The sequence below is a fragment of the Apostichopus japonicus genome, chromosome 12, assembly GCF_037975245.1.
Source record: "Apostichopus japonicus isolate 1M-3 chromosome 12, ASM3797524v1, whole genome shotgun sequence".
Lineage (NCBI taxonomy): Eukaryota > Metazoa > Echinodermata > Holothuroidea > Aspidochirotida > Stichopodidae > Apostichopus > Apostichopus japonicus.
In genome coordinates, this window is record NC_092572.1 from 25,104,366 (window position 1) to 25,248,544 (window position 144,179).

At 35.8% G+C, this 144,179-nt stretch overlaps 6 protein-coding genes and 1 long non-coding RNA gene across 14 annotated transcripts in view; 2 read left to right on the top strand and 5 right to left on the bottom strand.

Moving 5' to 3' along the window:
- Window positions 1-2,974: 2,974 nt before the first annotated feature.
- On the bottom strand, window positions 2,975-24,035 carry LOC139977347 (uncharacterized). Of its 2 annotated transcripts, none has more exons than XM_071986638.1 (15): window positions 23,846-24,035; window positions 23,020-23,112; window positions 12,462-12,779; window positions 11,484-12,134; window positions 10,747-11,088; window positions 10,228-10,365; window positions 9,744-9,817; window positions 9,425-9,473; window positions 7,696-9,203; window positions 7,270-7,478; window positions 6,961-7,037; window positions 6,631-6,686; window positions 6,251-6,289; window positions 5,833-5,858; window positions 2,975-4,620 (listed from the first exon to the last, which is right to left on the bottom strand). In XM_071986638.1, the coding sequence occupies exons 2-15, from the start codon at window positions 23,069-23,071 to the stop codon at window positions 4,590-4,592; spliced, it is 3,570 nt and encodes a 1,189-aa protein (XP_071842739.1). In that variant the 5' UTR covers window positions 23,072-23,112; window positions 23,846-24,035; the 3' UTR covers window positions 2,975-4,589. The 2 variants fall into 2 exon arrangements, with proteins under 2 accessions (XP_071842739.1, XP_071842738.1); XM_071986637.1 differs by having other exon boundaries at window positions 23,020-23,088; window positions 23,846-24,034.
- A 5,353-nt stretch (window positions 24,036-29,388) lies between these two features.
- On the top strand, window positions 29,389-46,835 carry LOC139977237 (uncharacterized). The gene is made up of 18 exons (XM_071986484.1): window positions 29,389-29,636; window positions 33,100-33,178; window positions 33,485-34,265; window positions 34,884-35,052; window positions 35,860-35,900; window positions 36,319-36,444; window positions 37,682-37,807; window positions 38,011-38,133; window positions 38,467-38,595; window positions 39,012-39,137; window positions 39,788-39,892; window positions 40,015-40,140; window positions 41,380-41,419; window positions 41,807-42,130; window positions 42,864-43,090; window positions 43,182-43,325; window positions 43,903-44,052; window positions 45,385-46,835. Exons 2-18 carry the CDS (start codon window positions 33,150-33,152, stop codon window positions 45,397-45,399), a joined length of 2,781 nt encoding a protein of 926 aa, XP_071842585.1. The 5' UTR covers window positions 29,389-29,636; window positions 33,100-33,149; the 3' UTR covers window positions 45,400-46,835.
- A 3,975-nt stretch (window positions 46,836-50,810) lies between these two features.
- On the bottom strand, window positions 50,811-60,040 carry LOC139977236 (uncharacterized). Its single transcript, XM_071986483.1, has 15 exons — window positions 59,933-60,040; window positions 59,023-59,086; window positions 58,518-58,841; window positions 57,290-57,937; window positions 56,793-57,137; window positions 56,201-56,350; window positions 55,646-55,695; window positions 55,202-55,247; window positions 53,347-54,857; window positions 52,895-53,103; window positions 52,598-52,674; window positions 52,395-52,450; window positions 52,075-52,122; window positions 51,777-51,802; window positions 50,811-51,402 (listed from the first exon to the last, which is right to left on the bottom strand). The coding sequence occupies exons 1-15, from the start codon at window positions 60,023-60,025 to the stop codon at window positions 51,366-51,368; spliced, it is 3,684 nt and encodes a 1,227-aa protein (XP_071842584.1). The 5' UTR covers window positions 60,026-60,040; the 3' UTR covers window positions 50,811-51,365.
- Window positions 60,041-61,116: 1,076 nt separating this feature from the next.
- Window positions 61,117-79,569, top strand: LOC139977240 (uncharacterized). 2 transcript variants are annotated; one of them, XR_011796488.1, is made up of 7 exons: window positions 61,117-61,600; window positions 63,122-63,406; window positions 63,923-64,078; window positions 64,721-64,869; window positions 65,450-65,709; window positions 76,403-76,621; window positions 79,445-79,569. It is a non-coding gene; the product is annotated as an uncharacterized lncRNA (long non-coding RNA). The 2 variants fall into 2 exon arrangements; XR_011796489.1 differs by lacking the exon at window positions 65,450-65,709.
- LOC139977238 (uncharacterized) lies at window positions 79,429-94,044 on the bottom strand. Its single transcript, XM_071986485.1, has 10 exons — window positions 93,840-94,044; window positions 93,173-93,212; window positions 89,661-89,719; window positions 88,543-88,606; window positions 87,726-87,784; window positions 83,087-83,156; window positions 81,775-82,104; window positions 80,505-80,731; window positions 80,016-80,159; window positions 79,429-79,717 (listed from the first exon to the last, which is right to left on the bottom strand). The coding sequence occupies exons 1-10, from the start codon at window positions 94,017-94,019 to the stop codon at window positions 79,553-79,555; spliced, it is 1,338 nt and encodes a 445-aa protein (XP_071842586.1). The 5' UTR covers window positions 94,020-94,044; the 3' UTR covers window positions 79,429-79,552.
- A 1,258-nt stretch (window positions 94,045-95,302) lies between these two features.
- On the bottom strand, window positions 95,303-117,842 carry LOC139977241 (uncharacterized). 6 transcript variants are annotated; one of them, XR_011796491.1, is made up of 5 exons: window positions 103,027-103,330; window positions 101,412-101,997; window positions 99,799-100,382; window positions 98,612-98,737; window positions 95,303-95,423 (listed from the first exon to the last, which is right to left on the bottom strand). XR_011796491.1 is itself a non-coding variant. In XM_071986487.1 (5 exons), the coding sequence occupies exons 2-5, from the start codon at window positions 114,669-114,671 to the stop codon at window positions 98,088-98,090; spliced, it is 504 nt and encodes a 167-aa protein (XP_071842588.1). In that variant the 5' UTR covers window positions 114,672-114,865; window positions 117,745-117,842; the 3' UTR covers window positions 98,073-98,087. The 6 variants fall into 6 exon arrangements, 2 of the variants coding, with proteins under 2 accessions (XP_071842588.1, XP_071842587.1); XM_071986487.1 differs by lacking the exons at window positions 95,303-95,423; window positions 99,799-100,382; window positions 101,412-101,997; window positions 103,027-103,330 and adding exons at window positions 98,073-98,279; window positions 114,185-114,298; window positions 114,600-114,865; window positions 117,745-117,842; XM_071986486.1 differs by lacking the exons at window positions 95,303-95,423; window positions 99,799-100,382; window positions 101,412-101,997; window positions 103,027-103,330 and adding exons at window positions 98,073-98,279; window positions 114,185-114,298; window positions 114,600-114,865; window positions 115,524-115,678.
- A 25,479-nt stretch (window positions 117,843-143,321) lies between these two features.
- Window positions 143,322-144,179, bottom strand: part of LOC139977988 (uncharacterized) — an 11,309-nt gene continuing 10,451 nt past the window's right edge. The window contains exon 12 of the mRNA XM_071987880.1: window positions 143,322-144,179. This exon is cut by the window's right edge and continues 289 nt beyond it. The gene's annotated coding sequence lies outside the window, so the exon portion shown is untranslated.

The window sequence follows — 144,179 nt, forward strand, 5'->3', positions numbered from 1 at the left end:
AATTTATGCATTACTTTATAAACGTTGTCCAACTAATCTTGCAATATACAAAATGTCGTATCAGATATTACATGTACAACACATATTGATTAGTTTCCCTTAAAATATATTATGAGGTAACTACATATCTGGACTATTTTTTTAGAAAAAAATAACGTTATGAACTTAATATTCTTCATACGTGATGCGTTACAAATATTTATATCACATGTGTTAGTTGAAGAACTACTGTTTAGCTAATCATTTATTGCGATAGGCTTTACTATATTATAAAACATATTGTATTTGAATCACCTAGCATCAAAAGTACCACACCACTTTGTTGTTCAGAGTGTTCAGTGGTAGAATCCAAAATATCACTTCACTTGTTACAATCATTTTTTTAACTGAGGATTCCTTCAGACCAAGCCTGTCAATATATAATATCTATATATTTGTGTTTTTTTTTTCTTTGGTATGAATTTAATCATGATGTTAATAGTCGTTTTTATCCACCTGAGCTGATCTGCAGGTCCGTTCTGCTAGAAGTTTTCAAAAGGTACTTCCCCAAGATGACTTCATGTACCAGGGAGGTAAATTTCCTCCATGGTGGTTATAAAAAGTGTTTAAGAATTTTGACCACAGTTAACCATATTTGAAAATCTAGCATATCTGGGGCCAATACAGTATAACTTTAAGAAAGCACAATAATTGTGTCCGCGATAATTGAAATACCCTTAAGATTGATGTAATCCATGGTTTACCTTCAATGAAGGACGCCACCTTCAATATGATCTATTAAGATATAATGAACTTTATGTCAACCTTAACAAGCTATGTAATCTGGAGAGCTTCAAACGGTTGCTACCCTAATTACTGATATGAAACGTAAGTCAATATTTACACAAGATAGAAATCACTATAGGTCTACGTTATAATCCTATCTTCCCTGTTCTATGGTCGCATTTTCTTTTCCATCGAGTATCGTAGACAGTTCACGAACCTGATGCACACATAGAACACAGTACCTACTGTAAATCTTAAAGTTCTGTAGCACAGTAAAGACTGGATCGTGCTGTTATATCGATAACATGTGATATTATGATTGTGTAACCCCAACAATTCAATTTTCTTGAGTTTGTTGGAATTATACATCTCCTCAGTTCTTACTGTAATCTTAATAGCACATGCTACCAATTTATCAGCACAATCCAGTTTTTATTTTGGGAAAAAACTTAAAAATTTACAGTTGGTTACTGTATTCTCTGTGTGAATTGGTTGCTTCATGCATGAAACGTCCTAACACCTATTTTTTTTTTCTACGGCATGAAACATGACATGAACCATACTTGTACTAGTCTTACATTCATCTGAAGAAAAAAATATTGAAGTAGTTATTATCAGCATGTCCTTACTTTTCCATAGGCAAGCCACCCGTAAATAATAAAGTGAATGTGTAGCAAGTGGTATGACAGGTCAATTAAGAAAATATAAAAACAGTGGTAATGCTGTGTAACTCGTCAGATTCTAAAGCACTAGGGTTGCACTTTGTACAATCATAACAATAATAGGTAAAACGCCCTCATTAACAGTTATTCAAAGCCCGTTTACACGAATTCACGCCAGTAGAATCAATGTGATCGAGTGGTACGGACTTTGGTCTGTGGCACAAGATCCGAGGTTCCATTCCTACCTTCGCCTGATGAGTCCCAAAAAGACGAAACCGGTCGTGAAGTGGAAATTGTTCTGGTGTGTTGATCTTTATTTATTATACATCTGTCATACCACTTGCTACACATTCATGTCTTATCTACGGCTTGGCTTGCCCATAACAAAGTGGTAATGCTGTAAAACTTGTCAGATTAAAAAGCACCAGGGGTGCACTTGGATAATACGCCCTCACAGTCATGATAATCATAGAACAAAGCACTAACATGTTCTAGGGGATAATTTCCAAGACCAGAAAAATAAGTAACAGTCATGGCTGCTATATATAGACAACATTGTGATCGATATTAAAATGTTTCAGTGACGTTTAATAATTTCTAGAATTGTCGAGCGATGATACTTTCATCATGTTCGACACTAGTGGAGACTTGAAAGAAGGTAGAGGGGAGGCTGTGCGTGGGTGCAACGTAATTAGTGTGTTGTGCGGAATAGTCATGCTAGAGTTCCAAGACATTTGTGTGGTCTGTGCAACTTCCAAGCTGCAGAAGATCTTGAGGTGTTCATTGACATCTCATGATATGATAATACTTTATAAGCGTATATTATGTTCAAGTAGTGAACGTTGAACAGACACAACAAATGCACATTTAGGGAGAAATCCAACCACGGCATGGACTAACTCTTTATGTTGAACGACAATATTTTGTTTCGTTGAGCATTACAGAAGCATATGGAATTGCACTTATATGCTATGAAAGGATATTGGGAATGCTTGCTTTGCTACTCGAGTTGACCCCTTCATAGCCATGTTAGAGCCTGTACATGCAAAGTATCTAAAATATACGTTTAACCTCCTTCATAATCAGAGATACTTTCGTTGAAGTTCATATACTTCTTTTGACGAGTATTTTATGCATTGCAATACAAATAAGATTTATCATTGCTACATGCTTGTTGATGGTAACTATAGTAGTAATTAAATTTCACATTCTCAGACCTTACTAAAACGCAAACTCCATTACTAAATAAAAACAAACTTGGTGATTGAAAGCAAATATAAGGAAGTGCCATTTCGTAATACGACCATCCTCTTCCACCTAAAGGAAATATAGTTAGAGTGGTCAATTTCGAGCGGAATTCATCTCTTGGCACTGCATCTTTTCATTTCAGACAATGAATACAAGAAAACATATGACACATATACCTCTACTATAGTTTTTATAAGGTCTTACAATATGCTCCCGAGGGTACATCACGTTATAAATAGCAATTAGCCACGACAATACAAGCCAATTGCTTGCCATACATTATATTTCAATTCAAAGAAAAGAAAGAAAGCAAAGTTTTGCTTTCACTTTAGCGCTTTTAATGATTTACTCAAAATAAACTGAAAGCAATGAAGTTTCTATTGTATATTTAATGCACCAAATATAAGACAAAAAGAAGAAAAATGCTTACAGTTTCGAAATCTCGGGCGTAGTGTCTTTCAAAACCAATGGAAACTGAATATTATATGTACTTGAATATGATACATGTTATAAACTTAAGTGTACATTGTTAACTGTAAATCATGGCCATTGAGTATTATTACAATCAACTTTGGAATGAATTATTCTATTCAAGATAGCTTTATAAAGTAAGGTAAATGTCAATCACCACCAGAACATCGATATGAATGTGTGCTCAACGAATACTTTGGCCCACTCATCAATGAAACTCTCCATGGATCTCTGTAATCCCGAAATATTTCACATTCCCATAAACGACTTATTCTTTCTTTGATTGGTATTTTCACTTTGATTTGCTAGCTAGAGTTTCATTCATTAGCATGCCAATGAACGTACAAAGGGTAATAACATTTCCAAACGTTAACGATTATAAAAGTATCACTATCATAGTTAATTAACTATCAAACTAGTTGATTTCTGATATTAATATTCGCTTTGAATTTCATGCCACCTTGATTCTACTAATATCTACATTTTAAGATTACACGCTTCGAACAAATTCGTATCAAATAAACGTTGATGAAGTTAAGATAACAATCCGTTGCTCTGGAAAGCATTTAAACCGTCTTCTATTCTAGTATACGCTATATAGGCAATATTAAATACTTTTAACTTCCAATATTATGTATTTCCAGAAATGTTTCAAAAGAAACTAAAAATTATTTTTTCACGGTTAACATTTCTCGTGGTATTTTTAAGGAAATGTTCAAAAAGCTACAAGAAACAAGATACTTTATGTTCATATTTTAATAATTAAATATAAACATAGGAAGAAATGAGCATCCGATATTTTACAAGTGAAATCTGTTTTCCGCTTGCATCTTTAAAATTGAATAGTTCGATTGCCTAATCTACAAAACATTGACTTCACGACCCCTTACTTTAGATTAACAAAGGTTAGTTAATCATACATTTTGATAATTATTAACAACTGTTCATTTATAAGCAGATGTTAATAAGACGTATGGTGTGATATAGCAAAACGAAACTAAAGAAACCTGATAACGTATCAGTTCAACAAATGTTCTTATCCGATTTGGTAAACATCAATTAATCGAGTTTAGCGAGAACACACGTAATGTAGGTAAACGACATTCCTCTAGCCAAATTTGGTTATGCAAAGAATTACTACTGAAACTTGAATGAGGAAATATTCATAATTTCCTAAACCATATGTGACATACACACTGGAGTCTACTGACCGTTCCCCTTTCATTTACTTCCTAATTGCATATCCTCACCTTCCTACTTAAATTTTTGTATTAAACTGTAAATTATTATATAATAACTTTTTTTCTTCAATTTTTTTCTCCATGCATCTACAATGATTAAGCTAATGGCAAACATTAAACTGCAATACAATGCATTCTGGCGAAACGGAACAATATAGCTGTATATTATGTTGTTCATTAACGCTGGTGAGGCTGTCTTTCTCTATGAAGATGAAGTTTGCCAGCTCGTGTCACTAAAAGAAACGAATTTTAAATGAAACATGTTGTTACAAATGGACCTATAAAGGTTAGTTTTTCAGTAACGAATATAAATAAATAAATAAATAAATATATATATATATATATATATATATATATATGTATATATATATATATATATATATATATATATATATATATGTATATATATACACACATACAATTGTAGTGAGTTAGACATTCCAGAACAGTGAAAATACTTCCACAGGGACTCGAACCTGGGCCTTCCGCTTTATATGCGGACACCCTAACTACTAGGCTATGGACCCTGATTAAATTCCCAGAGGTTCGAAACATGTAGGCTTTTGTCACCTGTATCAAACAATACTAGTTCTGTTTTGATGACATATTTGCCTTACTCTAGAGATCAAACATAATGCAAGCCAACTCGAAATAATTTTTGGACAAATCAATCACTGCCAGCATCTCATCCACGGTTTCTCGGGAAAAAGACCAGGAGGGCAAATATAGAGGTGAATAAACATATAGCGGTATATAATAAATCTTGCGCTCGAAGCCTAATGGATGTCCAACCATGTGAATTTTATTTGCGCAAATCACTGTTTCAGCTAAATTATGAGCAAAAAACAAATCAGAAAAGGGATCCGGCAAGTATGGGGCATGTGCTAATATCTACCTGAAATAGTTAATTGTACAGATGGGAGTATTTATTATTCATGTTATACTGAATAAAGTTACGTAAGAATTACATCGATGTCTTAGAGAAATGTCATAACACAGTATCGCATAGACAAACATATAATAAAAAAGCTCATTTATCATGTCTTGAAATGTGTTCAAAATTTTGAAGTATTACATTTTTACCTAGTAAGTATTCATCTACAACATTCAACAATTTTCTGTATATTTTATAATAAAACAAGGAAACTTGATACATGTTTTGCTTACATACAAATATAAACACTATTAGTAACAGGAAATAACAACACGTATTTTGCTAAATTAAAGGTCAAATGCTTGTGTTATCTCTTCCTCGACTCGTGGTATATCAGGACAAATTAATAAAAATGGTAGTAAATGGATAATTTAGACATCCTTTGCTTGGTGAGCTGAATACTTTGAACGATTGCATACGTATTAACTATAGCTAATACAGAATTTATAATATGTGTTATAGACAACATTCGATGCCAACAATCGGCAGTAACATTAGTTAATCTACCTACCTCCATTCTACGCGAAATTCCTGGACCTGTGTGTAAAATATAGATTAAATAACTAAAAATTGTTTGAAAAAAATTGTAGACACTTTTCTAGACAGTCAGGAATACATTAAGTTAGATTGAAAGTTAGTTACACCGAACATTCCAACCCCTGAATTAGGTCATTAACCCCCTTTATATTGTTGTCAGAGACCTTTATATGATACATGATTTCTTGTCAAGATATTGCGTTTAATATGAAGTTGTATAAAAGTAAAATATCGTATGTTCTTTAACATATGTGCTCTTGTAACAACATTATGACAAATCGATATTTTATTACCCTAATAATTCCGGACTCGGTATCTAACCGCTTCTGTGTCCTTTAATATACTATGTGCAATTAAAAACACCAAATTTAGCGATTTTTATTCATACTTACCTCCTTCTCATATGTCATTGCTTGTTTACCATATCGTTCCTGAAATTAAAGTTGACATATTGTAAAATGCCAAAATATCGAAGTAAATGATTACACATATAGTGCCCAATGTTGAATGCAATCTCACACAAATACAACTAATTTATTCTACATTGTCTGAGGACGAATTAAATTATTTAATCTTTTAGTTCCCAACATAACGTTGGTTTGTATAATATTAAAACCTCTTGTTTAGAAAATAGTTTTGATGCATGGTAAAACAAGTTATTCCAGCAAGAGATAGAAAAAGGTGTATATACAATAGTTTTGCAGCATTGAGCCGCGTTCTTATCTTGTCTTTACATTTTTTATTCAACTAAAAATATACATAAAATACTAACGTTCCACTGGCCTGTTGAGTCAAGAATAAACCACTTTGCAATAGGAATCCAGAGCACTGAAACAATACAAGAAAGTGTTATGTCATAATACATGATATTGATTAACTTTGTTTGATTGCTATTTGTAATGACATAATACAAATTGTTAACATCAATTTGAAATAAATGTTATTAAAACGCACACACACGAAGCTTTTTAAAGTGTGATAATATTTTATTTCATTTAATCAGTGATTATAATGGGAACATAAACGTTAATATGGCTATGACTATGGCATCGTTCACGTGACAAATTGAAAGATACCATTTCTTGGTTACTACACAACTTACCATTGATATTGTTTATTTGTATTTCGTTTAGCAGGTGACTGTTCTGCAAAGATGGTGGAAGCAAGCAACATTCGAACCTGCAAAACAGTATAGACCTTAGTTAATGAGTTTCTGTTTATATTATTTCAGTTTTGATTGCGTATAACTTTAAAATACACGGCACCGTTTTGGGGGGTCTCTTAAAAAAATTATCGGAAGACTTCAATTTTTAAGTTATTTATTAACTTTTTCATGTTTTATTAAAGATTGACCTCAGAACTGGAACAATTATAATTATACTTGAAGATACAGATAATTAGAATTACTTACGATATATTTTTTAACCGGTCGCATGTAAGGGAGTATTCTAAAATACCTTCCAGCTCATCTTTTGAAATCTCCCGGCCCATTTCAGTTATCTTCAATTCATCGACATAGGATAATTTTTGGACTTGTAAACCAGAAGTCAGCGAAATGCATTTTGTACTTCGATGAGCAGAACTAAAGCAATTTTCGAATTGAATGCAAGTGACGGGAATCTGCATAAAAGGAATCATTAACGATTTCATATGAGAAAAAAAAATAGTGAAGCGAAACACATCAAATCAACCCTACCCACAAAGAACATATTAAATTATAAAAGAAAACATGAGCCTAGGACCTAATCACTGTCTTCGTCCAGCATAATTACTTTTAAAATAATCTGCTTCATACTTTGTTAATGAATGCAATGAAAATAACTAAAACAAAACTTGCCTCAGCCTTTGATGCAATCGCAACAAGCTGTAATGATGACTTTTGAAGTAATCTGCTGTCCGCTGAACTTATTGTAACACAATTCAGGCAAAGTTCCTTCAGGCTCTCCTTGATTTCAATAAGCTTTCCAGTACTTTCCAGTACACATAAAATTGCCAATTTATGACCGGTAAGATATGTGATTATCGTCTCAGCAGATTTAGAGTTGATTCCACAAGCAAATCGATACACATACTGAAAATTAAACGGATCTAACTTTTGCAGAGTTCTTTTTAGATCAGCCATGGGTGTATTTTGGGTATATTTGGCTAAGTAATTAGCCGCGTACCATTCACAAAAGAGTGGATGAAAGAATCTAACAAGAGTTTTGTTTGTTATGTCCTGTAAGTCTGTTACACCTGCACTACTAATAGTTTTCATACCTTCTTCTTCTACTAGAATACCGACTCTAATATAATGATCATAGAATTCCTTTCCCAGTTTTTCAAGCATCGCCTTCTTGTTCCATTCAATGCTTCGTCGATTACCCATGAGACCATCGAACGCCAATTTATCTAACTTTTCGTGCTCTCTCTCCAAGCTTTTGTAACGCTTGCTGATTTCAGCATTAGCCTTATTTCTAAGATGGCTGTGAAAACAAGATACTACACAGCTAAAGAAGCTTGTGACAGTTTCAAAATTTGCATCGATTTTTCTGTGATGTATTAGATGTGCAAACATAACAAAGAACAGAGGAACTTCGCAAATCTCCCAGAGAACTGGGTTCTGATTTATTCGTTGCATTAATGTTTTCGCTGCTTCAGGATCATTTGGAACTATAGCCTTTTTTATGTATGCATTTTGGGCTCTTTCATTAAACCCGGTTAACCTGACTACGACAGATTGTGGTGCAATTGTTTTCGGCACCACTTGTGTTCTGGTGGTTAGAATTACTACGAACTGTTGAAACATATTTCTTCGGATAATGTGTGTGATGTCATTACTTTCACTTAAGTCTTGATCTGGGTATTCATCGTAACCATCTAGCAGCACCACAACAGATTTACAGTAGTGCATGACAGCTTTGATATCTTCTGGTGTTAATAAAGAGTCGCGAGGGAGTACAGTTAACTTAACTGCTTCATAGAATGACTGAACACCATCCAGCTGCCTCAGTCGAAGGCTTATGAACAGTTCAATGTTCAGCATGGGTGAACACGAAGCTTTGTTACACCAGTCATATGCAAACTGCAGAGCAATTGTAGATTTCCCATGACCAGGGTCTCCCTCTACGAGACGTATAGTAGAGTTAACAAGGGGATCTTCTAAGATGCTGTGATAGGAATCTAAAGCAGTCCATGTATCTTTAACAGTTTTGCGACCTATCGAAGTCGCCAATTGAATGCCACCATCTACAAAAACTTCATTAACACAAAAAATGCTATCGCTCAGAAATGGTATAGGTTTAATAGCGTTGTATTGGTTTTCATAGGTACCTCTTAACTGCTTTACCAACTCTCGTTTTATAGCTGTGGGAAAAGATGAAACACATGGTAACTTTTAATAAATCAGAAATTGTGCCTTTTGAAGTTTTTGCAGTAAACTTCGTCAACTATTGATGTCAGTTTCTATTGATTGTGTAGCAATAACATGGCAAATGTGTGTAGATTCTAAAAATGCAACTACTAAAACTGGGAAACTCACAGCAGATATATTGTGATTGGTTATCATTTATTACTACCATCATTACCTTCAAGTTGGTCAGTGTTAGGATCAATCCTATTCATCAGCAGGAACTTCTAGAAAGTAAAAAATAATCGAGCATTATAATAAGGAAAATGTATGTTCGTGCTATACATACTGCATGGGTTCATGATTACGTTACCAGTAAAGGGAACTCGTTTTATTTGTCAAAGTACAGGCATATATTGAAGATAAACACTTTTGCAAACTGTATTATCATAGATATTAAACATTAATGAATCAGACAGTTGTTGTCTACTTTCACCTGATGGTAAGGAATACCTTTTACTCGTATAACTTTAGATGTTAAACTCTTTATGTCTTACCTCTTCCTGCTCGTTTTGCCTTCCCAAGGTGTCAACGACACCTTGACCTGTCAGCTGGCGTTTTCTGTTACGGGCTACAAAAAAAGTACAAAAATATTCCCTGAAATACGTAAGTGTAGAGTAAATGTCAAATTAAGCGATAAACATCCATACGGCCGTTTGAGAGCGCTTAATTGAAACCTCTTTAATATGTCTCTTATATATCTTTAATATATTATTATACAAAATGTGTAAAGATAGATAGCGGTGTCGAGACCATATATGCTAATGACCTCTTGTGCTTAGAAGAACACTAGACACTGAAACTGATGTTTTTATACAATAATTTGAACAAAAAGAAACACGGTCTACCTGAAGAAGAAAATGAGTAAATTTTTCATCTGATTACTATGAACTGCGAAACATTTGAACTATTTCTCTTTGAATTGTATTCAAAACGGTATTTTAAAGTTCATAATGTGAATTATGTTTGAAATGACATTACCTGATTTAAGAATCAAATACATAACAAAAAACACGATAATAAGAAGTCCAATCAAAGGCACGCCGATAGCTAGAAATATCTTCCTTTTCCGGTCAGTGGAAATGACGGGGCTTTGTAAGTTAACTTCAGTGTTTGACTCTGGTTGTAAATGACAATAAAATACGTTAGTTTTAAATGCCACACTGTTTCACAGATGAAACACTCAATATGATATTGGAATGTTACTTACATGAAGGGCTGGAATCAATTTTAGGACATGCAACAAGGTCAAAAGGCAATCGAGTGTGGTGTTTTGTTTACATTTTAACAAAGGATGACAGTAAATATGTATATACACACACACATGTATATATATAAATATATACAGTAAATTTACAGTATGATGCAATACAAATATTTCATTCATGGCTATCAATGTGTTATACGTGTAGTTATGGTTGTTTCTAAAAGAACAGATTGTAGAGGTATTTTAAACTGGAAATGGCAGTAACGTTGGACTCATAAAAGAAAACAACGTACCCTCATGGAAAAATAGTTCAAACTTTTTCGACATCTCAAACAGATCAGCATATTCCCCATATGTTTTACACTCGAACCTGATTCTATCTTTATACGTGTGCAATCTGTACTTTGTCTTAAGAACCACTTCATATGTGTCTCCGTTGCTGGTCACGACAGTTTCTTCATTTACCACGGTTATCATCAAAGAATCGTCGAAGGACAGAGTAACCAACTTTAGACGCACCACTGGACGTACTCTATGAAGAGAACATGTCAGAGTTCCTTCTTGTTCAGCTTCGATGATGCAGTACTGATTTTCATCACAGCCACTCATGATAGGATATGGAGGATCTGGGATAACTGGTTGTCAGAAAGGAAAACAATTACACAACTGGCTTTTTGACAAGTCTAGATGTAGAAACAGAGATGGTTTGAGGTTCTTAACACCAGCACTCACACTTAACGTAATAAACAGCACAACCTTGCGACTAGACGTAATTATAGTCTTGATTCATAGTCTAAATATGCCCTGAAATTAACATATTGACGTATTTTTTGAGGGGGAGGAAAACCCCAAACACCGTACATGGGAGTCAGCTTCCACAACCCCAGACCGAACCCGCCTTGATAACTCCTGGATCTGCTGATGTAATTGATTATTGTATGATTATTTCGTAGAAACTCTACAATGCCAGTTTTATTCCATTATACCAACTCAAATGACGGGAGAAAAAAAAACGTACTTATTGACTTACCATAAACTAAAACATGATAGAAATTTGTCATATCGCTGTCACCATCATTGTAATTGCAAGAGTACAGACCATCTTGGTTAGGATTTATATCAATCAACTTCAACGATCCATTAAAGCCTACCTCAACAGTTTCTGACATGGAATTTCTTATGTTATCTTTAAGAAATATTGCCCATGCTACCTGCTCAACTGTGTTTTCGTGAAATTTCGTCCAGACTAGGTAAAATAATTCACCTTGTGTACAATGAATAACTGTGTTTGATCCTTTCTCAACCAAACGTCTTTCGGAACTTGAATATTCTGGTCTAAATCTGTAATATTGTTGTACCAGCAACACAGATTCTTCAGACTTAAGAAGCTTTGGTAATGTACTACCTTTGCACACCAGAAGTAATAATTGTCCTGGGTTTAAAGGTTGGCTTATCATAACAGCATATGAAGAGAAAGTTATGTTGCCGTTTACGACGCCCTTTTCTTGTGATACTATATCGATTTCACCTTCAGCAATTCTCCTGGACCAGAAAATATCAACTGCTGGTCTTGCGTTTTGAACAGCGCAAGTGATTGTTAAAGCGTTCTCGATTGGAAGAAAACATATCCTTGTTTTTTCACTGCACTGGTCTATAACAGGGAAAGGTTTATCTGGCCTTACTATGAACAAAGAGTAAAGAAATTAAGATATGAATATGATATATACCTTGTTTATATGTATTAAAATATATCTTGTTATTATCTTATAATTTTTTATAATCAAGCTGTGATTACTAAACAAAATGGAATCTTTATGCCAACTTATTTAAGTAATCTTGCCGACAAATTTCCAAAATTTATTATTGTTACCGTATTTCTGTTTCTACTGTTCCTTTAAGTTTGTATTTTGTATCAAAGTCTGCACTACAAGCCCCAGAATTGTTGCGGACATTCTATATCTTATTGTACACTAACAAAGCATTATCAATGCGCTTTAAAGATACTTACCGATGACGTACGCAGTCGCGACATGACGTATTGGTATAGCAGACTGTGTATGGAAAAGTAGTGCTGTGAAATTGTGCTCGTGGTCTATTGAAACATTTGTCACTACAAGGGAACCGTCAACCTCAATCTCGTATTCTCCAGAGTTGTCAGCAGTTTTGACACCTTCTGTTATGCTTATGATAGGTATAGCTTGAACTGTATCATCTGAATCATACCAATATACCCCGTAAAAGTTATCAGAGAATGAACAATTTATGATGCCATTCTTTCCTAACTCTAGGAATTGTGTTACATGATGTATTTCTGTTACCAGTCCACCTGCAATGAAATGTAAAAACATACTTCATGGTGAGATCATTCCATTGCAAATAGATGTACATACTGTAACCGAACTTGCGTAGTGTTTAAGCTTTGAGGGTTATTCTTTAAGCTGTATAGACTGTTTAAGTGATGTAATGATTCTATGTCGGGAAATCCCCGTTAAGTTGTTTACTATGACGTAAGTAATCGTGCACCTGGCCTCTCGGTCTCCGGAAGTCTGGTGACTGCAACACTAAGGCGGTGCTCTTTGAAGTAGTAACTTTCTCACGCGCGTAAACTTAAGCCATTGTTCAGGCTAGTATAAAAGGAGCTGTTGGTACGTGCAGCGAGGGACTCTTTGCCAAAATATCACAAGACGTCTACGTACGGTACGTTATCATATCATTTACTATTATCCAAGTTGGTAGGTTTCTAATACCACGGCACCGTGTATAACTGTTCTTAGATATTGTAAGCGCTCAGAATATTATTGGATACATTTGTGAGTTGTATAAATTGTTAGCAAACTGCACTATTGCACTGAGGGAGATTACGCCCAATTATTTAGGAGTAACGTTATTGACCGATTGTTATCATTTTACGTTATTCAGTAGCGCTCTGAACTACGTGACAATGTGTGTACTTTAGTAGAGATCAGTATTCTGCCGTGATTGTATATTTTTCAGTTAGTCCGTAAGTAGGAACATAAGTGAATAGCCTAGGTCAGATATCAGAAGATACGTTACTGCCATTTAGTCAATCGATTGGTTCTTAGTATATTTGCATCTGTTAAAGGTATTGCAGACACCGTTTAGTTAACCCTATAGCTTTGAATCTGTTTACATATTTAGAACCTGCGTTTGGCGTTCCGTTTATCGCCGTGTTATACGTTGCGTTATACGCTGCGTGTGGCGCCGCGTTGGACGTTGCGTTGGACGTTGCGTTGGACGCCGCGTTTTACGTTGCGTTCCGCGCTGCGTTGGGCGCCGCGTTGTGCGTTGCGTTATACGCTGCGTGTGGCGCCGCGTTGGACGCTGCGTTGGGCGCTGCGTTTAGTGCCGTGTTCTGCGCTGCGTTTAGACGCCGCGTTTAGGAATTGCGTTAACCTTTACGTTATGCGTAATGCAAAGATAAGCACTAAGTAAGAACCTTTAATGAACCTAAGTGTAAGAACACGGAGGTCTGAATAAACGGTACCACTGTGCCACGGGCACTTTATCATCCTCTTCATTGTCATCTTTTTGTCGAGACTCTCTTCCGCCAACCCCAGTTTTAAAGACTGCCCCACCAGACAGGGAAGTGACGTTACATTGGTGGCAGCGATTGGGATTTGTATCACGTGCTGACTGTTGGTGAACTGGGCGGCGACAAACCAGTCCAAGATGCCTGGGGTTAATCCCTTTGACGACAGCCTAAGTAGCGACAGGATGGCCTGGGCTTTACGGGGAGAAGAACAGCCGGATGAGAGTCTGTCAGGATGGTCAGAGGAGGGGATGTTATCGTGGCCAGCACAGTGGTGTCGGGACAGAGAAACTGCAGGACGGTGCCCTGTCGGACTGGACGGCTACACGGAGGATGGCGGTCGGACTAGCAAGGGTGAAGGTGGACCAGAAAGGGAGCCCTTTCGAGGAGGAAGAACTTGGATTCCGGTGGCTAGTAGTGTCGAGCAACACCAAGGATTTAGCGCTGGCGTCAACTCACGAGGTCAGAGAGAACGGAGAGACTCGAAGAGGAAAGATGCGCCAAACAGTGGCCCACCAGCGTTGAACAGTGGAAACCCATTCCTCGGCGACATGCGGCCGGCCGATGAGAGACACTTCGACGGGAGAGAACCCCACGTGTACGGCGACGGTGGTGAAACTAACATAGGTAAGAATAACTTACTTTTTGCAGGTGCTGACAGAAGATTGCCGCAGATGCCGATAGGTAACACTCACAGGGCCCCACCTCCTACCTTTGACGGTTCAACACCATGGAAGGATTACTTGGTACAGTTCGAGCTAATAGCTGAACTCAATGGATGGGACGAACGCTGTAGATCTCTGCAGCTTGCTGCAAGTCTACGTGGTCCGGCGCAAGCAGTTCTGGCCGATTTGGAACCAGTTCGGAGACGGAGGTTTAATTTACTGGTTGATGCCTTGGAGCAGCGATTTGGAAAAAGGAATCAAACAGAAGTTTTCAAGGCAATACTACGAAACAGATCCAGGAACCCGACAGAGACCCTGCCTGAACTAGCACACGACATCAAACGGTTGCTTAGCCGTGCCTATCCAGATGCCTCATTAGAGATGAAGGAGACGCTGGCTAAAGATTTCTTTATCGACGCTCTTGGAGACAGTGACATCAAATGGAAAGTATACCAAGCACGCCCAAGATGCTTAGAAGACGCCGTGACTATAGCAGTAGAGCTTGAAGCTTTTGGCCTAGCTGAGTCAAAGAAATCTTCGTCCCGAAAACTAGCGGTACGTACTGTTGGTGAAAAAGTCGAGCCGAAGATGAAACCGGAAGTGGGTGATGAACTTGCGAAAACGCTCATGACTGCACTGGAGAAGGGTTTCCAGACTTTGACTCAACAGTTGTCACAATTGCAAACAAGTAGACTGAATGGGCCAGGTGGATACAGAAGGAAGATGAACGACGGGAAGTGCTGGGAATGCGGTGAGACGGGTCATTTTAGTCGAGACTGTCCAGAGCGCAAGAAGGGACAGACTTTCCCAAGAGAGTACAAACGACAGGGAAACGAGCAGTAGCCAGCCTCGAAGGGCAGAGACTGGCTAGCAGCAATGACACGCCCACAAAGATAACGTTGAAAAGTAGAGCATTGTCGGTAGGGCAGAACGGACTCTATGTGACGGGAAGGCTTGAAGGTGTCCAAGTGAATTTCCTTGTAGACACTGGAGCTAATATCACTTTGATAAGTCCTGAAGTCTACATGACGCTACCAGAACAAGGAAGACCAGCTTTAACAGACGCTTCTCTTGAGATGAACGTAGCAGATGGCAGACCCCTTGTTTTTCACGGCAGAGGCTATTTTCAACTAGAAATCAGTGGTGTGAAAGTGAAACACGAAATCTGGGTGGCTAATATCGACACAGATGGCTTATTGGGATATAAGTTCTTGCAGATGTACAACTGTACCATAGACGCTGGAAAGGGTCAGCTAACTATTGGTTGTGAGCGGCAACAGGACAACAAGGAGAAGCCAAGGGAAGGCTGTTGTAGGGTTGCGCTTGGGGAAACCGTAGTGGTGGCACCAGAGAGCGAACGAGTGGTGACAGGGAGGCTTACAGAAGAGGAACGATATCGAGGACCGGCTGTGACGGAGTACAGCGAGAGGTTCCTGAAGCGTCATGGACTGATGTTGGCCAGGGTTGTGGTGGATACTTCAGAGGAAGACGTGCCATTACGGCTATTGAATCCCAGTGCGATGCCAGTCACTATTTACAAAGGTACGATGGTTGGCTCGTGTCATGCTGTGAATGTAATTGATGATAACACGGATAGGATATCAGGATGCCGATCTGTATCGGAATCTTCGGGTTCAAGGCGGTCGTCCGGAGCAACAAGACGAATGGAGCTGGCGGAACACGTGCGGGATCTAGCCGAAAGAAGCTGCTGCAACCTGGACACGGCTCAACGGGAGCATGTAAAGGAGATGCTGGCTGAGTTTGCTGACGTGTTTGCAAAGTCTCCTGAGGACCTGGGACGCACCAACTTGGCGAAGCACCGAATAGACATTGGCAACGCAAAACCTATTCGACAGGCAGCTAGAAGACTCCCAATTCATCAGAAAGCAGAAGCGCAAAAGGAAATTAACAGGATGTTACGTGAAGACATTATTGAGCCTTCATCTAGTTCTTGGTCCTCTCCAGTGGTATTGGTTAAGAAGAAAGATGGCTCTACTAGATTCTGCGTAGATTACCGGAAGCTGAACGCCGTCACTACGAAGGATTGTTATCCCCTACCCCGTATTGATGACTCTCTGGATACACTGGCAGGTTCGAGGTGGTTTTCCACATTGGATCTGGCCAGTGGTTACTGGCAGGTAGAAATGGAGGAAGGAGACCGACCGAAGACGGCATTCGTGACCTACAGTGGCTTTTATCAATTCAAAGTATTACCTTTTGGGTTATGCAACGCTCCCGCTACGTTTGAGAGATTGATGGAGAGAGTGTTGAAAGGGCTACAGTGGCAGACGTGTCTGTTGTACTTGGACGACGTCATAGTCTATGGAGAAACATTTGAGAAAGCGCTACTCAGGCTGACCGAAGTGTTGGGTAAACTACGGGACGCCGGACTAAAACTTTCTCCCAAGAAGTGTAACCTGTTTCAGAACCAAGTAACCTACTTGGGCCACATCGTTTCCCAAGATGGCATTTTACCAGATAAGGACAAAACACAAGCTGTAACAGATTGGCCAACTCCATCTTCCACGACGCAGGTTCGTAGCTTTGTAGGACTCTGCTCTTATTACCGAAGGTTCATCCAAGGATTTGCCGAAATATGTTCTCCTTTGCATAAGTTGACAGAGAAAAATGTGAAGTTCAGATGGACAAAAAACTGCGAGAGAGCCTTTCAAAAACTGAAACGAGCCCTGACGTCAGCACCTGTGTTAGCATACCCCATTGACGATGAAACGTTCATCTTGGATACGGATGCTTGTGACGTAGGAATCGGCGCTGTACTTTCGCAGAGGCAGCCAGGCAAACAGTGCGAGAGGGTGATTGCATACTTTAGCAGGTCTCTTTCGAAGACAGAAAGACGCTACTGTGTTACTCGGAAAGAATTGCTGGCTGTTGTTGCCTCAGTAAAGCATTTCCATCACTACCTATACGGAAGAAAGTTTTTGTTGAGAACGGATCATGCAGCACTCAGATGGCTGACGAACTTTCGAAATCCTGAAGGACAAGTGGCGAGATGGCTGGAGACGTTCATGACGTATGACTGTGAAATACAACATAGACCCGGAAAACAACATGGAAATGCTGATGGCTTATCACGAAGACCTTGTGAAGACTGTACCTACTGCGAAAGGGTCGAAGCCAGAGAACAAGTTGGTGTTAAAGAACAACTATCTGATATTACAGCACCAGGACTATACACGTTAACGGGAAAGGAAGAGGACAATGTTATCGAAAACCCAGAGACTAACAGTGAACTAGGTACACCGCCCGAGGAGAAGACGAACTCATGGATTCGGACCAGAACGAACAAAGAATGGAGGGACATACAAGTTCGTGATAAAGATGTTGGACTTATCGTTCTTTGGAAGCAGATTCAGAACTCGAGGCCAACGTGGGAACAAGTCGCATCCGAGAGTCCCACTTTGAGAAATTACTGGACACAATGGGATCGGCTCCAGTTGCGAGACGGAGTCCTCCACCGCTGCTTCGAGTCTGGAACAGGAGCAACGCAGTTATGGCAACTTATAGTACCACAGGAACTGCAAGAAGAAATACTGGAAAATGCTCACAACCATCGTCTGTCTGGTCACCTCATGGGAAGGAAAACGCTAGGTAGAATACGTGATCATTTCTACTGGAGCGGGTACCGTCGAGCTGTGGAGAAGTGGTGCAAGAATTGTGATACCTGTGCGTCACGAAAGGGCCCTATGAAGAGACCGAAGGGGAAAATGAAGCAGTATATCTCCGGTGAGCCTCTACAAAGATGCGCTATGGACATAATGGGTCCACTTCCAGTGTCAGACAGGGGCAATAAGTATGTGCTGGTGATAGCAGATTATTTCAGCAAATGGACGGAGGCTTATGCTATGCCGGATATGGAGGCAGGAACAGTTGCGAATATATTGGTAGAAGAGTTTTTCTGTCGCTTCGGAATACCAGGGGAAATTCACACAGACCAAGGACGAAAGTTCGAGTCCCAATTGTTCCAACAGATGTGCAAACTTCTTGACGTCAAAAAGACCAGGACTACACCATTTCATCCGCAATCAGACGGGATGGTGGAAAGATTTAACAGGACGCTGGAGGCGATGCTGTCTACGGTCGTAAGCGAGAATCAAAAAGACTGGGATTCCTGGCTTCCCTTTGTTATGATGGCATACAGATCAGCCGAGCACGAGAGTACAGGGTATTCCCCCGCTGAACTTTTGCTAGGGCGACAAGTCATACTACCGTTACAATTTCACCTCCCGAAGACACCTGATGAGACGACTAAATCGCTTAACCAGTACGTCGAGGAGCTCGAACGGCGATTGAGGACAGTACATGAAAATGCAAGGAAACATCTCAAGATGGCGAGTAACAAACAGAAGAGATTACATGACAGGAGAGCCTTTTGTCATACCTATCAGGATGGAGATCTGATATGGCTCCTGAATACTACCAGGAAGAAAGGCATCTCCCCTAAACTGCAGAGACCCTGGGTAGGACCAGGAAAAGTACTCAAGAAACTGACTGACGTACTCTACCGTGTTAAGATGGGGCCAAGAATGCGACCAAAAGTGGTACATCATGACCGATTGAAAGCTTACACGGGTGACGATCCCCCTCTATGGATCCTAAAACGAGAGCCGGAGATGGAAACCAAAATAGTCTCCACAATGTCAAAGTTATCCTAATGTTCTTCTTTCTCTTTTTATTTTTCAGAAAATGGAGAAAGATAAGTTCGAGGTTCAGTACTGTTGTACAGGCTGCAGTAAGAAGTTCTCAAAGAGGGTCGATCTTGAAAACCACTACAAGGAGAAACACGAGAGACCTCGACGACAGTTCACGTGCCAGCATTGTGATTATTCTTCTGACAGGAGATTCGACATCACACGTCACACTGCCAGCCGACACACCGAGAATGCCAAACCGAAAGACCCTTGCACTGTTTCCACCGAAACTTACGAATTAGAATCAGGACATGGATCAAGAAAACGGCAAAGCAACGGCGTTAAGACACCTCCGAAGGTCAAGAGGAGGGAAAATTCATGGCCATCACTGGATTCCCTACTTGGATCTCCGATCAAGGACATTGGTGGACCGAATGACGGGAAGGACAAGAGGGAGGGCAAAGATCGCCCGTCCCCTCCGCCTACACCACGAACGACACCGGCGAAGAAAAAGAACTGTGAGAAAACTTCCCCCGTTATCACCAACCCACTGGCCAAACAGTCAAACCGGCAATCCCCTCGATCGGCCCTGTCCATTATAGGAGAGGATAAAGTTGACCTGGAAGACGACAGCAAGTTGGAACAAAGGGTGACCACTAACGTATTCCCAGATGGACGAATCAAGGTCGTGGTTGAAAGATTCCAGAGGAACGACGCGTGGAACTGAACCAGTTGTTTATATAAGTTTGTAAATATGTTTATAATGTAAATATGTTAATATTTTCTGTGTTATTGTGTTAAGATAACGAGAGTGGTAGCCGTGTTATTCTAACGTAGGAAATTTGTTTAAAGTAATAGTTATTCTCAAGTAAGTAAATGCGAGGACGCATTTGGAGCTAAGGTGGGAGGTGTGTAACCGAACTTGCGTAGTGTTTAAGCTTTGAGGGTTATTCTTTAAGCTGTATAGACTGTTTAAGTGATGTAATGATTCTATGTCGGGAAATCCCCGTTAAGTTGTTTACTATGACGTAAGTAATCGTGCACCTGGCCTCTCGGTCTCCGGAAGTCTGGTGACTGCAACACTAAGGCGGTGCTCTTTGAAGTAGTAACTTTCTCACGCGCGTAAACTTAAGCCATTGTTCAGGCTAGTATAAAAGGAGCTGTTGGTACGTGCAGCGAGGGACTCTTTGCCAAAATATCACAAGACGTCTACGTACGGTACGTTATCATATCATTTACTATTATCCAAGTTGGTAGGTTTCTAATACCACGGCACCGTGTATAACTGTTCTTAGATATTGTAAGCGCTCAGAATATTATTGGATACATTTGTGAGTTGTATAAATTGTTAGCAAACTGCACTATTGCACTGAGGGAGATTACGCCCAATTATTTAGGAGTAACGTTATTGACCGATTGTTATCATTTTACGTTATTCAGTAGCGCTCTGAACTACGTGACAATGTGTGTACTTTAGTAGAGATCAGTATTCTGCCGTGATTGTATATTTTTCAGTTAGTCCGTAAGTAGGAACATAAGTGAATAGCCTAGGTCAGATATCAGAAGATACGTTACTGCCATTTAGTCAATCGATTGGTTCTTAGTATATTTGCATCTGTTAAAGGTATTGCAGACACCGTTTAGTTAACCCTATAGCTTTGAATCTGTTTACATATTTAGAACCTGCGTTTGGCGTTCCGTTTATCGCCGTGTTATACGTTGCGTTATACGCTGCGTGTGGCGCCGCGTTGGACGTTGCGTTGGACGTTGCGTTGGACGCCGCGTTTTACGTTGCGTTCCGCGCTGCGTTGGGCGCCGCGTTGTGCGTTGCGTTATACGCTGCGTGTGGCGCCGCGTTGGACGCTGCGTTGGGCGCTGCGTTTAGTGCCGTGTTCTGCGCTGCGTTTAGACGCCGCGTTTAGGAATTGCGTTAACCTTTACGTTATGCGTAATGCAAAGATAAGCACTAAGTAAGAACCTTTAATGAACCTAAGTGTAAGAACACGGAGGTCTGAATAAACGGTACCACTGTGCCACGGGCACTTTATCATCCTCTTCATTGTCATCTTTTTGTCGAGACTCTCTTCCGCCAACCCCAGTTTTAAAGACTGCCCCACCAGACAGGGAAGTGACGTTACAATACATTTGCATACGGTAAATAATCAAAATGGCTCAACTGCATTCCATTATAGCATTATCTACCTTTTTTTATCGATACTTGATGCATTTTATACTCCTTTATCTTGCTACTTTCAGATGCAAAACTCACCAAATATAATTTAATGTTTATATGAACAATTTTCATTTTATATTTGCATATTATTAATACTAACATTAAATCTCTCTCGGCGATTTGATTCTACTTTTAGTTTGAATAACAAAATCATTTTTAATCGATACTTTGGAGGAAATATCTTACTGAAGACAGGCTCCATTACTGTCTAGCTTGTATTAGCATAGGACTGTACTTCTCGAATTTCTATTTGCATATGAGTCCAAAGTCGAGTCTAACTTGGAATATAGGACTGAGATGTTCGTTTTCGTGAACCCTTTTGAACCGTCTGAGAGGTTAGATTGAACCATCAATAATTTAATCTGTGAGAGTCATATGGTTTAGGTTAACATTCTCAATATTGCTGTAAAACCACTTTTTTGTTTTTCGAAAATGCTACAGAATTGGATGCTGATTTTAAGCCAAAATAAATTTTGATATGAATATTTTATACATTTCATAATACTTCTGTATACTACAATACAATATAAGTGTGTATGGCTTTTTATTCCGCGTAACAAGTTAGTGTTCATATTTGATATCCCATAGGAGCCCATGTACTGAACTCGAACTACCTGCTGTGTACTCGGACGTTTGAGCTCGGACTAGTTAGACGCGGGCTTGCCTCTGAATCAGATCTACTCGATTGATTTTAAGCATGTCTGATATATCTCTCCAAAAGCATACAACTGTTTGAAGATCTAATAAGAAATTAACTGTTACTCTAAAATCTCATGCAGGGCCTTTTCTTGAATTATTAACTGGTGGAAGAGGGGAGGGGTGGAATTCAACAAGATACCTTTGCTTCAGTAATAACACCAGATTCTTTAACGGGTATTTCTATTGTTTAGTGGTCAAAAGGGGACGGGTATCACTTTCGCATACTAACTGTTTTCTACATAGTAAACTATCATGAGCTCCAAGCACCAATAGGTTAGAAAGAGGAACCACTATTATATTTCTTTTTAACATTTCGTTAGACCTCGCATTGAGCCCAATTCCGAAAGCCTCAGTAATTTAAGATATAAATACTTTCCACACAGGGATTTTAAAATTCAACTATTTATAGCAGAGAGATAAATTTCTATGACATGTGATCGCAATGTGCATTTTTCTTTATTCTCTGTTTCTTTTCCGCACATTGTTGAGTTTTCAAGAATCCCCTTACGACCACCCTCTCCTATCTAGGTTCAAATGTATTTAGGGTTAAAAACAAGAGAACTCAAAACTAGTCAAGAAAAAAGAAGAAGGATACTTTGCTCTCATTTTTTCCTAATAAATCAGCCATATTTGTTTGGGACCAGACAGGAGGGGATATGGTGAACAAGATGGATCTATCTAGTAACTTACAAAGAAAAAAGGGTTTTATTTCCAGATACATGAATAATCCGGGTCGTCATATCTGTTACATTGTCAAAACTATCACTCACCTGTTATCGAAAGCATTAGGAGAGTTCCAAACAATGTTACGGATACATCCATGACAAGACCAGTTCAGACTGAAAAATGAAAAACAGTAAGCCCTGCAAATTCGTAAAGTAAGTAATATATATATATATATATATATATATATATATATATATATATATATAAATATATATATATATGTATGGATTAACATAGCTGCTTTGAAGACAATCAATTTGTATTTAGTCGAGATGCCAATGGAATCAAATTCCTGTACCTATAAAGCACATTGTACAACACTTAACATTTAGAGGTGATCAAAACATTTTGGAACAGAACAAGTTAAGTCTTATATTCGTTATACTACTTCGGTACTCAAAGTTGGTGCTAAAGTAATCACTTTTCAACGCTCAAAGTATACTTGCAGGTACGTTTGTTTTCCAATTGTTATGCAAGTATAGAAGGTATCGTATGAAGTGTATAGCTGCTATCAATCGAGAATATGACATAATTCTACAACATTGTGCCCAGTTTACGAGTTTGACCGGATATTAACAAGTTATCCTGTTTAACAAAATAACATGCTTATAAAGAGTGACAAGTCCTTTTGTTTCTATATTTCTTTCAACATAAGTTATGACAAATTGCATTTAGATTGCCTTGATGTTTTACTCTAATGAGATATTAATGAAATAATAAAACATCAACTTTATCGTGTCAATTACTGTGAAGTCATAATAGGATGAACCGTCTCAACCAGAAGTTGTTCCTATTGAATTGAAGGAGCTTACTAAACTACAGAATTGCATTACAGGATTGATTATTACACAAAATGAATGAACTACTAACCGTTTACGTTATTGCGATGGATAAGTCCTTTACTAAACAATGATATCAGAATACGTCTTTCGCCTGAAAATCCACTACAAACTTAAAAGAGATAAACATAGAAGAAACCAGAATGTGTTGCCTGGTAAATGGCGCCAAGTTTACAGCAGTTCAGTTGCGTGATTAACTCAGCTCACTGTTGAACCTTGATCTTTGAGATAAAATTACATATTGGAAATATATCTCAGCAATGCTTGTGCCTGTAACTTATGGATGACTATGTACACATGGCGACTGATAACATCAAATACAAGAAGGCAAAGAGCAATCTGTTCTTAAAAAAAGGTTCACGCACTTTTAAACTAGTCCCTTTTAATCTTTGCAAATACCTGTCACCCCAAGCATCATAAAGGCTTTCATTTAAAATATCTTTAAATCATGACAAACGTTTAGTAGTGAGTCGTCGTATTATTGCATCATTTATCAGGATGTTTAACTATCATCAAGGATGAATTTCATGGAATACAAGTCGTTCATCTGTCCTGCTTATTACTTACGATCTTAGGCCATATATTTGAGAAAATCAAATTGAAATTCTTCAACCAACTCATCGACATAGCTCCTATATGTTTGCAATGAATTGAAAAAAAATCATTTTAGTAAAAAGAAATTCAGCCCTCTGAGTGTCTATAACCTTAAGCATAGACCCAGGCTCCTATTCGAACATATGCTACTAAAGTCTCATAGACTGAGTATGGCATTCACTCCCATCATACAATACGCGCTAGTTTAACTGCATAAATGGCAATGGGACTTGTATTGCTAAGGAACCTGTTGTCTACTTCTCACGTCTATGCAACTTTTTGTACAATCCTGATATATGCTGCGTGCGTTCCAGCAGCTGATACCAGGATTGTATGAAGAAAAAAAAATAATCAAAATGGCAGTTTTGGAACTGAAAAGTAGCTAGAGTCCTTTGTTCACGTAGTTTCACCAGGAACGTGGTAGCTATGAGTTCGGGACATAATTTGTTTATGACGTACACATTCAATGAGTAATATAAGAGTTGAGTGCTACAAGGGAGCACTTCACGTGACCCTTCGTGGTTGGTACGTTTTGTTGTTGTTTTATTTTGGCGCGTCTCGTCATTGCCGTAGTCGGTACAGTTAATTTGTACGCCGATGTTAGTGATCCCATTATTGAATGACTGAATCAAGTTATTATATGTAACGTTCATTTTCCGCAGTAAACATTGCTTAACACGCGAGGACGTTCCATTGACGTAAATGGTGATGAGGATCATGTGTTTTACATGTGTCTTAATTGTATATATTATACATACATTATCACAGTACGATCTAAACATAGACATTTCAGCAGGTCTTATTGCAAGAATATGTTGACCGAAATTTTTGAACGATCTATTAGCCAATTTGTTCAGAGATCGAGTTGAGTATTGTTCAAAGCAATATATCAGTAGTAAGGCAAGAGTATAATGTAAATTAGCTGAATAGTAGCCCAAGAAAGTTAAAATAGTTTGAATAGCCTCTTCTCCAATGTACCATGTCTCATTTACAACTAAACATCTTTACTACGGAAAGTCATATTCTCCTGAGCTTGCGACATCTCATTCAAGCCCATCTTTATCTTATAAAAGTAAGTATTATCTAGGAGATGCTATTAATGAGCAACTCCACCCTTAAAGCCACCTTTTCAAATTAATGTCTAAGCCAACATCAATACATATTAGTAGAAAAAAATAGTTGCAGTAATCCTTTTGTTTATGAACTTTGAAGGTGAGGATGTTAATCGGCTACTAAAATTCACTTATACATTAATCGATTAACTCCCCACTTTCCATCAACATGTTGCGAAAATGGTTAACTCTTCAATTTGTTTCCATAACATCGAGATTTTTAATGGAGATACAATTGTAAGGGAGCGCTTTGTGTTGAGAAAAAAGCTGGGTTGAATCAAAAGTAAACGCAAAAGAGTCCAAACTAACAGTACATTGAACGTTTATGCTTTGTCTTTCACTGAAATTGTGTGCATTGGTTTGTTTCTATCTAAATTGATCCAACTCTTTGTTTTCGAGGGAAGCGAAAGTATATTCAAATCAGGAAGTATATGTCGACATAAAAGAGTACAAACATCAAGTTCATCACATGCTGTTCTGTAAGGTTCATTTTCTCAAAACTCAGGAGATGATACATCAATTTAAATAAATTTTCCTTACTGGAGGGGGCTTATTTGAGAAATGCGAATAGCAACTGGCACCTGGATTTAATGCATAGAACAACTCTCTCTACATATATATTCTATACGAGGAAAATGTGGGTAGCTTTCAATTTGCTAACAATGACCACCATCTGCTACATAAGTAAGTCAGCAGCCACACAACAGCCAGATTTCATCCTTCTCAACAGTAATTTAACCCTGCCGTGTCATGAGCTTTCAACCGGTGACAAACAGTGGAAACACGGAGAGAATGTTCTATTCTATAATAAAGCAATCTTGGATATAAATCTTGACCCACGAGTAAGCCTTGGAGATGATTACTCTTTGTCCATATCGAAGGTATCCCTATCGCACGAAGGGTCTTACCAGTGCCTTCAGGGGACACACACAATTGCTCAGTATGCACTGAGTGTGCAAGGTTTGTGTTGTAAACTTTTTTCACATACTTTACCGATTATTCTTTGTTGAACTATGATTAGCGTCCAATTGTCTGGATATATAGTCGACGTTCGAAAACACTTCAATCAACTGCATATATGGTAGCTTAAACATTAGTTTATGTTTATAATATGCATATTGTATTCCCAAAGAAACCATGGTTCATCATGCATTGCCCATTAATTGCAAATTTCTCTTCAAATTAGAAAGTGTTACAATTGGATGACTTTGTTATGTATATTGGTCGTAAACTGAAAATACAAGCAAATCCATCATAGTATCCCCTACTTTATGTATTCTATTTGCAATTGATGAAAACGCGTCTTCAAAAAAAAAATAATAATAGTTCAAAGAATGAAGATATATTGCGTCTGCTCTGAGGAAATACTGCGAAACTTATATGGCAAGTAATTAATGTAGTTTCTAGACATTTGGAGAGTGTTTTGATGAATATGAATGGGAAAGAAACTACTTACAGATAATTTATTACACCAAAGATGTAGTTTAGCATGATGTGAATATAGTATTAGAATTAAGGATGAGAATGCAGATTAAATGTAAAACAGAAATTTCGACAACTTATAAAACTTAGATTTGCATGTTCCATTCCATAATTGTACTACATTTTTTATCAAAATGAAGTTTACAGACGGAGAATGATTTGGAATTCCATACACATTTGTAATTTCTTTAAAAAAATTATAGAATGTGTTTTCGTTGAGAATAAGAACTTTATACCAAAAATGATGTTTATCATATCAATATAACATTGGATCGAAAACGGATATTACAGATTGAGAGTAAGACAAACATTCCGACGACTTATAAAAGAAGTTAAATTTCACATTACGTCCAATTAGTGGATTGTTCATTCTTCTTTATCAGAAATATTACAGAAAAACTTGAAAACGAAACTTAAAATACATGTAATTCTTCTTCAATATCATATCTAATCATTTGTTCAAGCATTTAAGAAGATATAAGAAATTAAAGAAACATTTTGCAATATTATCAATAAAATTTACACCCAATGATCAATTAATTTATAGTTTGTTTCTTAGTATATTTATTAAAAGTATATACTTTATAGTATATTTTTTTAAACAGAAATTACAATATGGCTTGAAAATGACACTTAAAATGTATGTAAGTCTTTTCATTGGCATATAGTCATTTGTTTGAGAATTTAATATGTGCAGGACTTATTTTGCACTTTTAAATATAAAATTTACACCGGTCCATAGGGACCTTATTGTTTAATTATAACGTTGCTCAAATGTTACAAATCTCTGAATGAGTATAAATAGTGTAAGTAATAGTGAGTTTAATGTCCATGCCTATATCCCTTTTCCAAACAGTAGAATATGTACTAAATGACGTTTGCATGCTGATTACTTCTTTACGGAATGTCTGGTGATCTTATTTACTTGTGCGGTTTTGGCGGACAGTTCTTATCAAATGTTCTGGAACGATAAAAGTGGAAATGCAATAATATTTAACAACGTGTCCTTGTGATAATAGTGTCGAAAACTCAATTTGTTCTTCTTTTTATTCGTTAGAGATATGTTATATATCAAAATGCTTTGCGTAAAGGTTTTAATACATATTAACATTTAGAATACGAAGAACCAGATTATGAATAGAAAATCTAAATTTGGAGATAAGATGTCCAAATTTGACATACGGACGTAACATGAATAAAAAAATTAAAATTGTTTAAGCATAATTAGCTAGAATTAAATTGAATCCATTTCATTACTTATTGTCCGTCATTCATTACTTATTCATAACTCAGTGTTCTTCAGTGACTCTTGTTTGTAGAAAAATAATTGTGTGAATGTCAGCATATCTGACTATGCGGTGCCGCAAGTGAACACGTTGCCCTTCCTCTAGACTGGTTTCTAAACCATGCCAAAAGCCGTGTTGTATTTACAAAAACAAGCATGATTGTAAAAGTAAAAATTCCAGTTCCTTTCCTGTTCAATTTATGGAAAATCTAAGACATTTACCACCAGCGGAAACTGTAATCCAGGAAATTTAAATCGGTAATGTTTACAATGAAATAAATTATGTTTGTTTCCCGTTGGGGAGGGGGGACTAATGTACCCTATTTTGTAGAAATAATAACGATTTTCTGATGTTGCATCTGATGTTGGAACTACTACTTTAATGGCGGTGGGGCGGAGTGGGAGACCGGTTCAAGATAGAGTTCGTTAATCATTGGACTTCACGTTTATGAGTACTATCAATGTGGTAGGTGTGTACTCTGAACTTTATAGATCTCTAAAGAACAGTCTTGATAAGATATCCAAACGAATATGAAAATAAACATTAAGTTCAAAACTGTTCCATTTATCATCTTGTTTACATTTATCTGTGTTTTCCTCTTGTCTACTGCATTTAAAGGTGCACTATATATATATCATTGTTCTTGTTCGTTTTACTGTTTTTTTTCTTTTATCATATTTCACAAAATGTGCCATTTAATGTCAACGGTTTTATACCTATTCAAAAGTAATTTAGAGAATCACGCTATGTAGTTAATACTTCAATTCAATATGGCAACGATGAATATATTTAGTTTAACTTCAAAAAGTAAAAACAATTAAATTACAGTATTTTGAACTCTGTACCAAAGATCACCGGGCAACGTTTCTGTCCATGAAAACAAAATCGTTTGTGTTAGTCTTCTTGATCAGCGCCTGGTGCATTGATCAATCAAGCAACAAATACATTTGTATATAAATTCTACTAGCCAACTAAACAACAGCATCAACCTATGTCTGTAATGGTGCAATTCGAAGACTATATTTAATGCACGTAGATACTCAAACATATCTAAGATTGAATTCTTATACAAACACGTCAAAATATTTACATTACTTTTTGAACAATCAGATAAAATATAAACTAAAAATAGTTGGTCATAGTCCAGGTGAATATCTTTGTAAGTATGTGATTGCTCTTGCAGACTGTTAGCTCTTTCATCTAGCCACAAACCATTGTTTGAACCACAGTCACCTTGGCATCATTGATATTGTGCATACTTACATGTTACAGGCTCGGCCACATTCTCGGGACGATTTATTGCAGTATTCGGCAATCAATTCTCTAATGTATTAAAGCTGCGTATAAGGTAATGTCCTTTCTTATTCATATCAATTAGAATGGTAAGACATTGACTGCTTCCATCATTATAAATGTCAGCAAAGTGTTCAAATAGCAGCAGCATCTTGGCTTAATTCGATTGATGGTGGTCACTACCTGTGTAACCTTTTTGACAGGAGTACTTTTAACAGACTTTATGTTTATGATATTAAAGTCTGTTTAAAGTATCTCTTTCAAGATCGGGCTTTAGGAATCACAAATGATTTTCGAGTTGGTTAGCATTATGTTTGATCTCTAGAGTAAGGCAAAATATGTCACCAAAAACAGAACTAGTATAGCTCGATACAGGTGTCAAACGCCTACAGTTAAATTACGACCTTCCTTACCGGTTTTGAACCTCTGGACATACAATAGGGGCCATGGCCTAGTTGGTTAGGGTGTCCGCGTACAAAGCGGGAGGCCCGGGTTCGAATCCCGGTGGATGCTGGAAGTTTTATCACAGTTCTGGATTTTCCTTCTCATTAAGTTTTCATTTATATATATATTCATTTGCCTCCATTCCATTGACATATAATATACATATATATATATATATATATATATATATATATATATATATATATATATATTTATATAAAATATACATATATATATATGTGGGCGATTCCATGGTAACTCGCATTACACTTTTTCCTGTTTTTTTTTTATAATCAAAGTGCTGTGGCTTGAATATGGGTTAGTGTAACTCCTCAATTTTCATTCATAGCTACAATATGAAATTATCAAGAATTATTATTCTGTTCGCCTTAATGTATGGTGCTCTTCCAAATATCGGTAACTCGCATTACGGAAAAAGGACACCTGAAAATTTGACACCAGTACAAAATGGCACTGTGCTCAAACAAAGAATGATTTCTTCAATTGCATACATGTACAAGATATCTACCCTACTTATGTTCATATATCAGCAGTCAAAAATATGAAACAACTTCAGGTGTGGTATGGAGGGGGGAAAGTCTGGTAACTCGCATTACGGTAACTCGCATTACACTTTTTCCAGTCATCGATTTTGCTTTTTATTCATCAAATTCTTTGAAAGAAATGTGCTCCAAAGCCATTTTTGAAACACTTGGAAACTCTTAGAAACTGTAAAACTCTTTCCAAAACTTTTAACAACATTTTAACAACGATTAGCAAAACATCCTGACAATTATATCAATAATAATCGAAGCAGATTGAACCAGAAAATTCAACTGTAAGAATTTTTGACTAACAAGATTGCAATGTACGCTCTTGAATTATCAATCCAAATTTTCAATCAAGCTAATCCAAGCAAAACTGGTACCTCTCCTCTTCCATTTAATATCTCAAAACATGTACTGAAAGTTAAACAGGTTCACAGCTTATAGTGAATTACAAGAAAGTTTCTTTAGCATGTTGATTAGTGATTGGTCCTTTGAAAATTGGTACTTAGGGTTCTTAGGAAAAGCATGAAACTAATAAAAAAATCCTTGTCCCTAATTCTATCAGTATAATAACATGATAAAAAAAAAAAACACAATAGATGTATCATCATGCGGTATGAGGGCATGATGGTAGGCAATTCTAGATAACCTTGAATGGATGGTGTTTTGTATCAAATTAGAATTTGATGCAAACTTGAATTGGCTACGACTATTAGCAATCAAAGGCTTTCCCAACTTCTTGATCATCTGGCTCCGTCAATAGAAAGTTTTGTCTCCCTGGGATTCGGCCATTTCCAGTTATCGATTGTTCCCGTGAAATCCTGTGCACCATGGCCTGCTCTATTTTGTGTAATTTTGGGATTTGAAATGCTTTGGAGTAAAGGTTGATTTTTCACATTGTAGTGACATACAGTAAGACACTCATATTGGGGAAAGGGGCTTGCACATCATGATATTTGGGGAACACACATTTGACTTGGTAAACCACACCAATCTATCCCAACTGACCAAGCCTCCGCAACCCTGCCCCCCCCCCACCAGCGGCCCCAGTCCTCCCTCTGCAAAATCCCTGTCCGCCCCCTCCCCTCTGTCCACCCCACTGATTCCGAGGTGGCAGCATCAGTTTTCATATCAAGACTAATTTCCATCAAGATGTTAGGCACATTTTAATGGTCATGATTTACAATATTTGCCCATCCTAGCACATACTAGATTACTATGTGATAGGCTACTGACTATTATAGCCTAAGGTCTCATAATTTGTCCTAAATATTGTATTAAGCAATTAATATCCCATGAAAAAATGCTAATGTTAAAATGGAGAAAGAATATGCTAACTTTACTCATTTGATGATGTCACAGTTGAATGCAACTTAGAAGGTCTGTGATTCCACAAAGGTCAGGTGATACAATTATCAATGTCTGTTGCAACTGTCCTAAGGGTCACATGTGATGTAATGGAGGTTGCAGTGCATTCTGGGTACAGGAAGTACCTACTGTGCACACCCTATAGAAGTATATGTTGGGCTCTATTGTTTTGTTGATCAGTAGTACTGCGAGTGTGCTTTGTGAGATTGGAATAATATATGGTAACTCGCATTACAGCGGTAACTCGCATTACTGGTAACTCGCATAACAGTTTTCAATGGCTCTTAATATCTATATACTAGGTACATTTCTAATTCTTTCAACTATTATTGTACTCTTTACTTTGACTAGAAGCATAATATGAAATGGTAGGATATTATCTGCTCTAGTGAAGAAAAAAAATTAAAAACTTGGTCTCTCGGTAACTCGCATTACGCTCTCAAATCAGCTCTGTGTCGTTACAGCCAAATATGCCTACAAACCAAAAATCTTTGGGGGAATTGTGATTATTATTTTAATATATAACTAATGGCACTACCAATACATATATATCAAATTTATTTAGGGTGCTTTCAAATATGGATATCTGAGACTTTGAAATATCCATACTATTTCCTCAAATATTCCTTCAAAAATCAACATTAGTCATGCATTCACATTTTTTGGTAGACGAACATGGTAAAGTTGGAATTAAAAGTACATAACCCAGACCCTAAATGTGTTTATAGTATTTTAGAAGCAAAAAATGGCTGCAGAAATGATTTTGAAAATTTGGGGTCATGTCCCTGTTTTCACGGAATCGCCCATATATATAAATATATATAAATATATATATATATATATATATATATATATATATATATATATATATATATAGATATGTATAATATATAAATATATAAATATATATATATATATATATATATATATATATATATTATATACATATTTACATATATATATATTTATATATATAGATATATGTATGTTATATATCTGACACCAAAGTATGCATACGGTTTTTTAAGTAACATATCTTTAATAAGCCATGGTATTCGTGGTATAGAGGGATCGATTAATCAATCCTTCTCTGAATGTCAAAACGCTACCATATTTGTCCATTGTTTTATGATAAATTTACTTTCTTTCAAATTTTAGCCTACACTCAAAGGTTTGCTTTGGTCCTTAACTTACACTTAAACTAAATCATGGCCGAATCATCTTTAACACAAAAGACGTAAGTATATTTAGATACTTTTAAGTGAAAGATAATACCAATTTACATAGAAGGTCGAGTTTTACACCAAATAGCTAGACATGTTTATTAAATTTGCGTCAAAGCAATACAATCATATGCATTTTATTTAAAGCAATAAATGAGTCTTGGAGCCACAGCATTATTATTTCATGGTTTTAGTCAATTGAGCGTACTTAGATAAAGAGATCAGTTAGCATTCACAACATAAACATTCGTTAAAGCATTTATTTCAAAGTGCACAAATGAAATAAAAAATGAAATTACGCCATGTTTTGTGTTTTACAGTTTACCCTTCACTTCAGGCGACACGGATGCAGAAGAGACAAAGACCATCGACGATATTGCAATAGGGCCTTCAAATGAACTTGCCATTTGTGGACACATAGGTGTTGTGCCTAAGGCATTTATCAATGTCCTTGATCATGATTTTGGACAAAATATCTATTTCTACTATAAAACCATCCAAATTGTACACTCGAATCCTTTGTCCTGCAAGTTGATATATTGGAGAGATAAAAAGACCATCGTTCTTTACGTTGATAGATCATTGCATTATTACAACATAATCGATGGGACTTTATTGAAGTCAACATCACTGAATTGGACTCCAATATGTTTGTGCTTCTACAAAGAAAAGTTGTTTGCAGCCTCAGCTTCATCAAAGATATTGGTTGACGAATATTCAGAAATGAAAAACTTTAAGGAAATCCTCTTGAATGACTTGGAAGATGACTCTCCTTCAGATATGGTGGTAGTAAACCAAAATGTGTATATTTGTACGAGGTCGAAGGGGCGAGCACTAGCCTTTACATTTAATGGAAAACTGTGTATGGAATTCGGACATAAAGCTGACGTCAACGACAAAGCGGGAAGTATATGCGTTCATGAGAGAACTGAGCTCGTCTTTGTTAGCTGGAATGCGACGAATTTGAAAATTTACTCAAGTACTTCAGGTCAAATGGTTCGCTCTGTAGATGTTACAAAGGTGTATAAACTACGTATTACCGAGGAAAGTATTTTAGTAAAGATAAACTCGTCAAAGGATGGTGTTAGTAGTTTTGACATGGTGAGTTTTTAATTGGTTTGAACAATACCGATATTTCCGTTACAACTGTATAGTACAATGCTAGTATTTCAATTAGAATTATATGAATGCATTGTTTAAAGCGCACGACCATCTGCCAATGTCATGTACGATATGTTATTATGGAAGATTAACAGCAATCGTACGGAGATCTCTTTTCGTTTGGTCACAAAAAAATCTTACATATTCCTGTTTTAAGTACCCAATAGAAAGGGGAAAAATGCAATATTATATAGAAAAATACTGCACGAGTTACACAGAAAAGTTGTTGTTCTGCTTCTAGTGACACATATTCGTTTAATAGAACCGCCATCCTAAGAGTGATCTGTGACGTTCAAAAATTAAAATGACACTACGTGATCACAGTTCGACGTACGAAACACAGTACTTGAAATATTTCAGCTTCGGTTACCGTAATTAGCAACTACAGTGACGTGCATATTACTGTAAAGGATGGCGACCACTGATTTATTTAAAGGAGCTGCATCTTGTTGGAAATACATTGAAGCTTTTGTAAAGGAGGGATGCTCCCCTTGATTCGATGAAACGGACCAATTCTTTCGTTAGATCATTTATTTCGATCCCTCTCTTTCACTTTAGAATCCAGTTGTCAATTCGACCACATTTTATCAGTCATTAAAGTCAGGGTGGAAGCAAAATCATCCCAAGCTAGATGAAGACAGACACCGTAATGAAATATGTTTTACTGAGGTGACCAATTTGTATGCATCAGAGTCTTCCGAGTCTTCAGCGGAATTGTCAAAAGAGTGTAAGCTATTTTTATTTTAAGTATTTTCTTAAATGTTAAGGAAATTTGAGGTGTGGAGTAATTAAAAAGTAATACATATGATACCTTTTAAGACCATATTCTTTTCCATGTAGTTGTTTTAATATTTGTTTAGATCATTTGAAGCAGACTATTCACATTATCATATCAACTAAATGTTGTATATGAATCGATCATAACAACAGTTGAAGGGGTCAGCTTGCCCATCAGTTTTAAACTTGGAGAGGGCCCATGAACGCTTTGCTCGTAAGATTTGACGACATGCGAGGTACTTCCTATTGCAACAATACATACTTCTGCCAGGTGCATAAAAAGTTTAGACAGTGGCCTGAAATATTATTATTTAGTGTGAAATTAACCTACCCTACAACTTAGCCTTCTTGTTTGGGGACATTATGTCCTATAGTACATCCCAAGGACTACATTTTCAAGGACATTTTGGTTGATCAACCATTGCTACTTTATTAACTTTTGTCCGATTTTTCAGCAGAAGTTAAACTATAGTGCTACCAAACTGTCACACACACTGTTCGACTGGTAAAATGCGTTATCCTGTCAGCATTCATTCATTATTTGTACAAAATGAAAGTGTGAAATGTATTAATCATAGCACAAGGTTATAAACTACTCTTGTAACCATGGATATACCATATATTGCTCAAATGTTGTTCACATGAGTACAAGTGCGTTCACATTTTTATACATTTCTACACACTGACATGGGACATGCATGACTGAAGTTCTTGCATTGTTTCTCACTTACCTCTTATCTCGTTTTTATTCATGTAGATGGAAACCACGTGAAAACAAGCGAGCACAATAAAGATTTGGTAAGTCAAGAGGCGAATTTACTTTTAAAAAGAAAAGCAAAGGGAAATTGTATAAATCCGTCCACGCAGGGCACTGCAATCACAAACAGGCTATGGTGTGCTACGAAGATCGTATTAAGCAATGATCCTGACGTAGATCTGAAAGGCAGCTTCTTACGTTAATTTCACTTGTTTTTAATGTAATTAACTTCTGCATTAACATAAGAGTGTGATATATAATAATGAATGTTCATTAATCTTTTATTTACAATAATGAAGTATTGGTAAAATGTTGTATTTTTCCACTTTGCTGTTTTCATTTAATTAATACCGATGGAATCACGGAGAAATGTAGAATTAGTACAATCGACGTTCGGTGACAAAGAGAATAACATGCACACAATTTCAGAGGAAATGTTGATTTCTATTATCTTTCCAGTTAAATATGAAATTAAAAGAACTGGAAGACGAAAATAAGAAAATGAAACAAGACAGGAAGCGTCTAAATGAACAATTTGCAGAAGAAAGCAGAAAACTTCGAGAGAAGGAGAAACGCATATCAAAAGTAAGTGTATGAAACAAATAGTTACAACTTTATTCTACCATAAACATACTAAACTGAGTTTAAATATAAGTTATGACGATAATTTCTACCTGTTTCATTGGTTTGCTTCTTATATTAATCATATACTTGCTTTACACATGCGGTTTTCCACACATTGTTTACACAAGATGTCCAAAAGGTGTTTAAGTTAAAACGGTACTGTCTTTGTGAAGAAAGCTTACAACCATATCCAAATCTACTAGTATGATAAATGTTCGGAGGGTTTAGAGTCACCTCATGATGTTACAATTTGTAATTGTAGACATACCCTTTTTTTACATGGCATGTTTGCAACTTTTCCCGCCATTTTCATTTTAATATTGGTATTACTATACATGTATCTGTTACGACAACTGATCTTTACGGAATTCGTTGTGCAACATGGTTTATAAACTAGATTATTAACACAACAGTTTTACACTGAGACCTTTTTCTGACCTAATGAACTGCATTACTTCAAAGGGTAGAATTTCCCGTGTGTGATCGTATTTAAATTTCCCCATATTTCTGTTCTACGACTTATCGTACTGTCAACAACGATTCGATTGCAACCTCCCTACCCAGCTGATATTTACGTTGAAGAAGTGAAGCCTTCCAAGTGTCATCTCTGGTATTAATCAATTCTCCAACACTTGTTCATTGAATCATTCAATAGATGTGTCTTCACCTGCTAGTCCCGTCCCTGCCATTTTATGACATTGCACCGTCACTTCCTCAAGTTATAATATTTCTGTCTTTTATTTTATACACAGCTAAATTCAGAAGCTTACATTTTTCTTATTAGATTGTCTCTGAATAACGGATGATGTGATTGGAATTTCATGGTGTTCTAATAATTAACCAAGTTCTAATATTTTGCCTTTAAATAAGTGTGCATCTTACTGCTGGCAGATCCCTTTCCTTTAATTTTAACCTGACAAACATTTGAGAGAGGACCACGCTTACAATAAAGTGATAAGGAATGTGCCACGAGGATTAAGCCACAATGAAGTACTTATTATTTTCTCCTCAAATTTGGGCAAAGTAGCTATATATATATGACATCCTTGTTGAAATATACTTATCAATGAAACCTATAATAAGTTTCATATACTTTATCATCCAACTTGTAATAATTGAGTTGGTAACAGAAGTATCTACTTTTTTTGGTCACGAGCGGTGAACATTTTTTTACCCGTGTTGTAAAATTATTTTATAGATAAATTCAACCATTACAAGTTTGGAAGACAATAAAAGCCGTTCAAAAGTCGAAATGACAGACTTAAAACTACTCTACACCAATAAGACAGAAGACGTGTGGAAACTAGAAGAATCTATAAGCACGGTGAGCTAAACCTCTCACAATTCTTTAACGCATAATTTGAATACTTTAGCACAAAAACAGAAAAATCAAATGTAAACAGCAAGGAAAATGCTTCCCAACTAAGTATGAAAAATCACTTCTGCATATTTTAAACAAATATCGAATAATTCGTTTTAAAATTGTGGAGTGTAACCTTGCCTTAAAAACTAACATTTCTTTAACAGAACACTACGGAAATACATCACCTACAACTGAGAGAACAAATAGTGGATGAGAAAACATCTCAATTGAAGGACATTCTTACATCTAATGACATTCGTGCAATGTCAGTAACAAATGAACTTAACGTGAGTATGATATTTCTCCCCAAAAGGGAATAGGTTTTAGAAATTTTGAGCTTATGTTACATCTTTGAAAAGGAAGAAAAAGATCCTAATGACATAAAAAAGATTTCAATATTAGATTTGGAGAAGCATTTAAAGTACTAGATCATATCAAAATGCGTGTAATGTTGTAATTGCAGCTCAATATACTACATTTCAGAAAGTTTGGCATTATATCCAAGTAAATGAACTTCCTTGGTGCAAACTATATTGTGCTGTTGTGGCTATACCAGTGAGCGAAATGCCAATAATATACATAATGATAATGGAAACATTATTGGACATATTCTTTTTAAGACAAATCGAATCTTCATTGCAAGTCTACAACTACGAATCTCATCCTTGGAAACAGAGAAATTGACACTGCAGGACCAAATTAAAGCTGAGAAGAAAGAGGCAGAACAATACCAATTGTCACTGCTGAAGGTAATTTTGTACACCTTCTTGAAAGGATTAGGCAATATCCAAGTTTTTAAAACAGTCATTGAATATTACAATAAAATAAAAAAAAACTTAAATGTCCATTTTCTATTATAAATACAGTTATATATACGGGAAAAATATTTAACTGGGTACGTTATAATATAGTATTTTCATGTTGGCTTATGTGAAATCGAAGACACATCATTCCAGAAGGTAACAGAAGCTACATCCAGTGTTATGACATAAATGTCCTCCTATACCTTAGATTGAAACCACGTTATTACCTTTCGAAATGTGTATGTTAATTTTAGTTTCCCTCAACTACTTTGCTTGAGCAAAGTGAATAGTATTTTCATATTACTTTTTTTCTACAACACTTCGTTCGTTACAGTTAAGCTTCTTTTTGTCTCAATTCTCAGACAAAGAAAGAGTTGGAGCAAGTTAAGCAGAATATAGAAAAACTTCGTGAAAAACAAGAACTGCTGCAAGGGAACATAAACCGAAAAAGACAGATGAATAGGGATCTGAAATTCGAACTGTCAAATGTAGGTTAACTTTGTAAATGCGTTGAAAGGCTGTCTGCTACGATTTAGTAACGGGTTCAGGGTATTTAACATATTAAACATTGTTATTTATACTATTGCACGAACAAGAGTACAGTTTTCTTTGAAATGAACGATGCAAGTCCAACATTACCCATATTGGTGTAGAAAATGATGTACAGCTTCGAACAAAGTATTTATTCAGGTCATTAATATATTAAAATGTATTTTAATTTAACACATTGTCGAACTTAGATGTATGTTACTGCTATTTTTTAATATGTTTAAAATCTCCGTGTAATTGTAAAAAAAGAAAAAAAGTGAAATAAAGGAAATTATAAGTTTTGATCTTATTTCTTTTCGGTTAGTAAGGGCGGAGATGTAGGAGGGTTCCATAGAAACTCAGTGTACATTTTAAAGTGGAAAAACGTTTAAGGTATAAACCTGATTAATATTACAATCTACTGTATGGAGACGGATTAATACAGATAACGAAACAATAAAAACCAATGGATACGTTGCAAAGTTCAATGAAGTTAACCAAACATCTTAGTATGTTGTTCACTTACCCTAGAGTAAATGCCATATGAAAATATCCTGTTAAAGATGTAGCATTTTGAATTTAAATCTATATTTTAATTTATTTACTATAGGCTAAGAAACTCATCGAGAATTTACAAAAAAGGACGCTGGTAGTAGACGAAATTCAAACAGTGGATTTGGAGAGAGTGCATCGTATGGATCATTTGCAGGAAAAAGTTAGTACCGCCTTTCGTCTTGCAAAACACGGTTTGTTTCTACCATCATTGTCAATTAATTTTCTTAGGTAAACAGTTGCTAAACCCTTTAAGTAAGCTCCTAGTCATATTCCTTCTTGTAGATAATACAACATGAAACGCTTCTGAAAGAACACGGTGACTCACTCAGAAAAGAAGAGGAATATCTGACAGAACGCATCGGAGCTAATCGAAAGTCGTTGCAGACGTTACAGAAGTCGATACGGACAGTAAGTGCTGAAAAACGTATGGAGTTCTTGTAGAAATGTTTTGTTTGGTTGAATCATGGTAGTCCGGATCCTTCAACTATACAGAAACTGCATTGCAGATGAATTTTTTTAATCCTTATTTTAGGTCTCTCCTAGTAAATGTGTATGAAGTAATGGATACAGTTCATAGCATATGTAATTAAGACCTTCAACGTTAACATAGCTATCTATGGATATATTGAATCAGCACCATACTCGAGTGTATAATGAAAAGCATTTGTCTTAATATAACAGTTACATCAAACTACAAATCTGGAAATGGAACGATTGAGTTTAAGTTATGTTGTGTTTTACTATACATTTCTATATAATGAAATGAAACATTCCACGACGAATTGATATATCAGTTATTCATTCTCTGAATTAGTTGACTGCGTAATGAATGTGGCAGCGCCGTAGTAATCGATCAGTTAGTTAGCTGTTTTACCACGCTAAGTACATACATGTCTATCAGGGAGAAGCTAAATGGCAACTTACACTTCATGTCTGGTGGCTATCCAAATAACAGTTTTAGCTGTTTGCTCATATTAGCATACCTAGCTATTTAGCCTAAGCAGTTCTGTGTGATTTATAATGTTAGTATCATAGTCTGCTCCCTTCAGTGGCTACTTATTTACGGGACGAAAAGTTACAATGGTCACTTTAAATATTAATGCACAGTAGTTTAGGTTTGTTTATTCCACTTATTGTAGAATATCATAAGACGAAATTTAATGTTGTTTACCTTTCATAGAGAATCAAAAATAAGCATGCCTAATAGTATTATCCGCACCTACCTTCTGTAAGAAATACAGAAGTAAATATAGAATATTTCCAAACTAAACATCCAAGGCAACCCGAGTCAAAACAAACATTGAAACTGCAGCTTTGTTATAATCATAAGCAGCTAATCTTATCTTGTAGTATGTACATTAATTATACTGTTTGAAAAGTTGATGAATGTAATTATGAGGCATTGCGCTAGTTGAGCTGACAGAAAATGATTTTTTTTTATGGAGAGAGGGGTGATAAAATGTGTGATCACTTACTTTAGGGTGCAGTGTGATATAAGAGGATATACTTTCTCGACGTGAACATAAAATTGTAACCAATTGAAATAAGAAGGTAACTGGTGACTACTATTATCATCATTAGCCAATTTGTCTGAAGAAAGTACAATAGGCGTTAGATAGTTTGAATTCATCTTTTTTTTATTCCCAGATTGATAATACATATCAACAAAGGGATCAACACATACCAGGTAAAACAAATTGAATTGATTTGTATTTCCCTTTGATTCCATTCCTATGTTAAGGCGAAGACTACTATACACACCGTTTGTTCAAAGCATTGTTATCCATCTTCAGTTGGACCACGCTCTAATAATGAAAGAAGAAAAGAAACTCACCAAAGTAGCTGCAGCATATCATGTTAAACTCTTTGATGTCAGCTCATTATATTAATCGCCTAATTTGCAGTTGACATAAGAAAATGAGGCAATTTCGTAATGTGTTAAAAATTAAAGGCGTAAAATTTTAATCGTAAGATTGTTGTTCGAGTACTAATGAGTATGAATGTTGAATGTTGGATCCATAATGTATGTTTATTATATAAATTAAAATCACCCATTTTGTTTTCTTTCCTTCAGGGCCGTCGAGAAGTACCCAGTATATAGCCGCACAGATAATAGGCAACGATGGAGGAGTTTTGGAACTCGCTGAGAGCAATGTTCGAATAGAGTTTCCTCAAGGGGCGTTAAAGGAACCAACCAAAATTGAAATGCGTCTCATTCCGTCTCCCTTAGTAGATTGGGAAGGCTGTTTCTCAAGTCATTCAACTGTGGTTGTAGAGCTCCTACCAAACAATTTAAAATTGCTTCGTTGTGCACAGCTAAAGTTGCCACATTGCCTTTTGCTGAAAAGTTCTTACCCACCTGACTCTGTACAAGTTTATATGAGTCATCACAAAGAAGGTTCGGATCATTTTACGTGTATTATGACCTAATTATGATATGAAACTATGAACGTTGAATTGTTATAGCATAAATGACATCATCGATTATTAAAATATGTTCCTTTTTTTTTTTTAACACTAAGATTTTATTTCGTTTAGCGCGAGCCTACTCACTACGTATTTCTAACATGATACTTAAACAGCTTTTCACAATATTGCATGTCACTGTAGGATTTACATTCAAATTTAGTCCAATGCAGTGTATCACTATGAATTATTCGTTTGGGATGAATAATCTTACTTTAATTTAGTAATGTGTAAAAGTAGGTTGGCCTGACGTTTCGATCCTAGCAGGATCTTCTTCAAAGGCTAAATGACATGTAACAGTAACAGAAGGGACAAAAACACGCACAAAATACAGACGGTGAATGAGCATGGTGAACACAAAGAGTTAGATGTAAGGGGATTAGTAGACAAGGGATGGATAGAAGAAAGAAAGAAACCAACAGGGGAAGAGGAGAGGTAGGAGATAAACAGTGGAGGGACAAAAAGAGGATTAAGGGAAGGGGGTAGGGAATAAACCTGAGAAGGACAAAGACGGACGAGAGCGTTCCTCAGCATCTGACCGCTTTCTCATATAGAGGGAGGTGAAGGCGCCTGATTTATCATCTTTCACGTATTCACCTAGCGTAAATAATGCCTAGGGTCATATGATCTATTCAATGCTAATACCTGATACTCTTCTTTCGCAGGTGATACACCAGTTTGGGAACACATGGATACTGTTGCGTATCAACTAGCTCCAAAACATTGTACAATTGATCTTCATAGTTTTTGCTGGGTAAAATATGAAATAGACAGTACCATTGTTGAGGGTAAAAGACTTAACTTATATACCGCAGCGGCAAAAATGACGATACACGATAACACCACTCAAGTGGAAGTTGGATTCTATCCTGACCTTCCTGGATACGGTCGGGTAAGTTCTTTGTTCACACTTTTAATTCACAGAATACAATTCTCTAAACCTCGAAAGTCCATGAAATATTTATTCTCAATTTTTGTTATAGATCCTTAGGGACAACGACAAAATATTTCTAGGACAACTGAAGCCATATGTATTTATGAAAGAGAGCAAAGAGCCCCTCGAAATTCATTTTCACCGAATCGTTCCAAGGTCTTGGATGAACATCGCACCAGAAGACAACCCAAAGGTATATTTTGGTGATACGGCACCGTCATGTCATATTTCTTAGTATTGTAAAATATCGTTTTACTGCAGTTTATATGGCGTTTAACGGAACATCGTGGGTCAAAGAAAAATATAGGAAAGTTATAACCTGCATGATTGAGAAAAAAATTACAATTGTTTTATGAACTGTTAACAGAAAAGGAAAGCTGATCCAATTTTACAATTTGTAGAAGATTATAAAGAGTCTCTTGTAAGTGCCTTTATAAGAATAATTTGTTACCATTGGATTTTCTAATCTGTTTCGATTCTGCGGCTTTTTTATAGCGGAAACAGGTTACAATGTCTGTGAAGTTTTTCCTTACCGAATCTAAAATCAAAATTGTTATTGTGCAGAATTGCTTATGAAATGTTTTAAGGAAAGGTATATTTTAAGCAATGTACAATGCAACGAATGATACATGCGCTTTTGCTAGCCAATATGATTCCGTAAACGCTAGATGACCGTTTGTACTATTTCTAACTTGAGAAATTACTAGTTGTTTTGTTGTTTAAAGTGAGTCACAAATGCCAAGTTTACATCTCTTTAATTCTTTGCAAAGATTATTCCTTTCCGAAGTGTTGAAATTTCCGAGGAGAGATCGTGCCAGTTTACCTTTGAAGGGAAGGAAGACTCTGGTTTCAATATTCCCATGTGCATGTTCAACGTAGGGCAGAACAACAATATGATTGAGTTATCCATACGTCCAGAGGTTTGTTGCTCAATACACTTTGTAATTTTATGAAATGCCTGTAAAGGGTTACGTCAATTAAGTTCAGATATGACGATTTGGCAAGCAAAAATTCCGGTGGCAGCCTTTATGACACCAATATGAACGAAAAACTGTTACTTTGCTACTCTGCCAAGTTCTAACATCTCGTCAACGCATGATTGATTGAACTCAACTTATACTGAATGCTAAAATTGTCCTGAACTCCAGGATAGGAATAACAGTAGGCTACAGATGATAACTGAAACTAATGTATTTCTATTACAATAGTCTCGTTTATTTATGTCGGGATACAATGCTTGGTTTGCAGTCAACTTTTTCTGGGGGTCTATTTCATGTTTTATGTCTTCGTAGAACTATTAATTTTCTTTGTGTATAAGTGAGTTAAATATTTTGCAGATAAAAGAAACAACATGTTTGCCAGGTTACATTCACAGAATCTTGTATGCTTTTCACTTTAAAGGCTCTGAGGATATGATATCGAAAGATGCAGAAAATTCTGTGCAATCGAATGCAACTTTAGCAAGCAGAATATGTCAACACTTTAAATAAACTTGTTAAAGTGTTACCTCTGTTTCGTTCACTTGTGCTATTTGCTCCCTGACACCACTATGGAATGACGCACGTTTCATATTTGTAAACGGTGCTTATACCTTATGCATACTGAGCATAAACCAAAGTTTGGTTATTCAAATTTTACAGGTGGTAAATTGGAAATCAGCGAGGCAATCACTAATCAATTGACTAACAATATGATAAACATACAATTATTAAGAAATAATATGGAAATGGAGAGTCTCTCAGTGGATTATTTATTAACTTATTTGAATATTTTATGAGACCAACAAGGGAGATCCTCATGACATCTTAAGCTTTGTCATATGTATCGAAGAAGGCCAGTCATATTTCGAGACATGTTCATCCTTACTTTAGGAATCAATCATGATACTAGAGAACTCGAAATAAATAAGGAATCTTAAAGCTGGATCTCAAAATATATATTTTTGAACAGAACTTAGTTGAATGGAAATTAATGACCAAGGCCAATGACCAAGACCAAGGCAATGACCAAGATGTATGTTCCGGAACAGTGAAAAGAAGTTTCAGCTTCATGTGTTATTCGAACCGGGCCTCCCGCAATAAAGATGTTTTGGAAGATAGATCGTGTATACGTCATTGAGCAAATGTTTCTGAAGAAATGTGTATTACAGTGTTAGAATGCCACATCGAATGGCTTATCTACACTGAATAGGAGAAAATATAGATGATGAATGTGTATTAATAAATTATCGATTTATTTTTCTTCTTTCCCAGGTACTCGAGGAGTGAATGGTGAGCAACCTCAATGGACGAATCAGATACTCAAAATACAACTGTATTAAACTTATTTAACGAGTCCAGGACTTATCTTAGGATGTCTGACAGTTCTAAACGGAATAGACTACTGTAAATGATGCTAGAAACGTTAAAATCCAAAATATATTTCAGATGAAGAAAAATGAATTTGTATTTTAAGATTTTCTAGTTCATTCGACTCTTTGGCATATTTAGGTGGTGAGACATCGCTTTAATCTTATCAAATTCTAGGTTTGCTGTATATTGTTGTGATTGACAAGACGTCTAGGTCAGTGTTCCTTGGCAGGGTAATGGTGACAACTTGAAATCTCGGTGAAGTCCTTTTGAATCTTAAGTAAAGTATGACGTTTTACGTTAAACGAACTGGCGTGAGAATATATCATTAACTAATGTCAATTCAGTATACAAACTAGAAATTTATTATTAATCGGAAACAGTCGAAAGGCAACAAAAGTGTGTCTCCTTTTCAAGAAAACTTTTTTGTTTTGTGTTTCTTCAACCATTTAAGCAGCTGCCACTGGAACTACAACATATTTAATTCAAATATCAACACCCTCATATTTCCTATAGCCATACATCAATGTTTCAAAGGTTTCTTTGTAATGCTTAATAAAATGAAACTGAAACGTCACATTACTTTATGTAGTTATATGTAGATTAATAATTATGATGACAATTATTATGATATATAAGTTGATCTATACATTTTCGTATTCTCAATAAAGTAAACATAGTAACACGTAATCTCATGTTCTGTTTTAGACCATGAAAGATAAAGCAAGAAAATAATCAATATTTCACTTGATTTTAATAGAGCTCTCGATCTTATTAAGCTCCAATCTTGAGGAGCAAAGTCGACATTTATTAAAAATATTCATAGTTATTCAAGTTGATATGTACATCGTTGTCATTTTTGTAAAATATAAGGCTTACACTTCGGTGAATTGTAAATATGAATATCAAATTTCGACTGCAATACTGTACTATACTTTAGCCATTTGCACCACTATTATAGGGAGTGACTGTAAAGAGCACGGGTTAACATGTAAGAAGTTTCCTTTTTACTTTACTTTGTCGGTTACGAAATGTAAAGCAAAAATAGGCTAATTATAGTGCTCTCCAGATTATACGTTGCTGGACAAAAAATGGAAAATTTTAGCCGAAATTAACTTGAGAGGGATTTGAACAATTGAAACCTGCCAAATTGGAAGTGATTTTGTGCCTTTGGGTAGGATGGGGTCGTTCGCATCCCAATACCCGCTTAATATGTACGGACATCGTCATCGATGCATCGAGGAATTTTAAGGCTCTCCTACAACTATAAATTTTATTTTTTTATTGAAAGGATCACTTTATATTGAACAATTTTATACGTTAGTAAATGACTTAGTTTGAAGCAACATTTTATTATTTTATTGTTGTTACGTGATGTGTACCTAAGTAATAAAATGTACCTGCTGAGAACGTGTTGTTTGTATTTTGTATCGGTTGCATGACTAATTAATAAAACCGATGTTCAGCCATTTTCAGTGGTACTGCCATGTGGATAAATAATGTAACTACCATGAGTCGTGGGTTCGAGCACTTGCTAACTAATATGAGATGAGTTTATCATCCAAACGAAATCCGTTATTATCCAATTCCTTTTAAAGGATTGAAAATGATCATTTTAAAATAGAGGCTTTTCGGATTCTACGTTATGCAAATATAGATGAATAGGCACTCCAGACCGATAAAGCACTGTGTAAATAGTGTTTTTAAAATGGATACATCCTTTATAATATGTTCACTTCCACGTGGCAATCAAGTATTTGAAACTAGCAGCTACATCGCCTCCAACTTGTGTTTTCGCGCGAGATATCGATCTAGAACGGGCGGTACTTAGAGTCAATTACAAGGGAGTCATTCTATACTTCTGCTGTAGTAAAAATCACCATAACAAGTGTCCTACGATGTACTCACCATTGTTCCCTGCTTAGGTTATAACACTTGTACATTTGTTTGCGAGCCTATAGTCAGTTTGAATATGCCTACACATATTGGAAATACTAGATATTTCGAAATATATTACTATTGCTATTAAAAGATAGTAAATCCAGTATGACACTAACGCCTCCCCCAACACAAGTTGAAAACATATCCTACATTTCATTTATTGTTACATAGTCTTTCCTTACCGGTTGATTTCCATTTTTAATCAGTATTTTAATGATTCGAGCAAATAAACATAACGTTCAGGGAAACAGTTTCTTAGATTAAGTCGCAAAAGGTCACCAAATTCTTAGCTTAAGTCGCAGGGGAAAGTTCACCGAATAACCACCACTAGATCTAGGGCACTTATCATGTACAAACTGAAGAACGATTTTATCAGAAATATAGAGAGCGACATACTTTGTCGTGTTGATAAGAACTTAGTTTCACCACAAAGTTTTGCCACAGTTTGCAGACTGCACCGCATTTATTGGAGTTCTTTCGTTCATAGCACTGAAACACAGTGTATAGCACTGAAACACAGTGTATGGAATGTAAAAATAGGAAGAAAGTTCGCCGGCCAATGTTGAGGCCTTTATGAGAACATAAAGTTGTTTCTGATGTATTATTTGTTTACATATGTCTGTAGGTAGAACGCTACAACTTAGTATCTTTGCGATTTTTTTATGACATTCAAGCTGACCCGTTCTTCAATATTAAGAGTTTGAGTGCCTGCTTTACCTATTTGATGCCTAATTAATTAAACCGTTAGTCTCTTGTACCATAAATCTTTCTTGCTGATGTCTGTATATTGCAATAAACATTGAATGAACCATTAACAAATGTGTTAGCTTTAAAGAAAAGAAACAAAAATCCATGATATATCATACTTTCCAAAAACATGTGCAACTGATTTGAAATGCACTTTCAATAACTTCAGGCGATAAAGTATCTCAGTTTAATATTAATGTTTGTATTATTTCTGATAAGTTCACCTAAGCTATTTTCTGCGCAGTCTTCAACAATGTTTACGTATATCAACTAACCGAGAACAAATCAAACAGACTTTGAACCTTGTAGAACTACTAATAGTTAGTTTTCAGCATAATTATGAACGGGGGTTTGCGTTGTAACTGTGATTCCATATCAATCTAAACCTAATGTATGAATGTAAGGTAGAGTGTTCACATTGCTTATACTCTTTTACGCGTTCTGAAAGCTTAAGCTTTCTTTATATTTAATACAAATAGCTTTTCAATAATGAGTAATATGGCAGAAAAATTACCCCGATTTGCAATATTTGGGCAAAATTGTATATTTTAACGTTAATTATGTGTGCACAAGTTTTACATGTTGTCAGTCCATTCACTGCGATTATACCAAAGGGCAGGAAAAACTGCGGATATCTGACCCACAGAATAGTTAAGATATCAGCAAGATTGCTGAAGTTTAAGATAATTCAAACAGAGATATTTTGTATTAATCATGAACAACCTGGAAAATACAAAACAACATTTCCTTAAAGCGTTTTTGTACTGAACTGAGTGACATGCTTAGGGAAAAAGGAGGTTTGGATAATTAGACATTATGTACAATGCCTAATGGGGTATGTGGGTCTAGCTTTGTTGAATGTATCAACTTAAAGTGAATCCTTGATGTCACAACCATGTTCACACAGTTATTGCCTCTTTTGTCAGGAGGGCAGAGTCTGGTTAGTTTTTAGCCTCTAAACTATATATGTATATGATTAGATGACCTGTTGTTAGTACACCTTTCTAGCTGTTTCGCGAAAATGGAGAAACTTCTAAACCAACCCAAAAATAGTTACTATGCAAAATGTATAGCCTTGATTTTCTCCTAGCACTGCTTCCCCTATTTCCAAAAGAGAAATGTTAAACCTTCTTTGCCACACCTTACAAATGTTAACTTATAAAATTATAACGAAAAAAATTGTGGTATGTAAGGCACGTCTGAAGAACCACGAATTTGTCTTTAGATGCCAGGATGGCGAAACGTGTGTACATGCTATAGATATGTTCACCAAATCGAAACCAAAAGACAATGTTTGACTTGGTGTTGATTTATTTGATAATTTATGATACTAATATTTATTCTGTTAGTATACATAAATACCTTGTGTAAGGTTCATACCATAAGTAGATATATGATTGGACTTTGTATTGCAATAAACAACTGTGAACCTGTGTGGATACGCTTTACTCAATGCAAGTAAAAAGGGAGGAGTGACGCCCGTTTCTTCGTCACTTTGATATGCGTCTGTGTGTGTGTTGATTCGTGTGCATTTCAAACTAGATCTCACCAATGGAATGTATCACATGACTCTTTTTATATGAAAATATCACAAAGTTAAGTACTCTGAGATGTAAAACCATCACACACGCAACCCCATTCTAGTGTTGAAGCAATCACCACTTCGCAGTTAAAAAAGCATACTATATTTGTTCAACGACTCGAATATTTTACAAATTAAACAAATTAGCATAGCATACTTATATTCCATGTAAAAAATGTTGCAGTTGATATCGTTAACATTATCAGTGGTAACAAACCCCTTCAGTAAGTTAGAGTACTAAAGTTAACTGATCGTATGCGGGAACACATTTTTGTACTTGACAAACATTTTTTTAACATGCTTTCACCGTACTGTTAACCTACTAATACACTGAGAATATGAGGATATTGTTAAATATGATACTTTCAACCAAAGACCTTTTAAGCATGTAAGAAATATTTCATCCCGAACTTTAACAGTAAATATTCAATTTTTAATATGTAAGAACTAACATGTTTTGCTAATCCGTAGTGGCTGCGAGTAGTAGACATGGTTAAATAATATTATTACAGAATGCCATATGTTGTTCAAATGATTTGAGTTTGTTAGTTATCGACATTGAAGTTAAACCTCTACGTGTTAGATGCTCTAACATTGTTTGACCCCGAATTTATTCTGCACCTTATGGAAACGCTTTTCATATATAGATTCTTTGACCGGTATAACAATTAGAAACCAGTTGTATTGGCTTCTTCATAATAAATTATCCTTTCGCATAACAATTAGCACACTGCAAACTCAGACTTCAATAATTACATAATAACCAAACGAGGAAATTCACTGACGGGAGTTATAGGAAAGTAAAAGATAAACTTTTAATTTAACTTTGAATACTGTAATCTCTTTTCTGTTGTCAGTTGGAAAAAACGGAATGAGAGTTTATCTTTTTACTTACAGTATACGAAAAACAATTGAGACTAGAACGTATCACAATGTAGTTCAAAATGTTACAATATAAATGAAGAAAGTAGTTGTCTTGTCTATGTTGTATACATAGACTCCTTTTGAAACCCATACTCCTTTTGAAACCAAATAAAAGCAACAAAAGTAAAAATGAAGAGAACAACAGAAACAATCCACTAGAGCTCTTGTCTGCTTTGTTTATGATGCTAAGAATAGTGAAAATGAAAGTCCTTTAGCTTTTTTGTTGTTACTATAGTAATGATAAAGTGACATGCTATCAGTAAAGCATCCACTTGAGAATTATATTGCGATTCAAAACTGGATGGTGTTAGTAATTTACCGATAGTTTATGTAAGCCCAATAGTTCAAAACTCTGGGACTATTTTGGGAATTTCATCTTTGCATTATTTGCTTTTGATGATGCATGAAGCTATAAACAGACAATGTATTTTGGAAATTGATCAACGACGATCTAAGGACATGGCAACCATCTAGTAACTCGTTGATGTTTTGGCCTGATTGGTAATAATCAAAGCTTTTGTTTATGCAGAACAGCAATTCATCTCAATTATTACACTTAGTGCAGTTGTAACTAACAAGGAGCAGTTATAATGATAAGATAAGAGTTAAATGTTTTTGGTGAAAACTACTTCTCAATTATAAAACGATATTTCCTCTTCAATGATGACTTGGTAATTGTTTACGTTCATCTTTAATTGGCCGTGTTGGAACTCTGCCAAGGTGTCTCGCTGAGAAAAGAAATGTGATGAAAGCAATGAAACTATGACTATTGAATAAAAATGCAATATAAAAAACTCCGAATTTATATACTACGATCTAGTGTTTTGCACGTTTCCGTATTCATTCTTAAATAAAACAGAAAACTGAATTCAGCATAACCGTAGAAACATATGGCGTCAAAACTATCAATATTTTTAGGACACTAAATATTCAAGCCTGCATCAACTCACTGGGAAGAAGTGACAGAAAATCAACAACTAGCAAATGTGGAGGGAATATATTTGAACTATAAATTGGCCGCTTGTAAAATTTGACCACAATAAGCACCTAACACAAAATCTACACTAATAATATAATATTACATCAAAGTCATTTTACGCACCTCCATTCTTCACGAAACTTTTCAACCTGTATAAAGACAAAAAAAGCAAGGATGTTAACTCTTTAATCTGTTAATATTGATATTCACGTTTTGCTTAAGAATTTATCCAGTTTGTCCACAAACGTTGTTTTCTCGCCTGTTCAGTCAGATTGCTTCCAGGAGCTTACCAATGCTTAATAACTATGCTAAATAACTAATGCTACATCGTATTGTTTGGCGGAGGGTAATTTTTGTTAGAAATGCCTCCAACAACGACTTTGTAAAGTGTAATAAATCATTACTACAAGTGTGTTCTTACCTCCTTCAAGTAATCCGTCTCCGTCAGCATCTTCTCTCCATATCGTTGCTTAAAAAAGAAATACAGAAAATATGATAAGCTCAAAACATTTTGTGCTTAATTTTTGTTTAAAAGGTAGTATCCTTTCATATTTTAATTCTCTCCATAACTGTTTTGTTTTTATAAATTGTTACTTGAAAATCATATTACCTCGCCGCTGTTTTATTTATTTATTTTTGACAAGTGCATATTAGTTGAAATCTTCTGACTCTCTTGGTCAATGTTGCTAACAATCATCCTCAGTTAACTCTGTTAATCAGTGATTAAATGACTTTACTCACCTTCCATTTTCCTGATGTACATAACGAATACCAAGTCGCCGTCGGTATCCACGTAACTATGGAGCAAATTATTGAACACAGTTACATTTTAAAACTTCCAGAAAAGAAAAAGTGTGTTCTAGAGAGGACACAGTGAAAGTTTTTTAATTTACTGAGCATTTCTGATAATTTCAAATTCACATATGTAGTCTATTTAAACTTACCAGTAATATCCTCTTGTTGCAGCTTTCCTATCAAGGCGTTGCCCTCAATCGAGAAAGGTAGTAGGCAACAGTCGAATCTGTTTAACAAAATGTACTTCATCAAAATGACTCGTCTAATTAACAATATAGTTGTTAATGTATGGTACTTCTAGCTTTACAAACATAGGACGACAGTGTTCATTCAATATAGAGAAGCAATCACAAATCATTTTGAACGTAGATGATTAACCAATAGGTACAGAACAAAGAAGCAGGCACGCATATATGTGATCATATACATTACTATAAATTGCTTACGTCAATTGTTGCAACCCATCACATAGTAAACAGAATTCCAGAATACTAGTGGTTGTGTCCAAGATAAATTCCCTTCCCATTTCAGTAATCTTGAGCTCCTTGATGTACTGAAATTTATCTACATGTAAGCCAGATGTCAGTTGGATGTGTTCTTTTCCTACATTGACACTGCTGATACAGTTCTCTAAATGGAAGCAATCAATTGCTACCTAAATATGCAAGAGATAAAAAAGAAAGGTAAACGGTATCAAAAAGTCCTAACCACTCATTAGGCAGATTTTTTTCCCAATTATTTTAATGTTTAACTATGTTTCCAGCAATGTGTTAAATAAAAGCATTGTGTCTTTCTCGTCTTTTACAATCAAATGCATAGTGCATTAAATTGACAAAATAACATCATCACATGTGAATACAAAACATTCTTTTGTAATTAGAAAACAAACTATAGTTACCTTCTTTCTGGATGCAATATCGATAAGCTGCACGATTGATTGCTGTAGCAAACGACTGCTTTCTGAGCTTATTAAAACAGTTTCTGAACAGAAATTTTGAAGAGTGCTTTCAATGGACTCGGTGTTTCCAGTCTGCTCTAGAATACACAATGTTGCAAACGTTTCGCCATCTTCTATGCTTTTAAGATACTTGATGATTTTGTCCCCACTCTCTGGGTTTATGCCACATGCAAAGCGATAGACATACTGAAGATTCGACGGATCCAAGTTCTTCAGTGTTCTTCTCAGTTCGGTTGCTGTGGCTTTATCCGCGTATCGCGATATATAATGTGCTGCATGCCACTCAAGAAATAGCTTGTGGTAGAAAGTTACTTTTGTTATTGCACAAGGTATCTCAGAGTTTAAACTGGATGCATCAACAGAATGCAGCAATGTTTCCTCGCCTAATAGCATCCCAATGCAAACGTAGTGCTCATAAAACTCTTTCCCGACTTTAGCACATAGCTCTTCTTTTATCCAAAAGAGTTTGTCGGTTTCTGTTAGAAGTTCGAACGCTGCTTTATCGAGCTGGCTGTGATCAGTCCAGTTATACTGCTCATATTCTGTGTTGTTGTTCTTCAGTTTCTGACGCTGGTGCAGACATGATATTATGAAACGAAAAAAGCTTGTCACTGTACTGAAACTTTTGGTCAGATCTTCCCTTTTTGCTAAATGCGTGAACAAGACAAAGAATAAAGGAATCTGACAAAACTCTCCAAGAATGGGACTTTCGTGCAGACATTCCATGATTATCTCAGCGGCCTTAGCGTCCTTATCACCCACCACCTTCAGAATGTAAGCACGACGTGCGGCTTCGTTAAATCCTGTCAACCTGAAGATGTCCCCTCCTGGGGACATATTTCTTGGAAAACAATTTGTTCTTGTTGTTAAAATAACTGTAAATTGCTGAAACATATTTCTTGTCAAAATATGGTAGATGTCACTTTTCGTATCAAGTATTTTACTGGGTGCTTCATCGTATCCGTCAAGTAATATCAAAACTGATTTACTTTTTCGAAGTATTTCTTCAATGTCTTCATTTCTTATTAATGTGTCCTTTGGTAATAAAAACTGCTTGATTGTTTCATAGAATGATTGCATATTTGTCAAATATTTCAAACGAATGAATATGAGAAGTTCGAAGTTTTTCAGAGGTGATGACCGATTACTTGTGCACCAGTCACTTGCGAGTTTTGCAGCGAGAGTTGATTTTCCGATCCCAGGATCGCCCTCAATAACGAGAAAATTCGACTTAACTAGGGAATCAGTGAATAAATCATTATAGCTGTTCAAGTATGTCCAATTACCATGACTTGTCCCATCTGATTTCCTATGTTTAATTTTCATACCACCCTCGACATACACAACGTCAACACCATACAGCCCATCTCGTGCAAAAGGTATTGGTGTAATCGTATTACAAATTCGTTGGTAGCCAACCCGTAGCTGACTGATGAATGCTTCAGTTTTAGCTATTTAAGAAAAAAGAGGACTATGATTAGTGTACGTCTTACTGTTACATTATCAACTGACTGTCGATTCCATTCGATGTTATGACGTTTATCTGTTAAATATTATTTTAAACATCTTAATGCAAAGTAATGCAATAGAGAAGAACATATTGTCGTAATTTAATCATCCACTGCTTTACAATTCTGATAGTCAAGATAAAGTTAGAAATCCATTGAATGAACACAGCTTTTGCTGGTACATATCTGAGACCGATCGTATATTTGTGTCTCACCAATTGATTAAAAACAAAATGTTGCTTGAAGTAACGAATATATTTCAATGAAAAGAAATTATATTTTGTTACCAGAAATTGAATTGTCGTCGGCTTTATTTGGCAGCATGGATGTCATCTATTGAAAATGAAAGATACAATACTCACTAAGACGTTGTAAATTGTAAACTATTTAAAGAAATGCAGTTGGCATAAGTTAACAAACACACACTCGATATTACAGATTAATGTGACACGCCTTCGACAAAAGCAAGGTAGTTAATGTACTTTGAAAAAAAAATGAAACGTACGTATTGTGTCTCTAGAACTTTAGCACATTTGATCCACATTTACTGAGTATTGAATGGATACATGGAGGCTAATTTCTTAGATGGAACACATTGATGGAGTTAAATCAAATGGGAATATTGACAAGTGTTAGTAATTTTGTTGTAACTCTGACCATCAACTGAAACCCGAATGATTAAGTTTTACACACATAACATGTAAGTATCAGAAAAAAAGGGCTTCGGATACCTGTTCTTGGTCAACATCTTCTTCATGCATTCGTGATTTGTTTTTCTTTCCTAAGGAATAAAGAATTGGGTTAAGCTAAAGTGTAGCAAAATCTTGTTGAAGGTATTCAAAGTTATACTTAGCAATACCGTCACACTCAAACGCAAATAAGTTGCCAAACTAGCTGCACCACCACACATTAAATATTTAAAACAATGTTCAATTGTAATTTGCTATAGCAAAGGAATTGGAACCAGCTTGATTTATACATCTTAAATGTCTTTTGAAATAATGCGCTTTAGTTATTACGTACACCCTACTTATTGACAATGTTTTTAGTTTGCTTGATATTGTCTTAAAATAAATTGTGCAATGAAGAAACGGTTGCTATCTGACAATTTATATCTAAAATAGCAGTGAGGCTAACTGTCATATAAGAGTGCCTCTGAAGAAGTTCCTGCTAGGATCGAAACGTCAGGTCAACTTACTTTTGTCATACAAGAAAACAGATTAAAGAAAAAAGTCTTATGGAATTTGTTCAAAATTAAATGGAAAAATGAAAGAAAGTCTCCACACCTTTTCTACAAATAAGGACGACAGCGATTCCGACGATGAATATGAGAGCAATAAAAGACGATATTACTACTATCACTGCGATTGGTCTCCTATTCATATCAGCCACTGTATCGTCACTATTAGTGTATGAATTCGCTTCCGTATCATGTTCTGGCAAAAAACGCAAAATGTTACAGAATTTTATATCTCCCAATAATTTTGTAGAAGAGACTTTGAAATGTAGTAGTCAAATAATGAAATTAAATGATCACGAGTTTAATGCGATGATTCCTTAACTGCTGATTGTCTGGAGAAGGTGTCTTTAAATAAACACGTTATTTTATCATCATGAGTTTCTATATGAAACATCAATCTATCACTACTTTAATTAGCGATATCAATAGCAGCAACCGCGAGTGGTCAAGTCTGCTAAAATATTAATTCATTGTACTAATAGTTTCGTGTTTTATGGGGAAGGGACTATCTGACTCTCAGATAAAGATATTAGTATCTTCCGTTTTCCTGAAAGGTAAATAGAGATTTTTACTATTTTTAAAAAAACACTCAATTGAAGACTCCGGGACCTACTTTTAAATAAAAGATGTTTGCCTACCTTCCTTGAAAACTACTTCAAATGTCGTTGATCTATAGAGGAAATGTGTTTTGTTTGCAGACACTTCGCACGTCAAGGTCAGTCTATTCTTCAACATTTCATTCAAGCGATACTTCGAAGTGAGAATGATGTTGAATGCATCTCCACTTTGGGTTACTTTTCTTCCTTCATCGTAGAAAGATATCATTTTGGTGTCGCTTCCGAAATACGTTTTCCATTGTAGATCAAGCTCAGGCCGAACACCGCTAAGTGAACACACCAATGTGCCAAAGCTTCCAATCTCCAGAACACAGTACTGATCTAAGGGACATCCGTTTACAACTGGACTGGTAGGTCGTGGAATTACTAAATGGAGTAAGAAGTTAATAAATTGAACATTAAGTTATTGCTAAGGAAGTACATTACATAAGAAAGTTGCATTTACACCTACCAGGAAGTATTTTGTAAGAAGGAAAATGATAGAAACAATAATTACTATTATAGTAGTGTATACTCACTGTAAACTGAGAGATCGTACATTATGACAGCGGAATCTTCTCCGTCGTGGCAAATACAAACGAACAAGCCTTCCTGTTCTATTTCCACATCATGTATCACCAGTGTTCCATTTCCTTTTACCGTGTATTTTTGGGCCAACACTTGTACGTCCTTTACTCCAATAAACACTGCAATTGCTGTAGTCTCTAACAAATCACTTGATTGTCTCCTCCAAACAAGATAGTCTATATTCATCTGGGAACAACTGAGTTCCACTGTGGAACCTAAGGTAGCCCATTTCTTCAGTATTTCAGGAGAGAGGGAACTCCAGTCTCCATATTGAATCAAGACACTGGATTCATTGGACATAAGAAGTTCGGGTGAATAGGTAGCTTTGCAAACAAGAAGTGACAATACGAATGTATTTGATTGACCAATTGCAACAGTTGAAAACGAGGAATATGCAGATTTTTCTTCAACTACCTGTGTTACCTGAGCACTTATGTTAGAGTCACCTTGATCAGTTCGCGTGACCCAATTAAGTGTTACTGCTGGCTTGCTATTTTCAACTGAACATGTAATTTGTGACCCTTGTTCTTCAGGCGTGAAACACAGTCGAATGTTGTTGCCGCATGTATCAATCACAGGGAATGATGTTGAAGGTGTAACTGAAAGTAAATATAGTCTAATGTAGTATACACAAAGTAATAGTGTAGTTGGCATTAAAAGAAACATAAGTCAGCTATCCCCGTTGGTGAAGAGGCTTGTCATTTCGTATTCTCTGGTTTCAATATGATCTGTATACTGAGGAAGAGTTTCACCTTGATCCGGTGCAAACATTTGGTCATGTTACAGAGCTTCAGGAACTTAGATTGAGCACATACACAATTCGTCATTCTCCGTGACAGAAAGTAAACATAGCAATAAATAAATAAAATACAAAAATTGACTCGCATCTGACTCGATGATAACATATTAAGAGTTGTTTCATACTTCAACCTTGTTTTTTTTTAGAAATATGACTTGACATCTTCAAAATGAATTAAGATTATTATTAGCAGCTGGTGAAGTGGTCCGTTACATTTATTTATATCACATTGATCATGGTAATTGGGTGTTGCTATTTAATTTAATTATCTATGATAATTGAAACACCACATTGACAAGTAAACAATAAAGTACGGACGTCTGATACAAAAAGAAACCTGGCAATGGTGCAATCTTGTTAATTTTGTAATCATTACTCACCCGTTATAATTACACTGACGGTGTTAGTTTCCGGGGGTTCCGAACGGGTACGGAATAACAGAGCAGTAAATGTTCTTTCATGTTGTAGTGTAGTCTCATTTATAATGAGAGATCCATCATCTGCGACGTCATACTCCCCTGACAAATAACCACGACCTGACTTTACATTCTCCTTAAAATTCAAAATCGGTTCATCATTAACAGTGTCATTTGAATTATACCAGAATACACTGTAAAATTTTGCATCAAATGAGCATTTTATTATTCCCATCTGTCCAATCCCGAGATATTGAAGTGGATCACACTCACTGAGTCCGTCAGAATCTAGCAGGAAATAAATGGATCTTGAATACATTAAAACTGTTATAAAAACTTAATTAAGATTTAAAAAAAACATCTCGTTAAGTTTGGTTTATAACATATGTGTTTGCTTCTTGTTATACTCTTTGCGGGTTCTTATGCAGTGTTTATTACTCGATATATATCATCAGAAAGTTGTACATACCAGAACATTGAAGGTATAAAACAATCCCGAGAATCCAAAACGACAAATTCATGATGGATACCACCTGATAGAAAGTGAAAAAGGAAATACAAAAACATTTGTCATAACATTTTTATTTCAGTACAATATTCTCAAATTCTACCGCAACAACATCAGCAATAGCCATTTGACTAGTTTCCTGTTAACAGAGTGATAGTTAAAAGTATGATGTTTACACTTAAGCATACGTGTCGTAATGTGATGTTTGTAACACGTATAGATGCTAACAAAAATAGCCACAACTAAACTTATGATGAACAATATCGGTTGTCTCATCAATGTCATTTTAAACTCATATGGAGCCCAGCCAGTTTTTTTTTAAGGCCAGCAGTAACCGCCTGGAATATGTAAAACAACCTAACATATACAAAAACACTACTTGTATTTGTGCCTTTTATCATTAAACCTTAAAGATATGAATGTATACATGTATAGTTCGTGTTCGGTATTTACAGGGATCAAAGTTCGTGTTCTGAAGAAGGCTTCCATCCGTAATCAATATGGCGTCCATTTGGAGACCCCTTTTTGTATATCTTACAAGTTTCTTCAAAATGGAATTGTAAGTATTGATTTCACCAATTATTATTATTATTGTTTGGGTTTTAGGTTTGGTTAGTTTTGTTGTTCGAGCCATTGTCCAATAAAGGACTTACAGACGTTCCATGCAACACGAATACTTCAAGATAAGAGTAGCATTAGCCGATGCAATATTACCTTGTTGTTCTTTATTTCTTAAAGAGTTTTTCTCTTTCATCTCAGCTGTTTCTATTCCGATGAAACGAAGATTGCCTTTTGTGAAATATTAACTAACGAGACTGTTAAAAGCAAACATTAAAATATTAAAATATTTTAAACTTAAAAATATACTAACCTTGCTCGTTTTTATTGTTGAAATACAATATGCAAGTCCTGAGTTCTCCGCGCAAACTGTTACATATCGTTGTAAATTCGCAGTCTGCCGCATGCAAATAAAACTTATCAAAGTTCAAGTCTAAAGCCTAAAGCGATATAACGGATATCAGTTAAATCTTAGTGCAATGTATAATCAAAGAAAAACCGTGATATGAAATCATAACATTCCCGACTGCAATATATATAAAGAATATTTGTTATGACCTAACAATATGTAGAGTAAGGTAAAAGTAGAACTTAGGGTGTGAAATTGTTTGATGGTATATTGCATTGGCAAGAGATATTCCTACGTTCATAATTTTGATATGGGATCATGATTTCAGTAACATTGATTTGTTGACCTGGATTTTTCACCTTTTCAACTAATAATAAATATAATAATACAGTTCTTATAAAGCGCAACACACAACAAAACGATATACCACTTTGGAAAGGATTCAAACTTCTGACAGTACTTTATTTATTATAACACGATTCCAGTACAGTTTGCTTAGTGCATTTGATGTTGTTTGCAGTGACAAGTACTTAGAGCATATATGCGCTAGAAAGCTGCATCACAAATCGGTTGTGGATGAACTTTGAACTCGACAAGCAAAGCTAACAAACTGTTGACGTGGGAACCTGACAGACATACTGGGTTGTGTAGCGTATGCTTTTCCACTAGGTGTATTAACACCAAACTCGAATGTATAATACAGAAGTAAGCTTATATCAAAATAGCTTCAATGATATCAAATAAAGGAAATAAAGCGGCATTGAATTTGAATTAACGTAGTTTACAATACGTGCATGCCTAGCATAGAATGGAATGAGAGTTTTACTTTCGATTTAGAATACGTTAAAAAACGATTCGTCTATACATGTAACTATATACAATGTATACCCTCTGTATATGTCTAGCCATTAACAAACAGAAACCAAAGAAAGTCTTTAGTAAGTTTTCAAGTTCAGTTCAGTAATATCTCAAGCTTGACTTGGCTATGTGAGATAATACAAACGCTTCCGTCTTTGTCTGAGACATGTGTCAACATAATTTAGATTCATATATTCCTATGCATTTGTTTTAACTTTTGACCTCTTAAAATCAAACGCTCGCATGTTGCTAGGCGGATAAGAGCTTAGTTGCCCTGTACTGGATGACTGTTAGAGTTCTGCTCGACCTCACAAAACGAACATCGATGGGACAAGGAAAGTGAGTCCATTTAGTCAATGGCATCTGTGTATATCACATTGACTATGTATATTAATTTTTGTATTTCATATACGTGTGTTGTATTTTACTTTTTGCGTTCGCAAATTTTCAAAAAGTTAACCACATTCGATATTATATTCCTGTTGTCCAATTGCATCTCAACCACTGGATATGCAGTACAGGTCCACAATGTGTTTGTAAATGATTCTATCACGCTTACATGTGAAGCTCCATCGAATGATAACAAGCAATGGAAATTCGGAGATTCTCTTCTATTTTATAATAAAGCACATATGGATAATCGCAGCGCTGATACAATGAAACTACTCGATGATTACTCGCTCTTAATCGCATCAGTGACTTTTCTGGATAAAGGTTCTTACGAATGCTTGCATGGGTCAACGGTGATAATTGGACACTACATATACATTCAAGGTTTGTGAATATGGTTCTTTTTGTTCGGATAAAGAAAGGGAATAACTGCTCCGCTGTTGGTTTAACTTGTCGTCTTCATATTATTTACCACATGCTCGTTTCAAAAATAAAAGAACTTAAAACATTTAAAAAAGATGCTTAATTCAAGATAAGGCTTGAACGCGTGATCGAAACAGTAGCTAACCAAAGTGTGAGTTACCTCAATTGTTATCAAACGTTAGAATATGTTCCATTACATTAATTTGTATATATATAATGTACTTTTATCAGTCAACGAGTTTGAATTTTGATTTCCCATATCAAATTGCGCAGTTTGCAAAAAAACGGTAACAGACGAAAACAACTAAACAGTCTTCATTTTTTCCTCCGTTTATTTCAAATTTGCATTAATATACAAATAAAGTATCCATTCAAAAATAGCAAAAATTAAATAACAATGAAGTTGAGCATTACCATGCAGTATAATAACGACCAACGTGGTGGATAGAAAAAAAAAGAAATATGATCATAACAATTAGAAGTACTACCACTTATAGAAAAGCTACAAGAATCCCAGACTTAAATTATTACAAAAATATAGTAGCAAAATATAAGAATTGAGGATGCGGAAATTGCGAAATATTAAATATTTGAGATATTTATTAATGTGGAGAAAGCATCCTTAAGTAAATAATATTCATGTTAATTAGAACCAAGGAATTTAGACTATGAAATTAACTAAGTCAAATAAAGAAATTCACGACAATCCGTTACGTGATGTTAGTTAAATTGTTCAACTTTGCTTCAAACCATAGAGAAATTTGTAAATGTGTACCTGTATTGTTCCACTTAAGCTAATTAGTTGACTAAATAATTTATTACATAGTAGGCTTGCCCATTTTTATAATATAGTGATCATTTGAAGGGAAAGGCAGAAACTGCATTCGCGTAATGCATATAATGTACGTAATAGTATTCTTTTACGAACTGAGACACGCGCATCAAATGAATTAGATACTGTGAATATACATACATATATGTATATATATATATATATATATATATATATATATATATATATATGTATATATATATATATATATATATATATACGAACTGAGACACGCGCATCAAATGAATTAGATACTGTGAATATACATACATATATGTATATATATATATATATATATATATATAAAAGTTGAGGTATGGCTTTGCAATGGCGACAGTTACGGATGTGGTTATTTTCATTGTTTTTGAAAAGGTCCTACTTTTTAACGCCTTTTATTTGTTTCAAATACTTTCGGGTATCTAGTGTTGGTCTATTTGATGACTTTCAATCTTAGCATCAATTAAAATGTTCCTCGCATTCTTTGTTAAGGCAAAGAACATGCAATATCAGGACGTGTTGGTAATCAATTTCATTGGGGCCGCAAAGGTTTTACAACTTTGCAAAGTTTGACCAAACTGATCAAAATGGAGTACCGAGAGCGTGAATATTCTTCTTGATCAACAGTATTCAACATTCTTCTTGATTAACAGATAAAAAGGGGTCCCGTTATTGGCGAGTTTGGTTCAACTACATTACAGCAATGTGTACCAATACATAGCTGAAGTTTCTGTTGAATACGTTTCCTGTCAAATTTAAGCTATTGTGATCCAGAGAAATAGACCATGAGTTTTAACGGTTGCAGTCATGCTTCTTGGGAGGCTATTATATGTTCACAACACTTTTCAAAACGGACGCTTGTATAAGTTTGCATTTGTGAACTCGAATTTCCCTCTACAAACTGTTATTTCCAGACTTTGGAGTTCGCAGAGTTCAAAGTAAGTAACAATAGTTTATGGAGAATTAAATACCAGAACGATTGTAGAAAATGTATTAAATGAATAAAATTATATTTTGTCTAAGCTCCTAATAATAAAAACCTTGAGCACTACAAGAAACTTTTGCTTATTATCAATTAGTTAGATATTCATTGCGATAACTATTTCAGCTATCAAGATTCATTTGCCAAGAGTTCGATAAAGGTTGCATACGATATTTCATTCTGGCTTACCCAAACTCTCTCATCAGTTTACATTTTCACATCTGTCAAAATGAACGTATTTTTATTTTAGTTACTTTGAGCAAACGAACAGTGTACTTTGTACAGAAATATGTACTGCCCTACTTTTGTTTTACAGTTCAAGGATTGTTTTATTGGCAGTCTATTGAGTATATGAACAAAAGTCTATAATATTTTCATCGCCACAGTCCTAGTTCGGAGATTTTCCATCATATGATTCAAGAGAAGTGAAATTTTAACATCGTCCTAACTAAATCTACTATATTTTGAACAGTGGAGAACGATGAACGACGGTGACGTCATCGCGTCACTTGGTTTCGGAGACTGCAGAGAATATATCATTAGCAAGCTACACTATATCCAGGAAACCAAAAAGTTCTGAAAGAAAATAGTGATTTTGATGGAAGTTTTCCGGTGAAGTTGCAAGATGGTAATCTTTTTGAGAGTTAAAAGGTTCAAGAATTCCCTAACTAGTTCTTCTTCATTATTAGGTGTTCAGATATTTGCTAATTGAGAAAATTTTGAATCTCCTTTAGCTTTCCAACAGAGAGGCTTTCGTGACGCCATTACGTTGTATTCGCAGCCGTACGTGAAGTATGTATAAACATTAATGTGTAGCATCTTAACACAAAGCTTAGGCTTCGATTCCAGTCCAAGAACGCTTGTACAAATGCACATCAGGTAACGAGACATACTGATACAAGAACACACGAGAGAAGTGCGTCAGCCAAAACGTCTAGTACTTCGAGCATGTATGTGTTTGTGTGGGTGTGTATCTCCGTGTGTCTATATTTATATTGAACATTGATTGGGACAAATCAAGTCTTAATTATTTTCGTTGGTTGTTCTTGATATTTACCTTTAATGTTCTGGTTGATGAATGTGACACTTTTTTAATCTTTGTGTAAGTCCAAAAACAAAAAGCTGTTCCGGCATGTTTAAGTCTTTTTTTAAAAAACAATCAACCTATCTACAACTTCCATTCTGTTTTGATTAGGCACTCCTGTGTATCTACTGACTTATATAAGCAAGTGCAGCATAATGGGATTTTTCTTTCTCAATTCGTTCACAGGTTAAAAGGAAGGTACTGGATCCACACTCTCTTGTTAAACACAGAGTTAGATAATAAACAAGCACTATATTGGAATTTCCCTCACGTGATGGTGTCAACATGAGAGCTATCGAAACTTCCTCACCAAGTTTAAGTTGCGACACATAAAGGTTTGATAAAATTGTAACCTATGCAATCAAGATGACGTTAATGTATGTATATATATATATATATATATATATATATATATATATATATATTAAGCAGGGAAGCTCGGGTCATCAACTCATACTACTTATGCAAAAGTAGCACGCTGTCAATAGGGTTCATGTTGTGAAAAGCTTGTTAACAAGGTATATCAAGACGGTAAGCGTGAGAGATTTCAGTGTACCTACTGAAATACAACAAGAATATTGTATTTGTATTAAGTAACTTAGTGTCGGCTGACTACATCTAAAATATGTTGCATAGGTCAGCAGTGTTCTTTGTCAATGCTTTGTTTGTGCAGTCATGTGTAGCATTTTTTTCAAGACAATTAAGAAGAAGCTTTTTGCGTAAACTAAAAAGAAGGATTCTAAAAGAATGATACTCTGGTTACAAGCAGAATCAAATCACCACTGGTGGTGCTGCTTAAACTGTAAACGTGACCCACAGTTACTAAGGGAAATGTGGACCTCTATCCTTAAACATATTGAGAATTTTCACTCCTGGTTAGATGGTAGTAAGCTTCACAGATGTTGTCATCCGCAGCTGCCAGAAGGAGAAGTGGGACTGAAGAGATTCGAAGAAGGGGCTCCTACTTATCTTGCTCTTCATAACGTTGTCCTGAATAAGACCAACCTAAAGGACTTGGACCACCTGGTGTACTTGTGTCACACGTGAGCTTTTGAGGTTTTCCACGACAGCTAATTGAAGAATTGCCCAAAGAGGATAGAATCCACACATGCAGGCTAAAATTAGTCTCGCCGTCTTGGATCAGATGTTTATTCAGACCTCCTTTAGCATGCAAGGTTCATAAAGTATTGTGCTTACAATATGCGGCTATTACAGTTATCCTTGCGATACGTTAAACGTTATATGTTCACGCAATTCCTCAACGCGGCGTCAAAACGAAGCGTATAACACGGCGCCAAACGCAGCGCCCAACGCAGTGTCCACCGCGATGCTACACGCAGCGTATAACGCAACGTGCAACTTGGCGCCATAATTGATATCAGATTTAAGGAAATAGTGTTAACTTAATTAACGGTGTCTGCACCGCTGTTAACCGATTTTATTCCCATGAGAAACAACCGGTGGACTAAATTACCATATGTTTGGATCATTTAACCTAGCTTCCTTTCTGATACCTGAACAAGGACTAATACACCTTTGTTGCTTATAACGGACTAACTAAATTATATCTATTCACAGCAGAGCACTGATCCTCATGAATATTCATACAGGTTTACGCAGTTTATAGCGCAACAAAATAACATGAATACTAACAATCGGTTAAGAACGTTCATCCAAACTAACTGGGGTTAATCTCCCTTAGTGCAACAATGCATTGTGCTAACAATTCATACGACTTAAAATTGTATTGAATAATATTCTGAGAACTTACAATATCTACGAGCAGTTAGACACATATTAAAAAACAATATTAAAAACAATTTAGTTGATATAAATGATAAGATAACGTACTGAACGTAGACTTATATCTCATTTTGTATGAGACATGTTCAAAGAGAGCTACCCTGCAAGTTACCATCAGCTCCTTTTATACTAGCTTGAACAAACAAGCCTAAGTTTACGCGCGCGAGAAATTCTGGAGACCGGAAAGCTCAACTCTTCCAAGTCAAGTGCATGATTACTTGCGTCATAATAAATAATTTAGTAGGATAACGGGGATTTCTATGCAAAGAATCACAACATTACTCCAAAGCATAAACAGTTAATACGGAAAAACAAATAGTTTTCAATAAATAAAATACTACGCAAGTTCGGCTACACACCTCCAACCTTATTTCTTAAGGCGTCCTTGCATATTCTTACTTGAAACAAACTATTAATTTAAACATATTCTTCTCTAACATAAGACTAACACGGCTACCACTCTCGTTATCTGAAAACAATCGCATAGAACAAGTTAACAAATGCACATACAATAAAAAACATATTTACAAGGTTCTATACACAACCGTTCCAGTTCCAGGCGTTGTTCCTCTGTAATTTTTCAACCACGTCCTTGATCCATCCGACTGGTAAAACGGTTGAAGTCACTCTTTTTTCCAACGTACTATCGTCTCCCAGAGCAACTTTAACCTCTCCTATAACGTACAGGCCCATTCGAGGAGTGTACCGGTTAGACTGTTTGGCCAGTGGGTTGGTAGGAACGTGGGGAGTTTTCTGGCACTTTTTTCCTCCCCGCCGGTGTCATCCGTGACGTAGGCGGAGGGGGCTGGCGATATTTGCCCTCCCTTTTGTCCTTCCCATCATTTGGTCCACTAAGCTTCTCTTGACCTTCGGAGGTGTCTGACCGCCGATACTTTGTCGGTTTTTTAGATCTATGTCCTGGTTCTACTTTTTTCGGTCGTAGCGTGCAAGGGTCTTTCGGTTTGGTATTCTCGTAGCGTCGGCTGGTGTGATGTGTTGTTTCGAATCTCATGTCCGAAGAATATTCACAATACTGGCAAGTGAACTGTTGTCGAGGTTACTCGTGCTTCTCCTTGCATTGGTTTTTTAAATCGCCCCTCTCTAAGATCTTCCTACCGCAGCACAACAGTAATGAAACTCGACAAAAACAACAGTAATGAAACTCGAAATTATCTTCTCTATTCCCTACAAAATAAAACATAACTTTGAAATTGTAGAGACTATCTTTATATCCACCTCATGCTCTCGATTTATATCCATAGGGGGGAGCGGGGTCGTTTTCGGTGTTAGCTTCCAATCTGTCGTGATGCACTGCTTTGGGTCCCATTCATAATGATTTGTTTCCTTGTAGTTTATTGTACTGTCCTCAATCGTCTTCCGAGAGCCTCGACGTATAAATTAAGCGATCTAAGCATCTCATCAGGTTTTTTTTGTGAGGTAAACCTTTCACGGCAGCATAACTTGTCGCTCTAGAAAAAGCTCTGCAGAGGAATACCCTGTATTCACATGACATCATAACAAGGGAATACACGAATCCCAGTCCTTTTGACTGTCACTTACTACCGTAGACAGCATTGCCGCCAGCGTCATATTAAAACTTTCCACCATCTCGTCCAATTGCGGATGAAATGGTGTCGTCCTGGTCTTTTTGACGTTGGAAAACCTGGGACTCAAAATGTCGTTCCGTTTAAAAGCTAATGCCGATCCCATTGTGTCCAGTAGTTTATCAAAGTGGAACTCTTAGAAGAGACATGTTCCCACGTCTCACTTCGAGTTCTGAAACTGCTTCTGAAGAACGATAAGTATAACATCTTTATAACAAACCTGTATGTCCCTCCATTCTTTGTTCGTTCTGTTCCGAATCTACGAATCGTCTTCTTCTCTGGTGAGGTACCTAGTTCAGTTTAGTACCTAATTTTCGCCTCTGAATTTCCGAAATCATTTTCCTCTTACCTTTCCTTTAACGTGTTTAGTCCTGGTGCTGTAATATCAGATATTTGTTCATTAACACCAACTTTTTTACTACATTTAACCCTTATGCAGTTCTTACAGGTCTTTATGATAAGCCATCAGCATTTCCATGTTGTTTTCCGGGTCTACGTTGTATTTCACAGTCATACGTTATAAAAGTCTCCAGTCATCTTGTCACTTGCCCTTCAGGATTTCGGAAGTTTGTCAGCCATCTGAGTGCTATATTGTAAATTCTCAACAAAAATGTTCTCCAAGATGAAAGTGTCATCGTCAACAGGGTGAGCTAACACAGGTGCCGTCGCCAGGACTCGTTTAAGTTTTTGTAAGGCTCCTTCGCAGTTTTCTGTCCACCTGAAATTTACATCTTTCTCAGTCAACTTATGCAAAGGAGAAACGATTGCAGCAAAACCTGGAATAAACCTTCAATAATGAGAGTATGAGCCCTACAAAGCTACGAACCTGTTTTTTAGACGATGAAGTTGGCCACTCTGTTACAGCGTTTTCTCCTTATCTGTTAAAATGCCATCTTGGGAGACGATATGACCCAAGTAGGGTTGCCTGGTTCTGAAGCATGTTACACTTCTGGGGAGAACTTTTAGTCCGGCGTCACGTAGTTTACCCAACGCTTCGGTAAGCCTGAGTACCGTTTTCTCAATATGTCTCCATAGACTATGACGTGCTTCAAGTACAAAAGACACATCTGCCACTATAGCCATTTTTACACCTTCTTCATAAATCTCCCAAACGTGGCGGGAGCGTTATAATACCCAGAAGGTAATACTTTGAATTTATTAAAGCTACTTTAGGTCACGAATGCCGTCTTCGGTCGGTCTCCTTCTTCGATTTCTACCGTTCAGTACGGATTTGGGGATTACAATATTGCTAAGTGACGGCGTTCAGCTTACGGCTATCTACGCAGAATATAGAAGAGCCATCTTTCCTCTTTACCAATACAACCGTAGTAAACCAAGAACTTGATGATGGCTCAATTATGTTTTCACGTAAAAGCCTGTTCATTTCCTTTTTTGATCCCGTTTCTGATAAATTGGGAGTCTTCTAACTGCCTGTCAAATAGGTTCCACGTTACTTATGTCTATTTGGTGCTGCGCCAATTTGGTTCGTCCCAGGTCCTCAGAAGACTTAGCGAACACATTATCATACTCAGTCAGCATCTCCGTTACACGCTCCCGTTGAGCCGTGTTCAGGTTACAGCAACTTCTTTTGGCTAGATCTCCCACATGTTCCGCCAGGTTCATTCGCCTTGTTGCTCAGGACGGCCGCCTCGAACCCGAATTTTCCGAAACAGATCTGCAACCGCTATTGTATCCGTGTTATCAACAACTATAATAACAGCATGACATGAGCCAACCGTCGTAGCTTTGTAGATAGTTACCGGCATCACATTGGGATTCAAAATCTCCAACGGCCCTCTGAAGTGTCCACCAGAATCCTGGTTAATATTATTCCATGACGTTTCAGGAACTCTTCGCTGTACTCCGTTACATACGTTCCTATGTATCGTTCCTCTTCTGTAAGCCTCCCTGTCACCACCCGTTCGCTTTCTGGTGGCATCACTACGGTTTCTCAAATGTAATCCTACAACAGCCTTACCTTGGCGTCTACTTGTCATGTTGCCGCTCACAACCAATGGTTGGCTGCCCCTTCTCAGCGTCTACAGTACAGTTGTATATCAGCAGGAACTAATATCCTAATAAGCCGTCTGTGTTGATATAAGCCACCCACATTTCGTGTTTTATCTTCACATTACTGATTTCTATTTGAAAATAGCCTCTTCCGTAAAAAAGGGGTCTACTATCTGATACGTTCATTTCAAGAGAAGCGTCTGTTAGGGCTGGTCTTCCTTGTTCTGGTCGTTTCCTGTAGACTTCAGGACTTTTCTAAAAGGAAATGCACTTGGACACCTTCAAGCCTTCTCGTCACTGCCCTATTGACAATGCTCTTCTTTCAACGTAATCTTTGTGGACGTGTCATTGCTGCTCGCCAGTCTCTGCCCTTCGAGGCTGACTACTGCTCGTTTCCCTGACGTTTATTCTCTCATGTTGAAGTCTGTTTCTTTTTGCGCTCTGTTCAATATTGACTAAAATGACATGTCCCACCGCATTTCCAGCCCTTTACGTTGTTCATCTACTTCCTGTATCCACCTGGTCCACTATTTCTACATTTTTGCAGTTGTTACAACTGTTGAGTCAATGTCTGAAAACCTCTCCCCAGTTCAGTCATGAAGGTTTCGCAAGTTCTTTTTATCAGCCAGGCCAAAAGCTTTAAGCTCTACTGCTGTAGTCACGACATCTTCTGTGCATCTTGGGCGTGATTGGTATACTTTCCATTTGATGCCACAGTCTCCAGGAGTGTATACAAAGAAATATTTATCCAGTTTCTCCTTAATCTCCAATAATGCATCAGGATAGGCACGGCTAAGCAAACCTTTCAAGTCGTGCGCAAGTCCAGACATGGTTTCTGTGGGATTCCTGGATCTGTTTGGTTATATTGTCTTGCATACTTCTATTTGATTTCTTTCCCAAATCGCTGTTCTACAGCATCAACTAGTAATGGAAATTCCTTCTCCTTACTGGCTCTTGATCGGCCAGAACGATATGCGCCGGATCACGCAGACTTGCAGCTACTGATATCTACAGCGTCCGTCCCATCTATTGAGTTCAGCTATGAGCTCGAAATGTACCAAATAATCCTTTGTTGAACCGTTAAAGGTAGGCGGTTGGGCCCTGAGAGTGGTACCTATCAGCACCTGTGGATATCTTCTGTAAGCACCAGCAAAGCAAATTGGTCTTACCTATGTTAGTTTCACCACCGTCACTGTACACGAGGGGCTCTCTTCCGTGTGTTTCTCATCGGCCGGCCGCATGTTGCCGAGAAACGGGTTTCCATTGTTAGACGCTGGTGGACCACTGTTTGGCGCATCTTTCCTCGTCGAGTCATCGGTACCCTCTGACAAGTCAAGTTACTTTTCCTTAAAAAGGCTTCCATTCTGGTCCACTTTTATTCTTTTTAGTCCAATGTCCATCCTCCTTGTAGCCTTTCGGTTCGATAGGACACCGTCTTGCAGTTTCTCTGTCTCGATACCACTGTGCTGGTTACGAGTACATACCCTCCTCTGAACATCCAGACAGACACACATCCGATTGATCTTCTCCCCGTAAAACCCAGCCAATCATATCGCTACTGAGGCTTTCTTAAAGTGGTTTACCCCAGGCATCTTTTACATGCGTTGGGACGCGCGCCCCCCGGGTAAGGAAAAGAGGAGAGAAACAGAGAGAAGAAAAAAGGAAAAGAGAGGGGGAAAAAGGAGAAAGGATAGAAACCTGAAGGGAAAAGAAAAAGAAGAAAGAGAAAAAGGAGAAAAGGAGGGAACAGAAAAAAACACCAAGACACCGGAAAGAGAAAAAACAACAATAACATAATTACTGCGCTGATCCCTATTATATACTCAGGGTAGCCAGTGACCGATCGAAGATTTCGGAAGGGCGTGCGCCTCAGCCTACCCCTTACACCGACAACTCCATTTTTGACGTTGCCACTTTTCCTCTCTCACTAATGTATATATATATATATATATATATATATATATATATATATATATATACTAAATATAGTATATCATGACGTTATAACAAAGATGCATATAAATGCGCAATATATTCAAGTCGAAAACGCTATTATAAGCAACTGTACAATTCGGTTCGGGTGCATGACGCGTGTGTATGGACGCCTACAAAAACTGTAAAATTGTGCTATGAAACCAACTATGGCTGGTCTTGAACTCGACCGAGTCGTCGTGGAACATGACGCATTTCGGTATTTAACCAGGATATATATGCGAACCGCACTAGACATATGTCCTTCGATGCAACACTGCCATCCAGAGATAAAATCTTATGCAACGCGAACTAAATGCTAATTGTTACCCCACACCTAGTACCGTAATTCATACAATGAATCTAAAAATAAATTCCACATGCGATTTGAGCATATTTCCTGTGAATATCATGTAGTGGATCCAGAGGCGTATCATTGCCGGGGGGCGGACGCACCCATCACTTCACAACTCTACGCCCACCCCTCTCATCGCTTCCCGATGAGTTACGAAACTTAATTAAAGGCCTTCGCCGTAGTACCAAGACCTTGACAAAACCGGCAACACACCACTCCACCGATAACAAGTGGTTGTGTATTAGTGACGTCTAGAGGTTGTGCACTGACCTACATGGAGTGTGACCACTCCCGATTTTGCAAATTCCCCAAGATCATGCCCCGAAAAATCCCAAGAATCCCAAAGACACTGTACTGTAAGATCCAGCAATATCTAGCGATATCTATATGGATGAATATCCCAAGATTTTTCCTAAACTGACGGCAAAAAGACAATCGAAGCCTAATTCAGTGTGCAATGAACTTAAAACTGTGCGTCTTTCGAAATACCATAAATGCGGGGCAATTGCCAGCAAACTTCGAAAAGTTATTTATTCAGTCTAATTTCAATTATTCGAATTTGTAAAGCAAACAGCAGAGATCACATCATATCAGTGAACATGAAAATGGCGATCCAGGATGAACAGCCTTCAAACTGTCTATGTGTGCAGTGTTCGCTTTCGGATATATCTGGTATTTTTCATTTCCTTCAGCGAAGTTTTATAGTAGCCGTTATAAGAGGTTTTAATATTGTACACCAATATATGGGCGCATATCCTGGCGGGCACAGCGGGACGCGTCCCCACCAACGTTTTCAGTGGTGGGGGCATGATATACCGTGTCCCCACCAATTTGTCTTGACCAAACTTTGCCTTTTTAAATTCCCCGGTTGAAATTTCCTGTATTGAACTTTGGCACAGTTTGATCCAGCATTGTGCAAATGACATGCTATAAAAGACGAAAACTACTACTATTGACACTGTTATGTGTTCATGGCTTCTCCGCTGAAGTATTACCACATTCAATCATGTGAAACATAATCTATAAAAGAGGCTGATAAATTTCGGTCAGCAAAACGGACTGAGTGTGAACTAAATAATCGTTAACAACTCACACTGTGTGTTGCCAATTTGAGCTAGCTTCACGTCCAGTTCTCATTTTATTATATTTATCAACAGTTGTTAAATATAGGACGGATATCGCATTTGCGGCAGTCTATAATTGTTTTCTTGGATAGGACCCCAGACACATCATAAACAAAAGTTTACTTGGATAATTTCCCCATACTAAATTTCTAAGCCATGTGATCTAAAACTTAACGAGGTTTGGGAGAATCATTGGGTCTGGGAAGTGTTATTTCCGGCGATCCGGGAGTTATATTTGCCAAAAATTTCTTGTAAGCTACGCGCGAACCAATGGTCACTCTCCGCTTAGATAGTATCAGAGAACAGACATGCGTCACCACCATTGTCCAAGACTGATCTGCGCCCATGCAACAATAAATAAACTTTGTCTGAATTTTCGAAATTTCCATGACCAACCATCCTAAACATACTTCCCTCTACTCGTGCAATTTTGACCGGTCCGTTAGGGGTCGAAGGAAATTTTCTTGTACGCTGCGCGCCAGCCGATGGTGGCGCTCCGCTTAGATAATAGTTCGCGCCCCCGGGTTAGAAAATCTTGGATAAGCCCCTGTTGTACTGTTTGCCTTCCGCCCAGTTCAAAACAATCAGCACGTGATGCAAATCACGCTGCCACCAATATAACGTCACTTCCCTGTATGGTGGGGCTACCTTTAAAGCTGGGGTCGGCGGAAGAGAGTGTCGACAAAAAGATTTACAATGGAGATGATATTCAAGTGCCCGTTGCATAGTGGTACCGTTTATTCAGACCTCCCTTAGCATACAAAGTCATATTTTGATTAAAATGTACGGCTCTTACAGTTATCGTTGCATTGCGCAAAACGTTAAATGTTAACACAATCACACAATACCCACAATGCGGCCTCGAAACGCAGCGTACATCGCTGCGCTTAATGACCGTAATGTGGATCATTTAACCTTGTTATCTTTCTGATGGTTAAACTAGGACTAATGCACTTTAAAAATTACCGACTGATTGTATCATATCTATGAGAGCAGAGCACTGATCCTTATAAACGTGCATACAGATAACGCAATTCAGAGAGCAACTAAGTAACGCTTATAACAGTTCAATAATGTTAACAATCGGTTAATAACGTTAATCCTAGATAACCGCGCATAATCTCCCTCAGTGCAATAGCTCAGGTCGTGACAATACATACATATCAAATATGTATTAAAAAACCATCCTACACGTTACTAGCAGTTCCGTTTATACTAGCTTGAATATTGGCCGTAGTTTACGCACGCCAAAATTTACTACTTCAAATACCACCGCCTCTTAGTTGCGGTCACCAGTCTTCCGGAGACCGGAAAGCTCAACTCTTCGAAGAAAGGCCAGGGACACGATTTTTTACGCTATTAGTTAACGATTTAGGAGGATATTGAGGATTTCGCTGCAAAGATAACCAACACCGCTTCAAGCTGAAATAGTTATTAGCGTATGAATAGCATTCAAATGTTAAAATTCTACCAAGTTCAGTTACAATATCATGCATGACTGTATGTCAGGCGGGAACCTATACTCCGTTTTACATAATCTAATTTGGGTATGAAGTCGCACTTAAAATAAATCGGAGGGAATAAAAGCAACACGGAATTAGAACAGGGTGTAGGTAGCAGTAGACTAAAGGGCTTGATTCACTGCTTCACTGTCGTAAAATAAATTCGGTATAAGTTTTATAATTCTGCGGGAAGATGTAGTCCGAAAGGACTTACGGTTTAAAGTGAGTCCGGGTGTTATTTAATCATATCTTCGGAAATGCATCCCTTATAAGAATATAAGGGATGCATTTCCAATATAGTAACCAAATGCATTTCCAATATAGTAACCAAAAGTTTACATACAATCTTAATGGTGTGGAGTTACAGGAGGTCTCTGTTGAAAGAGACCTAGGTATCTACATTGACTTATCTCTGCAACCCTCTAAACATTGTCTTGAAGCTGCTAAAAGAGGTAATAGGGTTTTAGGTATGATCAAGAGGAACTTCAGTTTTCTGACATCGTAGTTAGGCTTTATAAGCAGTTGGTTAGGCCTCATCTGGAGTATGCTGTGCAGGCTTGGAACCCTTATTTTGCTAAGGATAAGGAAGTACTTGAAAAGGTCCAGAGGAGGGCTACTAGGATGATTAGTTCCTTAAAGAGGGTTCCTTATTATAGGCGGTTACAACTGTTGAATCTCACCACACTGGAGCTTAGAATGTTACGTGGGGACTTGATCCAGGTTTTTAAGATTGTGTATGGTTTCGACAATTTATCCTTTACCGACTTTTTCATGTTTACTAACAGTAGTTGTACTAGAGGTCATTGTCTTAAACTCCAAAAGTCGCATACTAGGATTAATATTCGGCATAACCCTTTTTCTAATAGGGTTGTGAATGAGTGGAATGGTTTGCCTGAGAAAGTTGTACTCGCAAGTAGTGTCAATGGGCTTAAGAATGCTTTGGACAAGCACTTTAAGCATTGTAATCGGGTCTGAGTGTTTGTGTCTTCAGTTTTTTTTTCTTCTCTCTATAGGGTCCTTGATAGGGACTTAAGTGTCCCTCCTGATCCTTTTTTCTACTAAACTAAACTAATATTCAAAACATATACGAGTTCGCGGGAGGAGCCGTCGTTGAAAGACAGTCCCCTGGTTGCTGACTATAGGAGACTGGCTAGTCAGGCGTCGCAAGCGACTGGGGAGTCAGTCAAGCAATCCTGCCAAAACCAAGTCTTTAATTTTTCTTGAAAGGGATCAATTTTAGGAAACGCATGCAGTAAGTTCATAACATGTGGAGAAACGTGATGTTAAATGGGCTTCCATGTTAACAGAGTTTAGTCTGCTATGTATTAGAAACAAAGAGAGCTTACAAATTTAAGGATATAATTCAGTTGTCAAAATTTAAGAAAATGTTTATATGCTTAAATGTCTACAGGGTGTGGTTAAGGAGCTTATTGCTATTACGATTACTATCATCGTGCCTCGCACAGCGGAATGTAGCGTTTATCATTTTATATTCCCAGGAGAGATTATCGACTCGCCGTGGTCTCACCCGAAAGGACCTAACCCGGGATATTCAATCCCGACCACCACATACCGGAGCCAGATGCTCAATTCTGATGGGCTAGGTTTTCAGATTAACGGTTCACTGCAGGGGCGTGGAATTAGATGGTTAGGTGGAGTCAGTGGTCGTACATTGGCAGGCAGGGGAGACGGCCTACCCACGTGTTAACACTCCAGGGGTTAGTAGAATCAGTGATATTTTATTATCAGACCATAGCCGGGTAAACCGAAGGTAATGGTAAAATAAAGAGGGAGAGCATGTAAATTTGTGAGAACATTAACGAGGTCAAAGACAGTACATTGAATCAATCACCAAGTAGGTTTTACATATATTGCGTTAAACAAGAAAGGAAAATGTTATTGTCATTTTCAAGAAATCTCTACTGTTTTTTGTCGGTATGAAAAGCAATCAGATAAGATCTTTACGTTTGAAATTCGAAAACGTGTAAACTCTTGTTATTTTGCGATGGTATGCCCTGAGCAAAAAAAGGTTGTATGAAAATCACAAACACTTTACTGGTAGAGTTGAATCTCCAATGCAACACTATATTTAAGTTAGAATATAATAATAGAAATATGCAATTTGGTTTTCTTGAAGATGATATATCAAATTATTAATGTCATGTAATATGTCCTACTTGTCTAAGTATAATTCATCGTTAATATATTCACTTCTTGTGGTTAACGCTAACAACCTGCACATCCAAGCATTTGACAAAACAAAAAGAAGAAAAAAAAACTTACCTTTGGCAACTGAAACAAGAATGGGTTTCTTTTGACCAGGGTTTCATTCTTCCACACGATCACTACAGCTGTAAACCGCAGTTTTTTCATACTAAAGTACCAGATTCAGTTGTATATTTTAAAGCCAACCAAATAAATATTCCTCGCTACAACAAACGTAAACCTTAATTACTGGCAATGATAACATAGCCAGTTACTAGGCGCCGAACTCTGGTCACGTAATGTCAATTTTTTGGTTAAGTTTATTAAATGTCACATGGCTCTTTTTTTTTGGCATTTTCGTTGTGCTCAATTATTTATGTATCATTGGAATATAAAACGATAGATTGTCGGTATACCTCATGAATTTTTAATAAAGATATTGTAATTTATGTTGGGTTTGTCAGTTTCACAACATTTACATGACAAAAATAGAACTAATTATCAGTTTTGAAGATTTGTATACATCCCTGTTGTAACATGATTGTTTATGATTGAATGTGATACTTGCGCTACATTTCCATTAGTTTCTACAACAAACATTTTGTTATAGAACATTAAAATATACTATACAAAATTGTCCATGACGGTGGTCAGGTGTGTCGCGTTCTAACTGTAGCTCTGTTTTAGGACAATACGTCCCCACGTTATTCTAACAAGAATATATCAAGTAGTATCCACTATGACCAAACTTTATTTAATATTACAGGTAGAAGGTACAAATAACTGACAAGTACGGGATTCATGATCATAATACAATTTATACATTAAATATTATAATACACTTATATTTTCTTATCTTACATTCAATTGGCAATTGAAATCCGATGTCCATAAAAACAAAATCATCTGGTTTTCACAAAAGTCTACGGCAAGAGAAAAACTGTCAGTGTATTTATTTCTCCCGAAGTGTCCTTTTGTATTATTCAAACTCAATAAATTTATTTATATTAATATAAGCAAACATAGTTTACACTAACAGTAAAACTTGATATATCACGTTGGTAACCCATGTAGTTGCAGATCTCATCTAAAACTAGATGCATGGTCATTATGACGTCATCACTCTCGAAACATAAATGACCAAACTTGAAGTACATGATACATGAATCCATTGATCTCACTACCTTTGCGATTAATTAAAAACCTATGACGCTCTTAAAGATTAATTTAATCAACATTAATTCAAACAGTCATAACTTCATTGATTGGTAAGACATGTTCAGCCGTTTTGACAGTTTTGTATTTCATAATAGCCGAAGACCATTTTCTCATGAACGTTAATTTTTCAGCAATTTCGTTGAGCAATATAATATTCATCCATGCTTGGTCCCTTTTACTATGTAAGAGAACCTTGCGACAATTGTTTGGCCTTTTTGTGGGGACACAAACTTAGCCAAATTTGATGCTTCGACCTCCATAGACCTCTCAAATTGTGTATAAATGGATTCAATGTTGATTTGAGTGTAATATCGTAATGGTTTTGATGGTTTGAGATAGCTTGGTATGCGGGCCAATGACCAAACTTGATTGTTGGGTTAGTTGACCTTTAAACTCTGACGTTCATCATATACGTCATTGATCACAGTGTGACAAAGTCATATTGTCCAGACTCACACCACTGTATCCATCGGCCTTGCGGTTTAGGGCGAGTATGGTACACTATTTTAATAACTCGCGTACATGCACAGTATCACAAGCGGACATATGTCGTCTTCTGACCTCAAAATAGAACCACGACTTTATCACCAAACTGAATCCCCTAGATCACGTGAGTTTCTACACCATGCATCCCCATGGTAGCTGAGAAGGTCGTAAGGCGTTTATCTTGGCATTGCTTCCAAAATAATTCGGTGTTTTCTTAGTATTTGTTTGAGCAAAATAGCTAATACTCGTTATTTGCATGTTTTGTGTGAAGAATTCTAGAATATTGATTACGTATATGCGTTATATTCCGAAAGCTGTCCCCTCCACCCGTCCACCGTTTTCCAAAAAGGCAACCTACCAGATGTCCATGTTTAAGCAAGCAAAATATGACTCAGATCCCTTTGATGTCACAAATGATGACGAATTTGAAAAACAAAGTAGTCGATTTTAACAAGGAAAGGACCATTGTGGAAGAAATAGTAAAATTAAATTTACGTATATGAATTTGTAAACTGATAATATATTCCAAAATATGATATTTTTGTTATACGTGATTGCTGTTCGGTACGTTATTTCTGACGAAAATAAATAAATATATATACATATATACACTGTATTTTTGTTCATTTCAGCTGCTTGGTTTGACAGTCATTTACAACATTGCAATTGCAATTACCATGGTTCCAACGAGACCTAGCAGAGAGACGCATTTAGAGAGAAACCTTTTCGGCGTAATAAGACTAGGCTGTAAGAACATCGGGTCGGATCGTTAGTTCTACTTCATTTCGTCCTTTCTGTCCGACCTTGAAGATGCAGAGCGGAATGTCTATATCGTCTCCACTCCTTTCCAGAACAAACGGGCACGATCTCTCCTCCGAAATAGAAACACTGTCGAATGGTATTATCTGAGCAAATTTAGAAATAGTACAAATTTGGCTTATTTTTTCCCTGTATTCATATATTAGCTTCACAAGTACAAGGATTATATGAATGATATTTTAAACAACATTTCGCAAAAAGAATTTTCGAATATGTCGTACTAATTATAAATAGATTTAGCATTTGCAATTGGAAAGCATATTGATTTTTTTCATTTTTCTATTTTGTTTCGCATTTTTTATAAAGAAACGTGCAGTGAGTAATAGTCTAATGTTAATATTTTTTTAATAAATATCCTCTTGCGCTGGGAAAACCCTGTTTTACCTTTGGATTTTCATCAGGTTGACTATTGTTCCATTGCTTAGGAACTACTTTGTGGAGATTGATTAGGAGAGGTTCTTCTCCTGCTTTTAGAAAAACATAGGGCTTCCGTTGTGATAAGTGCATATCTTTGTTAAGCTCCAAAATCTGTAAAAGAAGTCAAAAATACACGTGTTAGTATCAATTACATTGCTTAAGTATAACAAATTAAAGATACCGACGTGGTAATCATGAATGTAGCCTTGAATCGATTTAGAATATCTTAAAGCTAAACATCTTGATAACCGGAATAGCTATAAAGTAAGATTAATTTTTATTTAATTTGAAGCAGTACTAGAGTTCATTTTTTCTTTTGTAGAAATAACATATACACATATAGCTCTCACTGTTTCTATTGTCTTGAAATATAACATATCAAGATATAAAGATTCTGCCTAAATTCACCCTTTTAATTATTGCAAAGTTGAAATGAAATGAAGAATTAAGGCTTACCTTTCCACTACCTGGTAAGTCAGGATAGAATCCCACTTCTACTTCTGCAATTCGGTCGTTCAGTCTCATCTTTTTTCCAGCTGTATACAATTTAATTCTCTTTGCTTCTACAATTGTGTCGTGTATTTCGTAAGTCACCCAACAAAAACTGTGTAGGTATAGTGTACAGTTTTCCTTCAAAAGATAAAACTTGGCGTCATGCAATATTTCCCATTTCGGCTTCAATCCTGGCAATGATAAAAAAAATAGTGACTACTGCATGAACGACAGTGGTGAAAATTACAATGAAAAAAAAAATTAATTCCTTCGAAAACTTTTTTCCAACTAAATATTTTGTATTACTTAAGTTGTTGTTATTTCAGCCGATTTACAAAAAGATTACAGTAACTACTGTAAATCTTAAAGTTTTGTACCACAGTTAAAACTGGATCGTGCTGACAAATCTGATAAATCGGTAGCATGTGTTATAAGGATTACAGTAAGAACTGAGGATATTTGTCATCGCAACAAATCCCAACAACTTGATTTGTTGGAATAACACCTATCCTCAGTTCTTACTGTAATCCTAATAGCACATTGCTACCGATTTATAGTACGATCCAGTATTTACTGTGGTACAAACTCTAAAAATTAAAGTAGTAACTTTGTTCTCTGTGTGTATCGGATGGTTATTTACACTTTAAGACCATGTCCTCATTCCCTAAGCTATTGTTTGTTCCCACTCAGATCCGCATTTCAATATAAACATTGTCACGTTTACAAATATACCTTTCGACAATTTATTATAATAATGTGGTGAAACCAGGTATCTTATCGTCATTGGTTAAGGTCTTTTGAGTGTACTGAGCATAAAACCAAATTGGTAACATGTCAAATTTCCTTGTGTTCCCTTGTGATGACAGAAAAAAATCACACTGAGTTTAAACCTTACAATTGTATTTCAATCACGCCGATGTTCTGAAAACGGCATTTACAAGCATCTCTTATATTGATATTTTCTTTTGGCAAAACTGGTATTAGCTTTCTATCCAGGTTGAAAATAATCGCTTCAAAACTTACCTGATGAAATGTGGAATTTCGATTGCTTTGTATTAGTCTCTGGTTTTCATTTGTTTCCTATTTTTAATCAGTGTGTTCTTTGAAACAATTCTTTATTAGCATTGAGTAAATGGATATGATTATATGAGTGTCAGAAACTATTTGGCGAGTAACAACATACAATACACTCCCAAACAAGAGAAACATGTTTCATTCGTAACATTCCACTGACCTTCGTCATGATGACTGATTAGCACATCAACTGAGTTTCTCTCATATTCCTCTTTCAGTTGCAAACAGTGTGGCAAGGTCAGCGAAACAGGGCATTGGAAACGACAATTATTTGGCAATAGTTCAACAACCACAACAGAGTTGCATTCAAATTTGAGAGCAGACTTTGCATCACATGGTTGCGGAATTATCTTCATGTGGATGGTTTGCTCTTCTAATAATGCTCCTGGTGGAATATACAGACTCACTCCTGTTTCGGCAATCTTCAAATTTGCTCCTTCTACCGAGACCCTGGCACACACTTCTAGTTTTGATTGACCATCCAAAACTTCTGCAAATGTTTAAATCACAAAATATAAATATAAAGACATATTTAGAGTTGGAGTTTCCCTTAATATAACGTAACAGGGACGCCTAAACCAGCATTTACTTTTTTTCTCACAAATTTGCTTTGCGACGTTGGTGACCCCAGTCTCTCTACATAGAAATTTCGTGAGAGGAATGGACTCATTCATTATTCTTAGGATCAGTTTTATATTTAAATAAGCTGGACATAGAATTTAATTGTAGGTCTTGGCTGTCATTCCGGTTTCAAAAGCTATCCATGGTAGAATATCTTTTCGTTAGCTTTGCAATACTTGAAAAGTTTACTTCAAATTCGTCTAAGACCCTGCTACTTTTGTGCTTATTAAGAAGAAGTCCAAATGTTATATAAAAATCATTTTCGTGAGCAACATTTTTTGGGCAAAGTAATTAATATAAATGAGAGCTGAACTGAAATGTTGATTATTTTGGAAAGCGAATATCTATGTTGAAGTCCCGGAGAAAATGAATGCTCCTATGAATACTTCGTGATTACAAAAAAAATGACAGAGAGATTTAACTTTTTTAAACTTAAATTTGCGAGAGGTTATCGCACACTAATCAAAATTATATTAATATTATAGTCTTATCGAGAGCTAGGACAAGCTAGGAAAAATCAAAATTAGTCCGTTTCGTTAATTACTTTGGAGAGACTAACAGCCGCACACGAGCTGGAAACAGTACCGGTAATTTTTGAGAAGTTTTGTAGAAATCGTTCATAATTTTTAGTTAATTATATAGCAAGAAAAGTATAAACTGAATGATAATTCGTTATGTGATAGGTCACACTTAAGAAAAACTTCTCAGGAATTCTCTGATACACGACTTATAGAAAGATGTCATTTGCAATGCACGGTCTTAATGCAGTGCTAACGGTAGTTTTCCCATTGGCCTCATTGATTGCAGTGAATTTAATGTGGGAATATTCCAAAGTATCAGTCATGTTATACCTTCTTCATCAGAATCCCATTTGACTGTATCTGTGTCACTTGTATCGTCGAAGCCATAACCTTGGTGTTCCTGCAATGAAAATGTATCAAGTCAGGTGTACTGCGTAATTTAAAGATAACAATTTCGATGAACATCATTTATTTTGCTTATAAAGGTAATTATTTTTCTAAAACAAGTCTAACAGACTATTAAAATCGTAGGTGTTAGAACTGGAGTAACCGAGTAGAAAGGTATAATAGGCAAACATTAGTTGATGTCGCTCACCGTTAAAACCGCAGTGAAGTCACAGTTCAAGTGTTGTACAACTGTGTATGTTTGAAGATTAAATAAGCTATTAACGTCTGACCTGCATCATGTAAAGCAGTTCTACTCTATTGCTCAGTACACTGGTCGATTGGTTCGATCCCAAGGGTAAGACAAGTATTGAATAGAGAAATGTGTAAAGAATTAATGGTTTCATAACATATTCGCAATGCATTAAAAGTTTTAAAGATTTGGGAATAACAATAGCTGTAGAACCCCAAAATATCCGTCATATTGCAGGATATATATATATGTTTATTAATTGTTTGCATATAGTCGTTCTTTAATCACTCTCATACGATCGAGTTATATAGGAACTTATATTGTCAAAAACGAGCGAGTATTGACGCATGCGTGTGCTGACATTCACCTATTTGAGTGTAAGAACTATTGACCTATGTATCCGGGAACTAATGTATATCCGAGACAGTTTGTATATATAAACATAGTCTGAGTTTGACTGGCGCGAAACCGAATGGATGGTATTGCAACGTAAAGTATCATAAGGCAGGTTTTTTTTCACTAGAAGTATCGACAACTGAATCAAGCTTAACTTAATGGCAAAATATCGTTCTATGCTTTATGCACTGCAAAACAGTTTGGTATGTGAAATTTTGGTTCATTATGCCCAATTTACGATGAGAAATTACCAACTTCGTAGAGCAAATATGTACCATACCAAAAAAATTGTTGCTCCATTATTACGGAATAATAACAGGATTAAACGTAACGCCTTGATAAGACAACGAAAAATCTATTGTCGATTTGGCCCCAGTAGAAGATGATCCGTACATCACGACTTTAGTCGATATCTTTACCTTCCCGACTGATTGGGGATTTAGAAGCGTAAGCAACAACTTTAAGGTATACTAGTGATTCAATTCATGTAAATGCGTAATTTATGTCTCCTCGAGTAGACCGAGTGCTGCTGGTCTCTATGCTATATCGTGGTGTATATCGTGTAAAACGACAAGAAAGAAAGGCTACCTAAGGTAGACTGACTTTAAGTTTCGCCAGTTTCGTGCATCCTTGATGATTGTATTGTCTATTTAAACGTTAATATATATAACGGCCGACTAGACTATTTCCCAGTTTCGTGAACCTATATCTTTGCTGTAAATATACCAACGACTTAACGTTACATTTTGAAAATCTTCACAGTATGAATGGGGAATCCACATCCGGTCGACCTTGGGCCTAGTCTACCCTTAACTCACTAGTTTGGCATCCTAGTATAGTATCCGAAAAACAGATACCATGTCAAGGTTATTGGGAAAAATGTTGGCTATATGTGCAATGCACAAAAGCATAGATATACTAAATGCATTTCCGTACGCATCCTACTTCCATGCATATCCTCTATAAGGCACACAGGATAGCATGCATACCCTAACTACCCATGGTGAATTGAATAGGCCTATTGGCAGAGACATTCATAGGGGTGGAATATAGCTTATAGCTATACTCGTTGCGCTGACCCCTGTTAGGTCTAATTCAAAATGAAAAGCCTTAGCAGCCAGTCTGAAAGGAAAGGGGAGTGGAAAACAGGAAAATGAAGGCAGTGGTAAATATATGATATATGCATGAAGGGGCTGATGACATAATGGTGACATTATCGGTTACATGAATTGTAAGATAAGTTCTACTATGACTATTTGCCAATCAAAGTGTCTTTGTATTGGCGTGAATAATGACTAGTAACATTTCATTAATTGTTATGTTCTTTTAGATTTTTGTGAGAAATATAACATGATGTTCGGACCTCTACACAACTCAAAAAAGTAACCTTACAGGTTAACAAATTGAGATAAACACTAACTTGTTCAAGAATTAATAAGCTACCAAATATATATAGGTGTGAGGTGGTAGGTAACTTTGATGGTTCAATCAAGATAGCTTTGATAAAAGGAAATAGATTTTACCAACACATATTGGAACACAAATTTCTGACAACGTTGTAATTGAAAAAAAAAATGCTGCTTGTAAGGTTGCTTTGTGATTTTTTATGAAAGAATCCCAGAGTGAGTTGAATTATTTTTTACTTCATTCATGTGCCATATGACAACTCTTTTTATATATATGCTTTCACGGTTTCTCTTTCAAATGCATCATCTGTGTCGCTGAGTATGACATTCATGACACTCCTTTACAGTTGTTGTGAAGGTGTACTTTTAAAGTGCCCTTTGGTATTTAACTCGCGTTTTGTCGAAAACAGAATTAAAAAAAAGTTTGTTTAGTTAGGAAGCGTTAATGGATTTTTGGTTTGACTCCTCAGATTAAATGCAGTCATCCTAATGAGCCTGGAAGTTTAAGACCCCATGCTCCTCATCTACCAGATCTAACAATGTTCCGTGAAATGCTGCAGCTTGAATCTGTATATTTTTGTGCCCTGTTAGAGCAATCATGACTTGATCAACTCTAAAATTGAAGTCCTATTCATCACTTCATATCTCCCTGGATAATGCTGGTGATTGGATGTGTTTGTAGTCCACGGTTAAAAGGAGAGACAAATATACCAGTGCAACCTCATTTTTGTAATTTTGTGAGAATCTCAACTTTTAAAAGGTTTGATACACTTCTGTATATATATATAAATTAATGTAAAGTCATATTGTTTCTTCGTTGTTGTTTTTTTATGTAACACGCTTTCTTCTTCATAAAGACAATTGGCTACATATATTAAATTTTGGCATCATCTTTCCATGTAAACTTTTTAATCCAATGAGAATATGTTATTTGAACTAAAAACATTCTATAGTCATAGCGTGTTTATTTATTCGTTTAATTTTCATTACAGACAATTATCATTTAATCAATTTACCAAAATTGTAATTACATATGTTTTATTGCTAAGAACTTAAAATTTTGCATGAAGAAAACAATTCATTCTGTTAAATAGAAATGCAATGTAAGACCAATTAAACCTCTGTAGAAACTAAATGTTTGGAACGAAAACTATTCGAAAGGAAAGGACAGTGTTAATAAAGTACTGTTATTATAAAATATACATTGAAGAACCGTGGTTTCCTTTGGGGATAATGAGTAATTCTAAACTCTTTGTGACGAAAATATTTAAGTCGAGAAGACAATAGATTTCTGAACTTGCTTTCATTTACAGAATATTGCACGTACCCAGATACGACTGATGCTGCTGCCTAATCTCTAGTACCTGCAATATTTCTTTCCAAAGGAAGCTCAAAGTGGGGAGAACAGAGCAACAACTTTTCCACAGTCTTAAGAAGGGTTGAGGGAGATTTAGACCCATTATTAGTGGAGAGTTTTGTAAAATATCTTGCGAAGGGATTGTTAAGTACTTAACTATTTTCCTGAGAAATATTAGACTTTATAGAAGTGTTAAATCGAATATATTTAAAGGCCACAATGATTTTGTTATTCGTTTCTCTCAATCTCAAATGTAAAAGTGTCAAGCAGGATGGAAAACATTAGTTATCATACAAAGCACTAAATAGGAAATTGCTACACCTCGAGAAACTTTATATTTTCCGCTACAATTGAAGAACCATATTACCCAATGTTTGAGGAAAGGAAGTACTAAACTCAAACGAGACAAAAATCCTAAAACTGTTTCCCCAATTGTTGAGGACAATTGCATCAACTATTTGATACGCATTACTAATCATTTCTCAGAGCCTATGGTTATTGTTAACAATCTTATGAGAAGCAGATCACACCGTGCTCTTGTTACTTTATAAGACATTTGTCATTTGACATTTTGTTTGAGAGTCTGCGAGACACAACGTACTGTCATGTGGTAGCTACCTACTGAGTGTAAAGAAAATGTGCCTCGCACTTTAGGAGGTGCTTTTGACACAACGTTGCAGATGTAACAAACTAACACACACACACACACACACACACGTGTGATCTACATTCAGAAAAAAGGCCCATTGCTCTTTTTCATCGTCCAAATCCGCCTGATCTAACCTTAGTAATGCTCATTAGCAATATAATCATTCTGCGGACGAGATGACTTTCTCAAATTTCGTCTGACGTTTGGTAAAACAATTGCACCCCAAAGCACATGTAGCTTTTTCTCCATACCCAGATATGGACTCGGTCATCCAACCTTGGATACCATTAATGCGTGCAACAATTTCGTCTGTTTCATGCTCTTACTAGGAATATTTTTTAAATGTTTTTTTTTTAATATTCAGTAGCTCTCTGGAAAAAATGGGTTTCTTAAAAACTAACTATGATAGGCAACGTCATCGAAAGCGTTTATTTTTATGCGCTTTATATTTTCCTTATATAATCTTTTGATTCTTATCGAGAAATAAGAAGTAGATGATGAACACAATAAGAAACCAAACCCACCTCATGGTCAGTTGTTGGGTCGGTTGTGATACCAGGTTCATCATGTTTTATCTTCGCAGCTGTTGATTTAAGGAACATTGATTGAAGGAAAATCTGGTTAACGTTACCGTTAAATGACAAAATACTCTGGGAATTTAAAGAGATGATGTTCAAAAAAACGAAAAAGACATGAGTTTCCTTCAACTTAATTCCTGGAATTTTTTGTCACTTCAGAAACATAAAATTGAGAAAGATTCTCATTCTACTTGCATGTGGAAGTATTTTGGATAAAAAATTTTATGATACTGCGTTATAACTGACAAATTACAAAAATTGTAAAATTTAAACGAATATCAGTCGTAATTTGGAACGAATGAAGAACTAGCTGATGTTGTATTCCATATATTATATCTTATCTTTGTTAACCGATTCAATATTTTCAACAAAATATTTACATGACGTATTGGATGTTATCACTAACGAACTAATACAATGTTCATGAGGAAAGTATGTTTTGAGAGAATAAAACTATGAAGAAAATATATGAAACCAGTTTGGAAATGCAAACTTGAAGAAGAAAGAAAATAAACAGGAACAGTGATATTCTGTGCGAAATTGAGCAAATAGTTTGTTTTTTAAAAATTCACACGAGGTTAATCATAACAATGAAATGCCTATATTGTGACATTGCTTTACTGCATTAAGCCATAAGTCCCATTTCCTGTGCTCTAAATTCTGTAGTAACTCTAAATCTAAAATAGTGTAGACAGTGTCATACAAATATCTTAAAATATGAATTGATACTTGGAAAAAGTCGACCAATCATTCGATAACTCACCAGATCCAGGCGATAGTGCTCTTTCCCATTCAAATTCACTGGCTGTTTCATATCCACTGGAACTCTATAATGACACCATATTACTTTGATGATTATTATATTTCTTGCAACGATTGGAACATGCGATAAAAATGAGGCATTTACGCAGCTGGGTAAGTCATCGCAAACACCCTTCATAAATAAGTGATTATGGGCTAGGTAACATTCACATCATTCATTCATTATCTCCGAAATGAGCAAACCAGCATTTTCCTTTATACTCATTCAGTTGTCACGGCAAACAGATTTTGCTTCATCCAATCAAGACACAAGTGCCTCTAGCGGGATACCTTTTTGCTAAATAAATATGAATATTTTCGATCGATCAGTAAGTGAGATATTAAAAATTATAAGAACTGCAATTTTATGTTAATGTTCCTTGTTGCTATATAAACTAAAAATAAATCAACGTTGCCTAATTTGACCTGTGTCCTTTGACATTTCAGAGACCTTTAACATAAGTAACCATGATAACGACATATATTGAAAGTGCCCAACATACGCATTACACATGTTAATGTCGGAAGGCAATTAAAAGATTCCAGTCCGCTCCGTGACTAATTTTGTCTTTGATCTCTGACATTTCGTGTTGATATGTGGAAAGCAAGTTTCTGATATGTAAATGCTTTCATATATATATATATATATACATATATATATATATATATATATATATATATATATATATATATATATATATATATATAAATATATATATATATATATATATATATATATATATATATATATAGATAGATATAGATAGATAGATATATATATATATAAATATATATATATATATTTATATATATATATAAATATATATATATATATATAAATATATTTATATATATATAAATATATATATATATATACATATATATATTTATTTATTTATTTATTTATTTATATATATATATTTATTTACTTATTTATATATGTTATAGGCTTAAATGACCAGTCGAGTACAACTTATCACCCACCACCCCAACACTGCGTTGTCGGTAAGTCATGCCTTTAAACAAGATCTTTTATATGTATGCATGCTTCAACATTTCGATAAGGAACCAAATGGTCACCTCATTGTCAGTTGTTGAGTCGGTTGTGTATCCAAATTCTTCCTGTTGCATCTTCTCAACTGCGGATTGTTTAAATAGTGAACAATTTGAAACACTGTTATAAGCTCGTTAACACTGTATTAGTTAAACACATTTGATATTCAGAGGCAAGGAAAGAAGAATGCATCGGTCGAAATTCATTTCTTTGAACTTTCCCAATTGAATGTCCAGTCTAAAATCGGCAATAATTTAGACTACAAAGAGACATCACATATAACTTAATATTTTAGTTGCTTAGCTGTATATTGATGAAGTGAAGGGGTGTACAATATTGTCTTGTATTACAACAGCAGATACTCATCGCTTGTACAGAAACTACTGTTTATTGTCCCTCAACCGTGAATCAGTAATTACTACTTGCATATGAAAATATTTGGAATAAACATTTTAATGATACTGCATTATAACTGACAAATTACAAAAATTGTAAAATTTAAACGATTATTAGTCGTTGTAAATTGGAACGAATTAAGAACTAGCTGATGTTGTATTTTATATATTATATCTTATCTTTGTTGACCGATACTATATTTTCAACAAATTATTTACATTGCGTATTGGATGTTATCACTAACAAACTCATAAAATGTTCATGAGGGAAGTATGTTTAGAGAGAATAAAACTATGAAGAAAATATATGAAACCAGTTTGGAAATGCAAACTTGAAGAAGAAAGAAAATAATCAGAAACACTGATATTCTGTGCGAAATTGAGCAAAGAGTGTGTTTTTGAAAATTCATACGAGGTTAATCATAACAATGAAATGCCTATATTGTCTGCTTTACTCCATTAAGCCATAAGTCCCATTTCCTGTGCTCTAATCATGTAGTAACTCTTAATCTAAAATAGTGTGGGCAGTGTCATACAAATATCTTGAAATATGAAATTGATACTTGGAAAAAGTCGACCAATCATTCGATAACTCACCAGATCCAGGCGATAGTGCTCTTCCCCGTTCAAATTCACTGGCTGTTTCATATCCACTGCTCTAGAATGACACCATATTCGTTGATGATTATTATATTTCTTGCAACGATTGAAACATACGATACAAATGAAGCAAGTTACGCAGCTGGGTAAGTCATCGCAAACATCCTTCATGAATAAGTGATTATGGAAATATTTATATTTATATATTTATTTAGATATGTAATAGGCTAAAATGACCAGTCGAGTACAACATATCACCCACCACCCCAACATCGCGTTGTTGGTAACTCATGTCTTTGAACAAGATCTTTTATATGTATGCATGCTTCAACATTTCGATAAGGAACCAAGAAGTCACCTCATTGTCAGTTGTTGAGTCGGTTGTGTATCCATATTCTTCCTGTTGCATCTTCTGAACTGCGGATTGTTTAAATATTGAACCATTCGAAACACTGTTATAAGATCGTTAACACTGTATGAGTTAAAACACATGTGATATTCAGAGGCAAGGAAAGAAGAATGCATCGTTCTAAATTGATTTCTTTGAACTTTCCCAATTGAATTTCCAGTCTAATTTCGGCAATAATTTATGCTACAAAGATACATCGCATATAATATTATATTTAAGTTGCCTAGCTGAATATTGATGTAGTGAAGGAGTATACAAGATTTTCTTTTATAACAACAGCAGATACTCATCGCTGGTACAGAAATTACTGTTTATTGTCCCTCAACCGTGAATCAGTAATTACTACTTGCATATGAAAATATTTGGAATAAACATTTTAATGATACTGCATTATAACTGACAAATTACAAAAATTGTAAAATTTAAACGATTGTTAGTCGTTGTTAATTGGAACGAATTAAGAACTAGCTGATGTCGTATTTTATATATTATATCTAATCTTTGTTGACCGATACAATATTTTCAACAAAATATTTACATTACGTATTGGATGTTATCACTAACAAACTCATAAAATGTTCATGAGGGAAGTATGTTTAGAGAGAATAAAACTATGAAGAAAATATATGAAACCAGTTTGGAAATGCAAACTTGAAGAAGAAAGAAAATAATCAGAAACAGTGATATTCTGTGCGAAATTGAGCAAAGAGTGTGTTTTTGAAAATTCATACGAGGTTAATCATAACAATGAAATGCCTATATTGTCTGCTTTACTCCATTAAGCCATAAGTCCCATTTCCTGTGCTCTAATTATGTAGTAACTCTTAATCTAAAATAGTGTGGGCAGTGTCATACAAATATCTTGAAATATGAAATTGATACTTGGAAAAAGTCGACCAATCATTCGATAACTCACCAGATCCAGGCGATAGTGCTCTTCCCCGTTCAAATTCACTGGCTGTTTCATATCCACTGCTCTAGAATGACACCATATTCGTTGATGATTATTATATTTCTTGCAACGATTGAAACATACGATACAAATGAAGCAAGTTACGCAGCTGGGTAAGTCATCGCAAACACCCTTCATGAATAAGTGATTATGGAAATATTTATATTTATATATTTATTTAGATATGTAATAGGCTAAAATGACCAGTCGAGTACAACATATCACCCACCACCCCAACACTGCGTTGTTGGTAACTCATGTTTTTGAACAAGATCTTTTATATGTATGCATGCTTCAACATTTCGATAAGGAACCAAGAAGTCACCTCATTGTCAGTTGTTGAGTCGGTTGTGTATCCATATTCTTCCTGTTGCATCTTCTGAACTGCGGATTGTTTAAATATTGAACTATTCGAAACACTGTTATAAGATCGTTAACACTGTATGAGTTAAAACACATGTGATATTCAGAGGCAAGGAAAGAAGAATGCATCGGTCTAAATTGATTTCTTTGAACTTTCCCAATTGAATGTACCGTCTAAAATCGGCAATAATTTAGACTACAAAGATACATCACATATAACATTATATTTAAGTTGCTTAGCTGTATATAGATGTAGTGAAGGGGTATACAAGATTGTCTTTTATTACAACAGCAGATACTCATCGCTGGTACAGAAACAACTGTTTATTGTCCCTCAACCGTGCATCAGTATTTACTACTTTGTGTTCGTAACACGGTAACATGTGTTAAAGGTAGCACTGTAAAAAGTGTAAAGCTTGTTCCCATATTCGGGTATATCCATAGGCATACTTAGCATAAACGATTACATAAAATTTCATTTTAGAATCGCGTATTAAAGAACTCACACTAATTGGTTGGTACATCAACTACTGTTTATGTCCCACAATCGTGCATCAGTATTTGCTACTTTGTGTTCGTAACACATGTTTTAATGAACATTACCAGTAGTTACGGTACCAGTAGTTGCAGTTACTTTACATATCCCTACTTGGATATCACTTTTCTAATAACATCTGTAACTGGGAGGTATTATTGTAATTGTTGGAATATATTTCAATTATGAAACATTAATCAGGTATTGTGTACTATTTTGTACTTCTTATTGTTATACTTTCATTTCTGATTTATTGAACAAGAAAACAAAAATGAATAACTTACCTGGCATACTTTTATTTTCTCTTGAAAGACGTGGTTGCATCTATACAGAAGATAATTTAAGCCCAGTTCTAACGTACTTATAACCAAATACGTGCTCACTTCATTGGATTGTATGTTTTTCACATAATACGTTCAGTGTCAACATTTCTAGGATCAACCTTACTTCCTAAACATTGAAAAAATCATTTTATGCATTTAAAAACAGAGTTATACACCACTTTTACTTAAACATTGCCGATCTTATGTTGGAGTGGATCTCGCCCATACAGTAAGATAATGCAAACTGGTTGATACTATAACAAAGAAAAGATTGAAATGGAACAATTCGATCATGTTTCGTTTAATGACTTTTTGCTTCGGTAAATTCATAAATCACACATGTTTGACGTATCAAGATGAACAAGATTATATCATAACCAGAACAAGACTTTTAGGACGTTTGTAGCTAAAACTTTTTCAATAGATATATCGTTATTTAAGTGTTCAACCAATTCGAATAAACAAACAGGGACTGTGTGTGGTATTGTTGAATGTATGCTTCACTTCACCAGAGCTAAAAATATAGCAAATTTCCTGCTGTAATTGGTAATGTCATATTATTAATTAGAACATTTCAACATTACATGAGTTAGGAAATGGGTATGCATGATACGTTAGCTAAGGTTACCTTTTGCAAAAATCTTGATGTTCTGCCTGTTCGTCTGCTACTTGTTGGTCCTTCCAGATCTTCATTATACTTCTTCTCATGCACTGAGTCGAGTTGATTCACTTGTAAAGTCCGGTGTTCGTAGATTTCAGGCAAAGTTTTATCAATGACACTTCGTATATGAAGTAACGAGGACTTCATTGATTCGTTATGTTTGGTAATTTCCAGCTTTTCTATAGAAGTTGTTACCTATAATATCAATAAATGTATTCGAGCAATCGCAACGTTTGAAAGTATTTGCTTATTTAAATACATTACATACAATCAAATTCGTATTTGTTTTCGTAAATTACAATTTACTAGATAATAGTCTTTTCAACATTATTGTCGAAGTGATTGTCGTGTGATTCTTACATCTGATCTGGGGTATCTGTCAATGCATACCTCATCAATAACCATTTACCCTGTTTGTAAAGTAACAATATCAATTTTACAGGATAAATGAATTCAATATTTTAACCAAAAACAATCGGCTTTTTGTGTTCTTAGATATATTTTTAATTGTATATACTTGTATACATATGTACATGGTGTGCAGTAACTCGGTGCTGCTATTGTACATTATATAGACACGACAAGATATCTTCAAGTTCAATTCAAGTATGTATAATGATACTAATATTATAATTATAATAATACTAATAATTATAATAATACTGATAATACTAATAATAAATATAATACTAATAATACTAATACTAATAATAATAATACAAACACTAATACAAATACTTATAATACTAGTCGTAATAATACTAGTCATGATAATCATGATCATAATCATAAAAATAATAATCATAAAAAAGCTAATCATCATCATCATCATCATCATCACCATCATCATCATCATCATAACCATCATCATCACCATCATCATCACCATCATCATCATCATCATCATCATCATCATCATCATCACCATCATCACCATCATCATCATCATCATCATCATCATCATCATCACCATCGTCATCGTCATCGTCGTCGTCATCGTCATCGTCATCGTCATCGTCATCGTCATCGTCATCGTCATCGTCATCGTCATCACCATCACCATCACCATCACCATCACCATCACCATCACCATCACCATCACCATCACCATCACCATCACCATCACCATCATCATCATCATCATCATCATCATCATCATCATCATCATCATCATCATCATTATCGTCACCATAATCATAATAACCATAATCATATACTTCATTATGTTTCCAATGATATACACAACTCCCTGGATTGTCCTATTTTTTGTATTCTTTATCTTTTCCCATACTGTGAGGACTTGTCAAAACACCAATCTTCTTTTGCGATCCTCACCATTTTAATATTCGTACTTCATCCACAATCGTTTTCTACAAGTGTAAATTAACTGAACTGAATATATAACGCTTTTGAATGTTTCCATACCTGAACACGTGATCTTTCTTCACGAATTACTTTTCTATTTTCTTCTTCCAGATTGTCTTTCAATTCTTTCTGTTTACTTTCGAGTTTCGTTTTTATACCCTCTAGATATTTTATCCTTTCGTTTAACTGCGAAAATTAGTAATCATGAGGAAGAAAATTAGATATGTTATTAACGTAACGGAATGATAACAAAACGCTACGGGACAAAAGCTTTCGAATCCTAATAATGCATTTTATGAAATTTATTGAGGCACAAATATTTGTCATTTAATACACTGTTAAATGCTTGGTAAAACGTCTTCTTAAGTCCTCACGACAAAAAGGAATTATACGATATTCGAAATGGCCATCTATATGAGCATGAAATCTCTGGACATCCGACCGATGCTCTCATTATCGATCCAATGTATTTGTCTTTATTTTTACATTTCCTTAGCTGTATATTCGTATATGGCAGATTACAACATCAAACAGTATAATAAGATTCGTTGATCTAATCATAATAATCATAATCATAAATAATTCAAAACACTTCAATGCAAGCGTCATAAAAAACCATTAACCTGTTTGTAAAATAACAATATCCATGATTAAGGATGAACGAAATATACTTTGCTAACCAAAATCAATGATATAATGCATCAGTTCTTTATAGTTGAATATCAGACTAGCTACAAGCAACACAATTGACCATGTTTCGTTACTGATCACCTCACCTTTAATATTGATTACTTCAGTTCGTTTCCGTTGCTTTCTCTGCCTTTAACAGCTTATTCAGGTATCTCCTTTGTCTTATCGTTATATTTCTGTGCTTTTGTATCAATACCTTATTTTGAGGCGCATGTTTGTTCATGTAATTATTATCGTTGTCATTTTTATTGAGGTTTACACGCCTTATGTTGTTCCTACCTTTCAGTAAATATGTATAGAGTACTCTTTATTTACTTGATTTCATTTCTTTACCAGTTGCATGTATGAGTAAGTGAGCCAAAAATGTGCCGCGAACTCCTCTTAGGTCGTAAGTCCGATCACGTTCAAACTTCGCTGGTACGTACCTGACAATATCATCTCGTGTCTGCGTTATTTTAACGTCAAAAATCAGATGTTAAGGGTCAAGTTATCTAACATTGGGTGTTTAGCCATTTTCTGCTTGTCAACACATAGGGAAAAGGCATTTTACCACACGATATGAAGAGACTGATGAGACAATGTTTTTTTAACGGACATAATTAGGTATTTAGGGTCTGGTTCAAATGTCAATTGAGGTCAAATTTCAAATTGGGCTAAATTGTGAGGAAAGGTGTGTCGCGAACTCTTAAACTGTAAGTTCGATCACGTTCAAACTTCGTGGAGTGGTGCCTGACCATGATAACTGGTGTCTACATCAAGGTGATCTTAAAGGTAAGGGCCAATTGTCAGACACGATTTTTAGCTTTTAGCTGCTTGTCAGTATGGTGGATAAAGTCATTAAAACAATCACATATATAGAGAATATTGGTGCAAATTTTAAATTAAAAAAAAACAATTAAAATAGTACATATGTGGTTGTTAAGGTTCGAGGTCAAAGGTCAATGCAGGTCAATGTCAAATTGCCCTTCATTGTATGTACTCCTAGCCTTAAGTCAGATCAAATTCAAACTTGGCGGCTAGGTGTCTGATTATTTAAAAGGGTATCTGCGTGATTGATGTTGTCATGAGTTTAAGGTCAGAGGTCAAACAACCTAAAATGTTGGTTTTTAACAATAGACTGCTCAGTTGTGTTATCTCGTCTACTGGTACTTATAACGATTTAAATAGCTAAGTAAACATAGCTAAGTAATTGTGCCATTGCGTTCAAGTTTGAGGATATCAAAATTATTGTACAAATTTGAATAATTAAGTTGAAATGATCGTAACTACTTGTTATGCTTGCTATCCATCGTATGTGACCTTCTTAACTACCATCGTTGTTTCTTAATATTATTATCTTCGATTTCTCTTGTTTTTATTGCTTTATCTTGTTCTGTTCCTCTAAAGAGAAACCGCCAGTAAAGAACATCTAGATTCTTTCGCGATCCCGAGTGTGTTAATCGTTTTACACGAGTGTAATTAAATTGAACTGAACATACAATTGATTTTGAATCTTTGCGTACCTGAACGCGTGTTCCTTCTGCACGAGTTATTTTTTTCTTTTTTTATGCCTACTATCCATCCTTCATGAACTTCTTAACTACCATAGTTTTTCTGTAATGGTATTATCTTCGGTTCCTCTTTTGTTATTACGTTATCTTTTTCTATTCTCTTAAAGGGAGCCGCCAGTAAAGATTACCTGTAAGTCGGTTCAAATTCAAACTTGGTGGCTAGGTGTCTGATCATGTTAACTTGTGCCTGCGTGATTGATGACGTCGTAAATCTAAGGTCAGTTTTCAAACAACATATTAGTTAGTTTTCAGCGATTGACTTCTCAAATGTGTCATCCCGTCTACTGGCTATAATGCTTTAAATAGCTAAGTAAAAATAGCTAAGTAATTCAGCCATTGTGTTACATTTTGAGGATATCAATATTATTTTACAATTTTGAAAATTTCAATTGAAATGAGCGTAACTATTGTTTTATCCTTGCTATCCATCCTTCGTGAACTTTTGAACTACCATGGTGTTGTTTTGATACATATTGCTATCTTGGATTCTTCTTTGTTTGTATTGTTTTATCTTTGTTCTGTTGCTCTAAAGGGGAGCCGCCAGTAAGCAACATCGAGCTTATTCCGAGATCGTCGACTGTGTTATATTGGTACTTGTTCCATCATAGTTTTATACAAGTGGAAATAAATTACACTGAACTGAATATACATTGGTTGGTTTTGAATCTTTCCGTACCTGAATACGTGATCCTTCTGCGCGAGTTACTTTGTCCTTTTCTTGATCCAAAGTGTCTTTCAATTTCTTCTGTTGACTTTCGAGTTCCGTTTTCATATCCTCTAGGTCTTTAATCTTTTCGTTTAACTTCGAAATGAGTAATAATAATAAGAACGAAAATGAGATATTTTATGAAAGAAAGAGAAAGATTACTAAACGCCACGTGGTAGTAAGATACGATCCTTCTTGATAAATTGCATTCCTTCTTGATCAGGCACAGATGTTTTGGCATTTAATACACGGTTTAAAGCTTGCTAACATCTTCTAATATTGTAGGTCTTCTTAAATCATCATGACAAAAGGGAACTCTTAATTCGGTTTACAGAATGGTCGTCTATAGGAGCATGAAATGTCTGAAATTCCGTCCAATGCTCTCATCATTATCAATCATATGTATTTTTCTTTCTTCTAACACTTACCTTTAGGGAAGACGTTTGCATTTCCTTAGTTGTCTTCTCCTCTACCAGCAATCTTTCTTTCAGTTCAGTCACTTCGCCCTCCAGTTTCGTGTTCATTTCTTCCACTTTCTTCAAATTTGTCACAACCTTCGAATAATAATATTCATAGTTATCTCAGGTGTTTTGCTATTATTGAGTTATCAGATTATTCCGGACTGTTTGATTAAAATTGAGGTATTTTTGTAACTTTCATTTCATATCATTAACTTCATTTTTACTTTTGTGACACCTGGAATAAAGTGCAACGTTTTCTTTTCGCAACGTTTACTTATTTCGCACACTTTACTATATTACTCTACTCAATTGTGTCATTTCGTCTATCAGTTAGAATAACTGAAATAGTTCAGCAACATTATCATTTTTATGGAATTTCTAGAATGCTATAATGATTTAAATAGCTAAGTAAAAAATAGCCAACTGATTAGCTATTATAATAATGCTTTATCTTTTTCTGTTGCTGTAAAGGGGAGCCGCCAGTAAATAACATCGAGCTTCTTCCGCGATCCGCGACTGTTTTATATTGGTACTTGTTCCATGATTGTTTTATACAAGTAGAAATCAACAACACTGAACTGAATATACAATGATTGGTTTTGTATCTTTCCGTACCTGAACACGTGATCCTTCTGCACGAGTTACTTTGCCTTTTTCTTGAGCCAATTTTTTTTTAATTTTTTTCTGGTGGCTTCTGAGTTTCGTTCTCATATCTTCTAGGTATTGTATCCTTTCATTTTGCTGAGAAATGAGTAATAATAATAATAATAATAATAAAAAGGAGATATTTTATGAAAGAACAAAACAATCACTAAACGCCACGTGGCAATAGATACGATTCTTCTTGATCAATTTCATTCCTTCTTGATAAGGCACAGATGTGTTGGCATTTAATACACGGTTAAAAGCTTGCTAACATCCTTTTTAAATCATCATGACGAAAAGTAACCCTTCGGTTTGCAGAATGTCCGTCTATAGGACCATGAAATGTCTGAAATTCCGTTAAATGGGGAGCCGCAAGTAAACAACATCGAGCTTCTCCTTCGATCCTCGACTGTGTTATATTGGTACGTGTTCCATCGTAGTTTTATACAAGTGGAAATAAACTACACTGAACTGAATCTACAATGGTTGGTTTTGAATTTTTCCGTGACCTGAATATGTGATCCTTCTGCACGAGTTACTTTGTCTTTTTCTTGATCCAAAGTGTCTTTCAATTTCTTCTGTTGACTTTCGAGTTCCGTTTTCATATCCTCTAGGTCTTTAATCTTTTCGTTTAACTTCGAAATGAGTAATAATAATAAGAACGAAAATGAGATATTTTATGAAAAAAAGAGAAAGATTACTAAACGCCACGTGGTAGTAAGATACGATCCTTCTTGATAAATTGCATTCCTTCTTGATCAGGCACAGATGTTTTGGCATTTAATACACGGTTTAAAGCTTGCTTACATCCTCTAATATTGTAGGTCTTTTTAAATCATCATGACAAATAGGAAGTCTTAATTCGGTTTACAGAATGGTCGTCTATAGGACCATGAAATGTCTGAAATTCCGTCCAATGCTCTCATCATTATCAATCACATGCATATCTCTTTCTTCAAACACTTACCTTTTGGGAAGACGTTTGCATTTCCTTAGTTGTCCTCTCCTCTACCAGCAATTTTTCTTTCAGTTCAGTCACTTCGCCCTCCAGTTTCGTGTTCATTTCTTCCACTTTCTCCAAATTTGTCACAATCTTCGAATAATAATATTCATAGTTATCTCCGGTGCTTTGCTATTATTGGGTTATCAGATTATTCCGGACTGTTTGATTAAAATTGAGGTTTTTGTAACTTTTATTTCATATCATTAACTTCATTTTTACTTTTGTGACACCTGGAATAAAGTGCAACGTTTTCATTTCGCAACGTTTACTTATTTCGCACACTTTACTATATTACTCTACTCAACTGTATCATTTCGTCTATCAGTTAGAATAACTGAAATAAATCAGCAACATTATCATTTTATTGCATTTCTAGAATGATATTTTTATTGTAACTATTTGAATTATTAAGTTGAAATAATCGTTACGATTTTTATGCCTACTATCCATCCTTCATGAACTTCTTAACTACCATCATTCTTCTGTAATGTTATTATCTTCGATTCCTTTTATGTTATTACTTTATCTTTTTCAATTCCTCTAAAGGAGAGCCGCCAGTTAAGATTACCTTGAAGTCGGATCAAATTCAAGCTTGGTGGCTAGGTGTCTGATCATGTAAACTTGTGCCTGAGTGATTGATGACGTCATAGATCTATGGTCAGTTTTCAAACAACATAATAGGTGTTTTTCAGCGATTGACTTCTCAATTGTGTCATTCCGTCTACTGGTACTTATAACGATTTAAATAGCTAAGTAAACATAGCTAAGTAATTCAGCCATTGTGTTGCATTTTGAGGATATCAAAATTATTTTAAAATTTTTAAAATTTCAATTGAAATGAGCGTAACTATTGTTTTATCCTTGCTATCCATCCTTCGTGAACTTTTGAACTACCATGCTGTTGTTTTGATACATATTGCTATCTTGGATTCTTCTTTGTTTGTATTGTTTTATCTTTGTTCTGTTGCTCTAAAGGGGAGCCGCCAGTAAGCAACATCGAGCTTATTCCGAGATCGTCGACTGTGTTATATTGGTACTTGTTCCATCATAGTTTTATACAAGTGGAAATAAACTACACTGAACAGAATATACAATGGTTGGTTTTGAATCTTTCCGTACCTGAATACGTGATCCTTCTGCACGAGTTACTTTGTCTTTTTCTTGATCCAAAGAGTCTTTCAATTTCTTCTGTTGACTTTCGAGTTCCGTTTTCATAACCTCTAGGTCTTTAATCCTTTCGTTTAACTTCGAAATTAGTATAATAATAATAAGAACGAAAATGAGATATTTTATGAAAGAAAGAGAAAGATTACTAAACGCCACGTGGTAGTAAGATACGATCCTTCTTGATAAATTGCATTCCTTCTTGATCAGGCACAGATGTTTTGGCATTTAATACACGGTTTAAAGCTTGCTTACATCCTCTAATATTGTAGGTCTTCTTAAATCATCATGACAAAAAGGAAGTCTTAATTCGGTTTACAGAATGGTCGTCTATAGGACCATGAAATGTCTGAAATTCCGTCCAATGCTCTCATCATTATCAATCACATGCATATCTCTTTCTTCAAACACTTACCTTTTGGGAAGACGTTTGCATTTCCTTAGTTGTCCTCTCCTCTACCAGCAATTTTTCTTTCAGTTCAGTCACTTCGCCCTCCAGTTTCGTGTTCATTTCTTCCACTTTCTCCAAATTTGTCACAATCTTCGAATAATAATATTCATAGTTATCTCCGGTGCTTTGCTATTATTGGGTTATCAGATTATTCCGGACTGTTTGATTAAAATTGAGGTTTTTGTAACTTTTATTTCATATCATTAACTTCATTTTTACTTTTGTGACACCTGGAATAAAGTGCAACGTTTTCTTTTCGCAACGTTTACTTATTTCGCACACTTTACTATATTACTCTACTCAACTGTATCATTTCGTCTATCAGTTAGAATAACTGAAATAAATCAGCAACATTATCATTTTATTGCATTTCTAGAATGATATTTTTATTGTAACTATTTGAATTATTAAGTTGAAATAATCGTTACGATTTTTATGCCTACTATCCATCCTTCATGAACTTCTTAACTACCATCATTCTTCTGTAATGTTATTATCTTCGATTCCTTTTATGTTATTACTTTATCTTTTTCAATTCCTCTAAAGGAGAGCCGCCAGTAAAGATTACCTTGAAGTCGGATCAAATTCAAGCTTGGTGGCTAGGTGTCTGATCATGTAAACTTGTGCCTGAGTGATTGATGACGTCATAGATCTATGGTCAGTTTTCAAACAACATAATAGGTGTTTTTCAGCGATTGACTTCTCAATTGTGTCATTCCGTCTACTGGTACTTATAACGATTTAAATAGCTAAGTAAACATAGCTAAGTAATTCAGCCATTGTGTTACATTTTGAGGATATCAATATTATTTTACAATTTTGAAAATTTCAATTGAAATGAGCGTAACTATTGTTTTATCCTTGCTATCCATCCTTCGTGAACTTTTGAACTACCATGCTGTTGTTTTGATACATATTGCTATCTTGGATTCTTCTTTGTTTGTATTGTTTTATCTTTGTTCTGTTGCTCTAAAGGGGAGCCGCCAGTAAGCAACATCGAGCTTATTCCGAGATCGTCGACTGTGTTGTATTGGTACGTGTTCAATCATAGTTTAATACAAGTGGAAATAAACTACACTGAACAGAATATACAATGGTTGGTTTTGAATCTTTCCGTACCTGAATACGTGATCCTTCTGCACGAGTTACTTTGTCTTTTTCTTGATCCAAAGTGTCTTTCAATTTCTTCTGTTGACTTTCGAGTTCCGTTTTCACATCCTCTAGGTCTTTAATCCTTTCGTTTAACTTCGAAATTAGTATAATAATAATAAGAACGAAAATGAGATATTTTATGAAAGAAAGAGAAAGATTACTAAACGCCACGTGGTAGTAAGATACGATCCTTCTTGATAAATTGCATTACTTCTTGATCAGGCACAGATGTTTTGGCATTTAATACACGGTTTAAAGCTTGCTTACATCATCTAATATTGTAGGTCTTCTTAATCATCATGACAAAAAGGAAGTCTTAATTCGGTTTACAGAATGGTCGTCTATAGGACCATGAAATGTCTGAAATTCCGTCCAATGCTCTCATCATTATCGATCACATGCATATGTGGAGTGTATTAAGGCGGAGTGTATAGCCTAGTGGTTAACGCCGGCGTCTCCCAGTCATGAGATCCCCGGTTCGATTCCCCGCCGACAGCAATGGGTGTCGTCTGGCAAGGGTGTTGTTCAATAACAACTTCCTGACATGGACGTTAAATGGATGTGTGCCGAGAGATTGGCTTCGGTCAGCTTGCGAGTCTACAAGCCTCCATGGCTTCTTTCGCGAGTTCCTGCTTGCGGGAAGATCACATATACATACATACATACATATGTCTTTCTTCAAACAGTTACCTTTTGGGAAGACGTTTGCATTTCCTTTGTTTTCTTCTCCTCTACCAGCAATCTTTCTTTCAGTTCAGTCACTTCGTCCTCAAGTTTCGTGTTCTTTTCTTCCACTTTCTTCAAATTTGTCACAACCTTCGAATAATAATATTCATAGTTATCTCCATTGTTTTTGTATTATTGGTTGATCAGATTTTTCCGGACTGTTCGATTGAAATTTAAGGTTTTTGTAACTGTTTTTCATTCCATTAACTCTAGTTTTACTTTTGTGACACCCGGAATAAAGTGGAACGTTTTCTTTTCGCAACGTTTACCTATTTATATACGTTACTATATATATATTACTTCACTTAATTGTGTCAACTCGTCTACTTGTTAGAATATCTGAAATAGTTCAGCAACTTTATCAATATTGATGACATTTCAGGAATGCCATTATTATTGTACCCATTTGAATAATTAAGTTGAAATGATCGTAACTATTTTCATGCCTACTATCCATCCTTCATGTACTTTTAACTACCATCGTTTTTCCTATGATGTTATTATCTTCGATTCTTCTATTGTTATTGCTTTATCTTTTTCCATTCCTCTAAAGGTGATTGGCCAGTTAAGAGCATCTGTAAGTCGGATCGAATTCAAACTTGGTGGCTAGGTGTCTGATCATGTAAACTTGTGCCTGGGTGATTGAGGACGTCATAGATCTAAGGTAAGTTTTCAAAACAGCCTAGTAGTTGGTTTTAAGCGATTGACGGCTCAATTGTGTCATCTCGTCTACTGGCTATAATGATTTACATAGCTAAGTATAAAATAACTCAACAAGGTTGTGCCATTGTGTTACATTTTGAGGATATCAATATTATTTTACACTATTCAAACTTTCACTTGAAATGAGCGTAACTATTGTTTTATCCTTGCTATCCATCCTTCGTGAACTTTTGAACTACCATGGTGTTGTTTTGATAAATATATTGCTATCTTGGATTCTTCTTGTTTGTATTGTTTTATCTTTTCCTGTTGCTCTAAAGGAGAGCCGCCAGAAAACAACATCGAGCGTCTTCCGCGATCCTCGACTGTGTTATGTTGGTACTTGTTCAATCATAGTTTTATACATATATATCTTTTTCTATTCTCTAAAGGGGAGCCGCCAGTAAAGATTACCTTTAAGTCGGATCAAATTCAAGCTTGGTGGCTAGGTGTCTGATCATGTAAACTTGTGCCTGCGTGAATGATGACGTCGTAGATCTAAGGTCAGTTTTCAAACAACATAATAGTTGGTTTTCATAGAACGTGTAATCCCGTGTAGATTCTGTTCATATATATGTTTTTAAAGGTCATGTTACATCTAGAGTTGACTTTCAATAATGTAAAACTTAACAATTCTAATGTTAAGAAAAAACCCAACCCCGCGTCCAATTTTTTTAATCTCCAAAGGGGAAGAAATTGGTAACAAGTACTTTTACGTAATAGTTTTCATGACGTCACCGGGGAAGCGCAGAAAAGGGCAAACATGTAGCTGTTCTGCGCAGTGTATTGAGTATGGAAAACTATTTAACTAGCGAAAATAATACTTTCCTCAGTCTATTACAAGAAAAATAAGATTGGGATTGAGGTAAAAAATCACAGATTGGTACAAAAGACATAAAAAAAACACTGAATGACTTCTTTTTTCAAAACTTCCTTGCATTTTCCCCCTATTAAGCAGCAAAAACTCCGCACAAATCGGCTAAATTGCCTCTGTTAGGAAAAGTAGAAAACAAATGACATCATTTGTGTATCACGTCGAAACTGTATGATATCGTCGCGGGGAACTGCGGCTAACTGCTACCACGTACAGTTGGTATCCACGCACTAACATGCATACACAGCATGCATAGCTAGCTCATACATATTGCGAAATGGCGGCCGATGGGATTGACCGTAATTTAAATGATCAAAGGCCTTCTGATTCAGATAGTGACAGCGAAAAAGGCCGAAAAATGGAGGACATGTTTGACAATCGTGGGGAAGTTCTTCCCTACATGTTCGAACCGGAGACCAGCGGAGAGTGGCCCGGATTGGACAGCGATGTCGAAATTGCTCGTCTTGACGGAACACAATAGTAACGTTAGGCCTAGCGTATTATATAGTCTAGTTGTGTGACTTGTTAAGACTAGATCGGATATTGTTACCTAACTTTCCCTATGGTAGAAATAACTCGGAATAAATCTTGGTCTTAGGCAGCTAGGCTAGCTGAGGGCAGTTTTACTGAGCTATCCGTGTTAGAGGAACAGAGACTTACGCGAATCTCTGTGATGTTGTGCGCTTATTTTCAGATATTTTGTTGACTGTCCGTGACGTAATGTTTACGTCTCTGATCTTGGTTAGCACATTTTTCCTATGTCGTTTTAACAACCGTGGTAGTTTCCCCCATGACGTCTATCATCTTACGGGATGAGCTTGGTAATTAACTTAATTAAAACAGCAAAGAAACAATCGTAGAACTCCAAAGTTGGAGTATAGGGTTTTGATATTTAGCTTCTCGGTCTGTGGACCTTGACCTTTAAGGAAACGAGATATTGAATGTGATAATTCAAATATTCATTTCTTAATGTCGCGCCTCTTATATAGTTATTATATATGAATATTAAAAGTCCTACATTTATTCATTAAATGATCTCAAACTCATCGCCTACACAAATATATTTTGATAAATATTGTCTTACTTTAGTTTGTGATAATACTCAGGTGCGTATCCAGGGGGGCGTTGGGGGCGCGCGCCCCCCGGGTAAGAAAAAGAGGAGAGAAAAAAAAGAGAAGAAAAAAGGGAAAAGGAGGGGAGAAAAAGAAAAGGAGGAGAGAAAGGAAGGGAAAAGAAGAAGAAAAAAGAGAGAAAAAGGAGAAAGGGAGGGAGTAGAAGATAGCCAAGACTTCGGGAAGAGAAAGAGGAACAGTCATAGTTAAAGCGCTGATCCCTATTATATACACAGGGTAGCCAGTGACAGATCAAGGATTACGGAGGGGGTGTGCGCCTCACCCTACCCCTTACACCAACAACTCCATTTTGACGTTTTTGTTTCCCTCTCTCACTAATGTATCTATATAAATACTATATATGGTCTATCATAACGCGTGTGTGTGTATGGACGCCTTAAACAATTGTACAATTGTGCTATATGGAACCAACTGTGGCTGGTCTTGAACTCGACGGGGTCGTCGGAAACATGACGCATTTCGGGAAGGGGGCGACCGCCCCCCCCCCCGAGCAAATTTTCTTTATGACATCGCTAGTAATTTCAAAATAGACAATGCTTAAGTGCAACTTACAAGGCCTGGGAAGTGTCATTTCCAGCGATGTGGGAGGCATTTTCGGCCAAAATTTTTCTTGTACGCTTCGCGCCAACTCATGGTGGCGCTTTGCTTAGATAGTTTGCATACAGGCTTCGCCCCTCCCTTGGCAATTACTCGCTACACGCCTGTTCGAATTTGTAAAGCAAAGAACAGATATAACATCATATCAGTGAGCATTGAAATGCCTGTTCCACGATGAACAGCCTCAAAAACTGTCTATGTGTGTAGTCGAAGGCGTAGCCCAATTGGATTTGGGGCTGTAACGACTTGCCCGAAAAAAAAGCCAAAATTTTCAACATATCGATGCCAATATCATATAAGCAAGCATCGGTCATTACATTGCATGGCATCGTGTACCGCACGGTCCGTCAAAGTAGCACAGTATACCGCCGGATGCTAATGTAAACAACCAAATGTCTTATGTAGATGGAGAAAAACCATACAGATCCATTTATGTCAAACTCTCTTTTACAGTAGTAATGTCGGCCAATCTTAGAACTTTATTTTAATTACCAAGGAGATCATTTTTAAGCTATTCATTGCTATTTATTTTTCTCTCAGTAGGTGCCCGAAAAAAATGGGGAAAAAATTGGTTGCGGGGGTGGGGGCTGCAGCCCCGCCTCCTACGGGACCTACGCCTATGTGTGTAGTGTTCGGTTTCGATATACCTGATATCGGAAATATCTGCTATTTTTCTGTTCCTTCAACCAAGTTTTATAAAAGCCATAATAAGAGGTTTTAATATTTCTACACCAATAAATTAACTGTGTCGGAATTTTCGAAAATTTCCTCACCAACATTCTTCATCATACTTTCCTCTACTCGTGCAATTTGTACCTGTCTATTAGGGGTTCAAGGAGGTTTTTCCCTATTGGTTGTCCATAGATTGAATTTTGTGCAACATTATGGGTATGTTTTCAAGTGATTTTTATTCACGAGAGATGGGAATTTTCAAATTCCCAACAAATAATGGGCTTAAAACCTTGAAAAGTGGGGCTTTCGGATATTGTGGGCCGTGACGTAGAATCGCCTACAAGAGCAATGATCCGTAGGACATGCAATGAGGTCGAACATGATGTGTGACTGCTGACAATCTTCAAAAAGGTTATGGATGGAAAAAAAACTTTTGGAAAATACTTGGTTCTCAGACAAAAGTGTACATCTGGTTGCTCATTTTCAAGCCCGAGAAGTGCCATTTCCGGTGATCTGGGGGGTATCAAAACCAAAAATTTTCTTGTACGCTCCGCGCCAACCGATGGGCGCTCCGCTTAGATAGTAATTCGCGCCACCCGGGTTAGAAAATCCTGGATACGTGCCTGATACTTCACTGACTGCTGGAGCAACGCCCTCGTGAATTGTCTCTTGGACATTTTCATTGGAGTTAGCAGTTTCCTCTATTGTTCTTACTCTTTCATCGACCTGCATTAGTAGTTATTTATGATAGACAATTACATAAAATTACTGGAAATAACATAGACATTACAATTTCATGCAATACTTAAGCAATATATAATTTACCAAGAATTGAAATTACCACCTGTAATTTGATTATAAATTGTACGGACTTGAACATTAACTCTTGACACAAACTTTATTGATATTAGAAGATTGGCTAATATCGTTCAACCTTTATAAAATTTAAACGTACACCTTTGAACAGCTGTATTTGCTTAATATGCTGACTATTTGTGCGCCTGTGCAACCAAAGTTTCTTCCAACCGCTGTTCTAGATGTTCCTGTATATATATCTATATCTATATATATATATATATATATATATCTATATCTATATATGTATATATCTATATATATATATATCTATATCTATATCTCTCTATATATATATATATAGATATATATCTATATCTATTTCTCTCTCTCTATATATATAGATATATATCTATATCTATATCTATACACTTATTACCCGTTCAATATGTTGCCATGCAATGCGTCAGCAGTCCCCCCCCCCCAAAAAAAAAGGCTATTCAAGAAGTAACTATGTTATAGAGATCCTCCATACTGATTTGTAGGCAAACATGGCATTCCGCGGGAAATGGTGGGTTGATGTGCCGTCAAAAATCATTAAGGGTGACTAAATAGAGATTTCACAGAGCCATTTGTTTTGATTTCTTTCTAAATTCGATAAAAATCAACATTACAAGTTAATAACAGCTAAAAAAAAATCCATATGCCTAACTATCACTTCGAAAATGGCTCTCCTATTAGCCCTGACGTAGAACATTTTACAGGTACTAAATATTACTACCTGTCATATTAGCACTGGGGCCTTGGAACCAGGTAAAGCGTAATTGGAATCACGAGCTGCTCATAGTCTACACGTTTCCGGCAAGTTTGTGGGTAAACAAGGCATGTACGGGTTTTCATTATAGCTGCCCTACCTCGATTTCTACCACTATTTGATCAAACATCTTAAATAATTAGCCTAAGCCCGTAATACTAATCATTACTAATGTAGCCATATAGGCGAAGCCTAGAACTAGGACTAACGTAATACGATGCTAGTCATTGTCTGTTTTAGTTCACAATCGGCCCTCGTTTACACCCTATGCTTATTGTTATATTAAAAAAGTATGCACTGAAGCCTGACGTGCACACAAGAAACACATGAAATACTAGACCTTTCTGATATCTATTTCATTCTCATTATTATTTCAAGTACATGTACCATACAGGCTTATGCAAGGAGAAATCTGGTAATAAAGTCAAGATTTCTATGATAAACAATAAGTACAACTTAAGGTGCAAATATTTGGTGGAAGTGTTTATCACCCTAACTATACATTTCATAGCTAAATACAATCATAGACATTTCCTTACTTTATCATCATTCCATTAGGTCTGCCTCCCTATAACTTAACCTCTTTAAGTAGGTATTGATCAAACTTTCTTCACTGCGCTAAGAAAGTCAGTGTGTTCATAACATTTGGTCTCACTCTAATACTCACAAGGACTCACAAGTCTCGCCGCTTATTTCTGGGTTTTATCTTACTCCTTGTAAATCTTTCCTCTACCATCACTACATAGAACTTGTATTCCATTAAATTTGAAGGATTCGAGAGATCGAATGTGATAAATTGACATATTTTCTTACTAAAATGATGCGCCTCTCACTTAGTCATTATATATTAATGCATTAATAACACATTTATTCATTAAATGAACTCAAAATCATCGCCTACACAAATATATTTTGATAAATAGTGTCTTACTTTAGTTTGCTCTATGTCTTCACATACTGCGACAGCAACGCTCTCGTGAATTGTACCTTGGTCGGCTTCTATGGATCTTGTAATTCCCTCTATACTTCTTATTCTATCATGGATCTGTATGAGAAGGTATTTATGAGCGACGATTACTGGCAATTACATCTACCTTACAATGTAATACACCACTAAAGCAATATGTAATTTACCACGAGTTGAAATTACCAACGTCAGTTTAATTACAAATTCCACGGACGGGTACTTTAGCTCTTTGACACTAAAAGTATTGATATTACCATCTTTTGTTAATATCGTAGCAACTTGATAAAATTCAAACGTGCAGTAGAAACTACTTTATTGCTTAATTTGCTGACTATTTGTGCCCTCTGCGCAACAAAAATTATTCCAACTGCTGTTCTTAATGTTCCTGTATAAAGCAAATACTGACAAGAGACAATAAATTATATGACGGCAATTTGTATAATGAGCTGAATATATTATTAATTAAATGTTTCCATACCTTAAACTGTGGTCTTTCTTTACAAGGTATTTTTTCTTTTTCTTTAATCAAACTGTATTCCAGTTTCTTCTTTCGGCTTTGGGGTTTTGTTCTCTTACCCTCTAGTTCTTCAACCCTTTCATTTAACTGCAAGAAAAGAAAATCAGATACAAAGATAGTAACAGAATGTTTAACAAACGCCACGTGACAATTGCATCCGATTCCTCTTGATCGATCTCCTTCGTTCTTGTCGAAAAACACATCGATGATCAGTACGTTTCCTGATCTTTAACTTTGTTTCACTCTTCTAAAAAAAAACCTCCATTAAGTTCTTCTATCTCTTCGTCTAGTGTCACTTTCGTCCTTTCTGACTTATCCTAGGCAGTCTCTAGTCCCAAGTTTAAGTATTCGCTTATAATATCAAATCAATCGCAGGTTGAATCTTCACAATCCGTTCCGTGAATAAAATAGATATCTATTATTATAATGGAATAACTATAAATTGTGATATTTTTCTTGAAATTATTTACTGCCTTTATCAAAGTAGATAGTCTTTGTTTTTAATGGATTTTAAAGACGCATAATAGTTACATTTTAACACTTCTGTCTTTCATTCTCAGTTTTGGAAAACATTTTATGTCTATTTTACTCTTCTGTCTGTTCAGCCGTCTCAATCATAATATATTTCAGTAATACATAATACAATTGCATTTTCGATCCATACAACATATTGTCAAACGCTTGCTAACATCATATGATAATTTCGGTTTTTCTTAAACATCATGAAAACTGGCAAAACACTAAAGATTACAAAGAAGTCGAATAAACGAACATGAAATGTCTACAATTCCGTCCTATGCTCTCGTTATCAATCCCATGTATTTGTCTTTCTTCTTACACTCACCTTAAGGGAACACGTTTGCACGTCCTTATCTGTATTTTCCTCTGCTAGCAATCCTTCTTTCAATTCCGTCACTTCGTCCTCTTGTTTCGTGTTTCGTTCTTCAACTTTCTTCAAATTTGTCACACCCACGTTTTTTGGTACCTGAACACGTGATCTTTCTTCACAAAATCCTTGTCTTTTTTTGTGATCCAAATAGCCTATCTTCTCTTGACGTTTGGTTTCCTTCCTGATACCCTCTGTTACTTTTGTGCTTTTCTGTAACTGGAAAAATTGGTAATAATAATAATGAAAATGAGATATTTTATGAAAGTAACAGAATTATTTCAAAGGGAAGTGGTAAAAGCATCCGATTTCTCTTAATTTCAGTCATTCTTACTGCGCATATCAGCAAGAATGTGAAGCTTTATATGCTTGGCGTTATGGTTTTTTCAAAACAAAATAAAAGAACTTGAACTGTTTATTTTCATGGCAAATTTGTATTTTAGACCAAATAATTCCTATTGCGCACTCAATTTTTATTTTTTTTTTATTTCACATATTAACGGCTAAACTACTATTAACTACTGTTTAATTTGTTGTGCTGTAAAAATCAGCTATACCAAGAATTTGTTCAGTTGCGTACTCTCATTTTCTAGTACTTTCTTTTCTTTTGATTCATTCAGAGTAAACTCAATCTGATTTATAACATAGGTTATTCACTACAACTTTAATTGTAAGAGAAAACAAATTTGTTAAGATCTGCTCGAGACTGCAAATGTTCACCTAAGAAACTAAATTCTCCCTCTGCGGTAGAAGCTCTGTTAATTATAATTACATTTCCAGTAGGGCACATGTCTAACCGTGGCATCGTATGAATGTAATATGGACCTTAATGGTGTACATTAAAACATTAACTATTTGATCTTCTATGTTTGATAAGCTGACCACGGAAGGGTTATGAACTAAGTCCCTGGGCTTCCTTGTCTAATATGAAACTAGTTGCTCCTAAATCAAAATAATCAGACATAGATTAGTGCCATTTCTGGTTAATCTCATGGTACTTGCCACTAAGTGAATCTTATGCAAGGCTTTGTAATTTCCACCGTAAGTTTTATGGCTGAATTGTACGTGGAATCAATTTTAAAAGCAACAACGAAAATACAGGATTGTATCAATATGTATTTTATATATATTTCCTCTTAATCCTGTTTGATTTGCTGAGTTCCATTCACCTTAAAGTTTTACACTAATGACAGGGATACGCTGCACACGAGCATGAACCCAGTGAATGAAACGTAGTTTAGATGCTTTATACCAGAGAGCTGCTTAAATATACGTATTTCGAGGGATTTGTTTTGATTTCTTTTCTAGTAAATTCAACATAACAAGTTAATTACTGCTAAAACAATAGCCATATTCCTGAAAATGATTTTGAAAATGTCTTACTATTATGCCTTGCGTTGAATATTTTCCCAGGTATTATATAGTACTTCCTGTATCATGAGTACTGGGGAATGGGAACCAGGTAAAGCGTAATTGGGCTCACGAGCTGCCCATAGCCTACACGTTTCCGGCAATGTTGTGGATAAAAAGGCATGTTGGGCATTTACGGTACAGCTGCCCTACTCTGACCATTACCTAGTTAATCAAGCATCCGAAGTAATTAGCCTAAGCCAAGCCCATAATAATCATTACTAACGTAGTCAAATAGACGAAGCGTAGAACTTGAACTAACTTTATACGATGCTTGACATTGACTGTTGTAATTTCAATTGGCTCTCGTTTACATCCTAGGCTTTTTATTGTTTAAAAGAGTATATATTTAAGCTAGACGTGCAAACAAGAAACACATGGCAATACTAAACCTTTCTGATATATATTTAATCTCAATATAACTTCATGTGCGTGGACCATACAGGCTTATGCAAGGAGTAATCCGGTAACAAGATCAAGATTTGTATGGATTACAATAAGTACAACTTTAAGTGAAAAAAATGGTGGTAGTGTTTATCACCCTTTCAATACTTTTCACAATTAAATACAATCATAGACATTCGTAGCTTGATCATTATTCCATTTGGTCTACCTCCTTATATCTTAACCTCTTTATGTAGGCCTTCATTAAACTTTCTTCACAGTGCAAATGAATGCATTGCAATCATTAACGTTTGATCTCACTCTTATACCTCAAGGAAAGTTAACTACATATTCACGTTTTGTTTTACAAGTCTCGCAGCTTATTTATGGCCTTTACCTTACTCCTTCTAAATCTTTCCTCTACCATCACTACATAGAACTTGTAATCCAGTAAATGTAAAGGTTTTGTTCATATGTTTTTAAGGAATCGAGAGATCGAATGTGATATTGCCATATTTCCTTACTAAATTGTCGTGCCTCTTAGTTAGTTATTATCTATAAATGTGTTACTAACAGTCCTACATTTGTTCATTAAATGAACTCAAAATCATCGCCTACACAAATATATTTTGATAAATAGTGTCTTACTTTAGTTGGCGATATTTCTTCACGGAATGCTGCAGCAACGCCTTCGTTAATTGTCTCTTGGTAATTTTCATTGGGTTTTGTGATTCCCTCTAGTCTTCTTATTCTATCCTTGATCTGTATAAGAAGGTATATATGAGAGACAATTACTGACAACTATGTATACCTAACACTGAAAGGCAATCCTTAAGCAATATATAATTTACCACGAATTGAAATTACCAACCGCAATTCTATTACATATTCTACGAACGTGAACCTCAACTCTTTGACACTAAATTTTCTTTCTTAAATCATCATAAAATCTTGCGCAGCACTAAAGATTTCAAATAGGATCAACATACTATCATGAAATGTTTGAAATTCCTTCCCATGCTCTCAATCAATAACATGTGTTTGTCTTTCTCCTTACACTTACCGATGGGAAAGACGTTTGCACTTCCTCATGTGACTTTCTATCTGCTGGCAAACTTTTTTTTAATTCCGTCATTTTGTCCACCAGTGTCGTGTTTCGTTCGTTTAACTGTCTTCAAATTTGTCACATCCACGTGTTTCGGTACCTAAACACGTGATAGTTCTTCACAAATTCCTGTTCATATTTCTAGATCCAAATGCTTTTTAAATTTCTTCTGTTCATTTTAGATTTCTTGCTCATAACCGCTGGTACTTTGTGCTTTCCATTAACTGCAAAAATTGGTAATAATAATGATAAAAATGATATATTTTATGAAAGTTACAGCATGATTACAAAAGGTAAGTGAGAATAACATCCGATTTATCTTGATTTGAGTTATTCACACTGCGCATATCAGCAGTAATATGAAGCTTTTATATTGTTTTGCATTATGTTTGCTTCAACACAAAACTAAACAACTTGAACTGTTCATTTTCATGTCAAATTTGTATATTCGACGAATTACTTCATATTGCGCACTTTATTTCTTTCTTTCATATATTAACGGCTAAACTACAATAATTCCCTCTTAACTACTGCTTATTTTTTTTTGCTGTGTTTGACAGCTTTACCAAGCGTTTGTTCATTTGCGTTCTTTCATTTTCTAGTACTTTCTTTGCTTCTGTTGATCCATTCAGCGATTAAACTCTGTCTGAGTTATAACAGAGGTTATATGTGACAACTTTAATTTGAAAGGAAAAACACATTTTCTAAGATCTGTTTCAAACTTCTACTAAATTCTCCCTCTGTGGTAGTTGGTCTGCTAATTATAATCACATTTCCTGTCGGGCAGATGTCTAATCGTGGCGACGAATGAATATAATATTCACCCTAATGTTGTACATAAAACCATTAATTATTGGATCTACTATGTTTTGAATAGCTTACCACGGAAGGATTATGAACTTAGTCCCTGGCGCTTTCCTTGTCGAATCTGAAGCTAAATGTAACTCCTAATTGCTGAAAAATTCTGCAATTGAAGATATCTGATTAAATGGGATAAAATAAATAGGGCTAATGAATTAATTAGTAAAGTGAACCTATTATCTATGAGTATACTCGCTTTACGTTACATGAGTCAACGACAAAGATGTTGTGCATTTCAAATCGAACAAAACAACCGTATGAAAGACAACTCCCTCAAATGGCTAGCAACATATATAACAGGCTTTCACGTACAGCCATGCATTGAATGCCATTTCCTTTTTCCTTTAGGAATCACAAATGATTTCGAGTTGGTTAGCATCATGTTTGATCTCTAGAGTAAGGCAAAATATGTCACCAAAAAACAAAACTAGTATTGTTCGATACAGGTGACAAACGCCTACAGTGGAATTACGACCTTCCTTACCGGTTTCGAACCTCTGGACATACAATCAGCGTCCATAGCCTAGTGGTTAGGGTGTCCGCGTACAAAGCGGAAGGCCCGTGGTTCGAATCCCGGTGGAGGCAGAAAGTTTTTTCACTGTTCTTGATTTTCCAACCCATTACGATTTTCATTTATATATATTCATTTGCCATTGTCGTTTATCTCCATTGCATTAACGTAAAGTCTGTTCAAAGTATCTCTTTCGAGATCCGGCTTTAGGAATCACAAATGATTTCGAGTTGGTTAGCATCATCTTTGATCTCTAGAGTAAGGCAAAATATGTCACCAAAAAACAGAACTAGTATTGTTCGATACAGGTGGCAAACGCCTACAGTGGAATTACGACCTTCCTTACCGGTTTCGAACCTCTGGACATACAATCAGCGTCCATAGCCTAGTGGTTAGGGTGTCCGCGTACAGAGCGGAAGGCCCGTGGTTCGAATCCCGGTGGAGGCTGAACGTTTTTTCACTGTTCTTGATTTTCCAACCCATTACGACTTTCATTTATATATATATATATATATATATATATATATATATATATATATATATATATATATAATATATATATATATATATATATATATATATATATATTAGCAAGGGACCCACGGCTCCATTTGAAGCCATCAAAGAACATCAATGAAGGTTTTTAGTGTCTCGAGATTGTGGCCAGATATGACAAGCTCATCTAAAGGTCCTTATTGTTTTGTTTTTTTATATTCTGATTAACTAATGAAACTCACATACTGTTATTCTGTAGTTCCCTGTTTACTTTATACTTGATAACATACATTAAATCCTGCCACATATAATCCTAAACTTGCCTTAATATACTGAACTCGTAAAAAGTAAAAAAGTCTTGGCTATTATTTCAAATTACAAATCATTGCTAGCTATCATGGTTAACACACACACATTATGAACTGAAAATATCTCTAAAAGTATGACTTCATAGCTGCAGCAGTAATTAACTAGATGAGTCTAAAAGATTCAATTCTAATATTATGGTACTTAGAGGTAAGGTGTCCGTGTAGATTCATCCATTATCTAATGACATATGTAGATGCACAGTAGAGAGGGATGTGCGAAGAATTCGAAATTTAGATCAACGAGAAACTTGAAACTATTGGGCTTTGTATTTTAGAAAAACCAAGGATAAAAAGTGTATAGATTTTCTTCTTAAAACTATCAGAATTATTGGCAGGTAATTGCTGTAGCCATGAGCCTTGGATATACCAGATTGATTGCGGTTAACCTTGGATATATCTTAGATGTAGCGATGACTTTGATGTAGACAATAACGCCAAATGAATCATAAGAGGGGCAAATAATCATCAGAAATGAAAGATTGACTCATGTAACTGGTGGATAACAATGATTGTGATGTGGTGATAACATATAGTTAATCATTCAGAAGTCTTCACAGAGCAAGAAACAGAGTTGTTTCTATCTTCTTTTTACTTTTACCTGTACATTGTTTCACGTATCGTAAACTAATTAATTTGCACTATTCACTATTTCTTCTTCTATCCATTTATTGTTTAAGTTGTAACCCGATATTCTTAATTTTAATGCTTGTTATCACCTCCTTTGCTAATAAGTAGTTATTATATATGGTAATAAGGTGGGTCGATGTACAGTTTGTTTTTCCCCTTAACTTTAAGCCCTTATTCTTCTATTATTATTATGTGATTAACTATGTAGAACAAAAACGTGTTCGAGAAATATTATACTTACACCAGGAGCTTGTGTTTAGACAGTTGCAAAGAAATTCCGACTCTCTACACACAATCTATGACAAGGAATGATGTATAGATGGTGATACCGATGTGAATCTGTTGTAGTGTCAAGCACAAGGTAAATGCGAACCTTGATCAGACGCAAAAAGAACAATTTATTGATCAGATCAAAGTTTGTTTAATTTGGCAACTAATCAAAGATTAAAGTACACCATACATTGCCAAAACCTAGTCTTGATCAAATCTCTGGAAATACTAAACATGTAACCTTTGTTTAATGTCGGTAATTGACAAAGAAAACTGTTACTGTTTATATAGTTCTCATGACACATATTCAACCCTTATCCTTCCACACGAATTAGATATGAGGCTATTGTTGTGTACAGTCCTTTTGATACAACGATATTCTCCTTTTAACAGATCCATTTCCCTTTCGGCTAATATACCGATTCCCATGTTACTTTACGGAAGCGTACGTCGATTAATTATCATGTAATATCTTAACAGTCTTGACACTGTGATATCATGGTGACTTGAATTAACCCCACGAAAGTTCTCCGTTCTTCATAAAGCAAGAAATAAATAGCTTAAACTAAAACAAAGGATATCAAGCAGGATAATAAAGTTTCCATCTATTGTAAATCTATTGTAACTGAAAATCAACAACAATCGCTACGTATATAGTTGAATGAGACAAATATAATGCATACTTGACTTTCCCCAGTTTGGAATAGTTCCTATAAAAGATGAGAATAATGTCAGCCTCGGAAGACAAAACAAATTGAAAACAATATCAAGTGATAGAAGTCATTAAGACTAGCTTGTTACAATGCAGGGTAGGCTATATGTTCATTTTAGTTTTATCTCATCCTTTTGTGCATTGGGGATGTAATAATTTCAGCTGAAAAAAAGTCTGTCGAGATTTCCTCCCTTCTAAATCGCAGATCCGATTGACTTCACATGCACTTGTTGGGTGAACACCTTGGCATGGGAAGTAGTGCCTCCGTGACTTATGATGTCATATGTCAAATGTCACAGGTCAAAAGTCAATAACCCAAAACGGCAGTTTGTCCATTGCCCGCATCTTAAATCGACAAAATAGCAAGAAACATCCATCTGGTATATCACACTCTACACATCTACAGTACATTAATGAATGTAAAATACCGAAGAGTCATATAATCAAAGGAGTTCAAAGGTCAAAAGTGGCATAATATGTACGGGAACGTTCGTCGCGAGCTCTTCCTAAAACGTAAGGCAGGTAGACTTCAAGCTTTGCAACAAGGTAGTGTATCTTAGCGACTAACAGGCAATATCGGCATAGAAAGGTAAAATATGCTAGATTGCGAATAACAGGATGTAAAGGCTGTTAAAATTATAGTTTATTTAGATTTTAGTATTACATTGTATTCGTCGATTTGTCCTGTCTTTGTAAAAATTAACATGAGAAACAGTCATCAAACTCGGAACTCTGAGCAGCTTCATGCTTTTGGAAGCCATTTTGCAAGTAATTGTAGAAAATTCTATCGATAACTTGAAACTATAGTTGCTATTGATCTATACCCTAGGTTCTCAACCTTTTTCTATCCATGGACCCCTTGAGAAAAACTGAGATGTTTGGAGGACCCCCGGACAGAAGCCCCCGGCCTGCGGGAGGGGTATAAGGGGAGGGGGTGTCCCCCTCTTGCTTTTTTCAATATTTGAGGGTTAGATGCGAAATGGTGCATTATTTTTTTACTTTTGAAGTAAATTTATGTTAAAGAATTTATGTTTAGAAATGCATTTTTCTGGGCCTGGAATGCAGCTTCCTAGACCTGCAAGTATTGCTAGGTATAGGCCTACTTGGAAATTCTTACTTTCAAATTATATATTTCCCAATTAAATTTTAATTTATGAATTGTGAGTTTGTTCCAGAACTTAGTTTTCATGTGCACAACGGCACTGAAAGAAGATTCTGCCAAGTATGTAGTTGTGAAAGGGATTATTGCTCTCTTCAAGCGATCTTCGTTAAATTTGGGGCTATCAATGCTCTTTCAGCAATCCAGAATTTAGCATAGCCATGCCATTCAAAATAGGTCATAATGAAACTGAACGTGGGGGTTTAGAAAGTCATATATTAGTTTTTAATTTCATATTAGAAAAACTTAGTGAAAGGAAGGAAACACTGTTAAAGGTCTTCAGATATAGGTTAACAGTGATACCAGACATGACATAAACTTAATGAAATTGAATTTATTTTGGAGCAGCCATTAAATCATGACACCTTTCAAAGATTGAAAAGACCAAGCTGCAAAGTTCTAGCAAAACAGGATGATAAAGATATGATGATCAAAGTACAGAGATAAAATGTGTTTACTTTATAGTTTATCAGCCCATAACACCAAACAATGACAGTGTGTATATATATATATATATATATATATATATATATATATATATATATATATATATATATGTATATGTATATGTATATATATATATATATGTAAATGTATATATATATATATATATATATATATATATATATATATATATATATATATATATATGAGAACAGAGGCGGTGATTTGTTTCAAAAATTGGGGGGACATTTGCTTGGGCGCAGGATTTTCTAACCCGGGGGTCGCGAATTACTATCAAATCGAAGCGCCACCATTATTGGCGCAAAGCGAACAAGAAAATTTCTGGTTTTGATAGCCCCCAAATCACCGGAAATGGCACTTCTCGGGCTTGAAAAATGACCAACCAGATGTACACTTTTGCCTGACAACCAAGTTTTACCCAATATTTTTTTTCATCCATAACATTTTCAAGACTGTCACCAGTCACACATCATGTTCGACCTCATCGCATCTCCTGTGGATCATTGCTTTTGTAGGTTATACTACGTAACGTCCCACAATACAATACTTTTTAAGGTTTTTTTTTCAAGGCTACGCGCCTGCGGTTAGAAATCTTGTAGGAAACAGGCCAAATGGAAACCCAGTGAACCCATGTCGATGTGGATCATATATAGGATTGTACGTACTTACACTCATACACAAGAGATGTACAGACTTTATGATAATAATCATGAGTGACAGGATGCTATATGGTCACAGGTCACAGAAACGACCACGAAGAGTCATTTACCTCATGCAGCATGTGTTGGATGAAGTTTTAGCCACCGCCAAATATGATTTGGATAAATAATCTCACGCATTATTTTCTATTAATAGCCACACAAAAAACTATGCCACCAAATATTGGGGGGGATATTAGATACTCTATGATTTATCCCCCCCCCCCCCCATGATCGCCGCGCATGTATGAGAATCCTTATAGTTAGTATTGCATATAACATGAGAACCTTATAGTTAGTATTGCCAGTTAAAATGAAGAGACTGTCAAATTAGCTTGACAATTCGTCAAGAAATAGAAGAACCAAAAGCAATTAATTTAAATACCTTCAGATTCGTGCTATTGAGTAGCGTTCCACGTATCTATAACATAACACATCGCTGTACCTGTAATATTGATATATTAACACTTGATTTCGATATTTAGGAAAACGAAAGCGTTTGAAGGATTTAATTGGATGAGGTTAAATACCTAAACAAGTTCACATATAAACATTTTACTCAAGCTATTTGAGCTATATTGCAATAAGCAGTGCTTCATTGTTGAAACCAACTTTCAGACTGATGAGATATTCATTTTCATAAGATTAGTGATTACATCACATAACAAACTGCAATACGATTTCATAGCATTGTTTTCTGAGCTTTAAGTAGAGATCTCAAAACAATGGTAAATAATCATGCAATATTTTAATACAGCCATTGAAAAATCATTGTCCAACGCAAATTTATTACCGAGACAACTCTCTCACGTATTCGCCGAAAATCGGTAAGTCATATTATTTCCAATTTAACCCATTGATGTGACACAATCTTTGTAGATAATAACAGTAATCTCTCCTTGTTTGTAACACAACAGGACCTCAACATTAAAGTCCGTGAACTTCTTCCATGAGCAATTGCCCAATCACTTAAAGAGAACTACTGTCAAGGCACTCTTCTGGCCCATATTCGATAACCAATTTTTAAAATTTTCCACTCTAAAACTGTTGTCTTCCTAACTTTGTGTCTGTGAAAACAACCGCTTTGAAATGTACGTGAAAGGTGCATATAATTGCATAAAATTTTCATAAACTGTTACAAAAGGGCCGTGTAGGTAAATAATGGTTAGAGGACCTCCATGTTTCAATACTACTAGCATTTTTGTGAAAGGATGACTGCGACGAAACAGGAATACATTAAGATAGGCAGATGGTCAGTCAGTTAAATTTAACTACTGAACAATAAATATATATATAGCCAAATTAGACACAACAGAGGAGAGTAAGAGGGAAGGCAAGAACTTCGATGAGTATAAGTAAGGGATGTGAACCGATTCACACTGCAGATATTACATTAACAACTGTCAATCTTAAAGTGTTGTACCAACTGCATCGTGCTGATAAATACGATAAATCGGTCTAGCATGTACTATTAGGTTTACAGTAAGACCTGAGGATATGTGTAATCCTAATAAATGTATCAAACTGGATTTGTCGGGATTACAAATATCCTCAGTTCTTAATGTAATCCTTACCCTTATAGCACATGCTACTGATTTATATCACGATCCAGTTTTTACTGTGTTACAAAACTTAAAGATTTACAGTTGTGTGTATCAGATGGTGATGTGAAGATACCACCTAGAGATGTGAAGATGGTACTCAATTGTTCATGGAGTCGAATAGGAAAGATAGTTATTAGAAAAGAAACATATGTGGATGGAAAAGAAGTGATTGACTGGAGGTTGAGAGGGGGAAAGAAAGGGAGGCTGATGTATAGCCATTCCCTTCCTCGATGTCCAGACTACGTTGTTGAATAATGCGGGTGTTGGCTCCAAAGTCATTCCCTGCTGGGGCGAACTATGTCGCTGTGCTTACACTAGCAAAAAAATGTCAATGTTTAACAATCAACAAACGATCTTTAAGATCTCAGATATACCTTTTTTACCAAAACGAAACTGGAAGGCACCTCTATTATCTGTTAATCATTTATGACAGAACTAAACAAATTGGAGATAACCATAAATGTATTGTCACAGCGTTTTTTACCTTCATCTGTACAATTAACGTGACTACGTGCATAGGTGCACGTTTAAAAACTGAATGTTATTTGTCTTTTTGTGACGCAATTCCCTCCCCGTTGTGTTAAAGACGAAAAACAGTGTAATTTTTAAGCTCACGTCAGAATTAAGTAACGAGTTAGTGTTCTCATTGCAATGATATCAATACACTTGACGTGAAAACTTAACATTCACCTTCATATTTCGTCTTGCCGACCCTCCCCTACCCGAATTAACCATTATGTTCCCTTCGATCATTTACGTCAAAATTACAATCTATAAAATGTAACCTTAAAAACCACTAAATGGTAATAATTAAAACAATAATTACAATTTTTCATGAGTTGGGTAACTGGTTAGCAGTAGAGCACCCCAACGAACTCAACTTGAATCAGTCAGTACTCGTAACAATGCATATATTTGCAAAACGAAACTAAAGTTATAAGCACTTAGTTATCTACAAGGGGCAAAGACTAACGAGCTCATAAACAACATCATCCCATCTGATATGACTTGACTACGTGCATACGTGAGGGTATAAAAACTTATTTTTACAGTTATATAGACGCCATAAGTGTCCTAAACTAGGACAATTGTATACTAAATAAGCTGTATACACTGGTTAACACAAATTATGTTTTAACATATCACCATGTTTCTTAGGCCTACGTAATACAATGTTACGTACAAGGTTACGCAACGTGTTACTTTCACCATTCTGTTAAAAATTGGTCACGGTAGATTTAAACTTCTTAGCATAGTCTTTAGGCTTACAGTGACATATATACAACAGGCTCCTCTGATAGTTAGAGTAAGAAATGCATTGAATAGATTTTAATGATGCACCATAATAATAATGTTAGTTTCCTAACTTTGTGTCCGTCGAGACAACTAATTCGAAGTGTACGTAAAAAATTGAAATTCCAATGGTCTTGACTTCCTTCAGTTTATGTCGTAATGAAAATATAACATAACGGGCAAGGAGGAAATATTATTTATGAAGAAAGTACTAGAAAAGAATGTTTAACAACAGTAAGCTAGTGACCTTTAAGGAGGAATTTGTCATCTTGCAAAACGAAAATAAATGCTATCACCTCTCATATCTGTTAATAATTTACTAGTGCAAAGACAAACTTTAGATAACTGTAATTCAAACAATGTCTTTGCCCCAGTGACTCTTCAATAGCAAATATATATTTGATTAAACTTGCTAGGTGCATTCGCGGTCCTGTAGCAACTGGATTTGTCTGAAGTTAGATCTCTATTATTTCTTCAAAGTCCTTAAATATGTAGAATTCCAAATGATTTCCAATCAAGACTTATTAAATACTGTGCAAAGTATTTGTTAGCACAACCTTGCGTGTAGAGAAATTTAAATGTACCTAATTTATATATTTGTGTATATTTCTGGGGGTGCCACCATACCCTCTTTATTTGAGGGTCAGCTTTAATGACGACAAGGATGCACCCTCCTTTAGAAATCTTTGGTTGTCTACAGCCCTCTCGTACACCCATTAAGCTGAAAACTGAAAGCAACATTGTTAAGACCGTTTGTTAATAATTTGTAGTCAGAGCTGTGCTTATCGGGGGCTATTTAATGGGATCAAATGAGAAAAGAGAATACAAACATTATGAGCTAGACAAGTAAAAAGCACAGGACATTTTTTTTTTCAAAATAGAAACCTTATTTCTTTTTGATTCCCTCAAAACAAATTTCGAAAAAAAAGGTTTGAAATATCGTAAACTAACAAAAAAGTTAGATAGTATGTACCTTAGTATATATAATTCGGTTGTTGATCAATTAAAAAAATGAGTAAAGAGGTTTGCTGTTGGTTTGTGGCTATCAATGTAATTAGCTAATCTACAAAATAAACACTTTCAATAATGAAAATAGAGGAAAGTCATTTGGGTAAAAATATGTTAAATAATAAACCGACTGAACACTGACTTTAGTGCTTAATATTTTCGTGTTTAAGTGTTGACAACAGAACTGAATGCCAAACATGGTCTAATATGGCACTGTGTTAATAAACTTTGATCGACTCCTGATAAGCTATTAAGTCACAAGAGCTTGTGAAGTTTATTAAAGTGCAAAGCTCAATGCAGTCCCATCATAAATAGTGATAACAATATTGAGCTTTTATTTATACATGATAATGCCACGAACAGTGTTTGTTTTTAGAAGTACAGTCTGATCAAAGGACAGAGTTGCTGTGTATTTACTTTCAATACACAAAGATAAACTGCAAAGCTGCAGAACCTACAAACGGTAATATAATATTAAAATGATTCCTACCATCGGGTGTTGGTGGAAGGATTATTGGTTGGATACAGTTCATTTGGCTGTATTCTGCGGTTGAGCTGCGGAGGATGAGGACGACCAGGTCCCTTCTGAAGTTTCTTAAGTAGAACTTATTATCGTGGCTGCACTTTGATATGAGTTCCGGACGTTGAATAAGGAGGAATCGTTTGTCGGCGTTGATGAAAGTGGGTTTTTCGGCGAGGCAATGGTTGCACCGCTTCGATTCGTTGCTGTAGTGGTGTGATTTTCTGTCGATCGACCAATTGATGGTGATCGCTTGTTGTTTTGTTTCAGCTGCCAAATACATTTCGAAAGTTCCGTGGCGTTGATACTCCACTTGATATTTATTATGTACAATATGTTTTCCCATTTAATTAATGATGAATTAAAATGACATTTGACCACTGCAAAATCCCAATAATTAGCCACCACATATGAGAAAAAGGATTGCATGCTTGAGATATTGTGTTTACAATATTTACTGACTCTCACCCTTCATGAATGACTTCCACCAAAAACAATATGGTTTCTTGAGCGCAACATGGGCATTCAAATACACAGTTTGAGGTCCATCCAATGTTTCATGTATTCAAAGGTTTTGACATTTTGGTCTCTGCTGACCTCTTCCTCAACATGAAGCTAAATCAGTAAACGACATACGGTGTCCTTAGAGAAAGGGGAAAATGTTCTAATTAAGTTCAAATATATGCATTTCTAGACGATTAGGTTATTGGGACCAGGTTATTTGATTTTCAATCTGAAAACTGAAAAACGATCCCTTGCTTACAGAAGATATAGCAACGACTTTGCAGAATATTTGGTTACTCTAAAAGGGAGATTGCAACTTATACACAAAATACAAGGAGGTGAGAAACAGAGCCGATCTATCATTGAGTTACTGCTCCTACCGCTCTCTACACCCTCTCTCCCTTCTCTATACATCGTCTAAACTGATTCCGCTGAAAAAAATATCTAATCTATGGTAGCACTGAGTAATTTTGAACCCCTGTATAGAAGGTTGAAACAAGACAAACAAAGAAGTTTGAGAAACTTACAGCTATCAAGTCAAATTTATGCAATTCGCGTTGTTAATTTCTTTAAAGCAGGTGTCTTGAATGTGTTAGTTGTTTTATGTTTTAACAGTAGACATGAAATTACAATATCATAATAACTGAGATGACATTGTCTTCAATAATATTCAGCGGGCTTAATGGAAAGAGGGCAGTGTTATAGAATTAAATATTATTTTAAACAACTGTCAAAGACAATATTGATAAGGTCAAACTGCCACATTTCAGTGAGCTATTATGGGACACAGTAGGGTTCAATGAATTAATAAGAGGAGGGCAGTGTTATTAATTATTTTTTCAGTTATATCAAAGCAGCTTATGTAATTGATGTTAATTCATTTCTTGATTATATACGAAACAAATTTCGAAACAACTGACATAAATAATCTATTCATTTCAGATAATGAAATCCAAAAATAAAAGAAGGGCTTACAAATGGCATTTTGGGTGTAAGTAAACTGGTATGAAAAAGGTGTCTGGGGATTACATGTTGGAAATATTAGTTATACTCATTAATCGCTAGTTTGGTACTCTACGGGACAATGCTATCCGAGGTTCTGTGACACTATAAAGGAACAATCGTTTGCATAATGATCTAAAATGTATTGAAAGTCATAGCAACACAATTTGCAAATAACGTAAGGAAGTGTTCAACATGTCTTAATACAACATAACAATTCAGGCCATGGATTTCCAGTCACAATAAATACTTGCAACTATACTGGGGTAGCGTTGAGTAAAAGCTAGCAAGATAATATGTGTGTGTTGAGTAATGGCCAATGCAAAAGTACTCAGTAGAATGGAAATGATTCACTCTCTAGATAGCGTAAATGTAGTTTTTAGCGTTACTTTTAGCATTTAAGTTCTATTCAAGATTGATTCAATTAGTACCCCTGTCTTTTCTGATTTTATCCTCGTTTCTTTCAACGAACCTATGATCTTTTCAAATTAAATTAAATTAAAACAAAACTGTTAGCAAACTGCTTATCCACTAAAGAACCTGTGTAAGAGAATGTGTAAAAGTAAGTTGGACTGACGTTTCGATCCTAGCAGGATCTCCTTCAGAGGCTGAATGACAAGTAACAAGGGGATGGAAGCAAGAAGAAATACTGGTGTGTGTGTCTGTGGGCTTCGTGTATAAGTCAGTCTTTCTTCTCTCCATCCCTTGTCTACTAATCATCTTACATCTATCTCTTTTGTGTTCACCTTGCTCATTAACCTATCCGTATTCTGTGCGTGTATTTGTCCCATCTGTTACTGTAACTTGTCATTCGACCTCTGAAGAAGATCCTGCCAGGATCAAAACCTTATGCTTACTTACTCTTCAAATTAAGCAAGATGATTTACCGTTGCTATGTCTTTTGTTTGCAATATTTTAAGTGCTCGTTTGCAGGTGAAAATAAGGCGTGATATTAAGATACATTTTCTTATTAAATATTTGGACCTCCAATGAATACATACCAAAAGTTGTATTCAGCAGAGTAAAGATTCTTAGCCTATTCAGGTATGCCAACGAACACATTTTTTCTCTAGCATCAAATGCTGGAAATTTTGAATAATTATTGTGTCATCTCGAGCCGAATACCAAATACAAAAATGAATATAATTGCTTTCAATAGTATTCACTTGTTGAGGTGTACACTTTCCTTTATTCGGTATGAGCATTAATAAAATTGTCCCATTCAAGATGCGGTATTCTTTTTTATCCTACATGTTCCTTAATTTCTACTTGTCTCAATTTTTTCATTACTATATAACATGGTCCAACAATTGCTGGAACTCCTCTTGCAGTATACAAAATATCGTATCAGATATTACTTGTACAACACGTATAGATTAATTTACCTTAAAATATATTGTGAGGGAACTAAAAAGCTTGACCATTGTTTATAAAAAATAATTCAAGGTCATGAGCTAATTTAAGTCTTCATGCGTGTTGCGTTACAAATATTTACATCACATGTGCTAGTTGTATAACTACTATTTAGCTTATTATAATATTAATTTACTGCGATAGGCTCTTATCTTAATCTTAACGCTCTCTGTGCTAAAACTTAAAAGGCACACAAGACCGAGACGTCTTCCCTCCACTTCTTCTTGTTTGCTGCTGCTGCCCTAGCTTTGTTCCAACTATTCCAGCCTGCTCCCCTCCTCTCTTTCTCTAAAGTCCCTGCCATGTTGTTTTAGGCCTTTCTCTTGCTCTTGAGCCTTCTGGGTCCATCCCAGGGCTATGTCACTGTTGTCTGCCCTGTCTTTTTGCAGCTCATGTCCTAGCCAGTTTCATCTTCTCCTCCTGATTTCATTACTTATCCTGTTCAATTTGGTCTCTCTCTCCATCTATTCATAACTGATGATCTGTGGGTAGCTTATTTTAAGTGATCTTTTCTTCACGCATTGATACTGTAGGGTATCCAGTTTCTTTTCTTCTCATTGAATTATCTTCCATGCCTCACATCCATGAAGCAATACTGATCTTACAAGGGTTTTGAATAGGGTAATATTAGTTTGTCTCCCGATGTTTCCTTGGTGGCAAATTCTAGTCAGGCTCCAAAATGCTGCCGTAGCTTTCCCCAGCCTGCCCTTAATATCTTCTGTTGCACCTTCAATTTTATTAGCTTTTGCACCAAGGTAGTTACATTCAGCAACACCCACAATCTCCCAATCGTTGACCTCTAACTTCTGCTCATTCTGTGTATTTAACCTCATCATCTTACATTTACCAACATTTACTTTATCCAACCCTTGCTGCCTCATTCACCACTCTATTAGTCTTCCTCTGAAAATGATCAAATTTAGAAGATAAAAATGCTTTATCATCAGCAAAATCTAAGGCTTGTATAACATTGTTAAAATTCCAACTAATTACATTTCGCTCTGGCCCAGTTACATGTCTCATTATCCAGTCGATGACCAACAAAAATAAACTCCCTGACATTACACATCCTTGTCGGACACCAGATGTGATGTGGAACCAGTCAGTTAGCTCGCAATAGGCTCTACCATATTATGATGCATATTGTATTTGAATCACCTATCATGGAAACTGCCACACCACACTGTTGTTATAGGTGTCCAATTTATCACTTTACTTGTCTATGCGGAGGATTTCTTCAGACCAAGCGTGTCAATAATATCATTTCATACCTTTATATTTGTATATATATATGTTTTTTTTTTTTTTTTGCTTCTCTCTTTGGTATGAATTTAATCATTATGTTAGTAGTATTGTTAATACATTTGAGCTGGTCTACTGGTCCATCTTAATGCTGATATATCAAAATTTACTCAAAAGAATATAATGACAGAAGGGACTAAATTTACGCAACAGAAAACCATAAGTTTAAGGTAATCTGTATTGGCCTCAAATTATAACATGCCATAATTGCTAGAAGGTTTCAAATAGTACTATACTCTGGAGTTAAATACTCTCCAAATTGTTCTCAGGTGTTCTAAATGAATACACAAAATGACTGCATGTCAAAGTGGGGTAATTTTCTTGAGAGTGGTTATAAAAAGTGTTTAGGAATGTTAACCACAGTTTACCATATTTGAATATCTAGCAAATCTTGGGCCAGTACAGCGTACCTTTCAGAAAGCAATATAATTATGTATGTCATAATTGAAATACCATAAAGTTTCATGTAGTACATGGTTAACCTGCACTGATGTCAGCCACCTTCAATATGTACAATTAAGATATATAATGAACTTTATGTCACCCTTAACAACATTTGTGATCGGGAGAGCTTCAAACGATTGCTTCCATGATTACTGATATAAAACGTTAGTCAATATTTGCACAAGATGGAAATCACAATAGGATTACGCTATTAGGCTTCCTAAGGCTTTAAAATGCACTGTGATTAAAACTGTACTATTTTAGCACTGCGCCCTCATTTTCGGGCCCTGCCTATTTTTATGCTCATATATCCTTGATTTCGTTGTAAACAGTTGTTGACATATGACCTACCCCTCCAAAACTGACAATTGCTTACTAATAACTAGGCTGACACTTAATGCATGCGTTGACATATACATCCTATACATGTAAGCCGAGACGTTATTGCGTCTTCCTGCGGCCCACCTAAATCATTTACCGTTCAATGAATTGTGCCGACAAAAGTGTCACATTTATTGTGATATTAAAACGCTTACAAAACATATAAAATATATTGAACAGAATACATATACATTAAATGTTAAAAGTATTAATTCGAAACTGATTCTTTTTTAAAATTATTTGAGAATCCAAAGTATTTTACAAATAATGCTGAGTTATGCAATTGTCATAAACGTCCCAGAGAGAAATGTTTGGTATAAATGTTGGTTCTCTACCTACTCCAAATTCATGCTATAGAAAATGATAAAGCAAAACGATTGGATTGTCCTTAAAATTAGATAAAGGAAAGTTTCTTGAAGTCAACGTAATGCTTTACTGAAAGATTGAGACCGTCAACCTAAACCGTCATAACATGATCATTAGCACTAAATATATGTATCACTAGCAGCAGCTTTATTGTTGACAAAATAATCACTCCCTTAAAAATTACTCAATTTTAATTTTATTCAACACAAAAAAAACTAACTTATTTGAGCTAAATTATTTGTCACCTTTCGCAATACAAAGTTCACTAAATCACATAATTTAAATTAATTTCTATTGCACCTCCACGTAACCCCATTCTGGTCTCATATAGAGCGCACATTCAAGTAATAGATTTGTTGTTATTGGCAGGACGTTTACAAAAGGCCGGAGTCGTATTGAGCATGCAATGTATATTTACAGCATGTTTGCAGGTGTATAAGATTCCTAATCTTACTCAATAAGAATGATAATGATTTCATCGGGTATCCATAATAAGTCTATCAAAAAGAATATTTCTTGCATGAGCATTAATTATTAGAACTCCAACACGTGACCTTTGTATTCTTATTCAAGCTAGTTGGGCATTGACGTCACTAGGCCTCAGATCCACTGGACCACAAGACAGAATTGAGTACTGTGCAAAAGTTACTGATAAACAACTGTGCAAAACAAATGTAAAATATTGTATGACATATATTCACGGAATTAACAAGCGAAATCGTCCAATGCCTCGTTTAGAATGAGGACTACCCTAATAACATGTTCATCGTGAAAATTTCATGTATATGGCAAATTGAATCTTTGTCAAGTTGACAGATACTGCGCGTTGTATGTATTATTTATTATACAGAACTTCAACAATTATGAATAAGTTTTATAATTGTAAAGTATTGCTCTTGCTGTTGTCTTTCACTTCATTAGTTTACAATTAATGCACTTTCGAAAGTCTGTTTCATTGAAAGAGGATAAACCCAAAATAGGAAAACAGTTATAAAGTGTTATCTTTGCTCTTTTCTTTTGACGATGTACAAGTTTCTTTTCTTCTCTTTCGTGGAAAACAGACAAATGATTGAAATAAAATAAGATGATCGATAATATACAAACAAGAAATTTACTTTATCCATACTTTCCTTTGTTTTGTTTTTCTGAATAACATTACACAAGCCTTTTATTCTATTCAAAGTCAATTTGCTCACTAGATACTTTCCGTTTAGCTATATTGCAGACCAGAGGTCAAACAAAGTTGCAAAACGAAAAATGAGAGACAAAAACTTAAATTGTCATCTGTTAATATAAAGCAGCTTGAATTTTACTCAAATCATCCCGTAGTAGCAAAGTTAACGCACACATAGCCGACGACATAGATCTAACCTTTAAGTGTCTTCTACCGACCCCGCACCCCTTCCCCTTACTAATATCTGCTCAACAGAAAATATGAAACGTCATTGGTGTAGTGCAGCGGTTTGTTCTTAAAAATTGCTTTATTAGTTGGGAAATACGATTTTACGTATTTTTACTGGTTTTGAATACCAAATACGTGACTGCAATGCGGAGATGATCAACGTGATACACTCTACTCGCAGTTTGTGAGAAAGTGCTGAGTGCAAAGTCTGATGCTGAGGTCTTGAAAGCAAAGATGCAAGGCGGTTGATCTGATCAATGTCTCTGCACGTATGATATGAGAGATACATGTTCAATTGTGGAAATTAATTGTAACTCTGTGGCAAATGAAAGGGCATCTGCACTAATTTCAAGGTTATTTAGCAAAATAGGCCATTTTAAGACTGATCACAGAAACTAAATTGATTAACAGGGTATTTATTTTTCTGTACGCCGAAGTTCTTACTACGGTATCCTTATGTTCCATTTGCCTGCTTTAAGTTGCTTTTGTAAGTAGTTCTGGACGGTTCTGACCTTATATTTCTTTATTCAGTACTTAAACATTCATATAAATTGATGTAGTCTCAACGCAAAATGTTGTGCATATATGACACACTTTGCAAAAGAAAATAATATCATTTATTTAATTCCATCGTTATTATTACTATTATTTTGCTATAGTTTATTCACAACAGTACGACTCTGAAGTATGGTTAATGAAGCATAAAGCATATACGAGTCATGCTAGTTGCACATTTTGCCATGGCGTATTTGCATATAATCATCGATGATGATCATGTGCACCCACAGGCTGGTGAGGCCAGTACCAAATTATATTGCTTTTTTTCTCAGTTGCCTTACGAAAAAGATGATCTGGACAGTTAGGCTGCTGGAAACAAGACATGTAATGCAGAAGCTGTTCATCTTCTTCTAAAAGCATTTTTTTTAAATACTGTAACCGAACTTGCGCAGTATTTAAACTTTTGAAAGCTATCGTTACGCTGTATTAACTGTTTAGGTTTTCAAGTAATGTAACTCTTTGTCCGGAAATACCTGTTATCCTCCTAGATTGTTTACTATGGCTTAAGCAATGGTGCACCTGGCCTTCTTGTCTTCTGAAGACTGGTGACCGCAACTCAGAGGCGGTGTTCTTTGAAGTAGTACTCGGGCGCGGAAATGTAAGCCAGTTACCAGGCCAGTATGAACGGAACTGATGTTAACGAGCAGCGTGACACTCTTTGCCAAACCAAAAACTCATACAAGACGAGATATACAAGTCTACGTACGGTACGTTATCAGATCATTTGCTATCAACAAAGTTGGTATGTTTCTTATACTACGGCACCGTGTCTAACTGTTCGTAAATATTGTACCGAATATTACTTAATACATTTGTGAGATGGATGGATTTTTAGCAAACTGCGCTATTGAACTAAATGAATAAAATAATTAACCGATTGTTATCATTACGTTATTTAGTAGCGCTCTGAACTGCGTGACACTGTATGCACTTTAGTAAAGATTAGTGTTCTGCTGTGAATGGATATTTTTCAGTTAGTCCGTAATAAGCAACATTAGTGAATTAGCCCTAGGTCAGCTATCAGTAAGTTACATACTGACAATCAGTCCATCGACCGTTTTTTCGTGTATTTACGTGTGTTAACGGCATTGTTGACACCGTTAAGTTAACTATGTAGCCTTGAATCTGATTTCATTCTTAGACGCTGCGTTTGGCGTTGCATTTGGCGCCGCTTTATACGTTGTGTTATACGCTGCGTTTAGCGCTGCCTTTGGCGCTGTGTTGTACGTTGCGTTATACGCTGCACGTGGTGCTGTCTTTGGCGCCGTATTGTACGGTAGTCCATCGACCGTTTTTCGTGTATTACATCTGTTAACGGCATTGCTGACACCGTTAAGTTAACTCTGTAGCATTGAATCTGATTTCATTCTTAGACGCTGCGTTTGGCGTTGCATTTAGCGCTGCTTAAAGGGCCGGTCGATTCCGAATTTTACAGAAAAAATCGGAAGCGTGGGTTTCCTATAAGGACGGTCACACTACAACGATACCGGTCCTGATTGTCTTCCGATAAAGTAGTCCGATCCAATTTATATTTTACGATCGGTCAGCAGAGCGATTTTTATCGGACGACTATCCGATTCGCGCAGTTTTGTCCAAAATAAATAGGATTTATTGTATTGCGACAGCTATGCTATTAGTATTACTATTAGTATTATATTAATACTAGGCCCATATACATTTTGACCTTCATCTTCGGGCCGACCAACAATATTGCATCTGTTTGCTGCTGATCTCAAGCGGAGAACGATACTAAAATTCGACATCACTCGCAACCTTTCATGAAGTAATTATTCTAAGCTTGTGGTTATGGTAGGCAAAGTCACTGTTTTATTGAGGGATTAGTGAAAACTTGTTTTCCAAATTACTCTGCCTAGGAAAGCTGAAATTTATTATTAGTAAATATCAGAGATGGCTGCATTAAAATCCTGTCACGCTTGGTTGATCTACTTTTACGACAAAACGCAGTTAGTGTGATGGTAAAGTGGGCTCTGCAGTTCTTATAATTAGCTTTAATACTACTAGCCAAGTCAAACTCGAAGTGAAGTTTGTAGCTTTTCGTGGAAGTGACTCTCAGTACATGTTTCAACTGTATATTCTACCCCTAAGAAATACTTAATTTCACCATGACAACCTACAAGCAAGAGCCAATTTCACGAAAAACTACGAAACTACAGTTATTTGCTCTCCAAAATGACCCGTGTGTAGTACAGTATGTACTTACATATTTGTCAATAAAAGGAAGTTATAGTTTTGTGGTGTTTTAAGGCTTAGGTGTCAGAACTTCGCAGTGTCCATGCTACTACTAGACTAGTAGGCGTAGGGCATAAGACACTAGTAATAGGCCTAGGCCCCTAGCCCTTTCTGTTGTTTTATGTCAGGTAAGATTTTGTGCAGCCAATTCCAACAGGCTAGGCTGGCAGTGCAGGACGCATAAAGCAGGAAAGTCTATGCTCGGTTGACCCAGCGCTTGGAGAGTGTTATCTCTCAAAATACATTTTCAAATAGGCCTACATGTTCTTGCCAGTGTTATTCTTTGAGCAGAACAGAGGAAAGTATGAGTAAGAATCCAAAAGTGTAATCAGTTTAATAGCTATTGACAGAATTGAAATCTAGTGTAGCTCCAGAAAAAAAAAGAACAAAAAAGAAAGATAAACTTTTCTACACCACCTCACCACACCTTCCTTCAATTAAGGATAAAGTAAACTTTGTAAATGGTGATATATGACAGTGAAAATAACACAATTTCAACAGTACTTGTATTAAACGTTGCCAAAGCATGATGTCCTCTGCCATGGTACAGAACCAGCTTCTGAATTAAAATAATGCTGAAACTTCTCTCTTGTATTAATAGCCTCATGGCTAGCATGGCAACCTTTCATTTGCATGTCTTGCAAACTGACTGCACTCTCCTGAGCATTTACAGTCTCATTTGTTTGTGTCATCTGTGCGGACTGTTAAGTTTTCTGTAGAAAGTTGTGCAAGGCACAGGTTGCTTTAATAATTTTATCCACATTCTGTGGTTGCAGCTTAATTCTCCTCTGGTAGATCCTCCAACGGGCTGCAAGGATTCCGAAGGCATTCTCCACGACCCTCCTGGCCCGTGAAAGGCGATAATTGTAAATTCTCTTCCCTTCACATAGGTGTTGTCCAGGATAAGACCTCATTAAATTAATTTTTAATGGGAAAGCTTCATCACCCACAGCAACAAAAAGTAGCTTTCCTATTTCAGGAGCTCCAGGGAGCTGTTGGTATGGAGGTATATTCAGCTCATTGCTGTCCATTTGCCGTCCTATTTGGCTCCTGGCAAAAATCCATCCATCACTACATGACCTAAATGCACCAACATCGATTACAGTGAAACAGTAATTGTTGTCTACTATAGCCATGAGAACTACAGAAAAAGTGAGTTTGTAGTTAAAGAACACAGATCCTGAATTTGGTGGTGACTGGATAACCACATGTTTGCCATCAATTGCACCAATGCAGTTTGGGAATTGCCATCTATTGCGAAATCCTTCGGCTGTTGTCTCCCAATCCTTTTCCCATTGGAACGGACATGTACAGTGGTTGTAACTTTCTCCAGAGTATTTCGCAAGTCTCCGGAACTATGCCAACTATGGTGGATTTTCCAACCCTGTAACTATATGCAAACGACTTGTACGAGTTTCCTGTAGCCAAAAACCTACCAATGGATAGACAAAAATACAGAAATTCATTGTTCTTATTTTGCTACTTTCAAGTAAAATATCTATTTATTCTTTTCAAATAGGGGAGGCAGCGCAGAAAAGGTGGATGAACCTTAGAGATGCCCTCAATAACTATAATAAAAAGATGAAGGGGCACAAGTCTGGGGACGAATACAGGAAAATAAAAAAATACCGATACGCTGATGTCATGCAGTTCTTATTGCCTTTCCTTAAACAACGAGAGTAAGTCATTGCTACGCATTAACAAAGAGAAGACCAATAATGATTATTTTTGACTTAATGAATCTGTATTATATTTGTTAACAAGTGTTTGTAGCTCTCATTTTGTATTTGATTCATGGAAATCTGCAAAGTAGTTAGTAGACTCAGCTTGAAAAACTTCATTAAAGTTCTTGTTAAGGTTATATGTTATCACCTTCATGTTTTCTTGCAAAAACCTTGGTTATTAGTTGCAACATTTTCTGTGGTGTTTCAATTTCTATGGAATTGGGTAAAACCAAATTTTAGTTGAAATTTGCATGTTGCCAAATATAATAAAAGAACTGTAGGTTGTTAGTTTGGATGGTACGTGGCACAATTATACTCTACTGGTTTGCTTTTCATAATTCCTTTAATTTTCTAAGGATGATTGTCATTGAATGTTTTATTTTATTTTATGTTATTTTTTAAATTTACATTTAGAACGTGTGGTAACTTGGAGGAAAGCAGATCTGTGGATCATCTTCCATCAGATACTCAATCCACGTCCAAAGAACTGGATATGGCATTAGAGGAAGCATGTGGGAGTACTTCACCAATCCACTCTCCCTGCATTTCATCTCCCAAGGTGCCTACCCGTAAAAGGAAGGAGCAGAATCTGGAGACAGATTTTTTCATCCTTGAATATTTTAAAGAGAAAAGGCAACTTCTGACTAAGGAAGATGATATTGATCTCTTCTTTAAATCAATGGCATGCACAGTGCGTAATTTTCCTATGCACCTCCAATCAGAAATTAAATTTGAAATTTATCAGATAATTTACAGAGCAGAAATAAAAATGTTAGATCAACCCTCGGAGCCTTGAAAAAATCCTTCAATTGCATCAAAAATATCAGCAGATGAATTTGAAGAAGCTGATCGATATCATCTCTCTTATCATGATGATTTTATTTATTCCATTTTTGCCATTTTGTTCTTCTATATTTGTATTAAATAGGTCAGTCCCGAATAGATTGGCAAATTTATGTAGTGGAGTGGAAATCCATTTATTTAAGAACCCATACTTTCCCTTTTGGCATCCCATAGTTATTTTGCTTTACAGACAGCAGTGCTCTTAGGATGGCATATTCCTATTAGAGTCTATATCAATCCGGGAGAATGTTCTTTTACAGGAAAAGTGCCAAACTGCAGTAGGAGAACATCTTTTTTGATATGTTATCAATCAGGGTCTGGTTTTTGTAGCTTTCATGTTTAAGAGCATGAATGGAAGTACATGTTGTGCAAAAATTGTGTCAATTCAGGCAATTTTAGTCTTCTGGCACTCTTCATATGCGTGTTCTCAAGAGAAATTCTGTTTCACATGATTTTTTTAATTCTGGGTTCAAGAGGAACTATAAAAGAGCCATCATCTTTTAATAGATTGGTTCATATTGTTTACATATTCTTGAAGGAAACACATATTCTGCAAACATTACAATACAAATTTGAAATTATTGGTTTGTGGTTCATTCTTTCAGTAGCATGTGGCTGAGAGGGTAAAGGTTAACTTCAGTACTCCATCAAGGTCTGTTAGGAATTTTGAGACTGGTGTCAGAGTTGTCACTATTTTAACTGAGAGGAATTTGTACTGTCCTGTATATTACTGTAAAAGGAATTTTGCTCTTATCAGCCTTCAATTGTTCCATTGGCTGAGTAAATCTGATTAACCAGGTAACACCCTTGTTGATCAACATATAGTAACAGGTTCCAAACTACATATGAGAGGTGAATGTTACTTTTCATAAGGCAGTGAATCTGATTTTGATTTCTGGTTGAAATTCATTAATTCTGGCCGGTTGAAGAGAGTGTTGTACTATTTCTTTTACCAAATGCCAAATGTTAATTTACAGGAAGTCCTACAAAGGCACATGGTCGACAACAATGTATCCTTTTGCACCTCTCTCTAAGTAGCCAGAAAATTAGACAATGCCACATTAATATATGTGGGCATTTTATTTTAATACCCAAGCATGAACATTTTGCACATTTCAATTGCAATTTAAATGTATGAGATCCACCCTTTGATAATTTGTGATTTTGAAATGCCAAGTTAATGCAAACATGGTATAAAAGTTGAAACAAGTGGAAAATTCATGAAGAGAATGAAAATAAAGCGAATGAATTTGATATGAAACTTTGTCGTAATCTTGTAAGCATATCATTTTTTTTTAAAGAATTAGTCTCAACAAATTATCAGGTGTCATTTGACTAATCAAGGAACATGAAATATGGGGCCAGTGATTTTAACAAAGATTACATGTGTTCAATAGTCGATAGCCAACTGTTTAATAGATGTATATATTTCAGCTAGATGAGGTCTATCCCTGGCGGTCCTAGCTTTTGCTTGACGCCCTCTTGCGCCGCCCCACGTCAGTTTCAAACATTCCACACATTTCCTGCATGCCCCCCCCCCACTTTTCTTTTACTTGGACGCGGTAGCAAGGTGTAGCACAGTGCCAGATCAGCTGTTTACAATGGTGTATCACATTTATTTTTAAGGAGGCCTGCCAATTCACCAGGTGTAGGCGTAGACTCCGAATTCCAAGATCTCCCAGCCCTCCTTGTTGCCGTGTTCAATCTCCCGTCTTTTAAGACCTTTACTTCCTTCCTTCCCTGGTGTCGCATGAAAAGATTACGCTACGGTGAAGATTATCAATTATTTTGAAAATGGCAAGTGTTTATTGGTAGACTTCATTACTGCAATATCAACGCTTGCTTACCTGAGACAAATCGCCAATCTGTGACGAGCAGAAATTGGTTTTCTGAGCTGTGTCACCTGTCTTTTGAGGTCATCTTGTACGAGGTCCAAAATGTGCTCAAACTGGTCCTCGTTCATCCTGAAGTAATTATAGAACTTGTCTTCGTAGCTAGAGAGTTCTCTTACCAGAGTGTGGTACTCGCCGAGCTCCTCGCGCTTTTTATTTATAGCATGTACCCACAATCGGGGACATCTCTCACGGTTCTTCTTCCATAACTGATAGAGGAGCATATCTTCGTCCATTTCGTTGTCTGCCATGTTTCTCACTTAACTGAGTTGCATTGAAGTTCAGACGTACGCGCGCATACAGGTTGCTACATAGAATACGCACTCCGTTTAAATATCGCTGTAGTGTGACCTGTTCCCCGATCCGATTTATAGGAGCGATTTTATATCGGATCAGTTTCCGATCCGATATCGCTGTAGTGTCACCGGCCCTTTATTGCTGTGTTGTACGTTGTGTTATACGCTGCACGTGGTGCTGTCTTTGGCGCCGTGTTGTACGCTGCGTTTAGACGCCTCGTTGAGGAATTGCGCTTACAGAAACGTTCTGTGTAATGCAAGAATAAATGTAAGAGCCGTATACTGTAAGAACAACATTTTATGAACCTTGTATGCTAAAGGAGGTTTGAATAAAACGGTACCACTGTGCCACGGGCACTTGAACATCTTTACCATTGTCATCTTTTTGTCGAGACTCTTTCAACCATCCCACGTTTTAAGACTGCCCCACCAGACAGGAAAGTGACGTTACAATACTATATACTTTATGCAATACGAGGCATGTGCACGCTATTGTCCAGACTGGTTCGAGATAAACTCGAAGACGAAGATGCTACTTGTTGTGTTCCTGTGTTACTGGTCTCACAAATATGGCTTACATGATCAATGTATTGTAGTTACTGAGCTAAACTGCTACTGAACTGTTTGTATGTATTTAGATCCTCCTGCAAGCAGGAACTCGCAAAGAAGCCATCATTGCATATCAAAGCCGCAAGCTGACCGAAGTCAGTCTCTAAGATTCATATATAACGTCCATGATAATGAATTGTCACTTGTCAACAAATGACATTGACGTTGTGACTAGTGACAAACTACGAAAGAGCTGCACTGTCAGTTGAGTTTATATTTCAACTTTCATGCAAGTTTCTTCTTATCGTATGTCTGCGCATGACGTGTGCACACATCAAATTCCGTATGAGTAACTAACGTGAGCTTTCACAAATAGCTGAGTATTCCAAAATATATATTTCTTTTATTTTCAACTATCAATGGTAACACTCATTTAGCGATACAAAACACGCTTTTCTTACATGGAGCCCTCAAACATGATTTACAATTAAAGAAATCGGAAATTGAAACACATATACATTTAAAGAACAGAAAAAAATAAGCATAAAACACAAAATAAAATCATAAAGAATGCTGAAATAGAAGTACAGCGAGTAGATCAAACATATCAAGGTCTGGTAAATACAAAATTACGAGGCATTAGAAATAATTTCATTAAAACTTGCAAAAGTGATAGCATGTTTTATCTTAGGATTGAACTCTTTCCATTCTTTTGCCGCTATTTAAATATAAGTATTTAAATATATGTCTATGGTATTCAGTGTATCCCCCCTGTGATGTAGAAATTCTTTGACGATGAGGATCTTAAAAAATGGTTATATAATTCCGATATTGGGGTAAATGGTTCTTTCCAGTAAGATGGGGTAAGATCATTAATTATTTTATATGTCATTATAATTTTTTTAATATTTTTTTTATATATATCTATCAAAGGTCTTCCATCTTAATTCATCCAATAGCAAAGTAGCGAAGTATCCGTATCTAAACATGGTTTTATTCTCCTAAGAGGGGCAAGTCTAGAACCAATCATGTGGAATACATATACTATTTGCCCATGCCATAGTAAATGACAATCAATTCTTACATCTAGAATTTTACAACTATTCACATTACTAAGACAATGACCATTATTAGCGATATTTAGCTTTTCATCATTCATCGCCTCGCTGTTGAGAACAGATTAGTACTTGTTTTTATTGAAATTAATAAGCATATTGTTCAGTCAGCTTGATTCCAGTAACTAAGAGAGTACAGTCATCTGCGTACATGTCTGCTTTACAATGCTTAGGCATAATTCAAAAACATAATTAAATTATAGTAAAAATAAGAGTGGGCCAAGTATTGAACTTTGTGGTACTCCGCTCACTATGTTGAGATATGATGAATTGGTACAATTGATTTAAACATTGCCTTCTATCATTAGGTAAGATGCCTTGCAGTTGCCGAATTGGAAAATGTATGAGCTTTCAACTTATCTATGATTTTTTTGTGGTCTACTAAATCAAATGCCTTTCGTAAAACAAGAAGAATTGCTCTTGTTTGTTTACCCTTATTGATGGCTTCCATTCATCCATCAGTTAATTTTAACAACGATAAACAATTGATAAACTTTGCATATGTAAATCAGATTTCAGCGTGAGTCTACTTTTTGAAGAATCCACTTTGTCAAATTTTTCAAGTTTATTCAATCTCGAAAATCTGTCGCGTGAGAAGCAAAACTTTACTAAGCAAAGTTGTTATCAAATTTGAATATAAATGAGCAACCAACTAACGAGAAAGATATTATTGTAATAAATAAAAAAATAACAAACAATAATTAACAAACAATCACTGAAAGAGATTGTATCACATCAAAGTTATCGTCATGAATATAAAGCTCATGATCGACATTTATACCACGGAAACACTAAATAACTGAAACAATTAGTCTAAATAATGATTATTGGTGTTACCTACTCGAAACTGTTTAGATGACATAAACATAGCCACTGCAAAATTCATTCTCCATTGCATTGCTCGACAGCCCGAATCAAATTTCGAAAGTCTAGTTGTTGAGTTATGTGTTGAACTTCACTTTGCTTCAAGTTCGCGGTATGGGACATTCCTTAAATTTGTTATTTTGTAATGTACTTTTATATAATAATAATAAATCATAATAATATTCAGCAGTTATTTTAACGACGCATAAGCGACCAAAAATGTGGGAGAAACACGCGAAAGCTTATGGATAACAACTTAATCGTCGGGTGGGTTCCAATTTAGTATTGAAACTCAAATTTTGTATATTTCAATTTTAGAAAGTTATTTCAGATGGGAAAGCCGTAGATTGCTCTTGGATAAAAAAAAAAACCTTACTATGACCAGGCCTGGTAGCAAACCCGGAACCTCCCGATTGGTAAGGCTCATTGGTTCAAATGCCACCGCCTTTATCCACTCGGCTTCAACGGTATGATCGCCCTCTTGTGTACGTTAGCTTTACCACAGGCACACTGAACAACGCGTTTCCAACCACCCACAAAACAAACAGACTTTACACTGCAAAAACGAAAGTAAACATTTCGATAAGCCGATGAAAACAAACAACAACTGCTTCGCAGTGTGATAAGATAATTGTGAAAAATAATATGCAAATAACATGCCATCAGAGATGTTCAGTATGTCTACTTCTGGCATATCAAGTCAGTGAACTTGAAAGAAATGTATACTGTTTGTTTACTTTGGTATACTTCCTTTTGTTTCCTAATATGTACACATATATCATATGCATAAACACATTTTTTGTGTCCTCTTAATATTGACTTTTTTAAACTTTCGCAAAGTTGAACTCTTTATGAAGAGATAAAAAAGACAAAGATTAATATATGAAACAAAAATCTTCCACAATAACTTTCGAGTTGGCGAACAGATGGAATGCTTAAAAGTACGAGAAGTTGTATAGGGGGTTGAACTGCCTCGTGTTTACAGCTGCAGCTACTGTGCAGCTACTAGAGTGGACATTGTCCCCTCCCAACTCGATGCCTCTGGTAGGATCTGTAATTGCCATAAAGAAATTATGACAGACACCTTTAGATTCCGTATGTTTATTGCTGAAACTTCATATCAAACTTGACAGCGCTTTCGCGTTTCTTTTTAACTTTTCGAAAAATACCATTAACTATTCGTCTTGTTTTTTTCTTTTTTTTTCACTTTTGAATGTTGGATTGTAAACAAGTATAACCAAAATGTATAGAATCATAAACGACATAATGTAATTGTGCTAAAACAATTGTGTTTTTCAATTCCAAAAAACAGAGAGTGAAATAGCAAACGTTTACACAAACAATGCTTCATGATGTAATCAAGTGAGGTAATATTTTTGGAAAAATCTTGAAAACAAAAACAGTGCTTTAAAGAAGGATTTGTCAATTTCACGGTCACATACCGCTGAACACATAATATATTTCAAGTTGACGAAGGTAAAATGAAACATCACGTCTCCATACATAATGAGCAAATACAGTTGTGACAGTTGGAAAATGGTAAGCTTTGTCATTTGCATACACACGTTTCATACAACGTGCCTTACGTTCAATGAAGAAAATAAGAACTAATTACAACGCATTTCGCAACAAGGAACTACTTAACATATTTCAAAAGACAAATATCTACATGTCATATCAAGTCTGAGGAAAATGAGGGACTCTATTTTTAGGTGCAGGAATAAAACATCACAATATGTGAGAATTTTACATGTTTAGCAAGATAAAATACGTTTCCAGAACAACGTTGCTCAAGATTTATGAAAATATATAAAAGCTAGCAAAAGATAACTTAAAAATTATAGATTTTATTGCATCTATTGGGTAGATCATTAACCACTTGCTGGGCAATGATCACTTGTACCAGGTTTGAGCATTCCCATGTCCACCAAACTTGCAAAAACATGATATCAAACAAAAATTTCACAGTCTTCTCACTCCATTTGAAAGGTAAGAAAATGGATTAAATTACAACATTAACAACTTTATTACAATTTTCCGAC

What these genes read in the sequence shown, in the direction of transcription:
- LOC139977241 (XM_071986487.1), bottom strand. Translation starts at nt 114,671, where the DNA reads ATGACGGAATTAAAAAAAAGTTTGCCAGCAGATAGAAAGTCACATGAG. An exon ending in TGCAAACGTCTTTCCCATCG is followed by an intron (nt 114,299 to 114,599) that starts GTAAGTGTAAGG and finishes CTTCTTATACAG; the next exon opens with ATCAAGGATAGAATAAGAAG. An exon ending in TGCAAACGTCTTCCCTAAAG is followed by an intron (nt 98,280 to 98,611) that starts GTAAGTGTTAGA and finishes CTCATTTCGAAG; the next exon opens with TTAAACGAAAAGATTAAAGA.
- LOC139977236 (XM_071986483.1), bottom strand. Translation starts at nt 60,025, where the DNA reads ATGCGGCAGACTGCGAATTTACAACGATATGTAACAGTTTGCGCGGAG. An exon ending in TGAAGTAGTTTTCAAGGAAG is followed by an intron (nt 56,351 to 56,792) that starts GTAGGCAAACAT and finishes GTTTTTTGCCAG; the next exon opens with AACATGATACGGAAGCGAAT. An exon ending in GCAACAAGAGGATATTACTG is followed by an intron (nt 52,451 to 52,597) that starts GTAAGTTTAAAT and finishes TTTGCTCCATAG; the next exon opens with TTACGTGGATACCGACGGCG.
- LOC139977347 (XM_071986638.1), bottom strand. Translation starts at nt 23,071, where the DNA reads ATGGATGTATCCGTAACATTGTTTGGAACTCTCCTAATGCTTTCGATA. An exon ending in GGCAAAACGAGCAGGAAGAG is followed by an intron (nt 9,474 to 9,743) that starts GTAAGACATAAA and finishes TTTACTTTCTAG; the next exon opens with AAGTTCCTGCTGATGAATAG. An exon ending in ACTCAACAGGCCAGTGGAAC is followed by an intron (nt 6,290 to 6,630) that starts GTTAGTATTTTA and finishes CTTTAATTTCAG; the next exon opens with GAACGATATGGTAAACAAGC.
- LOC139977237 (XM_071986484.1), top strand. Translation starts at nt 33,150, where the DNA reads ATGGCCGAATCATCTTTAACACAAAAGAC. An exon ending in AGCGGAATTGTCAAAAGAGT is followed by an intron (nt 35,053 to 35,859) that starts GTAAGCTATTTT and finishes TTATTCATGTAG; the next exon opens with ATGGAAACCACGTGAAAACA. An exon ending in ACCTTCCTGGATACGGTCGG is followed by an intron (nt 43,091 to 43,181) that starts GTAAGTTCTTTG and finishes TTTTTGTTATAG; the next exon opens with ATCCTTAGGGACAACGACAA.
- LOC139977238 (XM_071986485.1), bottom strand. Translation starts at nt 94,019, where the DNA reads ATGAAGTCCTCGTTACTTCATATACGAAGTGTCATTGATAAAACTTTG. An exon ending in ACTCAACAACTGACAATGAG is followed by an intron (nt 88,607 to 89,660) that starts GTGACCATTTGG and finishes GTGTCATTATAG; the next exon opens with AGTTCCAGTGGATATGAAAC. An exon ending in AACCTGATGAAAATCCAAAG is followed by an intron (nt 79,718 to 80,015) that starts GTAAAACAGGGT and finishes AAATTTGCTCAG; the next exon opens with ATAATACCATTCGACAGTGT.